Consider the following 144,179-nt stretch of genomic DNA (forward strand, 5'->3'; position numbering starts at 1 on the left):
ATACCATACAAAAATATAAGCAACACCGAAACACATTCAAAGCAGTAAAGTACAATAATCCATTTAACACACACACACCCCCGGCCTGCCAATCAATTAAGAGAAAGCCTGCCTGAAGAGAAAGGTCTTTGCCTGCTTGAAGGAGGACAGCAAAAATGGGGCCAGCCTAGCCTCTTGTGGCAGGAAGTTCCAAAGTCTTGGAGCGGCAATGGAGAAGGCCCTCTCCTGTGTCCCATGAAATAGACCTGTAACGGTAGCAGGACTGAAAGGCCTCCCCTAATGATCTTAACACTTGAGCAGGCTTATAAAGGAAGATGTGGTCCTTGGGATATCTTTTGCCCAAGCCATTTAGAGCTTTATAGGTTAGAACCAACAACTTAAATTCAGCCCGGAAACACATCAGCATCCAGTGGAGCTGTTGTAATGGGGTGGGGTGGGGAAAATGTGATCTCTATGACCAGCCTAAATCAGCAATCTGGCTACTGCATTTTTGATTTGCTGAAGTTTCTGGACACTTTCCAAAGGCAGCTCCACATAGAGTGTATTACTGTAATTCAGCCAAGATATAACAAAGGCATGTGTCACCATGGCCAAATCAGACCTCTCCAGAAATGGATACAACTGGCACACTAGTTTTAATGTTACAAAGGCACTCCTGGCCACAGCTGGGCATCCAGGCTCAAAAACAAATCCAGGAGCACCCCTCCCCCAAGCTGTGCACTTGTATTTTCAGAGGGAGTGCAACCCCACAGACTGCATCCCTATTCCCTGATCTGCCTTTTGACTGATCAGGAGCACCTGTCTTGAATGGACTGATTTTCAGTTTATTCAGCCTCATCCACTCCATTACTGATATGAAACATTGATCTAGAATGGAAACAGCCTCCTTGGATTTAGATGGCAAGGAGAGACAGAGTTGGACATCATCCGCATACTTCGGACACTGAACCCCAAAACTCCAGACAAACTCTCCCAGCAGTTTTATATAGATGTTAAACAACAGGAGACAAATCAGAACCCAAAGAGAGGGACCCTGCTGGCCAGGATTCTCCCAGTACATGGATCAAATACTGAGAAATCAATCCCATGCTTTTATTATATGTTCTCATTTCGAATAGTGTGTTTTAAACAAACATAAATGTATCCTTATTGTAGTATGTGAAAAAGTATGGTATAAATTTAATAAATAAATAAATAAAGCTCCTTATCTTCAGAAGTGTTGTATATATCAAATGTTACTTAATATAACATCTGTTTCACTCACCAATTTAGAAATGTATAGAAATGAGAAGCTCCTGATTTTGAGACAACTCTGCAGGAGAGGTGGGGACCTTGTGGCTTAGACTGTAACTCCCATCTGACCCAAACTCCCATCTGACCCAAACACCTTGGCCAATAATCAAGGATTATTATTATTATTATTATTATTATTATTATTATTATTATTATTATTATTATTATTATTATTATTATTATTATTATTATTATTATTATTATTATTATTATTATTATTATTATTATTATTATTATTATTATTATTATTATTATTTATATCCCACCTATCTAGCCAACTCAGGACCACTCTCGGCAGCTAACATCAGGTAATAAAAGTATACATACATACAACAACGTAAATAATAAAAACTTTACAAAAAGGATGGGGTCTGTAGTCAAACAATACCTGGAGAGGCACAGGTTTATTTATTTATTTATTTATTTGATTTATACCCTGCCCATCTGGTCTAGTCGACCACTCTGGGAGGCTTCCCCACCACCATGTGAACTGTTGCAGTGTGTCACCCTTTTTTTACCACTATCAAGCTGTATCTTGGGCCTACTCTCAGGATAGCCCTTCGGGCCTGTTTTCAGTATGAACGATTCTGACCTGAAAATTGTGGTGCGAAGGAACAATATGCCAATATTTACTTGGAGCAATATTTACTTGGAGAAATATGTAATGCTGTCTCTCATGAAGACTAATCACACTTTATCTGCAAACACTGTGACCTGTTTCAAACAACTTTGAAAATGCAGTTAATTTTGAGGAAGATTTGTAATAAGAGGGTGCTCAAAATAAAGAGCATAAAATATTTGTATTGATACTAATTTATATATTATAGCACCGCAAACCTATGCATGTTTATTCAGATGCACATTTCGTTGTGTTTAATAAAGCTTATTCTAACTTATTAAGGGTGGCCAGGTTTTCTGGGCTCAAGGATCAGTCCCTCTCCCACAGCACTTCAGGCCAGCCTGCTTCTGCATCGGAGGAGAATGGTGTGGGAATGCCCAGCTTCATTTCCAGTACCTCTAGGGACATGAGCAGTCATTTATAGGCTGTCCCACCTCTTCTTTAGACTAAATCATCCTTTCTCAGATTGACAGTATTTGGCTCACTCCTGAATTACAGTTTACAGTATGTACAGAAATGCTATAATGTACATTTATTCCTTTAAAAATCTATTAAGATAAAAATTCAGGCACAATAGTTCTGAAATGGTAACTAATATTTGTCAAATCTGGCTTTGGTATACTGTACTTTGCTTAATATACTATGAAGTTTTAGGACAAATAAAAAAATTATCTTCAGAAAGCAAGCAATTACAGGGGAAGAAAGACAGTGGGACATGTACTTTATATGCCATTTCCAATACCCCACATAATGGCTTACATTAATGAAACACTAACTAGTATTGTAGTTTGAATGTAGAAAAAGCAACTAAGTTTTAAAAAATGAATTCAGTTACATAGGCTAAAATCTAACAGAAGATATCTGTTCCCTTCACAAGCACCTACAACTTTGTTGTAAGACATTTTATTTTATTTAAAATAAATTAATACATTTTAAATAAAGATAATATAATTTTAAATAAAATTTTTATTTTATTTTAAATAAAATACTACAAAAACAACAACAATGTGTAAACTGTTCTGCAGGGCTGTGAACAATCAGCACTCAGTTTTTGGGTAGTATGCCTGCAAGGATGAGGAAGGAGTTCAGTTGCCAGCATAACTTTAGATTTAAGCCACAGACAGTCCCCAGGAGTTAAATGTTAGTCTGCCAGCCTGTTAAAGGAAACAAAATAAACAAATTAGTCATCCTGATGGCCTACAGTAACTGAAAATATAAATACCCACTGCTTAATCAATATTTCACTATGACACATTTCTTTTGATGCATTTCTTCATGTATTTAAGTTTATCTTCCCCTAGGTACATTGTGGCCTCCCTGCCAACAGCTAATGATAAGAAGTTCAGTGTTGCATTCCAACATAGTTGTTGTGCAAGTTTCCAGTAATCCACAACATCCTTACTTAGATATGATGATAAGGAAGTTGAAATGATTAATAGGACATTTTCTTCCACTTCTTTGAATCTGAGGACATCACATTTCATCATGAAGCTACACAAACCAATATACAGGACATGTGAATTTGTCAGTGAATCAGTGAACCAGTGCTAACTAAACACTGGCTTGTTTAAAGAACAATGTGTAGTAGTTTAAAAGCAGAACAATTCTCTAGCATGTGTTCAAATCCAAAACTAAATCTGTGAAGTTTCCTCATATACTCTATGCTTACACAGTGATATCAAAATATTTTCCATGTGAGATATGGATTAATAGTTGAGGAGCACAAAATCATGTTATCCTAACTGCTCTAAAACACAGTCGCTCGGGCAGAAATGGGTGACAACCTCAGCCTGGTCCCAGCATAATGATAATAGATTCTGCCATAAACAGCACGTCGCCAAGAACAAAAGTCACGTTGTCTGAGACTAAGCATGAAATCCAACCCCTCTCAGTCACTCCACTGCCGGTTGTCACCACCCATTACAGGAAACAGCCAGTGAGGTTAGTAGTGGGAGGGATTTTTATTTATCAGGAAGGCAACAAATGTTCAGGCTGTACTTTCACTCCAGTGCTGTTGCTTCACTCCAGATCAACATTTTAAAGTTGTAGGTACTAACAATTAATTATAGTTCTACCATTTGGAGGAAGGGAAATTACTGATTCTGCCGACTGCCATAGGATAAGCAGTAGCAAGCTTTTTTAGTGACCACTTTATTTTTGCTGTCCTCTTTCTTGATGAGATTCCATCACCTTTATGCAGCAGTACAACAAGCAGAAATACATAAGGTTTATCATAACATAACCTGTAGAACTTCTGACTAGCACCCATCTTTTAAAAGGCATTGTGACTGTTCAAACAAAAAGGACCCCCATCTCCAAAAGGATTTCGATGTGTCACCTGAGATGCCTCCCCATACATATTCACCTTCATTTCAGGATAATGTGAGTAGCGGGCAATGTTCAATCAACAACATGAACAGAAAATGATCTAACCACTTACAGTGGCATGTGATAAAGGTACCTAATTTTCTTCCTATGCTCTTAACTGCCCAATGCCAGGAAAAAAACAGCCAGCAACACTCAACCCATTGTTGCTTTTGTAGGTGGGGAAAAGCTTCACTGCAGAATTTGTTTATCACATAATCATGAAAACAAGAAGTGGCAGAGGGAGCATAGCGAGGAGTCAGAGGCAGTAACAACCATCAACTTGCCCAAACCTTGTTGCAGAAATGTATCTGTGAAGATTCTGTCATCCAAGTGAGGTTAACAGCCACAAAACAGGAGAATGGCCCAGCACAGGAGGGGCAATGGCTCCAGACCACAATCAGCAGTGTTCCTTCATTTGAAGGACAAAGGACACTCATTTGATGACCAAGATGTACTCCTTTTGGACAGAGAAGATAGGTGGTTTGAGAGAGGGATCAGGGAAGCCATACATGTGCATATAGAAAATCACTCACTCAGGAGGGGTGGAGGCCTTAGATATAATCTGTCTCCTATTTATCATGCTGCCCTTTCATCTACACACCAGACAGACCAAGACCACTGTTAAACTTTATGGTTATTATGACAATAGGTCATAATAAAAACTAAAATACACCATCATATAGTATGTATAATCAATACAAAGCACATTGAAATTCAAATCCAGTTAAGAGCAAGTTTCTAATCTGATTGCTGCAGTGGTTTAATCATCTTTATAAAGGTAACAATGGAATGTTAGTCATGGAAGGCACACCATTTTATTTATTTAAAGTATTTTATCCCCACTTGCTCCTTAAAAAGGACCCAAAGTGGCTTACCGTACATCATTAAAAGACAATATTTAAATCTAACAACAGTAAATATACAAATACTAAAAAGGAGCAAGCAAATACCACACTAAAAGACAGTAAACAAAAGGAAAAACAAAAACACATTCAATGCAGTAATAGTCATAACCATTAAAAAACCTCACTGAGGGAAAGCTTGCTTGAAGAGAAAGGTCTTTGCCTGCTTGCAGAAGAACAGTACTGTATTGATGGGCTCAGCCTGGCCTCCTTTGGGAAGGCGTTCCAAAGTCTGGAAGTAACAACAGAGAAGGCCCTGTGTGTCCCCCACCAAATGCAGCTGTGAAGGTGGTAGATCTAAGAGAAACACCTCTCCTGAAGATCTTAAGACCTGAAAAGGCTCATAAAGGGAGACATAGTCCTTGAGATACCTTGGACCCAAGCTGCTTAAGGCATTATAGGTTAGAACTAGTACTTTGAATTGTGTGCAGAAATGGATTAGAAGCCAGTGGAGTTGCTGTAATGGGGGTGAGTGGGTTATGTGATCCCTGTCATCAGCCCCAGTTAGCAATCTGGTTGCTAAGTTTTCGATTTGCTGAAGTTTCTGGACACTTTCCAGAGGCAACCCCACATAGTGTGTGTTACAGTAATCCAACCAAGACTAAGGCATGTGTCACCTTGGCCATGTCAGACCTCTCCAGGAACAGGTGCAGCTGGTGCAGTAGTTGTAATTCTGCAAAGACACTCCTGGACGCCACTGAAACCTGGGCATCCAGGCTCGGAAATGAATCCAGGAGCACTTCCAAGCTGCTCACCTGTCCAGCACAGGCTGCATCTCTATTTCTTGATTTGCTTTTCGACTGACCAGGAGCACTTCTGTCTTGTCTGGATGAAGTTTCAGCTTATGCACCCTCATCCAATCCACTACTGATACCAGACACTGATCTAAAGCCAAAACAGCTTCCTCAGACTCAGGTGGAAAGGAGAGAAAGAGTTGGGTATCATCCACATACAGGTGACACCGAACCCCCCAAACTCCAGACAACCTCCCCCAGTGGTTTCATGTAGATGTTAAACATCTTCTCTCCCTCTGGGTGCACAGTGGTAGCATTAGGCCTAAGGCCAATTCTCCCCACTATGCTGCTAATGGGGTAGTGGAGGGGGATAAGTAAACAAACTCTCCATGAAGGAACAATTTTTGCTTCCACAGCAGACCCAGCTCAATCACATTGTTGCCTAAGAAGAGCAGTACATACAGTATTTTGCTCTATGTAGTTATTTAAGATCAGCATTTCTTCTTGAAAAACCCACCCTTCCAGCTCAAAAACCAACCAGGGTCATGACTAGCATACAGCAACTTCGCCTTTTCCTGTGTGTGTTGTCTTTTGTGCTGTCAAGTCAGAACCGACTTGCGGGAACCCTAATAGGGCTTTTGTAAAAAGACAATTCCTTAGAAAAGACAGTACTGTAATTCTGGAAAAGGTGGAAAGCAGCAGGAAAACAGGAAGACCAAATATGAGATGGAATGACTTCCTAAAAGAGACCATGGCCAGCTGGAGGGAAGGGAAGAAGGACGAGGCGGAAGGGAGCAAAGCAGCTGAGGACAAGATACAGTATTTTGGAGAGCACTACTGTAATTCATAGGATCGCATGAATCAAAGGCAACTTGACTGCACAACAGCACAACAGTAGGGCTTTCAAGGTATGTGAGATATTTTAAAAGTGGTTTTATCATTTCAACTGCCACCCTGTGAGTTACCATGGCTGAGCAGGGATTTGAACCCAGGTCTCCTGAGTCCTAGACCCACACTCTTTTCTACTATGCACAAGCTTCTCCTGAGGGCATAAAAATTTAGAGTACAGTATTAAAATCTGGAGGTGAATCAACTGATATTCACTTTTCCCTCTCTCTTTTTAAAATATAAACCTTCACCAGGAGAAAGGATGCTTAGAGATGATGCTAAATAATTAACCCCTTTTTTTGGAGGGGGGAAGAGAGGGCATTCGCCTCTACCTTTTTCTTGAGGGGGCTGTACTGACTCCCAAGCGTCAGGGTGGACTGGGTGGGAGACGGTGCCCATTCCTCGCCAACTGGAAGTTATAGCTGTGAAAACATTATAGGCACATTAAATTAAGGCGCCGTTTGACGTCATTTCACGACACCCCAAATCCGCAACTGGGCTAGTTCCTCTCCCCCCCCGTCCTCTCAAAGGGGACGGACACGACGAGGGGGAAAGCCTTCATCACTCTTTTTTCTTTATACCTTCCTTTCTTTTTGCCATCTTGAATAATTTCTAATTTATTAGCTCATATTATAATTTTTGTGTATATCTGTACCTTTTTATCTATGTATTGGAAGCCGCCTAGAGTGGTCGGAAGACCAGATGGGCGGGGTATAAATAAAATAAATAATACAATAAAAGCGCGGGGAATCCAGTCGCTGCTGGGGGAGATGGGGCCCAAAGCGGGCGGCATGGAGTCGCTCAGCAGCCCTTCGTCTCCTCCTCCTCCACAGCCAGGAGGACTCCCTTCCTGTAGCGGAGTCTTCCTTCTCCCGCAGGGCATCTTGAGCAACTAGCCCCTCTCAGAGGAAGGCGACCGACGACCAGCATTGCCTCTTCTTCCTCCTCCTCCCGCTCCGCTCCGCCTCGTCCCGCTTCCCTTCCCTTCCCTCCAGCCGGCCTCTGGACGCCGAGGGCCGGAAGTGAAGGCAGGCGGTCGCCACAGCCCCGACCAGCGCGGGAGCGAAAGAGGCGGGGAAGCCGCCGCTGCCGCCGCCGGAGGAAGGAGAGAACGAAAAGGAGGAGGGCGGGGGGAGGTCGGCTGGCTTCTTGCTCTCCAGTAACTTTCTCCGTGGCGGGGACGGCAGGAAATGGCCGCAACCGCGATGCTTGTCTGCTCGGAGCACTTCGGGATGGAGGCGGCCTGAGGTGAGGAAAAAAGGGAGGGCGAGCTGCGGCTGCGGCTGCGGCTGGGGGGGGGGTGGAGCGGGGAGAGAAAGAAAGAGAGAAAGAGCCATTTCTGAGGAGTTTCCGGCGACCGAAAGAGAACTTGGCCGGTGGGGCGCTTCCTCTGGACGGGGTGCATCATCCCTGCTTTAGCTCGGCTCAGGCTCGCCTCGTTCCCCGCTGCAGAGGCCTCGCTTCCTCTCGGCTTCCTTCCCAGCGCCTCGCCTGTACAGCAACCGACATACGGTCTCCCCGAGTTTGCCCCCCACCCCAGTTAGGGGGGTGAGCCCCACATCCTCGGTAGGGAAGGGAAGGGACTGACTGAGGGGAGTGCGGTGCTTAGTTTGCCACCCGGGGACGGGGAAGCCAGCTAACGAAAGTGGCGCCCAGGAAGGGCTGCCGCCCGACACTGGCTCCAGTTCTGGAATGGAGACCGTTTGGGAGATCAGGAGGCCTCTTCCTCCTTCGAGTAGTCTGATTCGGAACAGGAGCGCAGGGAGACGCGTCCTCCTTTCTGGGCTTTGTTCAAGGAGGATTTTTCTGAGACACACAAGGCTGGGCAGTCCAGCTACTTGTATGGGGTCAGGAAGACAAAACATGGCTTTGCTGCTGAATTTTGAGCCTGGTCTGTTTAACGGATGTGTGTGTGTGTGTGTGTGTGTGTGAACATTTTGAATTGAGCATCCTTAGGCATCTTAGTCATGTTCTTGCATGTCACAGTTACCTATACACAAACATCACACATGTACTTGACAGTAGTTGTAAATGCTGCAGGTGTGTCATTGATGTTCCTGCAACCAAGCCTCATGGGCAGTGACTGGCTATGGTAATTCATAGAAGGTTTTTTGCACAGGAGACCCTCAGGAGCCACAGGTGATCAAGAAACAGCTACCATAGCTCAGAGGTCTTGGCTATCATCAATGTTATTACATCAGTGGCTGTGATACTAAGACAAATGGATGTACAGTACTGCTAAAATATCCCCATAAGTGAGAACTACTGTAGAACCCTTACGTTCTGCTTTCAACATGATTTTTTTAAAAAAAAATGTTGTACACACTAGATCCATGGGCCTCTGGTGTTTATTACATCCGGGAAGTTAAATGGCAAGTATCTCAATTTTTGCTGTATGCCTGAAAACATTGATTGATTTCTCCTGTTGGTATTTGACATTCATACCTTGGAAATGTTTTTGGTTTTAAGAATAGGATGTTTAAACTTTCCCTAGTAGTGTACTTCCCTGTTGTGTAATCGCTTTGTAATAGAAGAGAATTTGAAATTGATGTGACTGGTTATACTGACTAATTTTTTGACAGTAGCAAGAAACTTATTACTGAGATACACCAACATAAGTTAGATAGCATAAATTGAAGTGGCATGACTTGATGGGTAGTAAGCCATACAAGCACCAGCTTCTGAACTATGGTAGTGGGAGTGCAGTGTTGACGATTTGATTTCAGCACTGTTATGTAAGTGATAGGATTGTGATCATTGAGGCTGTGGTAAAAACATACCAAATTCATGCTTGGATTCTTATTATGTATTACTACATGTGTACTGTACTACTTTTTTCCCCAATGCAGAGGACCAAAGGTGGTTTAGAAAACAATTAGATTAAAACACACACAAATTAGATCACTAACTTAAAACCATTTAAAATATTTCAAAAACAGATCAGTAATTTTTTTTTAAAAACCCACAATCCCCCCATTGAACGGTCCTCTCTCCACAGTCATCCAGTTGCCAAAAGCTTGCCTAGTGTTGGAAGGACTGTCGGGGGTGGGGGAGTAATGTGGAAACGTGTTCCATCATTCAGGAGCAGCTACCAAAAGATGCATCTCATGTTCTCATATGCTTATGAAAATAGTGGAACTAAGAGGACAGCTTCCTTTGAAGATCTTAAAACCTGGGAAGACTTATATGGGAGAATGTGGTTTTTCAGTTTGGCTGCAACTCATTTGTAAAATACAGAACTGTCCATTTTCATGGTTTCAAGATTACAGACTTAATGAAGATGACACAGGAGGTTAGAGAATTGCTAAATGCAAGTTAAATTGCACTTGTGTATAGTGCTTATGTTTGATCTTAAAAATGTATACTTTGAAGGGCTATTTAGACAATCTTATCCAAGGATTTTGCAGAATAATCGAAATGTGAATTATGAAAGAGAAATAAAATATTTCTGTGCACTACTTGGTTTGGAATGATTAATAATAGAAGGGAAAATGAGAATATCATTAATGTCTGTTAAGTGGAACTCATTATTTTTATGAGTTTTTTTACTTAATATGTACAAAAACAAATTAAAGGAAAGAAAATTGAAAGTTCAAGGTAACTGCAATGAAAGAACTTGTTGCATTTACCATTGGTTCCAGACAGGCCATACTTGAATTTTTAATGCTGCTGGAATCATGGCTTAGCTAGAAATTCACTCCTCATTATGAATTCCTTAGTTATCTTTTTTTACTTTGCATATCAAGTAGAACATGGGCAAGAGGAACAGAAAGCCCCAGTTTTCATAGTTGCTGAGGGAACTTTGAATTTCCTCTTTTTTTGGTGGTGGTTTCGTGCTGTATATCCTACATACCATACTGGATCTCTTTCTGCAAGAAATTTTCTTCTCCACCCACCACATTCCATTGTCCTTTGTAGCAGGCATTTCTGGGATTCAGTTTATGCTGCTCTTTCCACTTTGTGCTGTAGAAGGGAGCGTCCGGTTCATACAGTTGTTTGTACTCTTGATAGAAACAACAGTGGTGCCAGCATCTTGAATCCCTCATTTTAATTTTGTGATATCATCTGTAAACTAATATATACTGAGTCAGACAATCTAGTTCAGTATCCTATGGAAGCAGTTTTCCACTGTTCAAGTCCCACTGTTTTTTTCGGGTCATATGTGAGTATACTGGAGGATGCCATCTTCCTTATTCAAAGCATGTGCTCTGGATCTCTCAATGCCTCATTTACAGTGGTGCCTCGCATTCTGATGTTAATTCGTTCCGTCGTAAAGCGATTTTAAAAAGCCCATAGAAACGCATTAAAACCCGGTTAATGTGTTCCTATGGGCTGGAAACTCACCATCCAGCGAAGATCCTCCATAGCACAGGCATTTTCGCTGCCTGTGCAGCGAGGAATCCGTCCCAGAAAACAGCGGGCGGCCATTTTGAAACCGCCGATCAGCTGTTAGAAATCATCACTTTGCGAGAATCAGTTCCCGAAGCAGGGAACTGATCATCGCAAAGCGAAATTCCCCCATAGGGAACATCATTTTGCAATCGCTTTTGCAATTGCAGAAACATCGACGTCAAGCGGTTTCATCATTAAACGGAGCGCCCATCTTGCGGGGCACCACTGTAATATCAGCGACTTCTGAGCTTAATCCTATGCTATTATAAAAAGATACTTGTGTTGTTCAGAACAAGGTGGCCAGACTTTCTCCTTAATTTCTTTAATCACCTTATATGCAAACAACAACCAATGGCAAACATGTTAGTTAAAAACAGATACATGTTTCCCTGTAAAATGCAGCAGTTGCAGGCAGTATTCTGTCTGTGTTAATAAATCTTCCCTAGACTGCCTGAAGATTAATAGGGTCCTGTTAACACATCCATATCAAAATTCCTAAATATCTACATATCCTGACATCCTGGCTGAAATCCTGTTGCACAATTACACAAATAGGATTACCCAACTACAGTCAAATCTTCATAGACGTCTACAATATACAGTACTGAGGTGTGTGACTCAGTATGCAACAGATAAATTCTCCAGAAATTTCGTAACTTATGACTCTTTGTAACTGTGACCCTTTTTGGCCCTAGGAACAATCATTCTCTAGTAAGTTTTAGGTTATATTACTTAAATACACTCTGTATTCAGTATTTCAAATACTGTACATCTTGGAAACGTTGGTTAATGCACATCTTCCTTTACTGTGTACCTGGAGGTTTTAATATTGAAAGCCTGATTCTCTGACAAAAATGAACATTATATACTGGAGGGAGCCTTTTGTGAAACCTGTATCTCCTTTTTCATATACCACAATAACAGTTATGATCTACCCACTTTTAAAAAAATCACACTTATTTCTTCTGCAAAGTTCGTATATGTGGGATTCTTCATTTGATTTTTACAACAGACTTGTGAAGTTTGTTACACTGAGATAGAATAACTAGACTGAGACTGCACAAGTGAGCTTTATGATAGAGCATTTAACTTTTCTAAGAATTTCCAGTCCAGTTCCAACACTTCTTTCATTGCTCTGTGGTACCTCTAATGAATGTAAATATAGCATAAATCAGAGTGGGCAACATGTGGCCCACAAACTCAGTACTTCCCAGCCAATTGTCATTTGTGCAATCCTGAAGATCACTCCAGAGCTCCCTTGTGAACAAAAACCCTATATCCACGCTTAGAAACTTGCAGAAACAGCAATTTTCAGATTAGGGGTCTGAAGGGTTGTCATGATCTATTAAAACAACAACAAAAACCAAAAATAGAAGCCGGAAGTGCCCATCTGAGCACTTTCTGGTTTCCTTTTTTCCCCCTTCCTAAAGCTATTTTTGTGTATCTTGTACTGTAGTAGGATCCAGGAGCACATGTTTGGTCCCCACATCCACTGAGATCAACCCGCAACAGTTCACCACATTGGCTTATGAGCAGAGGTGGGACTTTTTGATGTGCAGAGATGGCCAAAGCATCTGTTGCTTTGTTTTACCACACAAACTTACATGAATGTTTTTCAGAGCTCTAGTCACACAATGCATTTTCTGTGCAGAAGGTACGGTACTTCCATGTAGAAAATAGTGTAGATTTTGAATTGATATCTCTTAAAGTAAATTATCTACAAGCATATTTAGAAATTGTATTTGCGAAGGCTTTTACGGCCAGGATCTAATGGTTGTTGTGGGTTTTTTGGGCTTCTTGGCCGTGTTCTGAAGGTGGTTTTTCCTAACGTTTCGCCAGTCTCTGTGGCCGGCATCTTCAGAGGACAGCAAACAAATGACATATTTAGAAATTCTTTAGAACAGGCAGGAGTTCCCTCAGCTGGTTTTTTTGCTTGTTTGTTTGTTTTATGTGCTTGCTTGCTAATGTTAGGCTCCAAGTTGGTTTGTTCCAGGTGCAGGGTGGGAGTTTCCTTGGAATCAAAGAATCTGAATCTCCCTCACTTTCTTGACAGATCTCAGGATTAGATCTATTAACAATAGCCCAGAATTGGCATGGTTCCCCTTCAACATTGTGAAAATTGTGAATTGTCCACCAGTTTGCTTCCTCCATAACATACTGGATTAGTAACTGGATTATTGTAAGCCGCCTAGAGTGGTCTAATTTGATCAGATAGGCGGGATAGAAATAAAATAAATAAATAAAATAAATAAATAAATGGCAGTACGGTTCACACAAGTATTAATTTTGAAGCAATCCGTGAGTGTATATTGTGATCCATTCCCAAGTATTAAATATGTGATAGTATATGAAATTAATCATTGTGCACAAAAATGCACTGGTTTTTATTGTTAGAAATGTGCAGCTGTGAACAGCCAGTATTGATCACAAGTGAAATACATTTTTCTTCCTGAGATGGGAAGTTTTGTAAAGCAAAATGAGAACATTAAATTAGTTTTTCTAGCTACCTTATTGATAGGATCATAATTGCACTGAATCATTTATTCTTCCTAAGATTCCAGAAGTAAAGAACCAGCGGTTACTTTGGTTTTTCTAATTATATGAGTACACCAATTTACCAAATGACAGTTTAACAATTCACTGCAGAACAATGAAAGATGCATTTCTCTGTCAAATAACAATTTGGCACTCAAACTCAATTAGCACAGTTGCCAAAAACATCCTTATTGCTAAAAGATTGCTGTAAATTTAGTAACATTTTGCTAAAAAAAATCTTATCAGCCAAGTTTGTTTTGCAGATACATAACATAACTTCTCTTTGATAGAAAACTTTAATCACATGTTACTAAAAATCTCAATCAGCTCTGCATTTTAAAAAATGCATGCAGAAGATATTAAATGCTAAAGTCTTAGCTCTGCTTTCAATGTCTTTATTGTATGGCCTCATATGGTAGTGGTTCTGGAGTTTATTTTTGGTACTAACTACTGTTGCTCATGGGACTTGATACTATAGTATTACTATTGCTAAATGGCCTTGTACCATGTTTCCCTGAAAATAAGACAGGGTTTTATATCAATTTTTGCTCCAAATTATGCATTAGGGCTTATTTTCAGGGGATGTTTTATTTTTTTCATGTACAACAATCTACATTTATTCAAATACAGTCATGTCATTGTATTCTGGTTACTGCACAGTGGTGGAGGGCGAAGTTTCACTTAACTGGGGCTTATTTTGGGGGTTACGAGCATCCTGAAAAGTAATACTAGGGCTTATTTTCAGATTAAGTCTTATTTTTAGGAAAACAGGGTAGTAACTGAACCTTCTTACTTGACATGATCTGTTATATTTACATGATTGTTCAGTAAAATAGTAAGCTAGCATCTAGCTTACTATTTTACTGTACAACCATGTAAATATAACAGATCATGTCAAGTAAGAAGGCATCTATTGCATATAACTTCTTTGGATTATAGCTTCATGTCTTTGTCAGTTAGTTACTTATGTGGATATTGAGTGTTATTGATGATGATAATAATAATGATGATTATAATTATGATGATGATGTAACTTGAACAAATCACATATTTCTGCTTTAGATAAATGGATTTCTTTCTATTAAAAACTTCAAATGTTAGAAGAAAAAAGAGAAAGATAGATTTTTGTCTCATCTCTGTCCCCCGTTTAAATAATGTAAATTCTTTTTATCATACTAATTTTCATCTATAATTGTTGTTTGACAAAGGTTATATTGTGTTGCTTACTATAGAAATATTACCTACAATATTTTTTTAAAAAAGTAAATACACAATTGCTGTATCTATCTCTCTGTCTGTCTCTTTCATCATTATTTAGAATGTTCCTGAACTTCAGAGATCCTAGTAGCTTGGGAAGAAAGCTATATTTGCATATTCAGGTCTCCCACATCCATGTGTGTTTTATTTAGAAGTAGATTAGTCTCGATCCATCACTCTACTATGCCAGTCCAGATTCCTTTTGAAATTTGAGCCAATAGCTAACAGAAATGCCTCAAATTATTGCCAGTTTATAGAATTCAAATGAGATTATAGTATGTTATACCAAAATATCCACTGAAACTATTGGGGTAGATCATGGTAATAGTACTATGTATGAGCTGTAAAAATGAAGGATTGCATAGCTTGACAAATGGATGGCCTACGTATTGTAGACATATGTATTGTAGACAGCTGTATTTACAGCTGCTAGGACGGGTTAAATATGCAACTTAACAGAAAAATAATGTAGAATGTTTAACTGTTGCAATATATATGATGCACATCTATATTCCAATATAGACCACGGTACAGCTGGGGGAAAATGCCCCTTCCGAAGGGGAATGCAGGCGGTGGCTTCGGAAGGGTCCTTCCGAGGCCACCGCTGGCATTTTCCCCCAGCTGAGCGGCGGGGCTTCAAAGCTCCTGCCGCTCAGCTGGGGGAAAATTGGGCTATGGGGAAAAATCGCAAAGCGATCGCAAAATCCGCATCAGTATGCGGATTCGTCGTTAAATGGGGCGCTCGTTAAGCGAGGCACCACTGTAGTTTATTCCTAAAATTGCCAGAAATATATAGAGTCTGGTTGCAGTGCAAAACTTTCCTGTGTGATCATACAAATCCAGGAACTATGTATGTTCTGCAAGGGACTAACACTCAAACCATATTTTGTGTAGAATTCTGTTCATGTTCTTAAACAGAGAATGGGCCCTTGTTGGATCAGTGTAATCATTAAAAAAAACCTATTGGAGAATGCTTCTGCCACCTACTGGTTTAATGTATTTCAGTGTACTCACTTGTTGACATCTTGATAGAAAAAGTGAAAGACAAATCACGTAACAGTAACATCATTGGGTTCATTGCAAGTAAAGCTAAGGGACATAGAATTCATTGGCACATCTAGGCCTTGGGGGAAAGTGAACAGATTTTGAACTTGGGGATATCATTGTCATTTTGTCTATACTACTTTCTGTTGTTTATTTGTTTAAATAAATGCTGTTTGTTCTTATCCCAGCTGTGCATTGGGGTGGGGAAAGAAAGACAGTCAAATTGGAGTCCCATGTTCCTGTGAGTTCAGTGTTAAAATGTATAGGGTTTTGTGCTTTTTAATTGTTGTACATAGGGAGTAATAGTGAAAATTGCTTTTAAGTATCACGGTGGGTAATCAGCGAGGTTCTTTGCTTATCTTCCTGTAGCAAACTTGTTGCAATGCCAGTGTTAAAACCATGTGTAACTACATGAAAAGACATGATATTGTTTGGAATTCCTAGTACTAGGAAAGAAATGAAAGTTATCTTTGCTTGGTAAAATGCTGGTTGGTATCTTCTTGCTAGAGTAGATGGCTTAGTAGTTTCAGCTTATTTTTTTTACTCTTTTGTCCATCCTAGCACCACTGTGTATGACAAAGCATGTTGTATATTGTACATCTTTTTCATTGGATGATGGAAATCTCAGACAGATTGATATCAGAAATTGCTAGACCATAAATAAGTGGAATTTTCATCTTCTCCCTTTCATAGTTCCCTCTCTAGTGAACAAAGAGTAAAAATTGTTTAAATAAATGCTGTTTGTTCTTATCCCAGCTGTGCATTGGGGTGGGGAAAGAAAGACAGTCAAATTGGAGTCCCATGTTCCTGTGAGTTCAGTGTTCATTTTCACCAGCAGGGGGATCCTAGAAGTATTTCTTGATAATTACCCCTGAATATATGATTACAGTGGTGCCTCGCTACATGATTGCCTCGCAAAACAATGAATTCGCTAGACGACTTTTTTTGAGCGATGTTGTACTTCACAAAACGATTGTTTCTATGGGCCATTTTCACTGGACCTATTGCAAAGGCAGCAAGTCCTAGTGAAGTCTTGTATTGCATTCTTTCTCTTCTCCCCTGTGGTAAGGGATCAGGGCAAAAGGAGTCATCATTATCAGGAGCCAGGGGTCTGCTTTGACTCCTTTTACCCTCTTTCTTTGTTGCTGGAGAGAGAAAGAGGGAGAAGGCTGTCTGAGACCCATTGAATTTCCAAAGGCAGTGCAGGTGAGGGGATTGCTTTTCCCCAATATGGTATGGGGAACTGTGTTTTGCAAGACAATGTTTTCTATGGATAATTTTCGCAAGACAGTGATTTTTTCCCCAATTGGAACACATTAAATGGATTTCAATGCATTCCAATGGGGAACTGGGTCTCACAAGATGATGTTTTCACAAGACAGCGATTTCCATGGAACGAATTAAAATTGTCTTGCAAGGCACCACACCACTGTATGTCTCTTCCTTTGGCCTAGGTTTGTCTCTTAGGAGAACTTCCCCATGTGACTGTGGGACAAAAGTGCCAATTCCTGAACATTTTCTTCTGAACTAAAACAATTGAATTGTGATACAATTGCTTTACTTTCCTAAAACAAAAAGTATTGTAGCTTGTTAAATGCTAAAATATTTCCATTGCATAAACATTTGTAGACTCAGGCTCATTTCTTCAGAAACAATGCTGACATCATAATTAAAGGAGCTGAGAAGGGAGGAACTATTGTGATCATAAACAGGCTAGACTACATTCAGGAGGCTGAGACACAACTCTCTAGTTATCGCATCCTACAGACCTTTATCTGATCTTGCTGAGGAATGGCATAAAGAACTGATGAAACAATTCAGTACAGATTTCTAAGACCTAATTGCAGAAGTGGTCTTCAACTCAGGGAAGCTTATATGAATAAAACATTAAAAGTGTCACTAGGCTCTTCATTAATTTTTGTACATTGTTTTCACCAATTATAGTTTATAAAATTATGTAAATGTAAAGGTTCCTCTTGACATTTAGTCCAGTCGTGTCAGACTCTAGTGGGCAGTGCTCATCCCTATTTCCAAGCCGTAGATCCAGTGTTTGTCTGTAAACAGTTTCCGTGATCACATGGCCAGCATGACTAGACACAGAACGCCATTACCTTCCCATCATGGTGGTACCTATTTATCTACTCGCATTTTGGCAGGAGCTGGGAAAAGCGACAGGACCTCATTCCATCACGTGGATTCGATCTTACGACGGCTCGTCTTCTGACCTTGCAGCACAGAGGCTTCTGCGGTTTAACCCACAGCGTCACCACGTCCCACTAATAAAATTATGTACAAAGGTTTAAATAAAACTGAGGTAATTTATCCAAGCTTCCAAACTGTATTCAAAGCTATATGATGGCAAAAAATTAAACAGCAAAGAAAAAGAGAGTGTAAAAGGCAAGATACTGACACCTTTTAAGGACTAATGAATCATTTCAGGGTGAGCAAAATCTACTTTTTCAAACAAAAAGTGTGAATACATGTCCCCTGTAATTTATACGTATCCTCATAATGATGGAAGTCATGCAAGTAGAGGATTCTGGTAATCAGTGCCAATGGTTCATTAACGCAGGAATCAGACTATCAGGCTATTAAATATGTGAGGGTGCAGGCCCAAACCAAGATGATAGACTATGCAAATTAGATTTAGTTATCATGGAAATACTTAGAGTTAATTTTGGGCAGAAATCAGAGTCTGTCAAGGGAAACAGCTATTTTATACCTGTAAGATGTTGCAGGAAGTTGCATTTTTAAGATATGTAGTGAGTTATGAAATTTTGATCTCTACGTCTTTAGAGATGAACTGGAATTTCCATTTTTTTTTCCTCATTTTTCCTTTCTAATTCCTTTTTTCTACAATGTCCACTTTGAGATCCATAACAGAGTGTCCTGGGAAACAGGCAGAAGTGTTCTGAAACTGATTTCTCTGTATCGTCATTCCTGATGTAAGATTTGTATCCATTCTTTCTTTAACACAGAGATTGTCCTCTTTGTCCTATATAGCAGTGGTCCCCAACCTTGGGCCTCCAGATGTTCTTGGACTGCAACTCCCAGAAGCCTTCAGCACCACCTCTGCTGGCCAGGATTCATGGGAGTTGAAGTCCAAGAACATCTGGAGGCCCAAGGTTGAGGACCACTGCTATATAGAATGCACAGGGGCCTTGTTGGTAGAAGATGGCATAAATCAAATTCTCAAATGAACAAGTAAACCTCTGATGTTGTGTCTGGCATTGTTAGGGTCCTTCATGGTACTTCCAGTGTAAATATGGGGACACAATTGGCATCTAGATTTGGCAAGATTTTGCTCCAGTCTCTGTATTGCCTATTGTGTATCAGTAGTTATTCAAGATTGTGGGGAGGGTTGTCTGTAGACAAGTACACGTCAGTCTTCTGAAGTCTGGGAGAAACAAGTATTACTGTCCAGAATGGGCTGCAGGTCATTGATAATACATCTCACTTGGCACCTAGAAGTGACTACATGTGGTATTCTGTTTTCTCTCTTAGCTCTGGGTTGTAGTAGGTTCTTCCTGGGTACTAACCTGGCTCAGTCAATTTACTTTCTCACTATGTTAAATGAGTATTATAGTTTAAGAAATGTCCATTATTAACTCCATGGGTTTTGAGCCTGCTTCTTGTGGTTCTTGAGATTGGCTATACCAAATCTTTCTGGTATAATTCCTCTGTGTATTCTTGCCTCCTCTTCTTGATGTCTTCTGCTTCTGTTAGTTCCCTCCCATTTTTGTCCTTTATCATTTTGATCTTTGCACAAAATGTTCCTTTAATATCTTCGATTTTCCTGAACAGATTTCTGGTTTTTTCTTTTCTATTATCTTCCTCTGTTTCTTTGCATTGTTCATTTAAGAAGGCCCTCTTGTCTCTCCTTGCTATTCTTTGGAAGTCTGCATTCAATTTTTTGTAACTTTCCCTATCTCTCTTGGCATTTTGTTTCCCTTTTCTTCTCTGCTATTTGTAAGGCCTCATTGGACAGCCACTTTGCTTTCTTGCATTTCCTTTTCTTTGGGATGGTTCTTGTTGCTGCCTCCTGTACAATGTTACGAGCCTCTATCCAAAGTTCTTCAGGCACTCTGTCCACCAAATCTAGTTCCTTAAATCTGTTCTTCACTTCCACTGTGTATTCATAAGGAATTTGGTTTAGATTATATCTGACTAGCCCAGTGGTTTTTCATATTCTCTTCAGTTTAAGCTTTAATTTCGCTATGAGAAGCTGATGATCAGAGCCACAGTCAGCTCCAGGTCTTGTTTTTGTTGACTCTATAGAGCTTCTCCATCTTTGTCTGCAGAGAATATAATCAGTCTGATTACGGTACTGCCCGTCTGGTGATTTCCATGTGTAGAGACGCCTCTTGTGTTGTTGGAAAAGAGTGTTTGTGATGACCAGCTTGTTCTCTTGACAAAACTCTATTAGCCTTTGTTCTGCTTCGTTTTGAACTTCAAGGCCAAACTTTATAATGAAACATCTTTCTTTGGTGTCAGTTCTAGAAGGTTTTATAAGTCTTCATTGAATAGGTCAGTCTCAGTCTCCTCAGCATTGGTGGATGATGCATAAACTTGGATTATTGTGATGTTGAAAGGTCTGCCTTGGATTTGTATTTAAATCATTCCATCATTTTTGAGATTATATCCCATTACAGCTTTTCCCACTCTTTTGTTGACTATGAGGGCTACTCCATTCCTTATACGGGCTTCTTGCCCCCAATATTAGATATGATAGTCATTTGAATTGAATTTGTCAATTCCTGTCCATTTTAGCTCACTGATGCCAAGGATGTCAATGTGTATTCTTGCCATCTCCTGTTTGACCACATCCAGCTTCCCAAGGTTCATAGATCTTACATTCCAGATTCCTATGCAGCATTTTTCTTTGCAGCATCGGACTTTCCTTTCACTTCCAGGCATGTCCACAGCTTAGTGTCCTTTCGGCTTTGGCCCAACCACTTCATTAGCTCTGGAGCTACTTGCACTTGTCCTCCGCTCTTCCTCAGTAGCATGTTGGACACCTTCCAACCTGAGGGTCCCATCTTCCAGCGTCATATCTTTTAGCCTTCTGTTTCTGTTCATGGGGTATTCTTGGCAAAGATACTGGAGTGGCTTGCCAATTCCTACTCCAGGTGGATTGCATTTAGTTGGAACTCTGCACTATGACCTGTCTGTCTTAGGTGTCCCTGCACAGCATAGCTCATAGCTTCCCTGAGTTACTCAAGCCCCTTTGCCACGACAAGGCAGCAATCCATGAGGGAGATATGTATGGCTATAGCTGTACAATAAATCTGAAGATACATTATTCCCAAAGGTGATATAATTATGTGTGGGTACAGTCACAGAGCTTGGTAGTCAAATTTGCTGTGGCCTCATTTGGAATGGTATACAGATACAAATGTCCTTTATGATGGCTTGTAGACCATCTTTGTGAGAAATATCAGTGTAAAGTGGCTGTCATCCATGATAGCTAGGACACTGTCCTTTGGAAAATTGCGAATGACCTCTAGTATTCTGAGGAGGTTGGTTGTGTCTCTTATGTAGCTGGGGGCACTGGAGGTGTATAATTAGGGGACAAGTTCCACATATCCAGGTACATCAAAGGTAATGGTACCAGTGTGTTTATTTTGGCAGTATGTAGAGTCTTGTTGAGGATCTTGTAATATTTCTCTTATGATTTGGTCACAGATGTCTCTAGGGATTCCTTTCATTAGATTTATTGGTTATTTATGGTATTTAATTGTCAGGTTTATGGCTAGAGGTCTGTAAAGTAGGGTGTTGGAGAATGTTCTTGTTTGTAATCCAGTTTATTCGTAACGATAACAGCCTCTCTTTTGCCTGTCTACTTGATGATGATATCAATATTGATTCTGAAACTATGGATAACCTCATATTTATTTATTTATTGGACTTATATACCGCCCCATAGCGCTACAAGCACTCTCCGGGCGGTTTACAATTTTTAATTATACAGGCTACACATCCGCCTAAGAATGCGTAGCACATTATGGCTCTCTATGACAATTAATTGAATTGAAATAGAAATTGTTAATTATCTCAGGCTGTATGCAGTGCCAAAAACACTGAATATAGAAATCAAGTTATATGCTTTGGCTTTTATGATGATTAGTAAGCTGTATCAGAAGACATCTCCTTGTCCACATTAGATATGATTAACTAATGGTTTGTGGAGAACTAATGGTTTGTAGAGAAGAGATATTTAAAGATACTTTTGGCAAGCAGACCCTTCTGTTCAAACTGTTCATTCCAGTCTTGTGTACTTATTCTTCTTTATCAGCTTTTCTGTGAGTAATGGAAGAAAGCTAACTAGATGAATATTGACCTTAGTTAAGATCTTCACAATGTGTGTTTCCCTAGTGTGAGTGTGTATGAATGGGTAGATGTGTGAAGAAGCCACCCCATTTTGACAGTGGGCTCCAAAGGGCTGGAAGATAAAGCTCTTCCTAACTAATGACCCAAATAGCAGGTCATACAATTAAATGATATAACTAACTTCTGCAAACATATGTAGGCCAAGATTGAGCGGTGTACTGTAGTATGCAACATCAGAGGAATTTGGAACTCATTTGTCTCCCACTTCTGCTGTAGACCTCTGAAATGTGCCCTTCCGGATGCTGCTCCCCAGCCTTCTGCAGCTTTTTAGAGGGTTCAGGGAACTGGAAATAGGTCATTGCAGATTCTTGTGGAAACAATGGGATCCAGCAGAAGTACCCCTTTGGATTCTTGTATTGGAAATCTAGAACTTTGAAATGGTGGATAAATGCTTAAGTAGTAGTCTTTCAAGTACTTATTTTAACTTTAATGTCTGCCCTCTCTCTAGTGACCCTGTGATTGGACAGTCAAAGATTTTCGGAGGAGGGGACAAGAATTGTTAATGGACATCTGCTTTCACAGTATGGCCCAGATATCCAGCAGCAATGAATTCAGACAACGTTCATCAGCATCTCTGGACACAGGAAGAGCGAAAGAAGTGGACAAAGAAGAGGCACTGCAAATGGAAGCTGAGGCCCTGGCTAAGATGCAGAAGGAAAGAGTGGAATCTTTTAGACAAAGCACTGATACTTTAAGCAAGTCCTGGCCAAGTGTACAAACCTGCAGAAAACAGGAGCATGATCTCATGGTGTTTCCTGAATCTGATGCCAAGAAAAAGATGGATGATAAGTTAAGTAAAGTTGATGTAGATAAACTTACTTGTGCGGAGCTGGAGAAGTTACTGCTAGAGGAAAATTTTGAATCCAGCAAACCAGCTGCATTGTCAGCAACTCCTGTGCTGAGCTCATCATTCCCTTCACAGTTTTATGTTACTCCTGCTGTTCAAAGAGGGCCGTGGGCACCCGCATTACCTGGGCCTTCTGCTTGTACTGTACCTCCTGTTTACTCAATGCCTTCTTACAATAAACAACTTGGAATCTTCCAAAATGGCTTCCATCCAGGTATGTCCACTTACCAATCTACAAAGCCTATTTATCTTAGTCTTCCAGAGAGGTCCCAGTACATTTCATATGCACTACCAAGTACTACATCTTTCCATCCACAAGGACGTTTACCTATATATCATTCAGCGCTTACACCCGAAATGGCAAAAGTATTTGATAAAATAGCAAGCACTTCAGAATTTCAAAAAAATGGGAGATCAAGCACTGACTTGGAAGTGACTGGTACTAAAGCTACAGTTAATTTGACAGCCTCTGAAAACTTCAATGATATCAGTAAATTTGATTGGTTGGATTTGGATCCTTTAAATAAACCAAAAGGGGATGGTATGGATATATTGTATACCGCAGAAGATGGTGGAAAGGTGGCTTGTAGTAGAGTTGTAGAAGATCCTTGGGATGCTGTGCTGTTGGAGGACAAAACCCCTGGAAAATGCCATCTTGAAAGAAAAGTTAGTGGGAAATCTACTTCTGGGGCAACAGTTACAAGAAGTCAGTCTTTAAACATTCGAACTGCTCAGCTTACTAAGTTACAGGGCCAGATATCACAGGTAAAAATTATATACTGAAAATCTATTTCACTTTGAAACGAAAATTTTGTAACTGATTGTAAAAATTTGTAGTATGTAACTTAGATTTGATGCTAGAATTTTACAGGTAATTTATTGTTAGTACTTTCAGGAAATTGTGAAAAAAGACATTAATAACACTGTTTATAATAATCATTTTAGTTGAGTATATTTAAAGTACTTTCCAAAAGAATGCAAAATTCTTCACCATTTAACAAACGTAGAAGTCATGGAATAAAAGAAGGGATCCTCTTATGGATCAGTAACTGGCTGAAGAACAGAATGTAGACAGTGTGAATAAACCAGTTGTTCTCACAATGAACCACCAGTTATATGTTTAAACATTTTCATAAATGATCTGGAATTAAGAAAGAGCAGTGAGGTGGTCAAGTTTACTGATGGCAGCAAATTATTTACATAAGAAGTAAGGAAGAGCCGGAGAAACATCTCTTCAGTGGGAGTAGTCATAAAATGGTAAATGCATTTCGTTGCTAGCAAGCATAAAGTGATGCACACTGAGGGCAAATGTTCCTTATTTTATATATATGCTGATGGACTCTAAGTTCATGGTGACTAACCAGGAAGGGAATCTTGTAATTGGAAGAAATAGGTCAATGTAAACGTCAACTACCTGTACATCTACAAAGAAAAGGGCAAGTTCCATATTCAGGGTAGTTAGGGAAAGAATCCAAAATAAAACTGGCAGTGTTGGAATCAAAGTGGATTTGGTTTTAATCAATTTAAATAACAATTTAATTTTTTAAAATCCATTTTTTATTTAAATTTTTATTTATTTCTTTATTTTATTTTATTTTATTTTATTTCTATCCCGTCTATCTGGTCATATTAGACCACTCTAGGCGACTTACAATAAAAAGCAACAATATAATTTTAAAAACGTTACACCTAAACTAAGATAAAAGTCAAAGAAAGATATAGAGAAAGAAGGATCGTCAGGAGTTTTCTGTTGGGAAGGCCTGCCTATACATCAGTGTTTTTAGTTGTTTCTTAAAAATCAGTTATTTAAATCGTGATTTAGATCAATTTCATTTTAGAAAATCATTGATTTATCCATGTTGGTCAGAATGCTTTTATATAAACCTTTATAATGTAAACACACATAGAATAATGTATTGAGCTCTGGTAACCTCAAAAATATGTTGTAGAGATGGAAAAGGTGCATGAAGTAGGTAACCAAAATGATCAAAAGGATAGAGCCCTTGTGAGAATAGGTAAGTCTGAGGTTTCTTAGGTTATGGTAAAGCGGGCACAATAGGGATATACAAAATAATGTATGGTGTGGACATTGTGGATCCCAGTAATAGAATCTGATAACAGTCATGAAACTCAATAGTGGAAGATTCAGTGTAGGCAAAAGGAGGCACTTTTTCATAGAATTTGCCACCACAAGATTTAGTAATGACCACCAACTGAGATGGCTTTCAAGGGAAATAAGACAAATTCATCTGTCCTTTGCTACCAGTCATGGTGGTTATGTATATCAGAGGCAGTGTGTATTCTGAGAACCAGTTACATCAGTTTTGTTAATGGAAAGGTAATAACTGGTAATGATGATGATGCAGTTTAAGAACATGAGCTCTGTTGGATCAGACCTCCCTCAGTAGACAACCAGATGTCCTTGGGAATTCCGTGAACAGGATTCATTCCCCAGAGTAAATAATTACTGAGTGCTCATAATTCTCATAACATAGGAGATAGTTTACTCCTATATTAATTTATCAAGTAGTCCAACAGATTATTTTTGAAGAAATCTTTTCAGGATTAATTCCATTATATAATTGGTAATTATATAAAAATGCTGTAGGTGCACAATTTTGCTGATAAATAACAATTTATTTTGCCCCTTATATGCAAGCTCTTCATTTTAAAAAAATGTCACTACATGAATTAATGGAATTAAAGACAATCAGACTTTGTTTCTCACACTCATTTTGCACAAGAATAATAGATTACAAGAGGAATAATTTCAAAGGTATCCCCCCCCCCCCTAAATTTAGTAGGAAAGGATGTTATGAATAGTTTGGGCAGAAGCCTGTTCAGAATGTTGATTTCTCAAAGTTTCTAAATTTTAAATAAATTTTACAAAAGAAGAAGCTGTATGATCTATTAGAAGGAACTATATATTTAGGCATGAGCAAAACATTGCTTGATATAGGAACAATCTCTACAACTCAGCAGGACAATATTTATGCTGAAAAATAAATGTGCACCTTCTTTACAAGGCAACAGAGGGACGTGGTGGCGCTGCGGGCTAAACCGCAGAAGCCTTTGTGTGCTGCAGGGTCAGAAGACCAGCAGTCGTAAGATCGAATCCACGTGACGGAGTGAGCTCACATCGCTTTGTCCCAGCTCCTTGCCAACCTAGCAGTTCAAAAGCATGTAAATGCGAGTAGATAAATAGGGACCACCTTGGTGGGAAGGTAATCAGCGTTCCATGTATAGCCGTGCTGGCCACGTGACAACGGAAACTGTCTTCAGACAAACGCTGGCTCTACGGCTTGGAAACGGGGATGAGCACCGCCCCCTAGAGTCGAACACGACTGACTAAAATGTCAAGGGGAACCTTTACCTTTACCTTAAAAGGCAACATGTGATCTCTAATTGTGACTGGATGTGCATTATTTATAAGCCATTGTCTAGCAGTTAGTGGCTTAGTCAGTCCAAGGGTTTGGTTGTTATTTTTGCTGTGCAGTTATGGGTGTTCTATATATAGCTTATTTTGTAGATTATCATGGCAGTAATGAAACTGTTCCATAATTCTCAGATGTGCATCTTATCTATATTTCATCTTAGGTTGTATTTATCATGGGTGTTGTTTTATTTTAACACTTTATGGAAAATCTCATTCTTTGGGCTTACTCTGAAAGGTAAAACAGAAAGATCTAAATTTGTAATTGTCAGTTTTACCTGTCATTATAACTGGCCTTTTGTTGTTGGACAAATAAAAGTTAAAATACAGCAAATACCAAACATTAACTTGATCTCTTAGTCAAGATGAATATGTAAAGTCTATGACATAAAAAAACATTGTAAAATATAATTGATGTGCTGATTCAGACCACTAATTCATCTAAGGCAGTGCTCTCTCCTGCTGGTGAAACTAATGAATTGGTTGTCCATCAAATACTGTGAATGCTATAATTCAAGAGCTATTACTGTTCAAATTAAATTAAATTATGATGCTGAAGCTCCATGTGGTAACTTAAGTCCAACGTTTAAACATTGTTTGGTTCTTTAGATCAGATGCATGTTTTTGTTTTTCAACACACATTCACAGATATGGAATGGTAAGTAAAAATGGTAGCTTATTTATTGTGAAAATGAACTGTACTACAGTGAAGAGTTGTATTGTTGGGACAGCGGAAGATATTGAGCTGCAGGGTATGGAGAATCTTACCTGCTCTTCTTCTCCTCTGTGTGAGGCAGCGCTAGGAAGAGTGACTTTTCTGGACTACATCTTCCAGAACCCACCAGCTAGCATGAGCAGTAGCCATTCTGGCCAGACAGCTCTTAAGAGCTGAAATCCAAAAATACTTCCCCTCTCCCATATATCTTGTTTTAAGGAAGAAGCCCTCATAACTGTGCTCACTGGGCCTGCTTTTGCACTGTAGTACTTGCCATTGCAGGAAAGCAGCAATTAAGGCTTACTGGAGTGGCGACAATGTTTATGCTAAGGGATCCTTCGTTAGGCATTGGAAAATGAGGGCAGCAGAGGTCCCCAGAACATCAGTTCAGTGGTGAGGCATTGGGTCAGATGGATGCTCCATAGTGCATGGATGGAGATTGCAGCCAGTCAAGTAATATAGTTGTTGTTGGTGGTGGTGGTGGTGCTGGGCTGCCCTCTGTGCTATGGATGACAGAGGGATGTATTCTGTTGTCTCAGAAAGCACATTGATAAGTTATCTTCATCTGGAAACCACATTTTGAGCCCATTTAGAATTGTGTTCAACTAGAAATAAAATTCAGGTGACTAATTTCAGAGTAAGAGAAAGAATTAATACCTTATTCTGTTCTAAAGATTGGAACTTCTGTTTCCTGAAAGGGGAAAGTTATATGTGGAATCCCTGGGTTTTGATTCAGCTGTTGAAATTGCTTATTTTTGTTTGCAGAAATCATTGTTCCCATGTCATGTATATTTCATAGCAGAGTGTATCATTATGTGGTTCATGTATTCTAGTAGTTCTTAATCTTTCATCTGCTTCTGGTCAGTGAATGTGCAACTTTTTAAACTGTTGCCACAGGTAAAGCCACAGATAAAGATAGGGACATAAAAATAGCAAAGACATTTATTCTGAGAGGCAGATATACATATGACAGACAGGATGTTAAACCAGCTCAGTGGTTTTTGTTTGGTGATAAAATGTAGAGATGATGGAGGTGGATGAAAATCAGGTATGAGATGGTGAATTCTCAGAGCTCATAATAAAGAAGAAGCAAGATCTCCCTGCTTGACGTTCCACTGAGAACCACTTTCTCCTTTGACTTTGCCTGTATTACAGGTCCTCGTTTGTTGTCTTTTTGGAACCTCATTTTAGACATATGTCATTTCATTGTAAAAGCATGAATTATTTTTGTTCATTTTGTTTGTTTTTCCCCTAACCAGGCTGGGGATATCTTTGTTTGATTCATTTTTCCTCTGTGCCACTTTTTAAGGGCCTGTAGGAGAAATGTAGAGTTTGAAATATTATCCTTAGGGTGAGGTGAACAACAACTCTCTGCTGGATGTCAGAAGCCACTGGCAGTTGGAAGAAGCACCTGCTTAAGATCTCAAATAATCTATATTTTCCCAAATGTTTTTAATGTCCACCACCATGATTTTTGGTTGTCTGTAGGGCTACAACTCTTTGGTAAAAATAAATGATTTTGCATTTCAAATGCTATTTTTTTCCAGAAAATCAGTACTGTATACTAATTATGACCCTCCCTATCCCATCGCAAGTTCTCTGTTGTTCATCTTCTTGAACTCTGGTGTGGCACTAATTGATTAATTTCATGTCAAGAAAAGTACTTTGAAGATCTCTAATGTCATTTATATGGGTATTTCTTCCACTATTGCTAATCTCAGGTCTTCTGTTAGTAGCTGCTTTCACCAGTTTATCACCTAGTGATATTTCTTCCGATGGCAGGCCTCCCATACTTATCCGAGGTAGTCTTTGGATGACAGGCGTACAGTCCATTGCAGAGCCACAATCTGCTTGGGAAAATCTGCAGAATGTGTGTTAGAGTGGCATAATCTTCAAGGACCAAGGGTCATTTTCATGCCATAGTAAGGTGAAAAAGTAGCAATTTGTGGATAAGAAAATGGCACCAGTTAATAATCCTTTGTAGACATGGGCCTGGTTTTGACATAATAGAAGACATGCTAGGAGAAGAAATGTGTGTGGCCCGTCAGATTTTGCTGGATTGTAACTCTTACCATCTCCTCTGCATGGGCTCTCCTGGTTAGATCCAATGGGAATTGTAGTTCAGTAACATTTGCAAAGCCAAACATTCTCCATCCCTGGTTTAATGCTCTGTCATTGAGCTTGAGAAGGTTTTAGATTTACACATGTCTCCATCTTTCTTTTCTGAGCAGTAAGAAGGTTAAATTCACCTGCAATTTAAGCTAACTTGTTCCTGAATAGGAAACAACGGTTTAATGTAATAATGGCTTATCATATCAAACCAGAAACAAACAGAAGTTCACATAGGTTCATTTCCGAAGTGCTAAAATATGGTGTTGTTTTACAACCAAATGAAGTCATTAGCTAATCCACTTGTGGAGACTCCACAGTGGAGAAACGATAGGCATAACAGTGGGATAGGTTGTCCCTAGTGGCAGTTGCCTGTGAATAAATGGCCTAGATTGAGAGGTCCTTCTGTATCAAAAGAAGGCAACTGAGTATTCATCCAGAATACAGTACAGTATGTAATACGAGATGAATTCATATAAGTCCTGTGTGTGGATTTTGTGGAGCCAGCTGAAACTCGTTCATTGTTACCAGTTGATTTGACTGGTGATACACTACATGACAAAACACAGTCTAGGGCCAGCTTAGTTATATTGTTATTTGGTATCACATGGAAAAAATGTATGTAATTATATGCTGCTGTTCAGATTACACTTGGGCACTTTTTAACAAGATGCCTCCTGCTGTGGCATGATTGTATAACACATGCACTTTCAATCAAAAAGAAATGTATGATTAAAGTAGCTGGCACACAAGTGGCACAGGTGGCAGGAACTACAGTATGCAGGTTTTAGCAACTCATGTCTTTAAGTTGTTCATGCTGTCTTGTATGAGTTACTTGACTAAGAACAGCTGTATAAATATTTGTTCAACTCTTTTAATAACTTGAATAAAAAGTGCCACAGACTTTTAAAGTAAACCTGTTTACATCTTATTTCAGAGGAAGACTGCCAGTGAATTTTGTGTTTTGGAAAAAGGTGGTAGAGGTTAGGAAAAATAAAATTACTTTAATATTGCATATGAGTATTAAGAATATGATGTGTTCTGGTTTCCCAAGTATGAATTTCAGATTATATTCCATTCCACTTGCTTTGGTTTTGAGAGTGGAGTCAGAACAGAAAATGTCTTTTGTGTGCCAACTGAAATTTCACTGTGTTTGACCAGTGTGGTTCTAAGATTTAGTAGGAATTTTAATTATATCCTAGTAGTATGATATTGTAGTTTTATATGTTGTCCCTGTATGTGGTACTTTCAGTGCATGTGTTTATGACGAAGAAACAGTTCTCATGTTGTTGGTGTATTATTTCAGTTAATGAAATTTTGCATATCTAGACTGAACAGGAAGACTCTCCAGAGGCACAGCCCATAGATGGTGGATAATTTTTATTACTATGGTATTATGAATTGTTCTGCTTATATGATAGCAGATGTTTTGATTTTAAATTTGCACACTTATCTCTGCTAATCTATAGATCCTTTCAGACAAAGCTTCAATGCACATTCTCTCAACCCCATTCATGAAACAGTATCGGGTTGAAATGTCATCTTCTGTTTGTAATGTTCCCATGTTTTACCACCACCATTTTGTTAATGTGCTATCAAGCCATTGCTGCTAACCTTTGGAATTAATGTCCTCCAAAAGGTACTATAATTAACAGCACTGCTCAGGCCATGCAAACAAAAGGCCTGCCATTTCTTCGACTTTTTCTACAAAAAAATCCAGTAAGGAGGAAAAGAGATAACTGTAAAATATATTTGTAGTAACAGTAGGAACCATTTGTCTGACAGTCCCCTAGTATTAAAAACAGGTTGGATTTGGTTTAAATCAAATTGATTCAAATCATGATTTAAATGTTTAATAATTTGAATTTTTAACAATGTGATTTTTTTAAAAAAAATTAAATCACAATTTAAATCAATTTGATTTTTTAATTATTGATTTTTACCCACCCTGATTAAAAATAAAGTTTACTATAACCTCAATACAATAATAGTTCAAGATGATGGCTGTAAGTTGGAAGTAAACTGCAGTATTTGAAACTTTGGTCTAAGCAATGTCTGGCATCTATAAAGAAGCCACATATGTTTGTAATTCAATGCTTTATATCTGATATGTCTTTAGGGTCTTATAAACCGCTATATAAGCTGGTGCAATTTGGAAGCAGTGTTGAAAACCTGAGACTACTTTGCCTATAATAACTTTGTAACTGGGCATAGAACAGCTACTAATGTAAATAGAAAACTGATTTCTTCATTGCAGTGATTAAAACAAGGATTTACTGTCAAAAACAGAAAATACATGTTCTGGCCACACTGTGTTTGAATTCAAGTGCAATTGAGACTTAAGTTATTTTATAGCACTGAGAGCAATTTGACACTAGTCTATCTTGAAGAATAGATGAGCTTAGTCTACACATAACATTAAGCAAGCAGATGTTTGCTAATGCAGTAGGAATTTACTCTGCACCTCCCACCTATTTAGGCCTCATGCCCAATTATCTATCTAGATCGGTGGTTCCCAACCTCAGGTAACCCAAGTGTTCTAAGACTGTAACACCCAGAAGCCTTCAACACCAGCTTATGCTGGCCGGGGTTTCTGCAACTTGTAGTTCAAAAAGTCCTGATTACTCAAAATTACTCAAAACTGTGCTACCCTGTTTTCCCGAAAATAAGACCTAGCCTGAAAATAAGCCCTAGTATGATTTTTCAGGATACTTGTAATATAAGCCCTACCTCAAAAATACGCCCCAGTTAAGTGAAACCCCGCCCTCCACCATTGTACAGCAACCAGAAGATGACAAGACTGTATTTGAAGAAATGTAGATTGCTGCACATGAAAAAAAAATTAAACATCCCATGAAAATAAGCCCTAATGCATTTTTGGAGCAAAAATTCATATAAGACACCATCGTATTTTTTGGGAAACACAGTAGTTCCAACACTTTTGGACAAATTTTGTATGGGGGATGGCTCTAGAGGTGAGGGACAATGAGATTCATCAGTAGTGTCTTTGTAGGACATAATTTGATTCAACACGTTATTGAAATATAGCTATGTAATACATTGTTTTTCAGTATAAATGGGTTTGGGTATTTTAGTCAATCACTTGAAGTGATGTTATCTGAATTTGGCAAAGATCTGAAAGTTAAGTTTTCCTAGATTCACTTTGATCCTTCACAAGTTTCACTTAGAAAGCACAAACCATAAAATTAGGTCAATTAGCAGATTTTGTATCAAATGCTATTAGGTTGCCAATCACTTTCAACTGTATAGTTAGAGCAATGCAATATTATTGTCTGCCAGAGCCAATCAGATACTGAGTACGGTGGTGCCTCGCTAGACAGTTAGCCTGCATGACAGTTTTTTTGCTAGACATTGACTTATTGTGATCGCTATAGCAATTTGCAAAACAGTGATTCCTATGGGGGAATTTCGCTGGGCAATGTTTGGTCCCTGCTTCACAAACCAATTTTCGCTAGACGACGATTTTGACAGCTCCTTCCGTGCTCGCAAAACAGGTGTTTTCGGGACCTAAGCTTTGCAAGACAGTGATTTAAACAGCTGATCGGCGTTTCACAAATCGGCTTTCCTATGGCCGATCTTCGCTAGACAACGACGATTCTTCCCCATTGGAACACATTAAACAGGTTTCAATGCATTCCAATGGGGAAATGCTTGTTGCTAGACAATGATTTCGCTAAACAGCGATTTCAGTGGAACGGATTATCATCGTCTAGCGAGGCACCACTGTAATAGTTTTACATGGTCATTTTTTTATGAATCTGAGGAGACTGTGTAATAGAACTTTAGTTTGCAAACTATTGAGACCCGAATTCTAATATAACTTACAGAGTTTATCTCTCTCACTTCTTGATTTCTTTATTCTTACATTTCAGATAGACAATGGGACCACTAGCGTGCCAACAGGAAATACATTTCTGAAAAATGTTGAAGGACAAAATCAAGAACAAGCAGCATTTTGTGATGCCATTGCAAAGTAAGCAGTAAAACTGTTTATTGCAAAATGACTCTTGATACTACTAAGTGGGATGTATAAATCGTGTGTGCCTCTTTTAAGGACATAAAGGCATGCATTGGTTTTATCCATTGGGCACAAGAGGAAACTTACCGTATTTTTCGCTCTATAAGACACACTTTTCCCCACAAAACAGGGGGGGTGTAAAGTCTGTGCGTCTTATGGAGCGAAGAAAACATTATTTTTCCCTGTTTTCTTCTCCTAAAAATTGGGTGCGTCTTATGGAGAGGTGCGTCTTATGGAGCGAAAAATACGGTAGATATTTTGTTTCATGTGATGTGTTATAATGCATGCTTTGGTCAAATGCCAATTCTGTCTTCTACAGCTTGCTTTTCTTACTGATTTGATTAATTCAGTATAGGATAAGGGAAAAGTAAATTTGTTTGCTTAAATGTCTAATAAGGTGTAAAGAGACCCTTTTCTGATATTAACTGCATATTAGTCTGGGTGTGCTAGTTCTGATTGCTATATGAAATACCAAAATTTTGCCTATACTTTCTCATGTTTGTGCTCTCTGAGTCTTTGAGGATTACAGAAAACACAAAATTTAGCATGAAACACAGGAGTTCCTACTTTAACTAGGGCCTATCTTGGCATGGATTTTTAAAAGTTTTAGAACATTTAAAATGTTACCATCCTGCATGCAAATTAACGAAGAACAAAGATTCTTTGTGTAGTGGAGTGCTTGCTGAGGGGCCTCAAGAAGGTCTGACAGTTAAATTTGAATAGACTGATATCTGATGCAACTTGAGAGTTATGGGTGATTTTTTAAAAAAACTTGGAATTCAAACTGGCTTCAACCCTGCACCTCTGACCCGTGTTAACAGTAGATTGCCCTGCAGGGCTCTGTAATCTCTTTCAGTATAAATGCAGAACTCCAGCCTGGAACAAGAGACATAACAGTGTAGGAGGTTTTATATATTATTTCTTAGACCACTATACAGAGGAAGGAGAAAAGCAATGAATAATGTTTCAGGAGTCTGGTAATTGTATTTAGTTTCAACTCAGCCTGCAGTAAGGTTCTAATTCCTATTGGATTGTAAAGCATTCGGAGCCTGATCTGCAGTATTTCTTGCAGAGTGTCCTGCCAAACGGTTGTTAGATTTCTGCTCTGTGAATGGCATTTGCTTTGAAATTTGTAGTAGCAGAGTTATTTTTTGAATGTTTCACCCTGATCAAGGACAGTTTAAAAGGATCAGGAATTCTTTCCTTTGGTACTGCCAAGAGTTTTTCTGGAAAGATGGACACACCAATGTCCAGTCCCAGCTACATGAAAATATTATATTTCTCCTCTGATTTCTGTAGGCAGCTTCCTGAAGACATGCAGTAAGAGTTTTGCAGTATGAACCAGCAAATGGCATATCCAGGGTTTCTTCTTTTTGTTTTTGGTACTTCTGTAAACCACAAGCTACTCCAGATCCAGCAGTACTTCCCCATTGTGCATGGCTGGTGGCATTTGGGATGTATAAACAATGATCTTTGGACATAAAAATTAAAAATAGTGACTATTATCGCAATGATGTTTAATGGAGAGGTAGGAAAAGAGAGAAGACTCGCATGTATGCACTAGAAATTCTATAACTACATAATTTATTGCACTGTGTGCAGGAACAAACCTTGTGCCTTTTTAATACACTTTTAAAATACTGTACAGTTTAGAGATTTATGGTGTAGAATAGTGGAAGGTGGTTTCAGGTCAGTGGAATATTCAGTTTGTAGTAACAAGTAACCAAGGATTGTTCTGATAGTTAGAGAAGAAACAAGCAAAACAGTTTTTAGGAAAACTGGAATAACTATAAAGGGAGTACTACATTATATAGTGCAAAGGATGAAGTGATGTCACCAGCTTCTTTAGCTTTAAAACAGTGGTTCCCAACCTTGAGTCCCCAGATATTCTTAGACTACAGCACACAGAAAATCCTGGCCAGCAAATCTAGCGGTGAAGCCGCCCAGAGTGATAGAATATACCAGATGGGCGGGAAATAAATAAATAAATAAATAAATAAATTCTGGCAGATTTAGTCCAGGAATGTCTAGGGACCCTAGTTTTGGAACCACTGCAGGATAAGATTGCACTATTAACACAGGTCCATAGCTTGGGGATGCTCCTGGATTAGTCTCTGAGCCTGGATGCTCGGGTTTCGGCAGTGGCCAGGAGTACCTTTGCACAAGTGAAACTAGTGTGCCAGTTGCACCTGCTCCTGGCAAGGTCTCATCTGGCCTTAGTTATGCCCCAACTGGATTACTCTAACACTGTACATGTGACTGCTTCTCAAAAGTGTTCAGAAATTTCAGTGGGTTCAAAACGCAGCAACCAGATTGCTAGCTGGGGGTGGTCACAAGGATCACATAAACCCCTTGTTACAGCAGTTCCAGTGGCTGCTGCTCTGTTTCTGGGCACAATTCAAAGTGCTGGTTCTAACCTATAAGGCCCTAAATGGCTTAGGTCTAAGCTGCCTCAGGAACCACATCTCCCTTTATGAGCTTGTTCAAGTACTGAGATCATCAGGACAGGCCCTTCTGCGAGTCCTGCCACCTTCACAGTTCCATTCAGTGGGCACACAGTCCACTGTCTGTTGCTCCTCCCAGAATTTGGAACTCTCTCCCACAGGAAGCCAGGCTCGCCCCATCTTTGCTGTACATCCACAAGCAGACAAAGAACTTTCTCTTTAGGCAAGCTTTCGCTTAATGACTGGCTACCTGAGTGGGGTTTTAAATGGATGATTGTGCCTTACTGCTTTGAATGTATTTTCGGTACTGTTTTTGTTTACTGTATTTTAGTGTGTCATTTGTTCAATCCTTTTATTGAAGTGTTTGTATACTTACTGTTTTTAGCTCTAACTATTGTAAGCCACCTTGGTTCCTTTTTAAGGATATAGGGAAAATATTTAAATTAATGAATGAATGGAGATTAGACAATGGAGCATAAGGTTGTAATTTACTCCAGCTCATGGTGGCTGTGTGTTGCCTCCAATATTAGATGAAATGTGCTTGTGAAAACCAGTTGCTGGGGAACAAAAATAGGGTTTTCCATAGGCTCCTTGTTGGCCACTTTGTAAACATAATCTTGGACTAGATAGTCCTTGATCTGATCTGTCAGTCCTAATCTTATGTTCTTAGCAGTAAGCCACATTGATTTCAGTATGAATTCCCTGTTAAGTATATTTAGAATTTCAGCATTCTTATTTGATTTTTATGCATGTAATGTAATTTATGTTCATCATAAGTAAGGGACTTTAATGCATACTGTTTACAGGTTGAGGACCAAGTTTCCCCATAGCAATCATGAAACAAATTTAGGCTTTGTGTTGAGTCCAGTCATGCTGCAAAGAAATATCAGTGGAGAGAACTCAAGCATCAAGATCTCAATAGAAATAGAAGGTTTTCAACAGCCAGTAACATTTACATGTGATGGTATGTGCCTCTTGATTTTTTTTAAATAGTCATAGTTTAATAGGATTGTATTGAAATGATGGTTGAGTTGTTAGCACATTCAGCATGTTTTTTAGCTGTTTGTAGATACAATTGAGTATCTACAGTATAACAAAATGCATCTTGTTAGTGCTGAAATGCTTAAGAGAATTTTAAGGCACCAGTTTGTTTTTGAATAGAAGTGATATATAAGTTTGTGTTTGAATAGAAATTATGTATAAGTCATATTTCTGCGTAAATTATTCACTTGCCTTTTGCAATTAAAAAAGTTGGGAGTGTAAGTTAAGCAGTTTATTTGTTAAACTACTGTTGTGACTTTTTTGGAATCAAAATCAATGCCTCATAAAAAACCAGCACTGGAATATATTGAAAACTATCTTTCCTAAAGAGATGTGTCCAAGTGCTGGCTCCAAGCATTTCACATTGTATTCTGGATCACTGTATTTCTTTGCCTTGGTGCTTGCAAGAGAATGGAGGTTACATTCAGAAGGTCATTCACTGGAGCTGGCATTTGAATATTTTGATCTTTTCCCACCAATTCCTATCCCCACCCAATCCTCACCATCTAGCAGTGTTGCTATAGTTGCTTGTCTTTTTGTGGGCATGCCAGGCCTGTTGTATCTTAGCTTGTAGCTATGTGGGTTTTTTCCCCTTAATCAGATTGGTTCCTGGAGGGCAGATCAGCCTTGCTGCTAAACTCTTTGTTGCTATGTCAAGTTTCCAAATACAATATTCAAAAAGTGTATCAAATTGCTTCTGAGCCAAACCTCTCAAGTCTCTGGAAACAACAGACTTTGTGGTGGCATTTTCTGATCAATAAATCCACTTCATGTATTCCTTCTTGCAAACCTGGCAAAGGAGGCATTAAGTTTGCATATTTCATATAAATAAATATCTACTACTGCAAACTCTGTTGAACAGGAAAAATGAACACTGTTAATACAGAATAAAGCAGTGGTGTTTTTATAGTTTCTCTTTTCTTCTGTGTTTCTTTTCTTTGAACAGCAAGTTCTCCAGTTGAGCTTATAATAATGCAAGCACTCTGCTGGGTGCATGATGACTTGAATGATGTAGACATTGGCAGTTATATCTTGAAAGTTTGTGGTCAGGAAGAAGTTTTGCAAAAGTAAGCAACTTTTTTCTATCCATGCTTAACTGTATCCTAGATACTGTAATGTGTAAAAACCAGCTTTTGTTTCATTCTTAATTTGTTTGGGAAAAGTAACACATTTTTTTGTTTACCTATTAATTTTCAGTTCTGTTCATTTGCAGAAGGCTTTTTTCATTTTATGGTACATACATTTGCAACTTCTTTTAAACTGAAAGGATTCCAGTTTTGTTAAAACCATGACCATGTTTACCTGCCACCACTGATTTGTTGTAGTAGCAGAATCTCATTTGTTTTAGAGGCGTATGTATGAGAGTAGTGGCTCCTTACAAAACTAAAGACAGACTATTTATTTTTTAAATCTCTGACCCTGTCATCTTTTTATTTTATGTCACTTCGGTATCATCTGTAACTCTGTTAGCAGTTAATGCCATGTGGCCACCTCTTTGGCATACATACTATAGGAGCAATGTAATACTATATAGAATAGAGTGGGCAAGAGTGATGATGCAAGTTCTTTGTTCCAAATGAAAATATTGAAATAAATGGTCAAGTGGGTATGGGTAGAGTTAAGTTATTTGAGAAGTACAACTAAGACTCCCCCCCCTTTCAGTTAGATTGGTATATTTGCTATGGGGCTGACATTCTAATTCAGGGTAGACACAATGTGAGACAGTGGGGATATTTTCCTTTACTGTAAGTAGTTACAGTGCCTAACATCTTTGAGTCTCCAGCCACAGATGGTGGTTGGAAATTTCCCACTTGATGCTTCAACAGGGGAACATCAGCCAGACTACTCTAACTTCTTTTTACACATGCTGGCATGGAAGGCAGGGAAATAATTCACTCCCAGCCAGAACTCCCAAGGAGCTATCTAGGATGAGGATTCAGCTGAAACTGCCAGCTGAGAATATGACCTTAAGAGTCCATGGTATCTCTGACTCAGGGGAAAAGGGAGAATCATTTGCTGGTATCTCTGATAAGAAATATGGATCACTTCAGTAACTGGGAACATGGCCCTAGGCAAGGGGAAAAAGGTTGTCTGTCACAGGCCAGATTCTTGGATTAAAGCGAACAAGACTTACAATTGACCTCTCTGTAGCTAAAATGGGAAGCCACACAATTAACACTGAAAAGGAGAGGTGGGAAAACTAATGAGAAAGAAAGGGAGCATTTGTCCCCAAAGCATGTCATATCTCATAATTACAGTGAAGAGACTGGGAATTGTGATGTCTCCCCTAGAACGGGATATAGACTTTTAAATTCTAGTGATTGTTACTTTGCAGTATTTCGAAAAGTAATCTGAAGCCATATTGTAACCATAACATGCATTGATTTCACAGTAAACATAGTGTAGGAAGCCATGAATATATTCAGAACTGCCGGAAGTGGGACACAGAGATTAAATTACAGCTCCTGACCTGTAATGTTATATGCAAAGATCTGGCACGAACAGTAAGTACAATGAAAACAACCATGGTGCATTTAAAGGGGGGGGGATATAAATAAAAACCTCATTGTTAAGCGATTTCGTCATGGAGCAAGGTAATCGTTAAGCGGGGCACTACTGTACTGTATATAATTTAGTAACTGTATATGTAACACCAGCTGAAATATCGTAACAAAATCATATTAATGCAGACTTGAAATACTGAAAAATAGGTTACTGATACATTGGTGCCTCGACTTATGAACTTAATCTGTTCCAGAAGATGGTCATAACTCAAATCGGTTGTAAGTTGAAGCACCATTTCCCATAGGAATGCATGGAAACCCCATTAATCCATTCTGGCCGGGAAAAAATCACCAAAAAAACAAACCACCCAACCACTGCAAGCCCAATCAGAATGTGTTGGGGCCGGGGGGAAAATCAACAAAAAACAAAACATCACAGCAAGCCCCATTGGAATGTGCTGGGGCTGGGGGGAAAATCACACCAAAAACAAAAAAATAAATAAATCTCCGCACAGAAACAGAACACCCCCAGCCCAAATCCACCCTGCAAAACCCTGGTACTCACTCAGAACAGGCATTATAAAAAGCAAAGAGCAGCACCAGGCAATCCAAAGGCGGCTCCAGTGCACTCTCTCTAACCGTTTGGGCGAAAGAGCTACAAAGAAGCAGCCTCTTCGCCGACCAACGGTTAGTAATTTAAATTTCCTGCCTTTCCCCCCACCTTTTTTCTGATCGTGACTCAAAGCTCCGGTCTCAAATCAAAGCAAAATTTTGCGGCCGGAGCTGGTCGTAACTCAAATTGTTCATAAGTCGGGACGTTCGTAAGTCGAGGTACCACTATATTCATTTTACTAAAGATCTATTACTCTCCACGTTACTGCTTTAAAATCCCAGAGATAATGCTGTAAGTTTTATTCCTGTGTATAGATTTTGCAGATACACTTGAGTAGACTATTTGAATCAGAAATATATGCACTTTTCTGTGCTTAAGAAAGAGGGGGAGTGTGAAACTTTCTCTTTTTAAGAATCCCAGTAATCAAAAAAGCAATTTGCTATCCATATTTAGATTACTTTTAGAGTTGCATTTCTTTAGAAAAACAAGCCAGAACATTAGTTATGTCCTGAAATAACTTTGATATTTCTAATTTTAGGAAGAAGATGATAAGATGCCAATAGAGTTGACTAAACATCTCTATAATGTGGAAAAGCTTTTCAGGGAGAGCATTCAAAGGTAACCACTTCGTTCCAGTTCCCTTTGTACTCAAAACAAATTGTCCCTGTACATCATTTTCATAAATGCTTCCATGTTTAATTTAACTATTATTTGTTTCAGTCATTCTCTTGAAGAGTTGTTAGAAACTTATCATAATGAAGTTGATATACTACTAAAAACAGAGGTGAGCTTTACCTTTACGTACTCCCAAGGATATTTAATGCAACATTTTATCTATAGATCAAAAGCAAAACACAATCCTTCCAAAACTGTTGGATTGCAATTCCTGTTGTTCCTCATTATTAACTGTGCAACACCATATAGAAGTTATCAACCTGTGTCTTTGAAATAACAGATATAGCACGCGATATGTTAACTGGATGATTGAATAGATTTTTCAGTAGATAAAATCTGGCAGCCCAGAAGATGGTCACATTGCATGTTGGTTTTCAGTTTTCAGAAGATGGTAACTGAGATTGCCAGTGTGGTATAGTGGATAGAGTGAAAGATTAGGACTCTGGAGAAGAGAGTTTGAATCCCCATTCAGCCAAGGAAACTTACTGGGGGAACGGAACTTGTAAAACCACTCTTTAAATATCTCACTTACCTTGAAAGCCTACAGTATTAGGGTTGCTATTAGTTAGTTCCAACTTGACAGCACAAAACCCACACACACAAATGAGATTATTTCTTGCGGAGGGGTGGGGTGAGGAACAAGATGCACAAAAAATCTAATTGCAAAATTCTCATAATTACTTCCTTTAAGTAATATTTCTAGATAATTCAATTACATGGCTCTCAATAGTGTTTTATAGTGAAGAATTAAAATAATAAATTCTCTTTTGTGCCTTTCCTTTTATTTTAAGTTTATTATGAACAAAAGAGCCTTTAAAGAAAAAAAAAGATACAAAGATAAATAGCAAAAATGCCCCCTGAGATATTGTGAGCAATTTCTCTCTCTCTCTCTCTCTCTCTCTCTCACACACACACACACACACACGCGCACACACACACACACACACACAATGTGTCTGTATATCACTTGATGAGGGGTTATGGAGTAAGGTAGAGTCAAGACCTGCTAAGGTGAAGTGTAGAATTTGGGGGAAAATTCTTTTGGATGAAAGGAGTCTCTGGCTCTCCATCAAGTAATGAAGTATTGCTCCTCATCGCTTGCCAGGCTGATCTGGAGTCCCAACAATGCATGGAGGGCCACTTTGCCAGCCCTGCCCTAATGTCTACAATATGTTAAAACTATTTTTTAGGCCAGTACGTAAAACTTCAGCATTCCAAAGAGGGGGGTGATATAGCTGTTTCTTAATGACAGCCAACTGCCTCCCTGCTGCTTTTCCACAGTGGTCCCCAACCTTGGGCCTCCAGAGGTTCTTGGACTTCAACTCCCATAAATCCTGGCCAGCAGAGGCGGTGATTAAGGCTTCTGGAAGTTTTAGTCCAAGAAAATCTGGAGGCCCAAGGTTGGGGACCAGTGCGTTAGGGCATTGGGTAAATACTCCCTTTTGAAGTAAATGTGCCTTTCTGATCATTTGTTTAAATTTGGCCCCCACTCTTCTGAGCTTCCTTAAGCAAGTGAAAACCTGGCTTTTTGCCCAGGCCTTTGTAATATTAATTTTGTACTGAGTTTACACTCGCCCATGGTTTGCCAAATGGGTTTTTGTTTTTATATGTTCATTTCTTTAAAAAAAAGTTGTACAGTATATTTTTGTTATTTCCTGGAAGTGGCTTGTCTACTAAGTGGGAGAGGTACAAGTTTAAATAAATAATAAATGAATAAATAATGTTGGAAATTCTCCTGTTTTTTCAGAGTACCGATTTGACTTTACTGTTATTATTAAGAATCCTAATTTTTGGCAATATGTATGACTTGTCCTGTTTTGTGTTTTTCTTGCAACCAGCATAAAGCAGTGGATCCAGTCATTAAAGCTGTCAAAAAAATTTGTTACACATTGGATGAGGTAGAGACTCCTGCAATTACAATGTGTGTTAAAAAGCTAAGAAGAGCAGTTAATCTTCCAAGGAATAAGAGTCCCGAGGTAATTAATTCAATCATGTTTCCTGCTGTATACATATGAAGCATAATATATATTGGCAACATTCCCTCCCTCCCAAAAATTCCTAGCAGGTAAGTTAAAAACAATAGAAACCAATGCTGGATAAGACCAAAGGCCCCTCTAGCCCATGCTGTTGCTGCAGTAACCAGTTGCCGGTCTTTGATAGAGGTGGGAAAGTATTGTCTGTGTGCTGTGTATATCCCCCGCTGGGGCCCAAATGTGTGCCCTCTTACAGTGCAATGGGAAGCATGATCCTTTGTAACCACAATTTTTAAAAAGTACTCTTCTGACCTCTAAGAGATAGATGTGGGAGGCAGTTGTGCCATATATAAGGGCTTCAGACACTCCTGTCCCCCGCAGCACCCAACATCATTGTAAATTAAGCTTTTTGGTCATTACGAGTACTCAGTGTGCAGCTGATAATGTCTACTCTGATTTCTTAACTTGGGGCAATTTGCCTTCCAAAGCTACACTGTTTATGTTCCACCAGCATTACAAGGAAAGAGGATTTGGGCCAGAGTATTCTTAAGTTAGTTTCAAAAATGCTTGTATACCTGAGAAACATGGAACTGTATTTCATGCATTTGTTTAAATAAACACTAAAGTCTTACTTTTCTTATTCCACTCCTTGTTGCACAGGTATCTTCTGATGATATTAACAAGAACGTAGTGAGTAAGTACCTAGCCCAGTCTTCTTTTGTCTTTAATGTTTTTTAATTATTGCTTTCCCAGAAAAAAAGTAACAATAATCTTATATAGGTTCATTGCAACTGGAAAATCCTTTGCAAGTGAGCATAGATCAGCTGACCTCAGCTATCTATGCTCTTCTTCAGCTCCACCTGAACATATGCAACAAGTCTTCCTTAAACACTCCAGAGAGTAAGAGAAGCACAAAAGAAGCAGGGACTGCAACAGAGCACCTCCAATTCACAATATTTGCTGTCCATGGAATTCTTAGTAGCTGGGTCTCAGTGTGAGTAATTAAAGTTAAATTTGCTCTCCCCCCACCCCCATCAATATATGTATGTCATAACGTTTTGATTCATTATACTGTTTCTCTTTCCAGTTATGAAAAATACTATTTAGTTTGCTCTCTGACTCACAATGGCAGAGATCTGTTTAAACCTGTCCAGTCCAAGAAAGTTGGCACATACAAGAATTTCTTCTACTTGATTAAATGGGATGAACTGTAAGTGGTTTTTTTTTAAAAAGTTCTGTCTGATTCCTGAAAGTAATCTGATTCTTTTGGTAGTCTGAGTCAAATCCAAAGGATTGTTGTTATTATTTCCATCAAAGCATATCATTAAGCATATCTGTTGCTTGTATTTTCTTTGAATGCCTCATTTCTTTTTCTGTAAACAGTGCCATGATGTCATTTACCAAAAAGCTCTACTTTTGTCTCATCTGTCCACAGTATGTTCTCCTAGAAGGATTGTGGTTTTGTCACATAAGTTTTGGCATACTCTAGTCTTGCTTTCTTTATGCCTTTGTGTGAGCAGTGGTGTCCTCCTGGGTCTCCTCCTATAGCATCTCTTTTCATTCAGATGGCAACAGATAGTGTGAGCTGATACTGTTGTACCCTGTGACTGCAGATCAGCTTGAATTTGTTGGGAAGTTAATCTGGGTTCTGTATCCACCATTTGAACAACCCTTCTTTGTAACTGTTCAGTAATTTTGCTCTTCTGTCTACATCCAGGGAGGTTAGCTACAGTGCCATGGGCTGTAAAACTCTTGATAATATTGTGCACAGTGGACACAGGAACATTCAGCTCTCTGGAGATGGACTTGTAGCCTTGAGATTGTTGATGTTTTTCCATTTTTTTCCCTCTCAAATCCACAAACAACTCTTTACACTCCATTCTTTTCTCCGTGCTCAGTGTCACACACAGCACAAAGATTGAGTCAACTTTTCTCCATCTTAACTGGTTGCAAGTGTGATTACTATATTGCCCACACCTCTTACTTGTGACAGTTGGGTCTAAATACAAATTAAAGGAGCATCACATGCTTGAAAAGCAATTATTTCTTACAATTTGAACAGGGTGCCAATAATTTTGGCCAGTGCATTTTTGGGTTTCTTTGTGGGATTGTATCAGATTTGACTTTTCTTCTGTTTTTTTGTGTTGTTCCAACGCAAACCAAAGAAATGAGCATGTGAGTACCAAAACATTTGCAACTGCAACAATTTTCTGAGAGAAGGGTTGCATTTTCTGACAGAATTGCAAGGGTGCCAATATTTTTGGCCATGACTGTAGTTAAGTGTGCTGCTGGTTTAAATAAAAATGTGTTCTATCATAAAAAAAATCTGGAGGCACGATTTTGGAGAAATGTATAGTAGACTGGAATATGATTTTCTTGGTTTCTGTTATTTTAAAAACATATTAGTGTACTTTGGGTCAGTCAATAAAATAAATGCTATTGCTCATATGAATAAGTGCAGAGTATCTTGTACAGAAGTTCTGACTCCTGTTTGCTTTCTACTTGGCTGTCAGATCAGGAGTGGGCCTTGTAACAGCATACTTGCTTCCACATTGGTTTCTTCATTGGCTTACACAATCCTTTTCCCATTTCTCTCACTGTGGTTAGAAATTATTGACTAAAAATAAAGCATGCATGTTATTTGAACACAGCATTTCCTGGCTACCTACTTTGTCCTGCCCTCTGCCAAAACAGAATCTTGACTGCCAGAATGGAAATAACCATTATGGCCTGCTAGCCTACTCTATCTATGGTCTCAGGCCATAGGCAGAGAAATCAGGCTAGCCAGCCAGAATAGCTCTCACTGCATTAAACCTTGGATCCCAGTAAATGGTTGATACATATTATTTCTTCTCTTGTCTTGGTGTATTTCCTTTGTCACTGATGGTGATAGATGATGTATGGAATATTATTTGGTCAGTACAGTGGACCCTCTACTTAAGGAATTAATCCGTATTGGAATGGTGGCTGCAAGTCGAAAAGTCTGTAAATCGAATCTCCATTGACCTACAATGCACTGAAAACCGATTAATCCCATAACCAGTGGTTTTTATTCTATTTTTATTCCATTTTGGTTTTTTTCTGGTCTGTAAGTCGATTCTGTGGCTGCAAGTCAAATCTAAATTTTGCAGCCAGAGAAGTATGTAACTCGAAAAGTCTGTAAGTCGAGCCGTATGTAAGTCGAGGGTCCACTGTATTAGAGGATGTTTGAAGTAGAGTAAGGATTAATAAAAATTGCAATAAAAATGCATTCAATTGGCATTGGAGCATTGTACTAATACATGGTGTTTGAACAAGTGAAAATGTTCATATTAATTTCTTTGCACACTCAAATTGAGTTTATAATGAATACCTAACTATCCTGTTTCCTTATTTTACAGAATAATTTTCCCTATCCAGATCTCTCAGTTGCCATTAGAATCTATTTTATGCCTTACTCTCTTTGGAATATTAAATCAAAATAGTGGAAGTTCACCTGATTCAAATAAGCAGCGAAAAGGCCCAGAGATGTTGGGTCAAGTTTCCTTACCTCTTTTTGATTTTAGACGGTAAGTGTTCAGAAAGAGTTTTTATGGGTGAATAATATTGGGGGCATATCCAGCATTACTACGCAAACTCTAGTATGACAGTCAAATTAAGTTTGTCAGTTTGAAAGAGAAATTCTTATGGAATGTGTAAGTGAAATTCTAGACTCCTGCCTATTCTGAGTAATTATTGAAAAAGTCTAAATGGTATTTGTCAAGGTTCCCTGAGTCAGGGAGGCCCACATTGACCACTTAGCTATACTACCTCAGTTGTCTTGATATGAGTTAAGTCCAGGAAGGCCAAGTGTGCTGATGGCTGGGGGAATCTTCCTGCCTGGCACCCTCCTAACACCTTGGTGCCAACCTGACTAAGCAGTGGCTCCAGGGAGTCACCAACCCTACAAGGTAGGAATGCTACACACAGGCTCCTCCTAGTAGATGGGCAAGGCAAAGCCTGATATTAAGAACCACCAATCCTCTTAACTCAAAAGAATCAACAACTGCAAAAATCTTATATTTTACTAAAGATGATGAAAAAAGTCAAAGGGAGCAACACTTCAAAAATGGTTTCTACAGACAGAAAAAATCAGAGGCTGCGGAAGAAATAAGCATTCAAAAGGTTGAGGCAAGAGCAATTACAGAACAAACCTATAAGAAAGCTGGCTGATCTGTTCTAATATGTATATCCTAGCACAGCTTTAAAGCAGAGTGTGCTGCTTATATACCACTACATAGCACTTAAAGCATTCTCTAGATGGTTTACAATTTACTTGTGTGGGCTACATGATGCCTCCCAGTGAGCTGGGTACTTAAATTTACCAATGTTGGAAGGATGGAAGTCAAAGTCAACCCTGAACTGGCTAGCAGAGTCCATCAGGATTGAACTCTAGTCGTGAGCAGAGTCTTGACTGAAGTACTACAATTTAACCACTGTGCCATAAGGCTGTTCTTTTCTTTAGCATAGTTTCAGAGAATAAGCGAGGTTTGTGTCTAATGAGCACAGTGTTTTCCTAAGAGATAAGCTAAGTATGCCTCCATTTTTATACCCAAAGTTCCAACTTCCAGACTCTTCCAGAATATCTGCCTTTCAGGTGTCAAATTCCCCCAAATTTTCATGAAGAAGAGTGTAATTTCTTCCTGCTCTCCTCACTCAGTTGAATTAGCTCTATACCAGTGAATGAGCTTGGTTTGGCCTAGAAGTTCTTTCTCACAGCGATAAGCACAGATGTTGCTGCCTTCCAATTCCCAGTGTGCACTTCTCACCCCTTCTTTCAAATTGAGGCAAAGCCTCAATTTCCAGAAGAGCAACAGAGTCCATGATCCCTCATTTCCCCAGTCTCTTGACAATATTGTATAGGGCTTGAGTAGGATATTGGTATCTTTGGGAGTATCAGATTGGCTGACTTTCTTTTCATGGGTTTCAGTTCATATTTGTGACATATTAGGGGATAGAAATGTGTCATCTTTTAAAAGGATTATATATATACCTCAGTGGAAATATAAAATAATAACTTCTTCAGCATGGCCTCTGTGAATGCACACAAAAGGGTTAAATCAGCGCCTGTGCTGGACCTCTTGGGATCTTCTCAAGCTTTGAATAGAAAAGTAACAAGTTAGATTGCCCCTTATGCGCATGCTGTGCCCGCCAAAGCCTCAGTTGCATTTTTCCACCGAGCGAATTGGAACCTCTCGCATCGAGCTTGCTATATTTTCTGCTTCTCTGCTTCTTAGTGATTTTTACGGTTTTTTCAGACACGGACTAATCTCTGACTACTCTAAATTCTATTGCCCCGATTCTATTGACTTAATCCTGCAGACATTGCAAAAAATTTACTAAAGCGGCTTTGAAGGCAAGGAAGTTAAGGCTCAGATACCATCTCTGGGATTCCACTCTAACCTCTTCCAAGCCCTCAGAAATGGAGATTCCCTCACCTTCTGCTACTCCCCTAGAGGAAACCAATGTCTCACCCCAGCCATCTGTTAGTAAGGCTTTGGGAAAACAGTGTAAAAAGTCTGCACCTTCAAAGAAATCCTCTTCAGGGTCGAAATCCACTGCAGCTTCCTCTTCAAAACCTGTGAAGCAAGCAAAGGACAAGGCTGCAGACAAGTCTAAGGAACACCTTAAACAATTACCACCGGTCTCTGTCTCACTACCTTCCTCTATTCTTGAGGATTCCTCCAGAGACAGAGAATCTTTGTCGGAGGCAGCCCCATTGCTCCCTCCTCGATAAGCTGAGCGAATTCCATCAGTGGGCGTCCCTTCACCGACGCTGAGACAGCTTGCAAAAGCTACCACAGGCTTGGTTTCTGCCCCTCATAGCCCTCTTTCAACCGGGCGAGCATCTTTGGTTCCATCGGTGTCGTCGGTTGTTTCAAAACTGAGATCTCTTCCTCGAAAGCGAACAGCTAAGACTAAGCATGTTTCCCCAATTCGACACTGACAATCTCGACGTCGACACCGATATCGATCCGATAGCTCTGAAGACAGTGAACGCAGGTGCAAGAAGCACCGCCATCGACGTCGAAAACGCTATTCCTCCTCAGACTCTTCTTCAACATCAACTGATTGACATCAAAGACAGAAGAGAGCAAAATACATCTACGTCTCTTCTTCTTCTTCGACATCGACATCACCTCGAAGGCATCGACACCGGAAACGGGTCAACACCAAGGCATCTTCAAAGAAGCGCTCGACATTGAGGATGGCTCCCTATTCGCAGCAAACTGAGTCCTCATTGCACGACATCGACAAAGGTTCCAGTAAAACGGCTCAGCAGGTGTCACCGTCAGATCCAGATGACATGTTCTCAGTTGACTCTTCAGAGTCTGAACAAGACATCTCTCATCAGCCAAGTCAAGAGGAACAACAGAGGGAGAACTAGCTGAATCTGATACGGCTGACAATCATGCTTCTTCCCCGTCGAAAGACTTTTCTTCGTATACCCAGATGCTATCTAGACTAGCCAAAACGCTCAAGTTAGAAGTGGACCAGCCTGCTCCACCAGCAGAGGACCTTATTTTCTGAGATATAAACCAGGAAAGGTCCTCTCCACTCAGCCTTACCTTTATTCCAGCCATCTTGGACCTCATTAAGGAGTTTTGGGAACAACCTTCCACATCTACTCCTATTTCACGACGCACAGAAAATTTCTATAAAGTTCATGGAAATGATACCAATTTCCTACTTAAACATCCAGTTCCTAATTCCCTCATAGTGGAAAACCAATGGGAAAATCTCACGTCACCCCTACCAATAGGGAAGGCAGGAAATTAGAAGTCCTGGGACGAAAGATCTACTCTTTGATCTCCTTCCTGTTAAGAGTGACTAACTACCAGACTGCTCTAGGAGCCTATCAAAAACAGCTGTGGCTCAGAATACTGCCTGGTCTGAAGATGCTCCCTGAAGATGTTCTCCAGGGTTCCTTAAATACATATGAAGAAGCTCAGTTTCCAATCACCAGAGACTTTCAACCAGGCATGCAGCGGAGGCTGCTGCGATGGTACTCATGTCAGCAGTTACCCTACGCAGACATGCTTGGCTACGAGCTGCCAACATTCTGGAGGACGTTAAGACAAGAGTGGAGAACCTTCCCTTTGACTCTAAGGGCCTTTTCAACAAAAAAACAGATGGTCATCTCGAAGAGCTCCATAAGGCAAAGAAACCAGCAAAGTCGTACTCCATCCAACCACAAACTAGGTATAACAGATACCAATGGCGCAAGCCATATACCCAATATTCGCAGCCTTCTCAACAATACAAACCTTTCAAGAACCTACCTCAACATAGGTCTTCACAGGCATCTTCCTCAGCTTCCAACTGTCGTCCTCAGTCATCTTAGCATAGGCAGTCCTACAAGCCTCCTACCAAAAAATCCAGACAGTACCTTTGATTCAGTCACCAGACCGTTCGGAAAACATTTCACAACAAGACTACAACCTTTTCTTCCAAATTGGATAACCATCACAAAAGACTCATGGGTCTTAAAAATTATACAATTCAGCTACCAGCTGGAATTTATAGAATATCCTCCTCTAGGGCAGGTAAAACATACATCATTTGATCCTGCTCTAGAAGAAGAGGTTCTTTCTCTTCTAAAGAAAAAAGCTATTCAAAAGGTTCCTTCAAAAGATATCAGAAACGGGTTCTACTCCCGATACTTTGCCGTCCCAAAGAAACGAGGGGGAATCAGATCCATTCTGGACCTAAGGACTTTAAACACTTACCTCCATCCAAAACGTTTCTGAATGGTCACTCTGGACTCTATAATCCACCTACTGAAGAAAAACAATTGGTTTGTGGTCATAGCTGTGAAAGCTGCATACTTTCACGTGACTGTACATCCCAAACACCGAAAATACCTCCGGTTCATTTTTCAAGAACAGATTTACCAGTTTTTGGCCCTCCCCTTCGGACTTTCAACAGCGTCAAGGACATTCACCAAGTGCATGGCACCTGTGGCCACTTACCTACGTCAACAAAGAATTCAAGTCTACCCTTATATAGACGACTGGCTAGTCGTGTTCCCATCAAGGCACCAGGCTCTGAAAGACACAAAGTTCATTCTTCATGTCCTCAAAAACCTCAGACTGTCGGTCAACTTTAAAAAGTCACATCTCATCCCAGCACAGGTGGCGGATTACATAGGGGCTCGAATAGACGCCACCAAGGGTCGGATCTTCCTACCTCCAGAAAGAATAAGAAAAATACAGAAGGCCATAAGAAAGTTCCAACCAAGGTTGTCCTTTTCTGCCAAACATGCTCAGCACCTGTTGGGTCTCATGGCATCTACAACCCCGGCACTGGCACATGCCCGCCTAAAGATGAGATCTCTTCAGTGCTGGTTCCTAGCCCTATTCGACCCCATGAAAGACCATCAAAGAAAGCGCCTTCGTGGCGCAGTGGTTATACTGCTGTACTGCAGCCAAAACTGCTCACGACCTGGGGTTCGATCCCAGGTAGCCGGCTCAAGGTTGACTCAGCCTTCTATCCTTCCGAGGTTGGTAAAATGAGTACCCAGCTCGCTGGGGGGCCAATGTGTAGCCTGCATAATTAACTTGTAAACCGCATAGAGAGTGCTTGAAGCACTATGGGGCGGTATATAAGCAGCACACTTTGATTTGCTTCGTGTAACACCAGAGTTGGCTCAGCAACTTCAATGGTGGATTTTCCCCTCGTCTACTGGTGGGACTCCCCTTCCAGCCTCTTCAACTCACCAAGTAACAACAGATGTGAGCCCAACAGGCTGGGGGGCACATTGTGCACAATACCAAGTACATGCCCTCTCCACATCTCTCTCCACATCAACCATCTAGATATCTTGGCAGTCTTGAAGGCATTCAAGGCTTTTCTTCCATTAATATAGAGTCGTGGTGTGCAAGTAGTTACCGACAACACCACAGCCATGCATTGTATAAACAAACAAGGAGGAACACGCTCACGATCTCTTCTCTATCTGACCATCTCTGGGAATGGTGCTACCAGCACCACATCTTTCTGGTGGCGCTTCACATCTCCACATCGGAGAATGTGCTGGCAGACAAATTGAGCAGAATGACGAACCAGACCCACGAATGGGAGCTGAACGACAGAGTCTTTGCATCCCTATGTCACCGGTGGGGAATGCCTCAGATCGACATGTTTGCCACTCAGCACAACAAGAAATGCCACCTGTATGCCTCAAGAGCAGGTTACGGACTGAACTCCCTCAGGGATGCCTTCATGATATCGTGGACCTTCAGCTTGGTATACATGTTCCCACCGATTCCTCTGGTGCAAAGAACTTTGATAAGAGCACGCCAGATGCGGACCAAAGCGATATTCATCGCTCCTTACTGGCCCCGTCAGGCTTGGTTCACAACCCCTTTGATGATGTCTCACGACTTCATCAGGCTTCCTCTTCTTCCAGACTTTCTCACCAGAAACTCGGGCAAGATTTATCACCCGGATGTGGAGACCATGTACCTGATGACGTGGAGGATCTCCCCGAGATCAAGGAGATTCTAGATAAAGCCAGGAAGCCTTCCACCTCCCTATTGTACAGCTACAAGTGGAAGAGCTTTTTGAAATTCCCCAAGGATAGAGACCTAGACCAGTTTCTCTGTCTACTTTGCTTCAATACCTTAACTATCTGTTTGACCTCAGTCTCACCATTTCTACCATAAAGGTTTACATTGCTGCAATGTTGTCCTTCCAAGCATGAGGTTCGACTTCATCGAGACTCTTTTCTCACCCTACTTTGAAGGCCTTTTTAAAAGGGCTCACTAATATCCGGCCTCCAATCAAACCACCGCTTCCTCAGTGGTCTCTTCAACTTGTTTTACACGCCCTCATGCGTCCACCGTTCAAACCTATGGCCACATGTGATGTACGCCTACTGTCTTTTAAAACTCTGTTTTTAGTGGCGATCACATCAGCCAGAAGGGCGAGTGAGCTTGCTGTCCTGAGATTGGACTAACCGTTTTTGCAGTTTTTTAAAGACAAGGTGATTCTACATCCTGATATGTCATTCCTACCCAAGGTAGTTACAGACTTCCATCTCAACCAGCCTTTAACACTACCTACTCTCTTCTCTGATCCTGTCACCGATACTGAGCGCATGCTCCACACTCTGGATGTGAGAAGGGCCTTAGCCTTTTATGTTTCCTGAAATAAAGACTTTAGGTTATCTAATAGACTTTTTCTCCGTTTTTATGGTCCAAAGAAGGGACTTCCTGCATCTTCAACTTCACTTTCCATATGGCTTGTCTCAACTATCACATTAGCTTATGAACTCCAACTTAAAGCGGCACCTGAAGGCCTTCGAGCTCACTCCACCAGAGCCATGGCTTCTTCTATAGCCCTCCTGACAACTGCAGGACTGCTACCTGGTCTAACGTCTCCACCTTCATCACCCACTACAGACTAGACCTGAGGGCTAAGAGAGAGACGAGTTTCGGGACAGCGGTGTTGCCATCTGTACCTCAGTGATGGCCCTCCAACCGGTGAGTGCTAGTCAACCCTTTTGTGTGCATTCACAGAGGCCACACTGAAGAAAGACAGGTTACTTACCTGTAACCATGGTTCTTCAAGTGGACCTCTGAATTCACACAATCCCGCCCAGCCTCCCCACTATCTGTCACTAAGTCTAGCTCATGCTCAGGCTCTTGTGGCGGATAAATGGAACTGAGGCTTTGGCGGGCGGAGCATGCGCATTAGGGGCAATCTAACTTGTTACTTTTCTATTCAAAGCTCGAGAAGATTCCGAGAGGTCCAGCACAGGTGCTGATTTAACCCTTTTGTGTGAATTCACAGAGGTCCACTTGAAGAACCATGGTTACAGGTAAGTAACCTGTCTTTTCAACTTTTTAAAATATATGTACTGGAGTTTAATAGAAATATTTCACAAAGACAGCTTATTTTCTATCAAGGAAAGAATATAAACTTTAGAGATGTTGTGGTTAAGTTATTTTTAAAACAATGATCCATGTTTGAGAAAGCAAAGCTGTTGAATGAGCATTTGAAAGACAGTAGTAGTGTTTATGTAGTGCTTTTAGTGAGACTTAATCCCAGTTGGTTGCATGGCCATTGGCTAGGAATATTTACTTACTTATTTAAAACATGTATAGCCTGCCTGTATCTCAGGATCTCAGGGTGGATTACAGAACCATATAGAACAATTCAAAAACATATAATCTTTAAACAATTTAAAACATACAAAATTGGAACATTAAAATATGCATAGGCCATGATCCTTAACTCCCCAAAGCATCTAATAAATATGTTTATTACTTATTTGGTGCCAAAATGATTGTAATGTAACACATCTGGAGAGGATCAGGTCAAGGAAAGTTACATTAGATATTCTGCTGTGTATTCCATAGCATACTGTTTTCCCCCTTTAAATTGTACTCAGTAGAAGTTGCTAAAATTGCTTCCTCATATGGAAGTAACAAGTATCATCCTTGTATGCAGATTGTCATCACCTTTTATTTGAGAAGTCTTGCCTTTCAGACTCTGTTGTTCATTCTTTCCTGTTGAAGCATGCAAATAAAATTGTATTCTTCTTGGTTTATGTTCTTAGAATGTTGACTTGTGGAACTAAACTTTTGCATCTTTGGACACCTTCCACAAACATTGTTTCTGGAGTGGGCCATAAAAAGGGAAATCTGATGGAAAGAATAGTGTTGCAGGTAAAGCTGTTTGCTTCTTAAATTATTTAAAAAGCATGTACGTGAATTCTGAGAGTAATAATGAATGGTCTCTGTTCCAGTGATACATGCCTTGTTCATTTATGGCATTATGAGCATACACGTACAGGCATACCTCGGTTTACGAGTTTAATGCGTTCTACAGGACATTACATAATGTGGAAAATTCATAAACCAAAACTCGGATTGCCATAGGAATGGGGGCAGCGCTACAAACCTCCAGGCACAATGCATCCTGGGGAAACTTTCTTTGTACTTCAAAACAACAACAACAACAACTGTAAATCAAGGCATTATTTTCAATAGATTTTGCTTCGTAAACTGAAAATTACGTTAACCGAGGCATTCGTAAACCGAGGTACCACTGTAGTTAGTTTTCGGAGTCTTTCCCAAGGCAGTGTGGGAAATATTCCTGCCCCTTTTCTGTGCCTATTTTGTTCTACCTACATAGTCTCAGTCTAGAGTGTCAAAGCCAGTTGCATGATAATGCAGAGACATAGGAATTTATTTGTTGCTCGACTGTTGTTCAGGCATAAAGCTATTTTGGAATACTTTTGTTCAAAGGATTGACATGTTACTTACTAAAAAACATTGTGCACAGGCATGTACTGTGCATAAAGGTATGTATACAGATAATTTTATCTTCCTCAATAAACACACTGGAAAAGAATTGCTGGGATCAGCTTTTCAGCATGCTCTGATGAAGAAATCTTCCACTGGCTCAATGAAGACAGAAGCAACAGTAGGGGAAAGGGGCCTTGGAATGTTCACTTCTGGAATTGAACCAAAATTGTCCCCTTCAGTGTGCCCGTGCGAGTGCTGTGCTGCCAGTTGCGCATGCGCACAAGCGTGCGCCCGCACAAGCACCGTGCCACCATTTGTACATGAGCACAGATGTGCTTGTGTGCAAGAGAGAGTGCTCGTTACACATGTGCATGAGTGCGGGGGGTGCCCCGCCTTCCCTAGCCAGTCCATGGGGTGAAAAAGGTTGGGGACCCCTGCTAAAGCTTCCTGTTGACTCACTGCCCTGTGCCCCTGATTGTGGCAATGTTTTCTTACATCTTACTGCATGAGTAGTGGTTATATGTGTGAAAAGGGGACTGAAATTGGATGGGGAGAGAATCTGCACACCATTCATGTAATAATTTGGTTCTGTATTAAGTCATTTTTCAACTTTTTCAATCAGGTGGACTTCCCTACTTTGCCATTTGATATTATATACAAAGCTCCTCAAGCTGCAGACAGTTCTACATACAATTCCATGGAAACATTGGAAAAGGATTCAAGAGAGCGTCTTCTTTCCATTCTTTCCAAAGAAGGTACACTTGGGTAAGTTCTACTGAATTAACAGTAGTGCCTTCTCTTTGTAAATAATTAATATATGATCACTTTTAAAAATTAAATATATATTTGAGCATACGAAGTTTTCTGCAGAAGTATATTGTTAGATAAGAGGAATTATTTCTTCTGAATCTCACTATCTAAACCTTTTCTTCTTTGGTTATGATACTACAGTGGGGTCTTGACTTAAGAACGGCTTGAGTTAAGAACATTTTGACTTAAGAACCACTCTCATAGGAAAATATTGACTTGACTTAAGTACTTAGATTTGAGTTAAGAACTGAAAAAAAACCACGTGGGAGGCAGGGAAAGTGCAAAATGTGAACTTTCAGTTAACTGTTGGCCAGTGAAAAGGGTGCCTGTCTGCTTTCTCACTCCTCCCAGCGTTTAGAGAGTGAATTGGGAGACAGTCTTCGGACTGCCTGGTACTGTACTTGCCTGGACTGTATTTTCCCTGCCTTCCCTGAACCTTTCTTGACCTAAGAAAAAAAGAAACACAATATTGCCCCTCTAGTGGTCGAAGGCAGAATAGCAGCTTCCCATTAGTTTCTATGGACGGAAAAGAGCAGATACGGATCAGATGGTTTTCAATGCATTCCTATGGGAAATGCAGATTTGACCTGAGAACTTTTTGACTTGAGAACCGCCTTCCAATACGGATTAAGTTCTCAAGTCAAGACCCCACTGTATTAAAAAACTGAATTTCTGCAGCAAACACATTAGTATATAAAGTATGCAGTCCACATGAAGATTATAGCGAACTGCATGGGAACTTGCTCGTTACCATCCTCACTGAGTGAAATAGCAAAAAGCTAGAAGGATTATTAACTCATAATTGAAAGAGAGTTGCTTTCTGCCACTTTGAACAAAGGGATGGTTGACCTTTCCTTAATGTTTTTATAGATCATGATGACCCTAATTAGACAGATTGCAGTCATTCCTTCTGTAAGGAAGTTGATGGAAATGTGATTATATTGTATAGCTTGAAGCATTGCAGGATAGAATATTTTCCTCTGTTCAGTGCGGCCTGGTTTTGTAATGGAGAATCATTTCTAGGAGCTGCGGTTGGATAACAGGAGAAACAGGTGGGAATAGTATACATACCGTATTTTTTGCTCCATAAGATGCACTTCTCCATAAGATGCACCTCATTTTTAGGGGAGGAAAACAGGAAAAAATATTCTGGCAATTTCAGCCCTCTGGGCCCGTGGGGGTGGAGGTGGGGGGAGCCTCCAAAGGGTCAGAGAGTGCCTTCCATGACCCTTCAGAGGCTTCTTGCCCCCCCCCGCAGGGCCGGCGGGGGTGAAATCGCCAGCTTCCAGGATCCTTCGGAGGCTTTCCAAGCCTCAGAAGGGTCCTGGAAGGTCTCAATTTCACCCCCGCTGGCCACACAAGGGGGTGGGGGTGGGAGGAGTCTCCGAAGGGTCCTGGAAGGTACTCTCGGACCCTTCTGAGGCTCCCCCCACCATCCTCCCACTGGGTCCTGGGGAGCGCTGTTTTACAGCATTTGCTCCATAACATGCAGACACTTTCTTCCAACTTTTTTTTGGGGGGGGAGTGCGTCTTATAGAGCGAAAAATACGGTATAATGCTGCAAGCTGACATTTAATAATTTTTTTTGCTTAATTTTTTAAAACTACCCTTGAGTTACAGATTTTTAGGTTTCCTTACATCATAAAAATAGCATAAACAGTTTGTAAAGCCAGCTCCTCCTCTAATAAAACCAAAGTTTAGCAGGGATAGGGAACAAGATATATCAGTCACTCAAAACCTGGAAAAATAGATCTTCACTTCATGGTAAAAAGATAGCCTCATTTAGATACCAGTCAGGCATCCTGGAGAAGCACGATCTATAGGCAGAGCTTCTCAGCTGAGAAGGACCTCTTTCTGCATGTTATTTGCTTTACTTCAGGTAGTAGAGACATCTGGAGGAAAGTGATCAAAAGCAGATCTTAAAGTCTAGGAATGTTGCCTTCCTTTCAGTATCCATTTTCCCATTATTTTATCCTTCTAAATGGGAGGCGCCAGGTTCTGAACCTGAGACTATCTGTTCGCAATTCATGTGTTCTATATACCTAGCTGTGGTCTCTGTCCCAGATAATACTGGAACTCTCTGAACACTTGCCTCCAATTTTAGTTTCCCAGTTTCTCCACAAAGGTACCATATTATACAATAGTAAAAGTTGGTGAGAGACCCAGGAGAACTAGCAGGTTCTCATTTCTTCTGCCTTTCTATGGGAAAACAACAACAACAAAACACCGTGCCAAAGGAACAGTGGTACAGACTTGAAAACAGACTGAAATGGATCCAGGCATTCATTCTCTTCTAGAGTGGCATGACCACCATGTGGTCACTCACCTTGCCTAAGAATGGAATACAGTGGTGCCTCGGTTAACGATTTTAATTGGTGCAAAAAAAATCGCTATGGGAAAACATCGCTAAGCGAAACACATTTTCCCATAGAGATGCATTGAAAACCAGATAATCCGTTCCAATAGGAACAGATTGCCGTCCTTAAGCGAAAATCGCCATAGGAAACATTGCTAAGCGATACAATGTTTCCCCCATTGGAATGCATTGAAGCCTATTCAATGCATTTCAATGGTTTTGCGATGTCCGTTTTTGCAATTTTAAAAGTGTCTTAAAATGTTCAAAAACTGTTTTAAATGCTTGGAATCATTAGTGCACCTTCTAAAACGTGTGCAAACTTAATTTGGCTTTGTTCTGACTCTTCGTTAATTTTTGGTGAATTTTTTCCCCACATTGAAATGCATTGAACCCAAGTTTGACAGCTGTCAAACGGGCACTTCAGTGCATTCCAATGGGGAGAAAAAAATTCACCAAAAATTAACGAAGACTCAGAAACTGTTTTAAATGCTTGGATTTGTTAGAGCACCTTGTAAACATGTGCAGACTTAATTTGGCTTTGTTCTGACTCTTCGTTAATTTTTGAATTCCCCCCCCCATTGAAATGCATTGAACCTAAGTTTGACAGCTGTCAAACTTAGGTTCAATGCATTTCAGTGGGGGGAAAATTCACCAAAAATTAACGAAGAGTCAGAACAAAGCCAAATTAAGTTTGCACACGTTTTAGAAGGTGCACTAACTATCCCAAACATTTAAAAAAGGTTTCAAACATTTTCAGAAAATGAAAGGGCAACTAAAGCTTGTCCTTTCTAAACTTACAAATTCTGTTGTGATTTTTCAGGATTTTCACTGTTTCATTAAAATGTTGCACCTTTTTTTAAAATAGGTCCTGCCCCTTTACTTAATAGCTTCTAGTTTCCTTTATGGCTGGCCCCTACTCACCCTAATTAATGAATTTCTGTTCTTATATGTTGAGGTAGAAGCCTCCTTACAAGAAAGGGGTAAGGAAAAATTTTCTAGTTATAAGAACAATGGCAAGGAGAAGTGGAACTTTTGCTGTAACAGTTATAGTTTTCAAAGAAGTATTTGTTAAACTGTTCAAGCATATCATTTATTTATTTATTTATTTATTTATTTATTTATTTATTTATTTATTTATTTATTTATTGAGCTTATATGCCACCCATTTAGACATAGTCTACTCTGGGTGGCTCACAAACACGTAATAAAAACAATTGCCGTATTTTTCGCTCCATAAGACGCACCTTTCCATAAGACGCACCAATTTTTTAGAAGAAAACAGGAAAATATAATCTGTTTTCTTCGCTCCATAAGACGCACAGACTTTCCACCCCCCTGTTTTGTGAGAAAAAAGTGCGTCTTATGGTGCAAAAAATACGGTAATTGTTAATATCAGATAAGAATTAATATCAGATAAGAAATCAAAAAACAAAAAACTAAGAGACAAATTCTGTAACATCTAATTGCTATACAAATCAGAAGTAGACCTGATTCATGAAAGCTCATGTTTTAAGAAGCTACCATATTTTGTCTCTTGGTTTTTTCTGGTTTTCTTTCCTTGTCTGATTTGCTGTAACGGAGTCTGTGTCTGAGGTCTGCTGTAGCATACTAAAGTCTTGCCCATTGAGGTAAGTATGGCTGGATTTTTTGTGGAATGCAGTATTACTTTAAGTAGTGTGTGGAATGGCCATTTAAATTCTCATCCTAGCAAGAGAAAAACTTCAAAGTGGTGTAGATCTGAAATTGCCTAAAAGTGTTTGTTTTACCATTGTGATTTTCTGCAGAACATTTTAAAAGTTAAACAGAACTTAGAGTAGCAGCTGAGCTGCATTTTTCCTGTTTACGTAGATCTCTTTATGAGTGAAATATGTAAATTCTGCCTCTTGTAACTCTTTGGGTGTTGTTTTTTCTTTTGAGAAGTCATGCAATACTGAAAGTGTTTGTGGCTGTAGCTTCTGATTGGCTTAGTGACCATGATTACATTGTTGTGAACTAACAAGGACTTTTTAAATCCCTTTATGTAGCCTATCGAGGAAGGATAAAGCATTTTTGTGGGAGAAACGACATTACTGCCATATAGTTGTAAATAGCTTTCCAAAGGTATTAGCCAGTGCCCCAAACTGGGATTTGACCAATCTCCCTGAAATATATTCACTGCTTCAACAGTGGCCTCCCTTGCCTCCTCTGACTGCATTAGAATTATTGAACTCCAAGTAAGTCAAACATTAATTTTAGAATGTGTAAATGCACTGAAAAATGATGATATATTATGAGCTATAAAGCAGTTTCATAATTTTAGAAGTACAAACTAAAGTATAAATGTATTCTCGAAGGCTTTCATGCTGGGATCCGATGGTTGTTGTAGGTTTTTCGGGCTGCTTGGCCGTGTTCTGGAGGTTTTTCTTCCTAACGTTTCGCCAATCTCTGTGGCCGGCATCTTCAGAGGACAAAGATGCCGGCCACAGAGACTGTTTAAACATTAGGAAGAAAAATCTCCAGAACACATCCAAACAGCCCAAAAAACCTACAACCAAAGTACAAATGTTTCATTCACTTACTGACAGTTCCCTAGTTTAACAAAACATTGTGTTGCCACAGGAATGTTTGTTTAGAGGTCACAGATGATTGATGCTTTTTTGTAGGGCTTATCATTCAAAATAGCAACTCATGTACTGGGCTTTCAGCCTGATCCTGAGGGTGCTGTGCCAGCAGATAAGTGAGGTGGAACATACCAGTCACTGCTCCAGAACATTGCAGTTGTTAATGCTCTCATTGAAATAAGGTTATGCCAGTTTGTGACATTTAAGGTTGGAAAGAGCACTTACTAGATCAAGAAGAATGTTTCATGTTGAATCTTACGTAAAATTTCTGAAGAAAAATGATTATTTGCTAGTTGCAATGCAGTGGCTTTTCTCTGATTATTAATCTGCTGATCTGCAGAATGGCTTTGGAAGCTATGAATTATTTTAGCCATACCAGTAAGATTCTCAGTGAAATTTTGATATCTTGTAACTAACTGTGCAGCATCATCTTATATCAACTAGGAATTAATTTTAATTTATTTTCCTTAGTAAATAACGATCACATCAATTGAGAAATGTATAGGAGTTACATTTTTGTGAAACTTGAATGTAGTACAGTGCATTTACCTATCTTATGCTTTTTAGTTTTGCAGATCAGGAAGTAAGAACAAAAGCAATGGAGTGGATTGAGGCAATAAGTGATGATGAACTGGCTGATATTCTCCCCCAGTTTGTGCAGGTAAGAAGAATGCTACAATAAACATCTTGGAAAGGGCACTTATAATTGCACAAAAAAATCTGAGGAGCCTGAAAGTGTAACATCATAGTTATAATGATATTTAGACCAATATATAAAAACCCACACTTAAGCCTGTCATAAGTAGGAATTACTCTGTAAAGGTAAACTGCATTACTCAACTTCCATCTCTCCCTCCTTTCTTCTCAACCATCTACGTGCAACCCCAGTTGCTTATTCTGTCACTTTACAGTTGAGTGATCAGAATAATGTTGTTACGAACATTATTTAGCCTGGTAAATGAATGAAATGCTATATGAGTCACATGCATGGATGTGTGCATGCACACCGTCTCTCCCTCTCCCTTCTCATTTTTTGGCAAGGGCTAGGAAAAAGAAAACTCTACATAAACAGTGCAGGAGAGACATTTAAGAGGCTGTACTGAAATGTGTTTCTTTGGTTCATTTCAACACTAGATCACATTGTACTATCAACAATCATCAGGCACCCTTCTTAGTGTCTGCCTTGCACTGAAGTTAGCCAGGTAAATGACAACAAGAGAGAAGATCTTTCCAATAGTACCCCAAGATGGTTCTGACTTTTTGATTGTTTTCTGCCAACCCATTTGTCATATAACAGTATCATTCCCAGAATGTTAATTTGGCCCTTGTACTCAATTGCTGGCACAAATGCCAAATCCCAGACTAAAAGCCAAACACAAAATCCAATTATATTTTGCAACTACAGTGACCAGCAGCACAATCCTGGTTGATGACTCTGTACATATTAAATACTTAGGGAGGCTTGCCTGGCACTGAAGTTCATATTCCCTTGATACCAGGTTAAGGTATTTGTATTGGGCCAGGACTTCCAGCATGTCATCTAAACTGGTTTTACATTATTAACATACTTTATTGATGTTGTTGTTTTGTTGTTGATTATCTTACTGCTTAACAGCCACTTTAAATTTAATTTTTTAAAAGAATACATTAACCTTAAGTAGTTTTATTTTTGTCAAACAAAAACAAAAGCTGCACGGCCCTTGTACACGATCTGAAAACAAGGGTTGGTGATGTCCTTATTAGGCCAGCCACTAAAATCTCACAAACAAAAGCTATATTTTGAGCTGTGCAAGACCCTCAAGCTAGGCATCTCACAGCTGTGGCTTGTGGGGAGGATGCCAAAGCAAGTTTCAAAACTTGCCAGATGTAGGGTTTGGGCTTGGCTTTAAAGAAGAAGAGCCTCTACATCTGGCCATCATTTTTGGAATGCTTCTTTTGCTTCTGCAGTCACCCACTGCACACTCAGTAATGCCCAGGCTGATAAAGGGTCCTGTATAATTCAACAGCTTGCTTCTGTTTATTACATTCTAGTTGTCTAATAAAGGTATCCTCCACTCTTGTTTTTGCTTTATTATGATATTCTTTCTGTTGTTCTGGAAATGGACTAATAAAAGGGCAGCATGAATGTAATAGATAACTATAATGTAATAAACAGCAGCATTCATAGATGCTTGGGAATTCGGAGGTTTTGTGAGCCAAAGGGGAAGACCATTTTTAGTATTTACCACTTTTCTCCATGACCCCCTGGTGCCCCCTTAATCTGCTCCAGCAAGCTGAAAGATCCCTGGAAATAGTGTGAAAGATGGCATGCAGTGTTGTAGGAGAAAAGAGGAAGCTGTAAAAAAATCTCTCTCCCCGTGCCTCTGTTTCCACAGAAACTTCTGAGGAAAGGAGCACCCTTTGAAACATCCTTAAATAAATACACACCTGCTGAGCTTTTCTGTATGAATTGTAATTTTGATTTGTACCAAATTGTTCTGTAGTCCCAGCAATATTGTTCTAGGAATAGTTTTTCCCCTTAAAATAATTTCAAAACCGGCTGTATTAAGTAAAACTGAAGTTATATTCAGTCTGTATGTTTTATTGCTGCCCTGTAGCCCCACCCCAATAAAGAGCTGCTTTTAAAATTTAGCCTATAATGATGAATAAAACTTCTTTTTTTATATACATATTTAGGCACTAAAATATGAAACCTATCTGGACAACTCTCTAGTCAGATTCCTTTTGGCCCGAGCATTAGGAAATATTCGAATAGCACACTATTTATATTGGTAAGAAGATTTACATTCTTTTTTCCCCATCTGTTCTTAAACTTTCTGTTCCCCCTAAGAGGACAGAAGACAGCGAAGTAAAAATGAATTGATATTAAGGATCATATGGTTCTTTACTTTGCAGAAAAGTTAAATATTTTTACTTAAGTGTTCTGGAATCCTTGTAGTACACTTACTCTTCCTGATGTCCTGGGCTACTACATTCTCTTTCAGTGGACTGGCTTAGGTCATAGCTTATATCCATTTCTATGAAGCTAAGCAAAGTTAATCATTGTGTCTCAATAACAAAAACCTATGTGCACAGGTAACAAAATTATAAATTTGTCTTAATATTGTATTTAGGAAATCAACTACATATGCAATGAAAGGGCTTAATAAATGTATAGTATGAATATTGATTTTATGTAGTATGGACCTGGAAACAAAAGATAATTCTCTTCCCACAGTTTCTCTAAAGGTCTGTGGAATGACCCATCTGAAAGCTGTGAATCCCACACTCTAGTAAAGGAGAGGATATCCTAATACCTCATGTAATTTTTTTATTCTGTAACTCTGTTTTCCCCATCTTAAATCACAATCCTGTTTATGTTTGCTCTGAAGTAAGCTGTGTCGGCTATACTCACATCTTACAGCAAGCCATGAATCCTAGTTTATTAAATGATGGCTTATATGAGTAAGGTGCTGATGCATCTTACCTGTGTGTTCTCACCATTTTACAAGTACATAAACAAATCAAGAAGTAAACTTGGTTAAGTCCAGACTCAGGATTCTGATTAATTGCTCCTAACACACTTAAGATTCATAAGTTAGTGGTTTAAAGCTTCTGATTCTAACTTGTTTGAGAACAATCCCAGGTTTGCACACAATAGGAAGCCATGCTTAGTCAAAAATTCCTGCTTTGTTTGCTTACTAGTAGAAAGGAAAGAGTGATGTCAGGGCAAAAGAAAACTAGCCTGCATCAGTAAGTGGTTTAGTAAATTAGGGACTTAAGGCTTGTCTGTGATGTGTAACCATAGCCATTTTATTTCATGGTGTTTAGTTGTAGCTACTCCCTCAATCTCCACCTTGTATTGTTTGTTTTGCATTAGCTCTCCATATATGCTGACCTGTCTGATGTTCTGTAGTATTTTAAAGCCTAATTATTACAGCAGAAATTATTATAACGGAAGGTAGTGTGCTTTGTTAAGGAAACCAATATAATATTGTCTAATATTTCAGGTTATTAAAGGATACCTTGCATGATGTCAAACATGGTGTAAGGTATGAGCAGGTCCTTGGTGCCTTCCTTTCAGTCTGTGGCAAACGACTGAGAGAAGAGTTGGAAAAGCAGACAAGATTGGTTCAGATCTTGGGAATGGTTGCAGAAAAAGTGAAGCAAACAAATGGATCTGCCAGACAGGTTTGTTAAATTAGAAGATCATGTTTCTATGTTAGTTGGAGCTGATTCACCCAACAAAATTAATGGTTACTTGTTTTTCATATGACAGCTGCATTTAAAATCACTCTATCATATTTATGGAATTAGTATTGCATTCCTTTGACAAAGTATTCAACTTTGTGGTCATAGACTGAAATTTATAAACAGAAATGCACATCTCTGTGGCTCGTCCACAACCATATTATTCTACACAGGACCACTGTAATGTCTTAACATTTCTCAGTATTTGAAATAAAATTTAATCCTGCATTGTTCATTGGCAGATTGTCTTGCAAAGTGGAATGGAACGTGTTCAATCCTTTTTCTTAAAAAATAAATGTCGTTTGCCTCTCAATCCAAGCCTTGTAGCTAAAGAACTAAATGTCAAGGTACGTTTCATATATTTCTAATCTAGTATAATACGTCTCTTCCTTTTATACAGTAATGCATGCAAGAATTACCAGCGGATGATAAAATTCAAATATTATAAATAAGCTAGTATCCTTTGTAAACCACTTTGAGCAAGTTCTTTCTGGAGAGGAAAAGCAAGTTATATTTGTATAAACAAAAGTAATTTGATTAAGTAATAAAAACAAGTGCCATTTTCACTGCCTTCAAACACCATCTTTAGAACAAGACTGATGTTGACAGGTTGGATGTAACTTCAGTGTTAGGAGTAGGGGTCTTGTAAAATACTGTCTAGCATTTTGTTTCCATCATCAGAAAGTTCACAGTTGGGTAGAAGAGAAGGGGGCAGAAAGATAAGATTCCCTCTGTGAGTCTTTAGCGTATGGTACTCAGAGTTCTTCTTCGTGGCCTCCGTGAATGCACACAGATGGGTTTTACTGCGCCTGCGCAGGGCTCCTTGGAATCTTCTAGAGCTTAAAAGCATGTGATTAGTAAGATGTTCCCCCATGGTGTGCATGCTCCACCCTCCTGTAATACCTCAGTTCCTTTTAGCTGCCACAGAAATCGGACTTCTTTGGCAGTCTCTAGAGCGAACTTCTTGTTACGGCTTTTCGGACTTTTGTCTCACAGTTTACAATTTGGATTTCGGACTTGATCTGTTCTTCTGTTTCGGACATTTCCCTGTGAGTTTTTTCTTTCTTCTGATTCTCCCCTCTCTCCCTTCCCCCCTCCCACTCTTTTTTATGGCCCCGACGGGCCCATTCAAGCATTGCAGCTCATGTGCCAATAAAATTCTCCTCTCATACAGCTACAATTGCTGTTTGTTTTGCCTGGGGGGAACAACACCAGACGCGCTCCTGCCTGGAGAGCAAGAGATTGACCAGACCTGCCCTTAAGCTTCGTTTGCAGTGTCTTCGGTCTTTTCTCTGGAAGAAATCCCTGAGACCTTCGACCTTGAGATCACCATCTACTGTGGAGCCTACCTTAACACCAGTCCCTTGGTCGGAGCCAGTAGAGCAACTCTTGGCTCCCATCATGCTGTTGCCTGGGCAGAAGTCTTCTTCTGAGGCTCCCAAATTGAAACACCCGTTGGGCTTGAAGTCGACATCAGCCTCGAAGTCACCTTCAGTCTCAGCTAGTGATCCTTCTCCTAAGAAAAGGAAGGACATTGATAAACAGAAGAAAACAAAGCGGTCCTCTAAATCAGGTCATCCTAGAGAACCTCCTCTAGCCCAACTATCACGTCCTTCGCCAGTCCTTGAGGAGTCATTGAGGGAGGTACCCAACCCAGACTCCCAATTGGAAGCAAATGACCTGATGCCGCTGCCTCCGGCACCGGAGTCATTGCTGAACCTATCTCCAAGTCATGGCCGCTCAGAGGCTGATCTTATCTCCACCTCAGCCTTGGCCCATTCTAGCCCTATGTGTTTCGGGCGGGCAATTGTAATTCAGATCTCAAACTTGTAAGTTTCAGGGTCGGCTTCTCCTCTGTGTAAATGTTTGGCTAAGTGGCACCATGTTTCTCCACCGGTTCAGTCGCCTAGGCATTGGAATGTTATTCACATCCCTCGGCACTCTCTACGTCGATGCTTGGCGGACTATCAAGAGCTCCATTATGGGGAGCATAATCGGCATAGATACTCTTATGGAAAGATCGATCCTTATTATGACTCTTTCTACCAACCAAAGAGGGTGTGTTACACTTATGCTTCCCCCTCTGACTCGTCTCCATCACCTTCTCTGCCTCGACGTCGACACCGGGACTATTACCGTGTTGATCCCAGTTTGCCTGTCCCACACAGGCCAGCTGTTAAGCATCGTTCACAGCAACTTGACATCGCTGGACAGGATTCTCGGGCATCAAAACGCTCCCATATGGCATCAATCCTGTCGGTTTTGGTACCACAGCCGAGTGAGTCTGTTGCTCGAGTTTCCTCTTCATCTCTTCGGGTCTCTTCTTTTCGCAAGGTCTCGGCTCCACTAGAAAGTGTTCCTTTGGTACCGGTTCCCCGGATTGGTACTTCCACGTTGAGGTCTTGTCACTGCTCACCTTCTTTACCTCCGTATACTAGAAGTTCTTCCGTTTCTTCAGTCTCAGATGTTCAAGATCAGCCCTCTGAGGCTTTTAAGGAGTCTCCTTCAAATCTTCCAACCCCAGACTCAGAAGTGGCAGATAACCATCCCCCCTTTCTATCCAAGGAATTCACTATTTATTCACAGTTGATACTCCGCATAGCAAAGTCCTTGGAGCTCGATATCGAGCAGCCTCCTCCTCCTATGCAAAGAGAAATTGCCTCAGTTGAATCTTGCTTTCATTCCAGCTATGCTGGATCTTATTAAGGAGTACTGGGATAAGCCTGCTACCTCTTTACAGATTTCCAAGCATGTCAAAAATCATTACAGAACCCACAGGAATGACACTGGTTTTCTGGTGAAGCATCCTCTCCCAAATTCCATTATCGTGCAGTCTAACCAGTCTCAGGCAGGGAACCGTTCAACTGTCACACCTACGAAAAGGGAAGGTAGAAAACTGGACGTCTTGGGCCGTCGTCTCTACTCTCTTGCATCCTTCGTAATGAACGTATCGAACTATCAGGCTGCCATGGGGGCATATCAGAGGCAACTGTGGAACAAGATTCTCCCAGTCCTCCAGGCCTCCCCTGACAATGCCGAGGTTCTCAATACACATCTAGAGGCGTCTGTTTTGGCTAAACAGCAACGCTTGGCCTCTTGGCATATGGCGAATTCTGCTTCTAAGGCCATGGCTTCTGCTATTGACCTCAGGAGACACACGTGGCTCCATTCAGCACGGAATGATGCTCCACTGCTCCAAGGACTTTTACAAAGCATCTGGCTCCTGTGGCTGCCTACCTTCATCTACTCAACATCATGTTTTTTCCATACATAGATGATTGGTTCATCGTGACGAGTTCCTATCACGAAGCTCAAAGGGATGCCATCTTTGCCCTTCAAACCCTGGCAGACTTAGATCTAAGGGTCAACCTCAAGAAAACTCATCTTGAGACTTCTCAAACCATGGACTTCATTGGAGCGCACCTTGATTCTGTCAGGGCCAGAGTCTTCCTTCCTCCTTCAGCAAGGCTGAAGATGTGCTTTTTGCAGGCCTGTTATCTGGCCCAGTTGAGTCCTCTAGTACACCACCATTCCAAAAGACTACGTGTGACTCCAGAGTTGCCCTATCAACTAAGATGATGGATCTTTGTCCCTCACCTATTAGTGGTCCGTCCTTTCAGGCCTCTCCAGCTGACCGTACAGGTCACAACAGACGGCAGCCCAATAGACTGGGATGCGCATTGCAGTGCTCATGAGATTCATGCCCTCTGGTCAGATGCAGAAAGGCTTTTGCACATCAACGATCTGGAGATGTTCGTGGTCATCAAGGCCTTTTGCGCTTTCCGTTCTCTCGTAGTTGGCAGAGGAGTACAGATTGCCACTGATAACATAGCCACCCTATATTATATCAACAAACAGGGCAGTACTTAGTCACTTTCCCTACTGTGCCTGGCGATTCATCTTTGGGAGTGGTGTTTCGAACACCACATTTTCCCGGTTGCCATTCATGTATCGACAGAGGACAACAATGTCGCCAATCGCCTGAGCCGTCTTACCACCCAAACTCATGAGTGGGTTCTCAACGACGCCGTTTTTGCCAGTCTCTGCAGTCAGTGGGGTACCCCGACCTTTGACATTTTTGCCACTTGGGACAATTCAAAGTGCAGCATGTTCTGTTCTTGAGCAAGGAAAGGCCTAGGTTCTCGAGGCAACTCATTCATGGTGGACTGGGGCAAGGCTTTATCTCTTCCCTCCTATTCCTCTAATCCAATGGAGAATAGTCAAGATCCAGCAGTCCCAGGCTGATGCCATCTTGATAGCTTGCCTGGCCTGGCTAATCAAAGCAGCCAGGCCCGTAACAACTGAATGGGCCACTGCAATAATTAATGGGTCTCTTCAGGAGGGCAAGGTACCCCTTGCCCTCAAGGAGACACTCATTAGGCCCATTAGGAAGAAACCAAATTTGGCGACGGACGACATTGGCAATTATAGGCCCGTCGCCAATGTTTCTTTCCTTAGCAAAGTGGTTGAGAGGGTGGTGGCAGATCAGCTCCAGGCGCTCTTGGATGAAACAAATGCCCTGGACCCATTCCAGTCGGGCTTCAGGCCGCGCTACGGTACAGAGACGGCACTGGTCGCACTGATGGATGACCTGTTGAGGGAGGCCGATGGGGGCAATATGTCCTTGTCGGTCCTCCTCAACATCTCAGCAGCCTTTGATACCGTCAACCACTGTATCCTCCTGGGGAGGTTCTCTGAGTTGGGAATTGATGGCCAGGCCCTTGCCTGGCTCCGTTCCTTCTTGGAGGACCATCCCCAGAGTTCAGATTGGGGAGAGTGTCTCGGCCCCCTGGAGTCTCAACTGTGGGGCTCCACAGGGGTCGATCATCTCTCCAATGCTGTTTAACATCTATATGAGGCCGCTAGGTGGGGTCATCAGGGGGTGTGGGGCATTGTGTCACCAGTATGCTGATGACACACAGCTCTACTTTTCCTTTTCATCTACCTCAGTGGATGCCGCCCTGTCCCTTCAGCGCTGCCTGGAGACTGTATTGGAATGGATGCAGTCGAATGGGTTAAGGCTGAACCCGGACAAGACGGAGATCTTGAGGGTGGGCGGTCCTTCCATCAGTGGTATAGGTAACTCCCTTTATTTTGGGGGGACTACCCTTGCCGCAAAGAGTGAGGTCCGCAGCTTGGGGGTACATCTGGACCCGGCACTTACCATGGAAACCCAGGTGGCGTCCGTGGTCCGCTCCGCCTATTTTCATCTATGGCGGATTGCCCAGCTGCGACCCTATCTTGATGGGGGGCCCTCACTACTCTAGTCCACATGCTCGTAATCTCGAGATTAGATCATTGTAATGCACTTATTTTGGCTGCAGTACTCATGAGAATGCTATGAATTTTGAACTTCAGTACTAAAATACAAAACAAAGATTACAAGTATGCAATTTTGGAGAAAGAAACTGGAAATTAGACCAGCTACTCTCTTTGCAGGTTTCTTCTATCCTTATACCATCATTATATAGCAGTAAAATAAAGAAGATTGCTTTTTATATAGATTTTTAATTCCTGTATCTTACATGCAATAATTCATTTTATACATGTTCATCAGAGCCAGTTTACAGCCCTTTTTTATTTTAATAGTGCCAGTAATCTTAATCTTGGAATAACTAATTGAAATGTTTTGGCAGGCATGTTCTTACTTCAGTTCTAATGCAGTACCTCTTAAAGTGACTCTGGTGAATGCAGATCCCTTGGGAGAAGAAATTAATGTAATGTTTAAGGTAAATTTTCTGTTTGAGCTGGACAGAAGTATACTTTGGTTGTAACAGAAATTATATTACTCTTGATGTTAGCAAATGTTTCAGCAAGAATTTGAGCTGGAGGAAGCTGTATCTGTGAGGTGTAGCTTTATGTAAGCGTAATAGTTTTGGCTTTAAAAACTGCTTTGCATACGGGAATGAGACATCTAAGTCTGTGTTTTCAATTAGGCTTTGAATGTGTTTCTTAAGCACCAAAACCTCATTCTTGCTTTACCGTTTCCATCCCATTACTCCAGCAGTAAATAGCAAACCACTTTGAAATTCTGGCAGTTCAAACATATTTTCTGATTCCTAGGGTTTTTTTCCATTAAAAAAAATCTGTTGGACAGACAGTGCCCTTTCAATACATGTAGCAGTATTCTGCTGGTTAAATATTTTATTTGATCTATTACTATTCTTCTTGCTAAAGTATAGACACTTTTGATTTGTTGGTTTGTTTTCATTGTGGGCATATGTAGGAGCAGGGCTATGCATAATTTTCTTACACTGATTATGAGAAGCAATACCTAGCAAAAGAGCGAAGACCTCTGAAATACTAAAAAGCAAAGCAAAATGTGCTGCTCCATAATGCTTAAAGCACTTTCTGGGTGATTTACAATTTAATTATGTAGGCTAGTCATGGTCCTTCCAGTGAACTGAGCATTTGATTTACCAACCTTAGAAAGATGGAAAGTTAAGTCAATCTTGAGCTGGCTCGCTAAGCCCATTGGGATTGAAATCAGTTCTTGAGCAGAGTCTTGATTGCAGTACTGCAATTTAACCAATTCTCCACAAGGCTCCTCAATACCACACTCTTCATTACTACATTCTTCTCGTATGTTTGGAGGCATTGCTCATTTATCTACATGAATCAAAAACCTGTTATTAGAGGCACTGAATTCTGTGCCCCATGCCAGTTTTTGCTTTTGTGCAGAGATATAAAAGAATATGCATAATGTAACATAATGACTGTTTAAACCCCTTCCAGTTTCTGCTTTTGTGCAGAGATATAAAAGAATATGCATAATGTAACATAATGACTGTTTAAACCCCTTTCATTCATTTGTAGCCTTGCCTTTGTTTCAGGTTGGAGAAGATCTGCGTCAGGATATGTTGGCATTGCAAATGATAAAAATTATGGATAAGGTCTGGTTACAGGAAGGACTTGACCTGCGGATGGTTATCTTCAAGTGCCTTTCAACTGGCAAAGACAGAGGTATAAAGAAATGGTAGTATCTATTAGAGATGCGCTCAAGGAAAATGTCTGTATTTGCTTCATAACGGATTCTTTTTCTGGCGCCTCTTTTGTTTTCTTGTTTTTTGTGTACTGGTCCTTCAGTTAACCTTCAGAGGGGTTGGCTCTTTGGAATTTTTTTCTTCCCACCTCCCAATTTTTTTTTCTGGCACTAGTAATCTCTGAAGATTTCCTGTGAACTATTATAAAAAAGCAGGAGTCAAGGCTAAAGAGAATCTACCTCAAAAGCAGAAAACCACCAAAACCACAACCAAACCAAGACACCGTCCCAAAACTGACATATTCAATATGTTAAGATGAAGCATAATATCTGTTTTTGTTTAATATCTGACACATTCCCTATTTGAGGTCTATATATTAGTTACATTAGTATTAATTTTAGTCAGTTACTGAGCTGATTTAAAGATCAAATGGTATTTGCCTTTTTGTTTCTTAAACTGCATTTTAACTGTTTCATGGTGTTTAAGTGGTGCCTCGCTTAACGAGTGCCTCGCTGAGCGATGAAATCGCTTAACAAGGCACTCTGGGCCATCGCTGGAGCATTCGCTCAGCGATGGCCCCTATGGCGTTTTTTCGCTGTGCGATTTTCGCACAACGAAGCCGGGGAGAACAGCTGATCGGCGGTTCCAAAATGGCCGCCGGAAGGTCCGCGCCGCATTTTCGCGCCCTGCCCTCGCTTACCGAGGGCGCGAAAATGGCAGCGCTATGGCAGAACCTCGCTTAACGGTGAGTTTTCAAGCCATAGGAACGCATTGAACAAAGTTCAATGCGTTTCTATGGCTTTTTTAATTCCGTTTAGCGATGTTTCGCTATAGCGAAGGTTAATCCGGAACGGATTAACCTCGCTATGCGAGGCACCACTGTATTTCTTAGCAAGTAGTTTGGTTGCATAGAAATACTTAATTAAAATGTCTGAATATAGCCTTAATGAAACACATGATAAAAATAGAATTGGCATCAAATACAGATAAGATATAGGGGTTTTTTTTAACAAGAAGGTGTTAAGTATTTTTGTGTGTGGAATTATAGGAATGGTAGAGCTTGTTCCAGCTTCAGATACACTTCGGAAAATTCAAGTGGAATATGGAGTGACAGGGTCCTTTAAAGACAAGCCACTTGCAGAATGGCTAAGAAAATACAATCCTACGGAAGAAGAATATGAAAAGGTAAATCTTGTGTGGCTTCAGAACATGAACTGGTTACTACATGGCACTGACAGTATTTGCACTATTATTGAAAAGAGTGTATAGTTCAATATTAAAATACTTGTTTTGCATGCAGAAGATTCCAGGAAGCAGAACTGAGAAATTTCTGCACACTAGATTGTAGAGGACTTTTCCCAATGAAAGTAAACAGTACTGACTAAGATAGAGCAATGATTTGACTTGATATACAGCAGCTTCAAATGTGTTTGAGTATCTTTCAAAAAGATGCTGTCAGTAGGCTTAATTTGTCATACTAAATATTTTATCATTGCATTTAGTGAGAAATTAATACCTCACATATTTAAAAAATATACTGCAGCAAGCAAGATTAACCTACATTTTTTTCTAAAGATAAAAAAATTTGTTATTTCTAAAATAAATTCTTCTTTAGTTTAATTTTGATAAGAATATTTTGTTATTTCCTAATGCTTAAATGTAACATTTTGCACATCGTGCTTATTTATTAGCCTGTAGAAGGCTTCCATTTAAAGCATGAGCACAATGAACGTTATTTTCCTTTCTCCATTCTTTCTTCAGAATAGTATATTCCTTTCTCCATGCTTTCTTCAAATTTCTTTTTAAAAACTACCTGATTATAATACCATATTAGCTTCCTTTTCAAAATGATTGAAAACAAAAACATTTCTTCATATTCTTATTATTTTTCATGAATGACTAAGTTCTGTTACAAGATCTTATTTCTGTATGTTAAACCAAGGTGATATTCTCCAAGCTATAGACCAACTCTATATGTATTTCTGCTTATTTTAGGCTTCTGAAAACTTCATCTATTCATGTGCAGGATGTTGTGTAGCCACCTATGTCCTTGGTATCTGTGACCGCCACAATGACAACATAATGCTTCGAAGTACAGGGCACATGTTCCATATTGATTTTGGAAAGTTTTTGGGCCATGCACAGATGTTTGGGAGCTTTAAGAGGTATGCTGTCAAAGCATAAGAAAATAACGTGCAAGGACAATTTCTCCCTTTAGTATTTCAGAAGTGACCCAGCTAACTGGGTCAATTCCAGCTATCATTATGAAAAGTGATTTTGAAAAGTTTTCTGTAGCAACATTGTACTGCTACAATAGACTTTAAGTCTATTTTTAAATAGTGTTGCATATGAAAATTTGAGACTGCAAAGCAAATGCTATTTTTGGGGGGAAATGTAGTTCAGCATTGAACAACTAATGTTCCTCCAGATGTAGGACTGTCATTCCTAGGAGCCAGAGCCCACATAGCTGGCGGAGATTAGTGTCTCACAATAACTGGATAGACATATGTTGTCCATTCCTGATGCAGCTGAAGTATGTGGGCAGCCTCATCTACCCTTGTGTCCCACAGATATGTTGTACTACAGCATCCCCAATGAAGGCTGAGGAAGTATGCCATCTGGTGGGCAGTATTATTGACCTAGTGCTATATGAAAGAAGGAAAAGTTGATTTTGAGATGGTGTTTGTGCGTTGTTGACTCCCCATTTGCTACAGCTGACATTTTGATGCCTTTTCTGAAAAATGGGGAAGCTTCCTAGGTTGGTCCCAAGCAATCAGGAATTACTTGGATGGCGTGGGTAACATGCCACTGCATGGCTAGATTTGATTATGTGATAATAACACAAAGTGAGGGTGATGTTCCAACAAATCAAAAGTGTCTATACTTTAGCAATGGACAATACTTTTGCATTGTCAGTAAAATGTTGTGTCAAAAATTGCTTCTGACTTATGGTGGCCCTGTTAATAGCCAATGTCCTGTTCAATATTTACATAGGTGTGATACTTCTAGAGCAGAAACTTAAACTGTAGTCCCATTGGCTTGACTATTGTTATACATTGTCTAGTGCTTTTCCTTTCCTTCTTTGAACAAAAAAAAATCTAATGAAGTTCTGTGATGAGATTGTTTCTTTTTGGATGACTTCCTATTTTATGTGTGCACAAATGAGAGATAAATCATAAAGTGTGAATACAATAGATTACAGAGACTCTAAAGTAGATAAAATGTCCTCATATTTGAATACTAATTCTCAGTACTTGTAAATTCATATTTCTTTTTAAAAAGGGACCGGGCTCCTTTTGTGCTGACGTCGGATATGGCCTATGTTATCAATGGTGGTGAAAAGCCTACTATTCGCTTCCAGTTGTTTGTTGATCTCTGCTGCCAGGCCTATAACTTGATAAGAAAACGAGCCAACCTTTTCCTCAATCTGCTGTCACTGGTAAAAGTTCTGTGTTGTCATATGTGTTAAATGAGACTACATTTAAAAAATGGCCAGCTGTCATGTATAATGAATAAAGAAAACTGTTATCTTCAAGCATGGGAATGACATATTAAACTTAAAATGATGGTGGTTTTTAAGTGTGTAATTTCTGGTTAAGATATAACACTGTTTTTATTATGGGTGCAAAATCTGTTTAATCTATAGATGCTTTCCTCTGGATTACCAGAACTTAATGGAATTCAAGACTTGAAATATGTCCAAGATGCTCTTCAGCCTCAAACCACAGATGCTGAAGCTACAATTTTCTTTACAAGGTATCACAGAAATATTTCCAGAGAAACATCATATGTGTATTGTGCCTAATAGTTCTAAAAAAGTAACTTGTGAAAACCACTGACTTTTCTGCAGGGAGGTGGGGGGAACAAAATCAAAATACAGATTTCAGATATTTTTCTGTTGTACGTACAGTATATGTAAGGCCAGGGATTTGAACCTTATCATGCAAAGTTTTTCAGACAGTTCTGCATGACTTCTGATTACCCAGTAATTCCCAACATTTTATTGTCAGAAGGTTCTTTTCTAGAGTGGGGACTTTCTTTGTGGCGAGGGAAATATTTCAAGGGATTTGTGGAATTGCTCATTCTCCCCTACTCTGTAACCAACTCTTGAGTCACTCAGTTATATTGTACTTAAGGTCTATTCCTCAGTTAGGAGGCCACAGGTGTGTAGCCTCAACCAGTTTATTAAATATCAATTTTTATGACAGATATTATGCTGCACATCCACAGTTCTTTGAGTTGCGTCATTAGGTGGATTGTGGACTTTGCCTCTGCTCAATTTGATTGATGAAAAGAGTCCATCATGGTTAACCTCCTAAAATAGTTCTTTGAAATTCGAACTGGGTAAGAGGGAGTTGGGGCTTCGTTGCAGCAAGATTGTTTGCGTTTAAGGAGGGCTCCTGAAACTGACTGAGACCACTTGGTTTTGAAACCCACCCCGAAACTTGGGGGGGGGGGAGGACTTTTACTAGGAGAAGTGAAAGTCTGAAGTAACAGAATCCAACTGAGAAGGGAGGAGGGCCGGAGGATCCCTGGATTGGCCTCTCTTTGAAGTCGCATCTGGAAGCAGAAATCAGCTGGGCACCATCTTGGCACAAAGCTGTGAATGCCCCAACAAAAGAGAGCAGAAAAGTACAGAAGGATCTTGGAAACAATCTTGACTAGAACTTGAAATGAGTGGCTTGCTTTACATATGGAACGCTTAAGGACCTAAACAATGAAGAGAGTGGGTGCAATCCATCAGAGAAAGTGACTAGACCTATATGTGGCCAGACTGGTGAGCACTCTCTCCCTCCCACCCCCTTCATCTGAGGCTTGACTGGGAGAAACAAAAACAAGGAGAAAAGGGGAGGGAGAAAAACAACTTTGCTTCTATTACATCAATAAAACTCGCTTCTGCAGGACAATTTAACCATAAACTACTGATGGATTTAAATCTGTGAAACAACCAGAAATAGTATTGGGAAAAGCCCTTCTTCCTGTCAACCATTGCTAACAACGAAGCCTAGGAAGAGAGAGATTGAATTGTGGCCCAAGAGCTACCATTGTGAATAACCACTGTGGTTACTATCTGCTGGAAAAAAAAATCCAGATAACACTTCCAATCATGGAACAAGACATTGTCAAGAATATTGAAAACATTATGCTTAATGGACTACACCAGATAAAAGCAGAGCTGGAGCAGCTACATATTTGAACAAACTAAAGACGTAGGGACACAAATGGAATTTACAGTGAAGATAGAGAAAAATTCAGAAGTGTGACTGGAAATTAATTTCTTAAAAACACAAACAGGGGAAGGCAATGTTATTCTTAAACCCCAGAAGGTTTCAGAAGGAAAAGGTGAAGATACAGTGTAGCCGAGAGTAATTTGTTAATCCCTCTTACGGAGATGTCAGCAGCAGAAGTGTAGCAAATGGTGAACTTTGCTATAAACTTTGCTATGAAAGGGAGAAGACTCGAGATGATGGGACACATGCTGTGGCAGATGGGACAAAGGAGACAATACATGGAGTGGATAAAGCTCTTGAGAATGGATACATGGTCCCTAAAATGGAAAATGAAAGAGGACATGATAAGTGGGGTACAAAATATTAGTTAGAATACAGAGATAGAGTAGTGGAGATAAACGTTAAGTTTAAGAAGATATTTTGTGATGAAAGAATATATGATAAAATAAACACAACTAATAATTATAACATTGATATAACCATTATGCAATTGATATATACTTGGCAGAATAATATTTATAAAATGAGTAAGCTTAAAGATAAAAAGAAAGAGAAGGTCCAAGAAAATGGAAGATTAGTAATGATAAAAATATCTTGGAAAATTGTTACAATGTTTTTTTCTTTTTGTATGATTTCTATTTTTAATATAATTGTATAAGTGGATGCAAGAATACTTTTTGCTTTCTGGAATTTTACCCTTTCCTATCCTTCCCCCCCTTTACCTGGTCCTGCCTATCCCTGTGAAAACTAATAAAAAAACAATTTAAAAAATTCTAACTGGGTGAGAACTCACCATTTTTCCTCTTACATTGGAGCTGTTCTGCACATTAATAGCACAGAAACAGAATCTGATTGGTGCTTCCCTCAATTTTTAGGTTGATTGAATCCAGTTTGGGAAGTGTTGCTACAAAGTTCAATTTTTTCATCCACAATCTTGCACAGCTGCGTTTTTCCGGCTTGCCTTCCAATGATGAGCCCATCCTTTCTTTTTCTCCTAAAACATACTCACTTAAACAAGATGGTCGTATCAGAGAAGCATCTGTCTTTACATACCATAAGAGATACAACCCAGATAAATATTACGTAAGTGAATTATAATTGGATTAATTATGTTTTCTGCAGCTCTAACCATCTTCTCTGTTATGATTCACTTTAATCAGCACCTTTTCAATTCCTCCTTTCCCCATTTGGTGTCTCAGGAATCCCAAATTTAGTTTTTGTCTTTTCATTTTAGAGCAGCTTGTTGATTTCTGAGTCAGCGTATTGTGGTTCATGTTATGAATGCAGTAGCCATATGTATGGTGCATATCTGGCTTAGAAAACCGTCTCATGAGTTAGAAATGTGTGAATTCTTGGAAATGGAGCAAACTCGGTTTTGGCCTTTATTTTTGTTTCTGACTGATGTAACACAGAATAAATAATGTTGCAGTTAAAATTTTTGAAACCATGGTGCTTATATTCTGAGATACAGTGACCAGTAATCTCTTCATTAGATGATAGGAACTGGATATAGTACAGATCTGACTTTGTTGTTGTTGTTGTTGTTGTAAGTTGCTGAAGAACATGTTTTCTGATCCAACAGATCTATGTTGTCAGAGTTCTAAGAGAAGGGCAAAATGAGCCCTCTTTCATTTTTCGGACATTTGATGAATTCCAAGAACTCCACAACAAGCTTGGTATTCTGTTTCCTCTTTGGAAATTACCAGGGTAAGTTCTCCGAAACTGTTCTGCTAAAAGCATGTAGATATGAAGTTTTCAAATTGAATCTCCTGAATTTTCTTTGGGTTCTACAACTGAAAAAGTGGTTTTGCTTATAGAACCACCCTGTCCCTGTTGCAGGTCTCTCCTAACCTTCCCAACACTCCCAAAATCTGGTTTGGAGAGTTGGGAAACGCTCTGGATTGAGGCCAGTACATTTTCTCTCAGCATGGACAGGATGCTTTGCTGTGCTAAGTATTCTGTACTGTGCAGTTTGGCAATAGCTGTTTTCTATGATTGGACCTGGCTTCCTGAACTGTAAATATAGTCTTTCATGAAACATGTTTATCTAGGTATGCTGCATTGTAAGTTCAGTGCAAGGAACTGTCCTGAGAGTGTGCCCTTGATAGGAACTAGCTCTGAAGGAAGTCAATGTCCAGTTGTCCTTTTAAGTAGGAAGCAATTTACAATAATGAACTGTGGAATTTAACATGCACACATGTAAATCAATCAACAGGATTCTGGTTAAACACTTAAGAAGAGATCACAGAAAATGTTCCTCACCAATTGAAGCATATGTATTGCCAAGTTATCTTACACTTGCATATTCTTTATACAGTAGGAGATACCGGTCAGTTCTCAGCATGTTTGGCAGTATCCCTTCAACTCTGTTGTAAAACCTTCTCTTGGATTATATGATCCTCGTATTACTATGTTTTATGTTGAAAGTACTGATCTTTTGCCTCAATGATTAGTAAATATTATGTGTTGCTACTAATATTCCTGCATGTGCCCATTATATTTTTATTGCAGCTTTCCCAATAAGATGGTTTTGGGAAGAACTCACATAAAGGATGTAGCAGCTAAGAGGAAAGTCGAGCTGAACAGTTACATACAAAGTTTAATGAATGCATCAACAGATGTATCAGAGGTGATTCTACAAAGTACATCAATGTATTTACTTCATGTCTATGTTGGGTACTCTAAACTTATGATAACAGTTGTGTGTTTTTTGTTCCAATTTCAGTGTGATCTTGTCTATACTTTCTTCCATCCTTTACTTCGTGATGAAAAAGCTGAAGGAATTGATGGAATAGCTAAGAATACAGGTGAGACTACTTTTTAAAAGAATTAGATCAGGATGTATAATCAAATTCTATTAAGAACCAAAAAAGGGAGAAAAATATTTAAATATTGATTTTATTTGTTCTATTTTTTTCTGAATAAATGTTTGCCTTAAAACATATGCATATTAGATTTTTTTTGACAAGTTAAAGAAATTTCCTTCCTTCCCTCCTCCTTTGTTTTTAACACTTGCCTTTCTGTTTACCGTTATTCAGTATCTTTTGTTTTGGTAAAAATTACAAATGTCACATTCCTCCCCTTTCAGAATATTTTAATTAATAAAACCAATGTAACAATTTTTTATTCCTAAGTCAGTATAAATAAATGCCCTCTTTCTCAGTCTGCAGGAAGGAGTTATGCAGAGTGAATTATTCTTTTTTGCTGTCTATGTGAGTCAATGATTGACTGAGAAGGAAGATTTTGCATATCTACTCCACATGCCTGGTTCCTCTGTCGGTGGTTTGTTCTGCCTTAGCCCAGGACAGGTTTCTCTCACTTCTTTTCTGCTGAGCAGAACTTACCTTCACTCTTCATGTTATCCATTGTTGGAGTATATATTTATTAAATGTGCAGTAGAACTGCTGGCACAAAGAAAGAAACACCCATTCCTCTTTTGAAATTCTAAATGGGAGTGGGGGGGACCAGTTATTTTCTTTACTTTGTCCTTGTTTTCTTCCCTATTACATCTCATTCCCTTTCCCTCATCCAGGAAATCAACTGCAAAAATTGCTAAATCCACCAAAGAGTCATACAAACCACGGAGATCACCTCTCAGGCTCCTCTCTCTTTACATTCCTATGTGCTCCACCAGTTGCCCCCACAAAAATCTGCTCTTCCACTACTGGCTCAAATCCTTCAAGAAGCTAGACATCCAGCTTTTGTAAAATTCCCACATGTTCTTTACTGTCTGTGCCATTCAGAACTGTGGACAACTTCCATAAGGACAGCCACATACATATCTACTGCCACAAACACTGTGAAGGTTAAAATCAAGTCAAGGCACTGCCCTCCAGTTTGATTTCATCCCAAAGATTTCCTCAAAATTGATAATGACTAATGGCACATTTGCAGTTTCAGACATTCATATGTACCCATATTTTGATATTATTGCTGCTGCTGCTGTCGCAGCTACTACTACTTCTTCTTTCTGCTTACCATGGCTCCTAGGGTAAATCACAATAAAACTAAAATAATCAAGAACAAAGCAAAAACACCCCTATTTGTTTCTTTCCTGCCAAATTTTCTAGGAAAGAAAGCCACAACTTCCATACTGATCAGGTGGATCAAGGCTTGTATTTTGCTGGATTGAAACATCTTACCTACCTAAACCATGAAACATGGGACTCACCACCAGGTCCTTTCAGCAACCTGTGCTGTGTCCTATACTGAGGTTTCTATTTTTCTCTTATACAGATCTGTTTTTATTTTTCCTGGTTTTGTGCTTGCAAAGGGACTGAGCATGTGTATTTTTATGTAAAGCTTTCCTTCTTAGTTTACCATTGTTTCACCTGAACCATAAAAGGGAATAATCCTAGATGTCTCCTTCCTCATGGACCATAATGGACCATCAGGGTAAATCTGCTACACACTATTCTTGTCTCTTGTGTAATTTTAGGCTCTGAGGAACATTTTACAATTACAAAACACATGGTATGTAGTAGGGGAAGTTTAATGAAGGAGGGGAGAATTTGGTATTCTTTTGGCTTCAGTTTTATTTGTCCAGTTGGCTCATTCACTAGTTTGTTCTCTGATGGTAATGTCACACTAAATGAGAAACACTCTCTTGGCTTGTGTAGGGAAAATGTAATTTTACTTGTTTTTTCAGATGTAAGCCCTTCAAGTCCAACCTCAGGCAAAGTTGGAGGAGAAGTGAAATTGTCCATCTCCTATCGAAACAGCACTCTGTTTATCATGGTGATGCACATTAAAGATCTGGTAAGAATAAAACTGAATTTGCAAATTGGAAATTGTTTATAACACTTTCTCATTTTTTATATCAATAACAAAAATGAACTGGTACATCCATCAAAACTGTAAGGCAAGAAGAGACTTTGGTTCCAGGATGTAAAAATTGTAGTGTGCATTTATTCCAAATTAAAAGCCTGACATGTTTTGGCTTAGCCTTTTCTGCCTTCTTCAAAGGCATGAATATTGCATTTTGTTAGCTATATTTAGAGACACCTTTTGAATATTAGGTCTAAATTCAGTTCCTTATTCATTCAAAAGCCTGATGGGTTTTGTCGGAAAAGGCTAAGCGGAAATGTGTTGGGGTCTTAATCTGGAATAAAGTACACAGTATAATTTTTATATCCTGGGACCAGTGTTGTTCTTCGTCAGACACTTGCAGGGATTAAAGGACTTAATTTAAATAAGAGCTCCAATAGTTTCTCTCTCTCTCTCTCTCTCTTTGTTTCTTCGGACGGTTCCATTTGGGTTTTTTTAAACAAAAGATGTGTTGCTGTTCTTAGGTTACAGATGATGGTGCAGACCCAAATCCATATGTGAAAACATACCTGCTTCCAGATGTACATAAAACATCTAAACGGAAGACCAAAATATCCCGAAAGACTAGAAATCCAACTTTCAATGAAATGGTAAGGAAGGGGGAGCATGGAAGACCATATTGCTACCCCACAAAAAATGATTTTTTACAATAATTGGTCTCTCTTTCTTCAACTGAAAAGGGCCCCTTCTTCCCTCTACTAGTGAAAAATATTTTTTAAAACTAATTAAAATAGAGGTTGAAGGGAATAGGGATACTAGGACCAGTTTGGCAAAGCTGTCTCCAAGCTTATACAGAGCTTAAGAAAACTTCTTAAGCCCTTAAAAAATGTGAGAAGTTTTCTTATACTATATTCTGTATGAGACTGAGAGCAACTTTGCCAGTTCAAAAAGAAAAAAAGAAAAAAAAGGGAAGGGTGCTGCAGGGTGGGGCCTAGACCTCTGTGGACTGCAGGCAGACTGCATGTTGCCTACCCTTGTTGTAAATTGAGTGCTTAATGACTTTGCCACATTGTATGAAAGGTTCATTCCTCAGTCGGGACCACATCTCACAATGCTCAGTTTGCAACTGTTCCCTCGCCCAAAGTGCTCTGAGCTGTTAAGGTTGTCTGTTGTACTTGGAGATGGTTAATTTGGATCACAGGAAATGATCCTCTTTCAATTCCCATCTGTCCCAGATCCCTTTCTTTGTAGTTACAGGGAGATATTTTTTTAAAATGGGGAGGCTGACTTCCATGCATAAATATACTGTACTCGTAATCTATTCATTATATGACAATGCATGAGTGAATTTTTTTCTGAAAAATATCTTCCAAGGAATGTATGTCAGTATGTAAAATAGCATACTGTATAAAAATCACAACTTACAGTGTCACGCCTCAACGGACTCACAATCTGCTTTGAGCACTCTTGCAGACTACACTTACATAACTGCATACTAACTGCGCACAGACTAAAAAGGAGTGGAAAGGAAACCTAAATAGAGAGGCGTGGCTCTCTTTGAAATCAGGCAAGGAAGGAACAATTGGTTGCTCCTGGATTGATTGACACTCAACCCTGAGCCAAAAATGGACCTCCCAGCCAGACCTCCTAAAGGCAGCATGCAATGTTGAAATAACTCCAACAATATTCATATTCAGTGTACCAAAGACCCTTAGTACCCCTTGGAAACCAGCTGTAGGTTCTCCTATCTCTCTAGAGCAGTTTTGAGAGTCCATGGGAAGTGGAGAATGAAGCACTTTTTGTCAGCAGAGGAACCTCGTTGATCCTGACCATAATACTTATTTTACCATATAAATTTTGCCCCTTACGTCAAGCATGTAAAATTATTGTCTTATTGCCCCCTCCTGCCCCTCCCTTATTTATGTGTAGGAAGATAGACAAATATACAGATATAGATTTTTGAGGTCTAGGGTTAGGGTCTAGGTCCATATATTCATAGTACAGATGGTCACAATGTATGTTGTGCTGTGTTGTCTGAAACTGTCAGCACAGGTGCCGCGTGGAGCCTCCCCCCATACCCAGGCTGACAGGCCCACTCACCATCCATCACATGCTGCCAGGGACCTTCTCTGGTGGTGTTCTAGTCCAGGCAGACACTCAGACTGCCCTTCCCTACCTCGTCCGGCAGCCAACCACTCACTGGCTGCACAGGGCAGATCCCCATTCCAACTCTTCATCAGAATGGTCGGCTGATGGAGGAGGTAGGGAAGGGCAGTCATGACAGCTTCATATAGTGTGGCACAACTTATGCCTTGCCCATCTCTAATTTATTGCTTACTGTAATGTCCCATAGCTTGATCAGATTTTTCTATTAATTTATTCAAGTGCATACAAATATTTCACACAATAATAATTTAGCCCTTGGAGGTTAAAAATCCATGCAGAAGGCTGCTGTTGTAACCCTGGGGTGCAGAATGAAGATGCACTCAAGCAGTCATAAATACTTGCCAGGTTCTTACAAATTACCCTGTGTATGTGTGGAACATAGTGATGTGTCAGTGTGTTGACACTGTCTTTGACCATCTTTCATCATTAAACTCTTGGCCTTTTAAATAACAGAGGGCAGTTCAAGAAGTGAGTGGAATTGCTTCTGAATGTTGTGTTGTTGTTTTAATAGCTTGTGTACAGTGGCTATAGCAAAGAGACTTTGAAGCAAAGGGAACTGCAGCTGAGTGTCCTCAGTGCTGAATCGCTACGTGAGAACTTCTTCCTGGGTGGTATCACTCTTCCCTTAAAGGATTTTAACTTGAACAAGGAGACTGTCAACTGGTACCGGCTTGCTGCTGTACCATATTTGTGAACCCGACAGCTTGCAAAAGCAAAAATGACAGAATTCAGTGATCTTGTGTTTGGTCACCTTTTCCTACTTGAAGATAAGACATACACTCTCGCATAAAGCACTGAAGCTCGCAGATTATGGTTGGACCAGCCTTCGCAAGATTTTAAATAGGACTTCTGGCATCCCATCTCTGCTAATGCTTCTATCCAAGCAGTGATGTAAATGAATTGTATAAATTGAAAACTTGTGGATAATCATATTCTAAACTATGCCTAGATGTTCCAAATGAAATCTGAAGGTTTTTTTTCATAAATTCAGTTCAGCCACATTTGAAGTGCTTGATTTGTTTTTCAACTCTGCTGTCATGAGAAACAGCACCATGTTGGGGAAAATCAAGGTTTAAAAAGACTGTTAGAAGGGAGGACTGAGTAGACAGCTGGAGAAAAGTGCTCATTGCATTTAGCTCTAAGACCTCTTTGAAGCTGTTTCAGAATGAGTGCCAATACTGGACATTATAAATAATGGTGCCTTATTTTTTCATTCACCTGCTACTTATACCTCGTATCTGATATTTAAAAGCATTTATCACTGCTAACAAGCTTTTTTAGCCAATCATTTAAAAAAGAATGTTTATTCAGCTTCCTCTATGTACTTCAAAATGTTTCACCTTGGATGCTTATCTGGCTTACTTTGACTCTTCCTGTATGTTCTTAAATAATAACTTCATGGATTGTATATATTATACAACATTCAAGTGATTTTTATGTCATGTTTGGCTACAGAGCACATACTTTTCTAGAAAGTAGATATTGTGGATTATGAATTATTTGCTAGGGATTTTGTGTTCAATTTCCAGGTCACATGCAACAGTCCCACACAAATCACTATGCCCATTAAGCTGAACAGGGATAACACATTTACTTTGAAGAGTAGATAGCTATAGTGTCGGTTGATGATTGAGAATATGTTGCACTATGGACATTGGGGGGAGGGGAAGAGATTGAGACACAGACAGCCTGAGCTAGATTAAAGTTATATAATTCCATGAGCACTAAGATTAATCCACCAAGCATCCAAATTTGCTTCAGTGGAAGCAAATTGACTTGAACTTGCTAAAATGGGTAGAAGTTGTCCTACACCAGCAATTACTAGATTATACCTTAAATCCACTGATTTAACGTTCTGACATTTTATATGTCTGGGACACTTGGGAATAGCTGTCTATAAATGTAATTTGCTAACTTCAATAAAAAATAAGATGATGTAGGAAGGGCATTTAAAAATTGCACAAAATGTTTAATGCTGAATTCCAAATATTTTGAATAAAGATGTCAGGAATACAGAGTTTTAGCTGCCCTTAAAATAATGCAATAATAGACAAGGATGTGGTAGATGATGACAATCGTTATTGCATAGCTAAATTAAAATGTCCTTCAAAGTATAAGGAATACCTTGCTGTCAAACACAGCACAACAAAGTGCAAGGGGAACATTGACATCACCTTCCTAAAATGTTCATGGTCCAACTGTATAGTAAAACCTTGGAATATTTCTCAGTGTTAAAACTGTCTTGTGGCCAATCGAAGCAATTTCCTTAGCTATAATATGTTCAGAATCTAAGTGATAGCCTATATAGCTAAATAGAATAAACTAATAAGATTGCATTTTCTGCTGACTTGGTGCTTTTTAAAATGCATTCCATTCCATTAAGAGAACCACAAGTCAATTTACACACAGAAGAGGCGGCTTCTGTTTTTGTCAAATGTTCCATTACCAGAAAGCAATATGTAGTGTTTTTGTTTTTTTGGTTGGTTACTAAAGCACAGTATTGTTACAGCACAACACCTTCAGTGATTTGCAGTTGCAGCTCTTGGCTAGATGTTGGTTAGAGTACGCCCTGGACTTTATGGCCGCATTTGCCAGTCTCCTAGATAAGCTCATGCCTGTGCCTTTACCTGCCTTCGCTACTTTTCAGATTAACTGCACAATGACTGAAGTTCCACAGGTAGATTCTTTTAAAACTTCCTTTAGTAATAACCATTTAAAACTTAAGAATGTTAATTTTGCATCTCCTTTGAGTTATTTATAGTGCAGTGATACACAAATTGATTGCTGACCAAGTTTAGAAAACATGTTCGGTGCAATTAAAACTGACACACGTCACAGAGGAGGGAATAAATGAGATAAAAAGTTAACACTCTACTAATTAGAATTTTTAAAGTATGGTCTCAAAGCATTTTTATATGTTAATAATCAAATAGAATCTTATGCAACATATGTGGACTGCAGCTAGAAATAAATTTGTGTCTATGTTTATTTTGACACTTCGAGGAATACATTTTGCTGTAAAAAAATCACTTCCACATTTTCTGTACTAAAATAACATGGCTATGACTTTGCACTGAATTTTTAAAATATTACTGCCTTTTTATGACTTACATATGTATATGAAAGCATGAGTGATCTTTGATATTTCTCTTTTTAAAATGGTATTAAAATCTTAGTATCTTGCCTTAAGCCTGACTGATCTTTCTAAGATACTATACAATGCAGCTTTCAGACGGAAGAAATCCCATTTCTGGTATTTACATAATATGGTCATAGTCTAATGCAGAGTTAAGTATGCTTAGGTCTGCTGGTATCAGTGGGCTTAGGTTTTCTATTTGACTGTAGTCTATGCATGTTATATGGAGGAAAATTATTTAGGCAATAATATACCATTCTCATAATCCATAGGAATTTGTCCTTCTATGCTTTGTATTCTTATACTGTGACTAAAATTAAAAGTTTATACATTATGAAATGCATTGGGAGCAAATGTAGACATTTGCCTTTAATTGTCTATTTATCTGTAAGAACCAAATATTTCAGTTACATTACACTGATAGCTAATAAAAGATGTACAGTGTTTCTATCAGTATCATAGCCCATAATATATGGGTTAAATGTGACTCCATAACTGTCCAAACAATTATATTAAACACTATTCTAAAATACAGTAATTTGTTGCCTCTTTTCATTCAAATGTACTGTGATGTCTGTGCAGAAGTTAAAAACCAGAATGCTGATTATAGAAATGATGTTAGGTCTTTTAAATTTCATCAAAATTATTCCATTGTCCATTGGTGTAGCAAAGTTTAAGTTCTCTGTCTTTTGATATTTGTCCTCATACTTGCTCTAAAAGTGTTCCAAAACATGTCTCCTAGATGTGCTGCAGCTGACTGGAAATAATAGGATGCAGTCCAACACATCTGGAAGACTGCTATACATCCCAGACTCCTGATGATTAATTATGCTTTTTCCATCGAAAGCATTATTTTTACCTACTACCATGCTCTTCTGCCATGTACTTGATGCATTGTAGTGGAGAACTATTAGAAGTGCCCATAATTTGTGATACCGAGACTGAAGTCCTGTTCCTTTTCATGTAATATAAAGCTACACCAACATAAGTGTGACAAACATTGCACTCAGGCAATCCAGACTGCACAATCATGAAATTACCCATCCACCTCTGGCAGTGTACTTCTAGAAGAGAAGCTTGCTGTTTTAACTTGCTGTTTTGTGGTTAATCACTCCTGCTTTTACTTCTCCACTGACCTCAACCTAAAAGGCCAGGAACATCTCTTCATGCATTCTTGCTGTAACCTCCCCTTCCACAAACAACCCCAGAGGGTATCACCTTCCTGTCTCCTTGCATGCTGTGCTTACCTGCTTTCCAGTCTCAGAGATCCACCAGCACTGCCATCCTTCAAGCCCAAGTTCCATAGCTATCTCTTGTGGCAAAAAGAGGTGCAGGAAGAAAGATTTATAACCCGACACACAGCCCTCTCCCTATCACCACAGACTGCTGCTTGTAGGGCATAAGTTTGGGTGAGAATGTGCGCAGCGGCTAGGGCACCCATCCTTACCCAGCCTCCCTCTCTTCTAGCCATTGCCTAGGACAGGTCATAGCCATTGCCGTGAGGGTAAATGGGTTATGGCCCCAAGTCAGAAACCAACGCTCCAAAGGGAGCACCCTTGCCTCTACTCCCACTGAAAGCACCCCTGCTTTTCTGTTTGCATGCCTGCAGAAGTGACCTGAAAACTATACAGTACTTTTATCCTGCTTCACTTTCCCTTCACCTTGCTACAGCTTCACATTGTGCACAGTCCAGCGCAACAGGAGTTCCTGAAATTCCAGTATTCAAATGTGCATTTTCACTTACATTTTAACGGTGCATATCTACCTATTTTGTCTATGAAACATGTAATGGGACAGTAATCCTTATACAAGCACATTTTCCCTCCTTGCTCTGGATCTGGGTACCGTTATTCAACACATACCCTTCTTGAGTAGCTTGGATAACATTAACTTAACAAAGCGTACGCTTGGATAACATTAACTTAACAAAGCGTACAGCTTTGCTCGCAGACGTTGGATGAGCTTATGGAAAGGAACCACAAGAATGTCTTGCTACTTTGCCTTTTCTTTAAAGGTTAAAAAAAAAAAAGGAAAATTGAAGCAAGTCCATTAAACATCTGAGTGTTTCTTAGCAACACAACAGGCTTAGGAAGGTCTGACTCTGATGGCAAGGTAGGATGACAGTTGAGACATACACTCGGTTTCCAGGAACTGCACTTCATGGGCTGGGGCTTCCAGTGCCAGAGGCCAACTATTAGTTTGTCTGCTGGTGACCTTTTCAATGCCTTTTGCACATTTTTAAATATATATATAAATGTTTATATATTATAAATTATATCTATGTAATGGTTATAATAGTTGACATGAGTTGCTGTTATTTTGTGAACAGCGTGTTCCTTCCACCACCAACCTCCTTTCAATTGCAAATTGCGTAGTCTGAAAAGACGAGTGTTTTGGATGTTTCTTTAAAAATTCCAAGAGCAAACAAGGGTCACTATTAGTCTATTCAACCGATGCAGCGGGGGCGGAAAATCGAGGCGGAGGAAGTCACGACAACTCTAATGAACGGAAGGCAAGGCAAGCCGCGACTTCCGTGCTCAGAGAAACAATCGGTTTTATAGTCTCGCTATTTCGGGGCTAAAGCAGGTTCGGGTTTACACGACTGTCGTCAAGCCGAAGCTTTAAAAATAAGCCACCTCTGCCTTTTTTTTATTGAGTAAATACAACAACTAATAGGCTCCAAGGTATAACTGTAGCCGCCCACGCGTTATCGTGACAGTGAGCGGCAACCCACAACCTACACACAGTACGAGGATATGCAGACGAAACAAAGGCGACTAACAAAAAACAAAAGGTTTCGTCAGGATACCCTGGCACGGGCTAATAGGGCTGCTTCTCCGAAAACTCCAGCATAAAAGGTGGACACGCCTAAGAAAAACGCTCTTGTCAATCAGAGAAACGGCAAAACCCATCGAAGTCTCTCAGCCTCGGGGGCAAAAATGAGTCCCCCTGGTCAGCATCGAGCCCCAGTCGCTTAATGGGCGACCACCCTGGCAGGAACGCGACTCCTCGAGCCCTGCTTGCAAGCCTTCCAAGAAGATGGAGGCCCACGGCTATTATATGGGCTCCTGATCGGCAGCAGGGGTCTTAGATCCAGGGACGAGGAAAGGGGAAATTGCACTCCAGGCCGCAATCAGGAAAAAGCCGACTCCATGGAGCCGCCGCCGCCCTCCCCCGCCCCCCCCCCCGCTGCTCCAGTCCCACGTGCAGAAGTGAGCAGGCACCATTTCCGCCCCCTCTCTATGGTTTCAAGCAGGGGGAAGATTTCCCTCCCAACAGGAAACTCGAGGAGGGCGTGGAAGGAACGCGTCGACGTCACTTCCGACGAGAGAAAGCGTTGATCTGGCCTGCTGCCTGGCCTCGCTCTTCCTTTCGCCGCCATCATGGGCCGCATGCACGCTCCCGGGTGAGGGCTCCGTGGAAGAGGCGGCGGCGGGACGGGAATCCCAGGGACGAGCAGGGGGTGGAGGACGGGGACGGGCAGGGAGCCTCTCGGGGGTGGCAGTTCCGCGCGGTGACCCCCCGGGACCCTTTGCTGGGCCCTGGTTACGTCCCGCGGCTCTTCTCGCCCAGGAGGCCGCGTTGGCGAGGCGGGCAGAAGCCTCACTCTCCTGGCCTTTTCCTCACTCCTTTGGCGTCGTCCTTGTGTGTGTGTGTGTGTGGGGGGGGTGTCGGTGGTGAGGGGGGATATTGGCCTTCCTTCCCGACTTGTTTCTTGGCCTTCGGAGCCGTTGCCCGTCTTCTGCCCCCCCCCTCCCGGCCACCCGCCCAGGCGCCTCGGAAGCGCCGCTTTAGATCCTGGCCGCCTGTTTTAGAGGCGCTTCTCCTGCGGAAAGTGGCCGGGGTGGGTGGGTGAAATGGCTGGGCAGGAACGGCCCTCTCTTTTACCTTGTTAAGACCTTTTTCATGAGGTTTTGTGGTTTTAATCAAACCAGAAACTGAGATTTTTAGCCCTAGTGGTGTGTGTGTGTTTTAAGTAGACTGAGCTTATTTTTTTAAAATCAGTCTTATTGAGATAGGCTGATGGTTTATCTGATTATTAGATTTTTAACCCCCATTTGTATCCACCCAACCCCCCCCCCCAGAATTCATGAATAACAGTAAAATCAACAGAGTACAGTTCAACCATAGATAAAACAGATTACACGCACATCTATAGAGTAGAAAATAGCACACTAACCCAGTTAAAAGATTTCCTTGCATCCCCAAAGCTTAATTAACAAGTGTCTGCATACAAAAGGTCTTCACATTGGTCTGGTTTTATGAACAACAGGATTGTAGTAGGCCTTTAGAGTCTGGTACTAAATAATAAGATACAGGTTTCCTGCATTTTATGGCTATATGTCACAAAATTTTGTATTAATAGTTTTTTTTCTTTAACAGGAAGGGTCTGTCCCAATCAGCCTTGCCCTATAGGCGGAGTGTGCCTACAGTAAGTACTGACTTCACTTGTTTATAATCCTGTTAGGACTTTATGTGGGAAGTATTTAGTGATGTAGAGTTGAACAGTGCTCAGATGGAATTCCTTCTAGACAAAAATGTTTGTCACACACAGACAAAGGGATATAATCTGTATTTGATGAAATGGTATATGTAAGCAGATATTGCAGTAAAACTCTTTAACCATGTGGAGGGCCACAAACTTTGCTCAATTCATAATATATTGTATCTAACTTGTATTACTTGGGTTTGGAATCAAGCAGCTTAATTTGTCAGGCCATAATAAGCAGTTGATGAAATGACTATTGCAGACTTTCACTAATGTTGTCGTATGGGAACCAACTGGTATGTGCTGTTTTGTTTTACTAAGGACCCCCTTTTCAGAGGCCCTAATACTGTATAATTTAATTGCACCATTCAAAAAGGGGCTAAAAGGTTATAAAGCCATACACACTTCTGTTTGTTTGGATTTTGGATGAACAGATACACAGCTTTTTATGAAACTGACAACTCAACTAAATTTTTACAGTGGTTGAAACTTACTTCTGATGATGTCAAAGAGCAAATCTACAAGCTAGCAAAGAAGGGTTTAACTCCCTCCCAAATTGGTATGTATTTGGTAATTATAATCATGCTGATCAGTTTATCTGTTGATAAATTTAGTTATATCTAAGCTGGATAAAATGTTTATACTGTATTTCTAATTGTGTGGTCTGAAAGGTGATATTGGAGTGGTAGCTCTACTTTGTTTCTGAATTAAGTTCAAGATTCTCATTTAAATCTGTAAAGCATAGAACTGAACTCTTAGATACAAATTATGCTTAGTTAACAGCTAATTGAGTTCCTAGCAACTTAAATCTAAAACTGCATAATTTCTTTTATAGCTCCCTGGTTCCATCAGCACTGCTAAGCCTGCAGGGTTGTATATAACCTCAACCTGATTTGTTGCATGCAAATACTTAGTTAACATCCAGATTACTAGATGTATTGCTAAGTATGCGGAACACTATCCTAGTTAGATTGTTAACAGTTCTTCCAGCAAATAAGCATGTTCCATTGTTTTGGATAATCCTTCCTTGGATGAGCGTCCCTGAATATACTGCTGAGTTTTTAGATATATGCAATCCTCTTGTCTCTTTCAGGTGTAATACTAAGGGACTCCCATGGTGTGGCCCAAGTTCGTTTTGTGACTGGCAACAAAATTCTAAGGATCCTTAAATCCAAGGGACTTGCTCCTGATCTTCCAGAGGATCTTTACCACTTAATCAAGAAAGCTGTGGCTGTCCGTAAACATCTTGAAAGAAACCGCAAAGTAAGGAATTGGCTATATTTGTTCTCACTTTTGTGATAAAATAGGGCATGCCATTACTGTAAGGTGGGTTAAGCTACTTTACTTGTGCTTTATCAAAGGCCAGGAAGAATTATGTCTAAAAGTTAAATCATGCTCCCAAGTATTGGTATGGAGGGGCTGCACGGCACAATCCACCCCAGTTTTAAAGCAAGGCCTTAGAGTTGTTTTGCATTTCAGATATGGTACTCATAAACAGAAAGAAAGTATCGAATCGAAATTTTTTATTACGGTCATTGACCAGCAAAATTAAGATACATTATTTAAATTTGGGGACATAAAAACAATCTAAAACCACTAAAGCACCTAAGCACTAAAAACATCCATATACATATATATAAAACCACATTCATACATCTTACTAAATATCTCCTACTCCCTATCATAGGCCTTATCTATGGGCTGTTACAGCTCACATAGAATGCCAAAATTGTTACTTTGGAGCTCGTACAGCCCGTGTGAACATTACCAATTTATACACTAATTTACAGATTCTATAGCTGCGCTCTGGGTGGAACCTTTCCTTCATGGATTTTGATTGCAGCAGCACAGAATTTAGCTATTTTTGTCAGCATATCTGAATTTAGCCCAGTATATCTGTCAGGGCATCGCCCTGTCAACAAAAGTACAGGATATTATTTAACAAATGATGTTATGCTTTTGCAGCTATTTTCCAAAAACATCTCTGTAAAGATCTTTTTTGGGTTTTTTGTTTGTTTGTTTGTTATTGTAAGGATAAAGATGCCAAGTTCCGTCTCATTTTGATTGAGAGCAGAATTCACAGGCTGGCACGTTACTACAAGACCAAGAGAGTACTCCCACCTAATTGGAAGTAGTAAGTGCAATTTTTCTCTGTATTCTGGTGGGGACAGGTTGTATAAATTAGGCAACAATTGTCTGTTTCTATAGTACAATGTATGAGTTGGAAATCTCTGCCAGGTTGAGGAGTTGAATGCCAGTTTGGCTGACAGACGTTCCTACCCAAAAGAAATGCTGCCAACAAAACTAGCAGTATAATCCACCACTGAAAGAATGGTGGCGCTGCTCTGAACAGCTTTCCTAGCGTTTCTGTGACTTTTTAAAAGTTCGTTTTGGTTTTTCTTTTTTCCAACTTGCCTAGTCATCAAGTATTGATTGCCACCTTTATTTTAGTTTAGAAATTAGGGTGTGGGTTTTTTTTGCTTTAACTGGCTAAAGGAAGCCTGGAAGTCATTGAATTCTATCGGTATTCTTACAGTGTTTTGTAACTTGCCACAGCTAATTGGAATTAATTGCTGAGGTACTGGGCTAGATCTCAGATGTGCTATTGGGCATGTGACCAAACACACAACTAAGATGTCCCCTCGCACCTAAAGTGTGCATTAGTTGCAATTAACTGTGCAAGTTCTGTATACTGTGTGGGAACTCCAGTAGGATTCTGGCAATTACTTTCCAGTTTCTCACTGTAAATTAGGAAATACTTAATCCAAGGGAATAACCTGTTTCCCCCAAAATAAGACCTAACCTGAAAATAAGCCCTAGTATGATTTTTCAGGATGCTTGTAACATAATCCCTACCCCCAAAATAAGCCCCAGTTAAGTGAAACCCTGCCCTCCACCATTCTGCAGCAACCAGAAGAAGAGGACAGGACTGCATTTGAATAAATGTAGATGGTTGTATACATGAAAAAAAACCTTACCTTGAAAATAAGACTTAATGCAATTTTGAGGCAAAAATTAATATAAGACCCTGTCTTATTTTCAGGGAAACACGGTAGTTTCTTAATTGTCTACATCAAGCAATTATTTATTTATTTATTTATTTATTTATTTATTTATTTATTTATTTATTTATTTAATTTATATGCCGCCCACTCTACCCAGAGGTCTCTGGAAACACAAATGCTTTTAAGCTGAAAAAAGGTTGTGACCAGTTATTGATGACAAAATAAATTAAAATAAGTTGGATTAAAAATACAAAAGCTGTTGATGAACTGAGAAAGCTGTTGAGTATGTATTAACAAAGGAGGTATTTTAGGGAGGCTGTTGATGGGCATTGAAATTGTTAGATCTAAAATTTCCTGATTTTAAAATACATCTTCACAATTACGATATAAGAAAAATCCTGTTTAACACTCAAGTATTTCCAATATTCTAGTCTATTTACCTCTGAGAAGCCAATAAGATTTTAAATTAATTAATATATTGCCCATCTAGCAAATGTCTACCCTAGGTGGTGTACAATAGAAATGAAAACAAAATTTATATAAAACATAAATTATATAAACATTAACTACAGTAGTACCTTGGTTTATGAATTTAATGCATTCTCCAAAACATGTAATGCAGAAAATTTGTAAACAGAGACGCAGATTGCCATAGGAACAGGGGCGGCGCTATAAATGTCCAGGCACAGTGTATCCTGGGGAAACTTCCTTAGTACTGCAGAAAAAAACCCGTAAATCGAAGCATTGTTTTCTATGGATTTCCATTCATAAACTGAAAATTGCATTAACCGAGGCATTTGTAAACTGTTATGCTGTTATTTCATTAGAAATAAGGTATAGCTACAAAAACATTTTCTCAAGCCTCTTATTAGTATTTGTCTCTTCATAGTGCTGTGCTTTTGTACTGAAATAAAGTTACAGTTAGTATTAAACCAGCTAGTATGCCTACTGGCTTAGATTTTCTCCTTACTTCTTTGAGTCTTTAGTCCAGCGGTGGGTTGCTCACTGTGATGATGGCATTCCAAACATTCGCAGTTTCCACCAGAAAGGTTTTTACCTTAGTGTTGGCCAGTCCTTCCTTGGATGTCTGAGTGAGCTGCTGCAATTCACTTTAATTCCCAAGCCTTACTTTGATGGAGCTTCCTGACACAATGTCTTTTTTCCCCTTTTTTCTCTTTCAGTGAGTCATCTACAGCTTCAGCTCTGGTTGCATAAGAGCCCTTTTCACCAAGGGAATTGAATCATTTCCATTCTGTGCCCTGCCATACATGCTTCAGAAAAAACAGTATCATAGGTTTATTATTTAAGTTGGTAGAGTAAAATGTCACCTTGACTGTACCAATAAAAGCCTTTGGTTTTTTTCCTACCGGAGTTGTGAAATTGAGTTTTTTGGGGGGAAACTGTGTTGTACAAATGAAATACAGTACAAACTCAGCAGTGGTGCTTTATGTACAATGCAAGGTTGTGAATGTTCATTAAGTTGATATATATTTTGAATGTTACTTGGCGTTCTTCGGGTTTTTCCTCTAGCAGCTGCAACCTGATGTGCCTTTCTGAATACAAAGGGAAAATTGATTACCTGAGACAGTTCCTGCTCTTTTTTCATGTAGCAGGTAGCTTGTGTGCAAAAATGCAGAGCTAATTTGAGATGATACAGTGGGGTCTTGACTTGAGAACTTAATCCGTATTGGAAGGTGGTTCTCAAGTCAAAAAGTTCTCAAGTCAAATCTGCATTTCCCATAGGAATGCATTGAGAACCATTTGATCTGTATCTGCTCTTTTCCGTCCATAGAAACTAATGGGAAGCTGCTATTCTGCCTTCAACCACTAGAGGGGGATATTTTGTTTCTTTTTTTCTTAGGTCAAGAAAGGTTCAGGGAAGGCAGGGAAAATACAGTCCAGGCAGTACAGGACCAGGCAGTCTGAAGACTGTCTCCCAATCCACTCTCTAAACGCTGGGAGGAGTGAGGAAGCACACAGGCACCCTTTTCACTGGCCAACAGTTAACTGAAAGTTCACATTTTGCACTTTCCCTGCCTCCCACGTGGTTTTTTTTAGTTCTTAATTCAAATCTAAGTACTTAAGTCAAGTCAATATTTTCCTATGAGAGCGGTTCTTAAGTCAAAATGTTCTTAACTCAAGCCGTTCTTAAGTCAAGACCCCACTGTAATTGGTTGAAAGAACCATCTTTTGAGCTTAGAAAAGTAAGAACCCCTAACAGTTACGTAGGATGTAAGCATGCATACTTTCATGCCACTATGGTTGGGCATAATAAAAGAGCAGTGGGCAGTGCATCACTCCTGAGCTTCATGGGACCCCTGGGGCTCCCTAAATGCTTTTGGGCTGCCATTGACCATTTTCACATTCCAAAATGGAACAGAAAAGTGGCTGGTGTGGGTTGGTTGTACTCCCCAGGAGCTGTGGTAGAGTTAGAAAAGTTTCTTGCTTTTAATAAAGATAAAGTATTAGATGGACTGAGGGTTTTCAAGATCTATTTCAGAGCAAGCACAGACATACTGAGAATACGGACTTTGGAAAAACGGAATGTTCTGTTCTCTGTTCTTCAGCATTTACATAACAAAGCATTTATTAAATTCTGAATGAATGTCAGTCTTCATTTGAAAATCCAATTATACTTTGTTCTGCTTTAATCTGACAGGGAAAGTACCCCATGCCCGTTATTGTTGGTTGCTAAATCAATACAGTGGTGCCTCACAAGACGAGCACTTAGTTTTATGACGAAATCGCAAAACGATGTTTCCTATGGGGTTTTTTCGCTTTGTGATGATCGGTTCCCTGCTTCGCTAACCGATCATCACAAAATGACGATTTTCGCACCGCTGATCAGCGGTTTCAAAATGGCCGCCAGGTAAAAAAACGGCCGGCCGCTGTTTTCTGGGACGGATTCCTCGCTGCATGGGCAGCGAAAATGGCCGAGCTATGGAGGATCTTCGCTGGATAGTGAGTTTCAAGCCCATAGGAACGCATTAATCGGGTTTTAATGCGTTTCTATGGGCTTTTTAAAATTGCTTTACGATGTTTTCGTTCTACAGCGATTTCGCTGGAACAAATTAACATCGTAATGCGAGGCACCACTGTAATCCCATGTTACAGATTGATAGGTAAATCTGAGAGGAAGTAAGTTGCTTTTTAGAACTCAGTAGGCAGCTCTTCTCCCAATATGGAAAAGTAGGCATTGATGCCCCCCACCCGCTGGGACTGATGCTTTTTTGTAACTGGAATCTGGTGCAAGGAGCGAGTGGGCTACATTTGTAGAGAAGACCATACTATTGATATGGTGAAACCTTAGCTGGGGAAATGATGAATAAACAACAATATGCCAAGTTAAATACAGGTGCAAGTGGAAAGTGGTACATTTTGGATCTTTTTGTACGCTAACTACAGAAGAGAATTGTCCAAGATTCTGATGGTGCCTTTATTATTTCCTTACACAGTGGTGCCTCGCAGAACGGTCGCTCCGTAGAGCGACGAATTCGCGCAACGGTGCCGTTTTTGCGATCGCAAAACAGCACCTAGATAGGGCAGGAATCACAGAGCGAGGGGCGGTAAGCGGTTCGCTTACCGACCGCTTTGCGACCTGCCGATCAGCTGTTCTGTGGCTTCAAAATGGCCGCTGGAACAGCTGAAAGGGCCGGGCGCAGCGTTTTTGCACCCTTGGTAAGCGAGGGGAGGGCGCGAAAACGCTGCCGGAACAGCCGAAATGGCTGCGCGCAGCGTTTTCACGCCCTCCCCTCGCTTACCAAGGGCGCGAAAACGCTGTGCCCGGCCCTTTCGGCTGTTCCGGCGGCCATTTTGGACCCGCTGGACAGCTGATCGCAGCGTTTTCGCGCCCTCGTTCAGCGAGGGGAGGTCGCGAAAATGGCTGCCAGCATTGTTGAACGGTGAGTATTCAGCCCAATTGGAACGCATTAAACACTGTTTAATGCGTTCCAATTGGTTTTCTTGCCCCGTTCAACGATGCTTTCACACAGCGAGGGTTAATCCGGAACGGATTAACCTCGCTGTGCGAGGCACCACTGTAATACTAAATCATCAAGATGGGAGGACGCCTTTGCTGTGAAGAAAGGCTGAGGTAATTTGAGCTTTATGGAATATCTGTATTATGTTCAGGTATGGTCCACGTGCACAAAGTTGTCAACATTTAACATGTATAGATTTCTCAGACTGGTAAAGGCTGCCAGTCAAGCATACTTCGCTAACTGGATATGTGAAGCGTCCAACCAGCAGGCGGAGCTATTCCGTATAGTACGTGACCTGTCCGGAATTGGTCTGAGTGATGGGCCTCCCCCTAGTTTTTTGCCGGACCAATTTGCAGCATTTTTTAAATCTAAAGTGGAGGCCACCCGCCGGGACCTCTCTCTTTTTGAACACAGTGAGTCGAGCAGAGATGTCCAGTGTTCCGTCTTGTCCGGTGATTCTTGACTCCTTCCAGCCTGTCATGCCTGACTCTGTGGCCAGGGTGCTTAACCGCTGTCATGCCACCACCTCCTCCTTGGACCCTTGTCCGGCCTGGCTAATCAAAGCAGCCAGGCCTTCAACAATGGAATGGGCCACGGCAATAATCAATGGGTCTTTCCTTGAGGGCAGGTTTCCATCTGCCCTCAAGGAAACACTCATTAGGCCCATTAGGAAGAAACCTAGTTTGGCGGCGGACGAAATTGGCAACTATAGGCCCGTCGCCAACATTTCTTTCTTAAGCAAGGTGGTTGAGAGGGTGGTGGCCGATCAGCGTCAGGCGCTCTTGGATGAAACAGATGCCCTGGATTCATTTCAGTCGGGCTTCAGGCCGCGCCATGGTACAGACACTGCATTGGTCGCCCTGTGTGATGACCTATTGAGGGAGGCTGACGGGCAAAGTGTCCCTGCTGGTCCTCGATATCTCAGCGGCCTTTGATACCATTGACCACGGTATTCTCCTGGGGAGGCTCTCCGAGTTGGGAATAGGTGGCCTGGCATTGGCCTGGCTCCGTTCCTTCTTGGAGGACCGCCCCCAGAGAGTGCAGCTTGGGGAGAGTGTCTTGGCCCCGTGGAGCCTCAACTGTGGGGTTCCACAGGGGTCGATTATCTGCTGTTCAACATCTATATGAGGCCGCTGGGTGGGGTCATCAGGGGGTGTGGGGCCATGTGTCATCAGTATGCTGATGACACACAGCTCTACATCTCCTTTTTACCAACCACAGGAGATGCCGTTTTGTCCCTTCAGCACTGCCTAGGGGCTGTACTGCCATGGATGCAGGAGAATGGGCTCAGGCTGAACCCGGACAAGACGGAGGTATTGAGGGTGGGTGCCCCCACAGCTGGGGATTTGGAAAACTCCCTCTCTTTTGGGGGGTGGCTGCCCACCAAGGATGGGGTCTGCAGCTTCATGATCCATCTCACTATGGAATCTCAGGTGGCGTCGGTGGTCCGCACCACCTTTTTTCATCTCAGGCGGATAGCCCAGCTGTGGTCCTACCTTGATGTGGAGGCGCTCACTACCTTGGTGCATGCGCTCGTAATCTCGAGATTAGACCACTGTAACATGCTCTACGTGGGGCTACCTTTGAGGCTGCTGCTGAAACTACAGGTGGTGCAGAATGCGGCGGCCAGATTACTTAGTGGAGTGAAAAAATACCAACATATCTCACCCACTCTGGCTGCATTGCATTGGCTGCCCATCCGATTCCGCATCGACTTCAAAGTGTTGATGCTTATGTATAAAGCCCTAAACGGTTTAGGGCCTCGCTACTTGGCTGAATGCCTGCTCCCACCAAGATCTACCTGTGTCACTCGCATGAGCCATGAGGTGAGGCTGAGGAGCCTAACGCCGAGGGAGGCCCGGAAGGAAAAGACAAGAAATCGGGCCTTCTCGGCAGTGGCTCCTTGCCTCTGGAACAATCTACCTCCTGAGATTCGCGGGGCTCCCTCGCTGGGTATCTTTAAGAATCAATTAAAGACATGGATGTTTCAGCAGGCCTTCCCATCAGATAACTTCTGACACCCTCTCTTTCCTCTCTTACTCTTTTTTGCTTTGTGTAATGTAACGTAATGTTTTTGCCACTTAGAATTCTTTATATATATTTTATTGTATTATTTTATGATTGTTAACTGCCTAGAGTCGTCCTCACCCGACCAGATAGGCAGGATATTAACAAACAAACAAACAAACAAACAAACAAACAAATAAATAAATAAATAAATAAATATCAGTTTCCTTGTATAAGGGTTCATTATGTTACACCACATATACACTGTCCTTGCTCATTATTTTAATAATTTCAAGTTGGTTTGGTGAATAGTTCAGATTTCTGCAATATTAATCTTCACATAGTTTAACATGCATGATTTGTTACCAAAAAGTATGAGAATAGGTGCTAACATAGATCCTTTTCAAAGGACATGAGGCCAATACAGTGGTGCCTCGCTTAGCGACGGGTTTTTGGCCATCGCTAGAGCGATCATTTAGCGATGGGCCCCTATGGGCAAGAATCGCTTTGCGATGATCGCGGGGAAGCGATCATGGCAAAGCGACCCTTTTTGCACCCCCACTGTTTTGCCTTGCTTTATAGGCACCAAAAATGGCCGCCCCTATGGAGGATCTTTGCATGAGGTCAGTTTTTAAGCCCATAGGAACGCATTAAACACATTTTAATGCGTTTCTATGGGCTTTTTAAAATTACTTCGCGATTAAATTGCTTAGCAATGTTTTTCCTGGAACGGATTAACATCGCTAAGCGAGGCACCACTGTACATGGTCTATCATTGGCCAAAATAATGAAAGCTAATTGGAATTTTGAGGTTCAAAGGCAGAGTAGCACATCTGAATGCTAATTGCTGGTGGACAAGTAGCCGGACACAACTTTTGACTTTAGGCCTTGCGGATTTACTGTAACTGGATAACTACTGCTATAACAAGACCTTGGTCTCAAGCAGTGATCATAAAATCTAAGTCTAGGTAAAATTTGAATCAGTCCTTTTCACTTGCAATATGTCAGTTGTCCAGCAAACGTCCTACTTTAAGGTCTATAGACCGGCTCGGTCATTTCAGATTTAAAATTAAATTTAATTCCTCTTAAATAAATTTCTTTTCTTTCTTAATTTATCCCTTTGTTTTCATTGTACCCTTTAATTTAAATGCCAGCCCAATTAAGCTGAGTTAGAACCAATTCACTTCTACATTTTAAAGTGTTACTCATGCTGGTTAGGCAAGGGTCATCCTGCATGTGTGAGAGATGCCATGACTTTGGTGAGATCAGTGGTTTCCCAACCTTGGGTCCTGGAACTCCTGGTCAGTTCAGCAGGTACTGAAGGCTTCTGGGAGCTTTAGTCCAAGAACGTCTTGGGATCCAAGGTTGGGAGACTGACTTACATGAATGCATTGTCCAGTGGTACCCTAAGGTGTTGCAGGAAACTTGTCCACCTTTCATCCCTAAGCAAACCTACTTTATTTTGCTGCAGAGATTTGCTGAAAAATTAAGTATTTTGTTTTCAACCCAGTTATAATTATAGTATGCAGCTGTTATCCGTCTTAAAGAGTTAGGGCGCTGAACTCCCCTTTTCAGAAAACTATGCATGGTAGGATACAGTTTTAGTTTTATTGATGTTAATATCTGTCTTCAGATATTCTCCATTCATTCAGATCTCTTCGGTTCTGAACAAATAATTCTGAATGAATTAAGTAACCACTGGTGTGTGTATTGCAGTCAAATGCCAGAGAGTATTGTAAAGCCACAGGGGGACGGTCCTCAAATTTTATTCAGGTTAAGCACTACACACTATTGGGAGTGTGTTCTTCAGGAAAGAAGGAACTAAATCCGACATGGATCATAAAAGAATGTCAATGGGTCAACAGAGCATAAAAGTAATACAGTATTTTAATCTAGCCCTTAGGCAGGGATTTGATTTGATATTTTTTCGCTTCTGAAGCATTCTGTTCTCTGCTGTAGTAGGAACCAGTTGATAGTGGAGTCTTAGTAAAGGTATGGCATGGTATTAGGGAAGGAGTTACAGTAATTTGTAGAATTGGCTGCTGCCTTGCCTTTGATTCTACAGCTATTGTGTTACTTTAAAAAAAAACTAACTTCAGGTTGCCCAGCAGCAGTTTTGGTTTAGCTAATATAACTGGTCTCAAAATAGATGTTGATTCTATATTTCTCTATATTCAGAGGCATTGTACATGCTTCTTACACTAGTGAAGAGTTCATTTAACTGGAATTGTGGGTCTTTCAGCCTCATGACTGGAGAGACAGTTCACATCCCCACTCAATTATGATTCTTGCATAGTGACCTTAGGGCTGAGATCCAGCCTAACCCACCTTTATTTGGTGGTTATAAGGATAGTGCAGGGAAGAGACTATACACCTGGAGCAGTGCAAAGAAGAAACTAGATAAAGCTACTTATATAATAAAAGACATTCTGATCAGCTATCCCTGAAGAGATCTGCTGAGTTCTCAGCTGCCCTGTTACTCACCTGTAGAGAAGTGTGGCTTCCCACAGGTCCATATGGTTTAGTTCTGTTGCAAGATGCCATAAAGATCTCCAGCCCCTTTCCCCCAAAAAGACTGCTGTACAGGCCAAATGAATTCACTTTGACAAGAATTGTGCCTATAGTCTGGCAAATCTAAATAGACAAATGAGAAGTAAGGAGTAACAATAGTAGGCAGAAGCAACAAACTTGACAGGTCAACAAATGAGAAGGCTAGGTAAAACAGAGAAGACAGGAAGCCACTCTATAGGATTAGGACAGTCTCAAATCATCTGGAAACAACAGGATGGGCTGTACTACTTTTCCACCAGTAGGAGAGACTGTGGATGTGGTTATGTTCAAAACAGTTCCTGCTAGCAGAAATAATGGTGGAGGCAATCTTTGATGGTCACCTTTCTTCTGAAGTCCTTAGTACTGCCCTCCTTATTGCACTTGGGCAGTGGTGGTGGGGGGTCACAATTTCTGAAATCCTGGAGTAGACTTTACAGGAGGTTAATAAAATTCTGCCATTGGTTGAAAAACTCAATCCAAAGCATGGGTGTTGGGGGGGGAGCATGGGCAAGGCTCCCCAATATGCTAAATTAACTTATTTTAATACACAGAGATAAACATTCAATTAGACCTCTTCTCTTAAATGGCCAGTCATTAAAAATCCCATTCCAGAAGAACATTTGTAAGTTCAGAACTCATGCATTACTGTTGGTTTAAAAAGAAAGCTGATGACACTATGAAAAAATATATATAATTGGCTGTTATTCTGATAGATGACAGGAATTTTCCCTCCCCTGCTTGCTAAAGATGTTACATATAGACTCCACTGCCACTCTACAGCTCATTTACCAGTGCCCAAATTCCTGATGTGCATACAAGAATGACAGACGTTGCTGCAACTGTTTGATGAGATGCCCAGTGCATGCCATCAGCCCTGAGGAATTCGCGTAAGCCTTCACAAAGAACAAAAGGGGGCAAAATGTGTCTCCTAAAACAAGGAAAATAAAGAAAATGCACTGTTTATCTGTACTGAAAAAATTGGTAAGGACGACTACTCAAATAAGAGGACACTGATCTGGGGCGATACCAAAGTGCAACAATAGCTGCCAGTTACACATAGGAAAGGAAAAGGGGGAAATACAACATATAGTAAAAAATACCATGTGAGCTTTTGTGGATGAAAATCCAGTTCTTCAGACATGGAAGGGCAAATGCATGCCCCCTATATTTATTCCATGGCAGTAGGAGTCATATTCAGTTGAGGATGTAGACAAAAGACAAAGTGAGCATGTTCTGTTAACACAGGAATGGGACTATCCAGCTGTTATTTGAGGTGCAGGCCCTAGCCAAGGAAATAAGCTGTATGCCAGGTAGACTTGGCTTCCAAATAAATGCTAAGAACTGTTTTGGTGCAGAAACCCAACTGTCATGGGAGACAACTACTTTATACAAATGGACTGAAATCCTATTGCATAAGTTGTGCCATGTAAGGCTGATGATGTCCCTATTACTACTCATCAGCTATGCTGATTTTTTTGGAAATAAAATATTTCCAGTTTCTTCCCAGAAGTTCCCAAGGTTCCTATGGAATCACTTTCATCATGAGCACGCGTTTTGCAGCCAGGGGATGGGGGTAGGGAGCCTTTAATTACTGAAAATTGGTAAAGTCGTTTACCCAACAGTGATATCTTGCAATTGCAAGCTTCCTCCTCCTGTCCCATGACCCCCAGTGTTTTCCCGCCAGTGTTTTCCCGCCAGTGATTACAGGGGGGTATTGGGACCTTTTGGGGGGGGGGAAATCAGATAATGTAGTCACGGCTAACAATGTCATCAGCCTTAAATGGTTGTTACATGGCAGCAGCTTTTCAGCCATAATGTATTAAAATAAATGGTGTTATTACTATATATAGTGTGATAAGAAGCTTTGGTCTCTGTTTAGATCCTCAGAAATGAACTGGAGATTGTTTACATAGCCAATTTCCACTGCTTCCCTCTCAGGTCTCCATAAGTCAGAACCAACTTAATGTCATACAATTAATTAATTAAACATTATATTACCGTGGGCATGATCATTCTAGACAAAGTGAAGCATTTTCAAGTTATATTGACCTCTGCAGGAGAATTAAGAGTTTAAATGCTCCCCACTAAATTGAGATTCAGCGGCATTACGATTTTTGCATTTTATAAACTCTGGACAAGTTAAATAGGATATCTTAGAGCAGAAAGAAAAGTTTTAGTGCTGTCTCAGTACTTTTCTGAAGGAGGAACGTTTAAAGGAGTCCTTAGCTACAGTTCACAAACTGCTAGTAGTTTGCTGATAACCCTGTTAAGTTTTTAAACGTAAGTGTGCGCTACACACAGTAACCAAAACACTCTGGATCACTGCAACAATTCTAAGGAGGGAAATCAAAGCTACTGGGTGAGTGGTTAAACAGGACCCAGATGTAGCCGTTGCTGCGAAGTATCAGCAGAGGTCCCTCTGCTCCCTGAAGCATTACATTTGGCTAGTGGCCAAGCCTGCATTTCGGAATGCCAGCCTTGTGACTTGTATTTCTTTTCCACAGCCCATGCGGTCTCCGTGCTGCCAAGAATGGCATTTAGAAAGCAGATCAAATGTTTGTATTTGGCCAGATCAAAGTCTTTGCACTTGCTCGAAATGGCCAAACACTGGATTTCCTTGGCAAACCTGCTTTAGTTTTTCAATTCAGCTGAACTGCCACTGGTTTTATTGTTAAAATACCATCCACTCCCCCTTTAAAATGAGGAAAACCTGCACAGTTGCCAGGAACGCCCTTGGAACGCCCGTCACTTGCTTGATTGCAACAGTGCCATTGCAGAATTGCTCCCATCACAGCCAGCACAGTATCAATTCTGCCACGTCCAACTGCTCTTCAGGTGGCTTTTCGCCTGGTTTTGCAATTGCCTTGTTATTATATGTCCAAACTATTATATTCTGAAAGACGTCAGTCTGCCTAAGGCCTCTTCGTTCTTTATATTGTAATGTTCTCTTTCTCCTGGACACAAGCTTGGAGGAAAACAGTGATGTAATCAACGATAGCCTGACTTGGTCAACTTCTTGTTGACCATTAGGTTTTAATAACTCTCAGATGTCACAAACTGTAGTTCCATAACTATCAGGTTCTTATGTATTGGCTGAATAGGAGGAACACAATGTTTCACTTGATTCAGCAGTAAAAGGGGCAGCCTTCAGGACAATCCAAGGTTTTCACGGTCATTCCATCTTGTCTCTAGTGGAAATACCAGTTGCACTCAAACTGGGAGACATCCCAGCTATCTCCAGAGGTCAGCAAGAGCCCTCTGAGAAAGCTGCAGAATGTCCTGCTGTTTCTCATCTTTACTGATCAAGAGGTTGAAAACAGAGGTTAAAATCCAATGGCTAGGCCAATTAGATTGGGTCTATTGAATCAATTGCTGAATGCCAACCCTTGACGATCTTTTTTCTTATTCTGTTCTTTATTATTATTATTTTTTATTTAAGTTTCTGCTGTAAAGTTTTAAAATTACATTGTTGTTTTTACTGTAAGCCGCCTAGAGTGGTCTAATATGATCAGATAGGCGGGATAGAAATAAAATAAATAAATAAATAAATAAATAAATATTTACAGTATGTCCCATTGTTTCAACAGATCTCCCCTAATTGGTGCTGTCAATTGGATTTAGGCCACAGAGGCTATATAAGTTTTCATCATGGCTGTGCTTTGTAAATAAAGGCTTAAGGAAGCAGGTGGCCTTCTTAAGACACATCCTTCCAGAAAGCCTCACCACATACAGAAGCACCTGTTTAATTTCTGCTTATTCGTTGCATGCTCGGACCTCTGTTTATGCAATGCAAACTCCATTCCCTTTTTGATTTGGAGAGTTCCCCAACCCATTGGAGCAGATTTGGGAGTCAACTAATGGCTACTGGTGTGTGGGGCAGAGGGAGGTCTGTCCTGCTGGTAAAATTGTGACACCAAAGGATATAGCCACAGGAGCCAGTGGCCGAGCTGACCGGGCCACATAGTGCTTAGGTCCCATGTTGACTTTAGTGTAAGAAAACCAGATCCAGAGCCTGCTAACTACAAAATGCACAGGTGACCCCTGGTGAATGGTGAGCAGGATGAAGCAGGGAATTAATTTTAGGAGTATATATTTTTGAAGTTCCCAGAGTCTAACATTTCCTGAAAAACAACTGAGTTTTGAAGATGGATTTATTGCAGAAGACTAGGCTCACTAATAATACACGCAAGGTATAGAAGGCTTTATTGCTGTCACACCCCATGCTGGTTGATATGATGGATTAAATAACTTGCATTCATGCACTGCTAAACAAAACAAACTCGCTTTTAATCCCATCTTTGGGTCCTGGACACAGCCCCATCTCAGGAATTCTGTCGAGCCTTGTTTAATAACATTTTATCTTGTTTTTTCTCCACCACCACTCCCCCACTTCTAATTTAACCTCATAAGAGCCCTGTGAGGTAATCTAGGCTGAAAGAGCTAAAATGACTGGGCCAGAGTCACCTCATGATATTTACAGCCAAGTACAGGGTTGAACCAGTTTCTCTCTACTCCTAGTTAAAAAATTAACAATCATGTGCTTATTGATATTCACCTCAGGATGCCTGAAGCTATTGAAGATACTTTTATAGCTAAAAAAAATTGGTGTGTTCCACTTCTGCTCTGTTCAAACACTCACACAATCAAATCGATCCTACATGATAGATGTTTCTGTTCTCACAGTAAGTCCAGAATGTCTTGATGAAAAATGATTCTTCCCAAATGGAACGGTTGCATCTAACTCCATCCATTGTATGTTTTAGGCAAAAACAAAATTGCTGCCAACAATAGTCTTTGGCCAGGCAGCTCAGCCATCTGGCTCTTCTACCTGTGAATGTTCACAACAGCCTTTCCCAAGGTAATAGTGCCCTCAGCATGTTTTGCCCTAGAACGCCTTTCAGCCCTGGCAAACCTGGCCCATTGCCAGCAATGTGGGGAGTTGCCATCCTGAGCATCTTGGTGGTACCTGGTTGCATTATTCATGCCTTCCTCATTTATGCAATAGCACCTCACTGGCTAGGTGGCAGTCAGCAATGATTTCAGATGGACATTCAGGGCTGAGAATATAGGCATATGAGATCATGGAACCCTTTCTGGCCATATCGTTCTGCAGGATTATGGAGGCTCCAGATCACGTAGGTCTCCTACAGCTGTGGAATGGCTCCATCACCAGTATTAAGAAGAAAATTCCATTGCAATTCTAAATCTGAATATAATAGCTTGACCCATAAACCCCCCTTAATACAGAATTCAGAATGGGCATCTTTTACCTCTCAAGGGAGCCTGGCTTCTAATGACATGCTTAATGGTATCATCTAGCTTTATCCTTTCTTTCTGATAAACTTAACACTAGGCTAAACGTTATACAGTAGTGCAAATGAAGCCTGTGTCCCTTATCTACATAAGGCAATAGGATCTCTCTTGTCACATATCATTTTTTTCTTATTCTATGCTAACTTATTTGTCTTTTGTGAGAAATTCCTTAATAAGCAAGGCTTTTTTCCCAACATGTTACTCAGTGCTGAGGCCAAAAATCCATGTGGAGGCTGAGACAGGAGCCTTGGGGTGTAGTGGTTAAACTGCAGTATTTCAGTGAAGCCTCTGCTCACGATCTGAGTTCAATACTGGACTCATGTAGCTGGCTCAAGGTTAACTCAGCCTTCCATCCTTCTGAGTGGGTAAACAGAGTACCCAGATTGCTGGGTGAGGTGGAGTGGGGTGGCAGCAATGTATAGCCTGTATAATTAAACTGTAAAGCACCCAGAGAGTGCTTTAAGCATTATGGGGTAGTATATAAGCAGCACACTTTGCTTTGCTTTTAGACATAGAAATACTTGGCAAAAGGAGAGACTTTGAAAAAAAAAGAGGCCAATCATCAAATGCGGGGGATAGCAAGAGACCTCTGGTGTGTTGGCTTCTAAATACTGTTCTTGACAGGCAGCTACTGGGTGATGAATGTGCCAGAGGTAGCCAGGTCTGCACATGAGTAATCAAGGATGACACACTCCCCAGTGGGCCAAGTGCCTACACACAGTTTTAAGGCTGCAGCCTCTTTGTAAGGAAAACAGGAGGCATCTGTAACTCCTATTGGTTTCAGTGAGATTTGTGGTTGCTCTAAAAGTCAGGCAAACTGGGTATGCCGCAGTGTATAGTGGTTTAAAAGCTTTCTAGGCGGCTAGATTAATGAGTCCTGGAAAGAGCTTTTCAAAGAGTGCAAATTAAAGTTGAAGGAAAAGAAACCATGGGAGCAACACAAAGGCTAGCCATTTACAAACACAGCAACATCCTCCCACATACTTCCTGAGGCAGCCTGTTCTTACAGCACTGAGTGCTCCAGAGTTCCTGGGGGCCATTTTTCCTCCAGTCTTGTGGCAAATCACAGCCTTGTTGTTCACCGAACGATGCTCAGAACTTCCATTTTATGGTTGAGGCACAAAGTGTTTTTCACTTGGGTTTTTCTTTTCTGATTGTTCTGCTTCTCGAGGGCTGAATTATTATTAACAGGTGAAATTTTTAAAGAAGTGAGCTAAGAAAAGTTTTAATATGCTTCTAGAAGCAAGGCCAATATAATGCCTAATAACTGTCCTCTGGTCTGATTCTCTAGTTTTTCCTAGCTTTTTGCAGAGCAGTCTATGAAGGGCAGTTTGTTTTGCTGTGGGAATATATACATTTACACATGTAAATAGGAAACAAAGGGTTTTAAAAATCATGATAATGATATTCTTTAAACACTATATACTCCTATTTCTTCATACTTATCAAAAGATAAAACTACTTTGCTTTATCAGGGTATCTAATTTTTAAAAAATATCTTGTCAAAATAAAACCCAAAGGAAGCCATGTGGTCATTACAAAATACAAATATAAGAATAATGCAAAACCTTTATTAGGCCATTAAAAAAATCAAACAATTAATGCATAGTACATTTTAGCTAATTACACTATTTCTAGCCACCTAGAGTGGTCTTATAGGCCAGATGGGTGGGGTATAAATCAAATAAATTGAAAAATACATAAAATAGTCTCTCAGCTTGCTTCTTTGATCTCCCAGAGATAAGAGTTGTGGTTTTTTTTAACCAGAGGAACTAAAGATCCAACCTTGCAAACAACTACCTTTCCTGGTGGTTTTAATAACATCTGGAACAGTGCAGTAAGCCCCCCCCCCGCAAGTTTAAAATAACTTGCTTTTATAGGTTCATCTTGACTTACAGTCTACTTCATAACATACTGATGTCTCAAACTGATAATTATTTCAGAGTATTTTATGTGACACCTATATAAAAAGTAACAGTGTTTCGTGTTACCACTGCTAAGGTGGCGCCTACCGATGAGTTTGACATCAAAATAACCTTCATTTTAGTGTTAAACAGTGTCCTAGACCCGCGTAAGCAGTCTCAGTGTTCCATAGCCTCTTTAATGGCAGAATGAATGCTTGAATGATTCTTACTGTTGACCTTTGTAATACATCTCTGAAGCAGATTCTTGGATAGCTTGCTGACTGTGTGGAGTAATTCGCTTCATTATTTTCCCCACAGCCAAGTATTTGAATTTCATAGCCAAGTTCAGTGGCATGTTTCATGGGTATGCTAAATTTCTAATATAGTATGCTGTTACACTGGGTAGTGGAAGCCGATGCCCACAGAGATTGGTAGAACAGAAGGCAGGAGAACAGTAGAGTACCACAGTGGAAACAAGTAGTTATCATAAATGGAGACAACTAAATCTAATGTTCTTCCCCCTTTCCTCCCTTGCAAAGATCCTAGGAACACCTAAGCAATGCTTCAAGCTGACTATATGGCCAGGGGAAAGGTGCGTGGCTTGTGTCACCCTGACCTTCCAGTGATTGTTCTACTTTTTGAGGTCCTTGACTCTACCGACAACATAAAGGGGGAGTAAAAGTAATCTAATCAATAGTGGCAAAAGGAAGAAAAGGTACAAGACTTCCACCACTCCCTCAGAGGATCAACCCATTGTCTTTCTTTACCATGAGTCTTGATGAGATTCTCAACCACACGTACCATTTTTCAAAGGGGGGCATACAGCTTGTCTTAATTGCTGAGAGACATGTACAGAACAGAAATCAGAAGGAACTATGGAAAAATTATCCATCTTTTCTGACCACCAGGGATACATTTGAACAAATTGTTGTTATGTCTGCTATTCAACCCAGCATTTCCAGGGCAGAGTATGATAGCTAACAAAAAGACAAACTGAAAAGGTAGGAGATTTAAGAATTGCTTTATAAATGACTTATCAAAGGTCTCAACTCATCTACATAGCAGGACAAATCTACATAAAACAATCTCAAAATATTTTTATTGCACAGTGCAGTGGTGGGATAAGAACTAAAATGTCTTTCAGCCAAATTCCTCATCAGCTTATTTGGGAAAGTCCAAATATTTGTGTGGGTTTTTCACTAACATCACCAGTACCTCTCAAGTAAAAATATATATATACAACCTAATTTCAGTGTTAGAAAATTGCCAAGCTTCTTGAAAGACTGGGAGAAGTCACCCCATTTCTGGAATATCTTCATAGAGATTGAGAGGTGAGGCATATTAGGGGAAAGCAAGAAACCAGCCAGATGGCAATTCAATGAGGTGGAGCCAGCATGCCCATTCGGTGGCAATCCCCCACATCTACAGGTGTTCCAACTCCTGAATTCTGGAAGTATGATTCCTTGCATATAGGCTGTAAACATGTTGTTTTTTGCCCTTCCACTAGCCCAGTCTTTGCTTCTTCTGTACTACTCCTGCCATTGTTCTTGGGTAACAGGATAATCTACGTGGACTCATTTAGGTTTCACAGGCCATTGGGTACAGTGCTCTTAATAAGGCATTTGTGAGCTTTTCATGTCAACTCAGCTGTTTGCAGCCCTCCTTCAGCTGGCTACTAGAAAGAAGAAAAGAGACCTAATGATGTGTTTTAAAACACACTTGTTGTTAAGCATTTGATCCTTGTCGATAAGCACTGCTTAAAAGAGGCCATTTTTCTTCCACTGGGTTAATTAAAGGAAGAAATGATTATGCATCTTATCTGATTAAAAAGCCGTAATTTGAAAATGATGCCCAACAGTGGGGCTGAGAGAGGTGGGAACTATCATTGCTTGTCCAGAAAGGTCATTTTGCCTGCAAACAGACACAGGACAAGTAGGCAAGGTATAAATCAAAATACTACAGGGAGACAAGAATTGACTAGCAGTACAAATAGGTAGAGGTGTCAGGCTAACCATTGAGCATGTTCTTTGTTACAACCCTTTTTGAGTTAAAAAAAATATGGATTCATTGATATGAATCCATATCAATGCAACACATGGTTCTGGGTCTGAAACGAACAAGTATACGTAACTTGCAGAACATTTCTGGATCAATGCCTTAACCTCTCATTTGCTATAATGTATGGTTTGTGCCCCCTGCTAGGATTTTCCCTGTATCAAATTTATCACTCCTTGTTGCTGTCAAATCATATTAGGTCCAAGGGGGCGTCTTTTAAAATTCAGGCTTTGTTCAGAATACTGGAAAAGCCTTTCAGACATTTATTTTTAATTATGGAATGTATATCCTGCCTTTCTTCTAGAACTGAGACACAAAGTCACAACACAATTAAGCAAATGCAAACAAAAGCAGTAAAAACAACCACAGGAAAACAGCATGAAAGGTTATACTGTATAATGTTAACAGATAATTAAACAAACTAGGAGACTAAAGGTGCACTCAGATAGTAGCTTTTTTTTTTTTTTGCATGCCTACAGCGTAGTCTGGTTCAATCTGTTTGTTGGTGACTTGATGACATATAGAAGATCAAGAGCTAGCCTGATCCTGCTCTTTGCGCAATCCAGAATGTTTTGGTCCAGCAGCAGGGCTCATTTTTGTTTTGCTTTGACAGCTGAACAGGAGAGATCAAGACCAGGTTGCATTGGGAGGGAATGGTCTATTTACAGGGTTGCTTTAAGGATCACATCCAGTGGAGCAACCTTTTCTGGTGTGATCCATTATGATCTTTATATTGCCATCTGACTGCACCCTTAAACACTACTGAATCCAAAAGCCATCTCTTCTATATATATTTTAAGACACAGCACATGTTTGTTAAAAGCCCTTCCTTCAACAGACAATTGCTGGCAGAATACAAAAGTCTTTTCCTGCTGGTGGGAGATCAGTAGGAACAGGACCACCTTAGCTTCCCTTGACAAGGAGTTCCACAGCCTAGAAGCAACCACTGAGAAAGCTCTCTCTTACAATACCAGTAAACTTTTCTGTGAGGGCCAGGACTTAAAAAATCATCTAGGGATTAATAGAGCATAATTGCTCAGTCCAGTCTGGCCTATGTACTAGAGGGTGGGTGGTTTATTTATTTATTTATTTGGCTTTTATACCACCCATCTAGACAAATCTACTCTGGGTGGTTTACAGTCCAAAAAAAGGCAGTAAAATTTAAATCATCAATAGAAAGACTAAAACAAGCCAAAACCAGAGGAAAATTAAGTAGATTAATACGACTAAGTTTTGTTTTTGTTTTTTCATAGGATTTTCAAGGTAAGAAACGTTCAGAATTTGTTTACTCTTCTGTGCAGAAATGAGTGTTAGCTCAAGTATAACTGCTGTTGTCCGTGAAAGATCCTCCACCAGTGTCCCCTTCCACTACTGTTGCTGCCCATCAGCTCCACTCCACGAGTTTCTCCCCCCCCCCAGCCACCATCACTATTGGAACAATACTCTTCTACTATTGTGACTATTAATCCTGAAGAGGGTGGATGCATCTTAGTCTGGTGCCTCAGCTTTGGCCATTCTGCCTTGGATGACATTGCTAGAAGTCCAGAATAGTAATGGAGTGTAGCCTCTGCATAACATTTCTCTTAGCTTCCCTAACACACTCAAACCCTTTCTCCACGTTAAGGTGTGCATCTAAGAGAGAGAACAGAGATGGACTGACTTAATAAATGAAGCCACCGCCCTTATTTTGCAAGAACTGAGTGCAGTGGTGAATGGTAGTACCTTTCTGAGATCGTTAATTTGTACGTGTGTGTTCTGTGCTGTCAAGTCAGAACTGACTTATAATGATCCTAATAGGGCTTTCAAGGTCAGTTAATTATTTAAGGAGTGGTTTTTCCATTTCCACACTCCCAATGAGTTTCTATGGCCAAATGGGGATTCAAACCCTGTTCTACAGAGTCCTAGTGCATGACTCTACCCACTATACCTCACTGGGAATCCTCATTAATTTATAGGGTGACCATAAGTCAGAAATGACTTGACAGTACAACACAACACAACAAAGTGGGTGGCCATACTCAACAAGCATTTTTTTTCTTCTGAAATAAATTTGTGATAAATCTAGTTTCTGATATTTATCCTGAGCAGTTTTCTTGAGGTAATTTCCTCCCATCTTTGTTGAAGCATAAAGTCTGAAATGCTGTGTGTTCCTCTTTGTTTCCTCATTCTTCATAACTCATGTGCCCATGAGAGTTCGTGTATGTTGCATGGCCAAGGATATATGGGAAGACTTTTATATTTAGCCCAAAACAGAGACGGTGTGGGTGAGATATGAGTGTTATTCAAACACCTGAAGGGTCAATTATCACAGAAATAAGTGAAAATTTACAGGAGGGCAGATTTTGGTTGACCAGAAGGAAAGAGTTCTTTGCAATAACAGCTGTTCAGGAAATGGATTCGGTTCCCGTGTTGGGGTAGCAGTGGTCTCCCTTTGCTATAGTACTGAAATAGAGACCGGGCAGCCAGCCACATGTTGGGGCTGCTGTAGACACAGGTGGCTCATAAGCACAGCGAGGGCATCCCCCCTCTCAGTTCGTGGGGAAAGGGATCCTTCCAGCTTGGCACACAATTTGTTCCCAGGTCAAACTCTAGACCAAGATCGGGCTCTGGATTTCTTCCATCAAGTGGCAGAAGAGACATGGTGGCTTCCCAGGGTCTCCTCCAAATGTGTGATTCCCTTATTATTTCTTCGGATGCCATTTTCTTTTATGAGATGTTGCTACAGTTTTAATATTTTTTTTCTTCCCCTCTATGCCCATCATTATTGGCACATTTATCTCTCTTTAAACCCAGCTTTTCTTAATCCATGCAAAATGTAATAGAATAAGATGGGTCAGCATTTCCTCCTTTGAGAACCGTGACCTTTTATAGAAATCTTGTCTTAATGATAAGTTTGGTATTTTGGGAACAGATTAGATTTATTGGTCCTATGGCTATTTTTAGAGTTTCATATCCATCAGGGAGACCTATCACTATTCATGGGGCTGAATCAGCGAATTGCACCTGCATTGTTATGCTGCCAGAGCCATTGCATTACTGAAGCCATTAAAGGCCCTTTCATTCTGTTTTTGTTGATGTTTGCAAATTTGCCCGCTAGAACAAAAAGGCTGCAATACAATATATGCTTAGATCACTAGTAAGTCCAATTGAATTCAATGGGGCTCACCCCTGAGCTAATGTGTATAGGATGCCCATTGGAAAATGCAGAATTTTCAAGCATGTCACTTCATACAAAGTAACACTATGGCTAGCCTTCCTGTATACAAAAAGGAATTAAACATGTGAATAATAATATTAATAGTCCTAGAACTTCAGAGATGAAAGGAACCCTTGTCAAAGAGGCACAGTGGGCGATTGAACTCCTAACTGTGCCTAAACTGATGAGCTATCCAGCAGTCCAATTTTTAAACTTCTTTTTGGAACAGGCTAACAGCAATGGCCTTTTAATTCTTTGTTATTTGTATCATATGTGATTGTATTTTTCAAAGAGAGAGAATAATATATTGTGCGCAGAGAACTATTGCACTTCTGCATATTCAAAGCAAAGTGTCAAGGATGACATAGGAAACACAAGACTGGCCTGTGCAGAAAGCACAATGGCGGCGTAATCCACAGCACAGCTAGGCAAACAACCTGACTGGTCTCTGGTGAACGTATGGAGGCTGGTGCTGTGGCCACCCTGATGTAAGGGGCACCTCCACAATGTGTGAGTGAACCAGTGCTGCTGTGATGAGGAGGGGTGGGAAGAGGAGCTGCTGGTGAAAGCTGGGCTTGATGTTGTTTTGCATCCTGCCTGAAGTGACAATCAAGCTTGGGTTGCCTTGGTTATATCAAGTTCCGCCCCCCCCCTCAAACTCTGCTCAAGCCTACATGCCTTATTTACTACTGTATCTGAAAACTTTCTCCACATTTACAAAAAAATAAATAAATTAAAAACCGATAGATGCCCATATATTCCCATTTGAGAAAACCCTTAACATCTGCACAGCCCCTGCAGCTGTTGATCTGTAATCTGGCACGCTCCAGTCTCCAGAAGGGGCTGCGACGCCTGCATGTTCCTTCCCATCCTGCCAAAGAAATCTTATACGTAAATATTTCCAAACGTTTGTTTGTTGCTCTTTTGTTCTGTCCCAAAGAGTGGCAAAATGGTAAGAGTTGGAAGCGCATCATTTCACACGGATATTAAAGATTTCCTGACATAAATAACTGAGTTGATTATGTACATCTTGAAATCAGTTACTCTAGAGTTCTTTTGTTTTCTTTGTCCTAAAATCTCTCAAAAATGATAAGAGCTAGGCATGCAGAAGATGAAGGCAGAATAACTGACTTCGATAACTGGATTTGTTATATTTTGAATTCAGTTTTCCCAAAGCACCCACTGGGTCCACTGGAGCTTTCAAGCTGGACATCATAGGCATTTGCTGGACTCTTGATAAGCTGAATAAATACCAGGGTGGGGGAGAAAGAAAGAGAGAAACCATTAAAAATATTTAGGAGGATAGGATATAAGAGAAAGGCCACAAAACCCCATTGGTTTTTAACATAAGGTGAGTGCTGGGATGGCTGAGCAGCAATGTGTTGGGAGGGGGAAAAGGAAAACATGGGGGAAAATTTAGGGTGGGAAAAGGAAGGAAAACAGAGCACAGGGATGAAGGGTGGAAGTAATGGCTGAAAGCTGAAGAAATCTGTGTCAGGGCTAGCTTAAGGATAAATGGAGGGATGTCAGAATGGAAGTGAGCATTACATAAATTAATTTCATCTATGGGTTGGATATGCAAGGAGAACAAACCTATCAATTCTAAAGGAAATCAAACCAGAGTGCTCACTGGAAGGACAGATCCTAAAGCTGAGGCTCCAGTACTTTGGCCATCTCATGAGAAGAAAAGACTCCCTGGAAAAGACCCTGATGTTAGGAAAGTGTGATGACAAAAGGAGAAGGGGATGACAGAGGATGAGATGGCTGGACAGTGTCTGGAGGAGGCAGTGGAAGATAGGAGGGCCTGGCGTCCTCTGGTCCGTGGGGTCACGAAGAGTCGGACACGACTAAACGACGACAACGATAGGTTGGCTTTCCTTTTGACCAAGAGTGACCTGCTTCATGTCGACTTGTATGTTTCAGTTGTTTAGCAGAGAGAAGAGAGAGGGCATGGAGAAGTGGACTGGTGAAACTTGAGTGAAACTGTTTTTTCCAATATCAGGAAATAACTTGCTAGGAAATAAATGAAAAGGCACAAGTGTTTGCTGCTGATTTTGGCAAAGATATTTTCTGTGCTTCCAACCAAGTGCCCATCTCAGTATGTGGTCACAGCCCTTTGAGAAGCAAGAAATGAATCATTGTTATTGAATAATGGGCCAGAATATTCCGTTTGGCTCATACACCCAACCCCCTAGAGCCTAGGACAGCGACAATTTTTGGCTCGCTTTGGCTCCTGCTGCCTGAGCCAGATGTACATGAAAGCCACTCACTGAAACTAATTTGGCTTTCCACCTGCCACTACCGCTTCAGCATTTTAAGCAGCTGTGAGAGAATACTGAAAGGCTAGCCGTGTTGGACTGTGCAAACGTTATAGGCATAAACAAAACAAAAACAACAAAGCAAAAAAGAAAGGACAAAACCATGGTGGCACCTTAAAAGACTAACTTTTATGTTTTTTCATAAGTGATCTCCTCGACAAGAACACTCTCCCAAATCCTTGGTGGCAAGCCCAGACTGGCTTGTAGACAACCCTCCAACCTCAAGCAACTACTGACACACAATAGACTATACAACACAGACACAGAGATGGGAATGAAACCCGGCTACAAACCCAGATGCTAGTTCTGCCCCCATATTTATTTGGGCAACACAATTACTGGACCTAACAATGTCATACACAATATCAAAGGCCCTTTTACATGTTCATCTGTCAATGTTATTTATGCCAGTTTTTTTTTTTTACCAATAATGCCCATCTGCACTCTCCATAGGACAAACGGGACAATCTCTACAGAAATGAATCCATGAGCTTAAATCAGACATCCGGAATGGCAACGCAGAGAACCCCATTTTGTTTCACCTGCAATACTGAAAGGCTGAGTGGGTTTTGTGTGTCTCAGGCATATGTGACTGGTTACACCAGTGGTTCTTAACCTTTGTTACTCAGATGCTTTTGAACTGCAACTCCCAGAAACCCCAGTCAGCATAGCTGGTAATGAAGGCTTCTGGGAGTTGCAGTCCAAAACTCCTGAGTAACCCAAGGTTAAGAACCAGTGGGTTACACAACAGCCTGTGGCATGAGAAGCAATAGCATGGACTTTATCTAGTGTCCTCTGCCTCCTCAAGCAGTGGAGGATTTGCATGCCTCAGTCTTTTACATTGTTCTAGGCAGTTTTCCCATTTCAAACCTCTCCAGCAGAACCAATGGGGCATGCTCCCTTTGTCCAGTTCCCAGCATAGGTCATCCAACAAGGTGACCAAAGTGGTCTCCATCCCAAAACCAGTTCTGAAGCCAGATTGGAATGGATCTTGATAATCTGTCTCATCTAGAAACCCCTGGAGATGAGAAACCATGACCCGTTCTAACACCTTGGCCAAGAATGCAATATTAGAAACTGGTTGATAAAACTGTGGGAATTAAGGAAGGCTTTTTCAACAATGGTCTTACTATTGCCTCCTTTAAGGATGCAGGTATCCTATCCTATTGCAAGGAGGCATTCACTCCTCTACCCGCTCAACCAGTGCCTTTCTTGTAGCTTTTATGAGCTGGAAAGGGTATGGGTCTAACAGACATGTGGTAGCCTTCATTTCTCTGAGGGTTCTCTCCACATCATCTAGGTGCTGGGATTTTCTGTAACATGACTGACGTTTGTAATTATATAAAGTCCTTTTGTTTCAACTGTACTTTCTGTCTCAAGTAAATATATTTTAAGCATTTTTGTTTGGTTAGCTTACAGTATTTGCAGGCTGTTTACATGAAGGTTAAAGTGGCAAAAACAATGGACTCACTGGACAAGATCCGATGGTATACTTTAGTACTCTGCATCATTAGAATTGGGATTTACACCCCCCTCCCTTCCTTCTGCACCATTGTTTGGTACCAGGAAGGGGGGAAAAACACTCCAGAGGACTCCTCAGAGTTTCAGATCAGGATTTAAGTGGCGGGGGGGGGGAGGGGGAGAGCTGTAGGAGGAAAGGTGTGTTACTGTTTCTGGCAGAAACAGCAGGGTGCAGCTGAACTACACAATTGTATTCTGACCATTTATTCACAGTTAAAAGTAGCAATATGTTAGTTATAGTGGGTGAGGGAGGCCATAGGATTTGACACTAGCCCTATTTCACTAACAGAAGAGAGACTGCCCCTGAGAAAAGCACCCTGGTGTGTAGTGGTGTTGTGCATGGAACTAAGGAAGGAAATATGAACCAACCAAAGATTATTCCCAACATTCTTGTCTTTGACGGGCTATATTTGGATGCTGCAACTCTTATTTTAGAAATGTGTGACATTATTGGATTCACAATACAGTACAGTGTTTCAAAGTAATTTTTTAAAAAGTAAAAGCAAAGTATAAGTACAGACAAATTAATATCTTTTCCCTGGGTCGACAATTATAGGTGTATAGAAACTTGGTTAAAACAGAGCATAGGCCAAATTATTGAGTGACCAAATGCATTGTAAAGATATGAAGGTTAAAGTGCTACAAATGCTGGATCAGCACTGATATAAGCTCCTATTGATCTCCAGTAATGTAATTCTAAAGTACTTCCATTTCTTACAGTGTTTGGAATGAAAGAAATAAGAACTAGCAAGTCACAACAGACTCTTCTTGAAGAAGAGTTTGTTGTGGATATGGTCCATGGTTTTAACTGTCCAAATATTTTTTTTAGTTTTTATTGAGTTTATTTATTCATTTTATGAATTACCCTATTAATGAAGCTGTCAGAATGACATACGTAATAAAACAAGCAAAGCAAAATAAATGAAACCAATAACATAACCAGTGTCATGTAAAGCAAAATGATTAAAAACAATGGCAACACTTACAAATTATATTAAATTATATATATTTAAAACAGAGATAAATATAAAATTGCCAAAGTATGGATTTGCATAAAAATGTGCCTGAAGGTCTATTCTAGAATGAATGAGCAAATGCCATGCTGCACACTTTGATAGACTCTGTTCAGGTGCTGTTTGAATGTATACAAAGATAATACAGCTCCAAAGGAACTAGTTACAAGTAACACAATTACCTGCAACTGGTTATCTTTCGTTGTATAATGAAGAAAATAAAGATACAATAAAGGTAATGTTGGTGACAGTGACAAAATTCCTTTTTCAGTGTGTACTGAAAAAATCATATTTTCTGGTTTCTGTATTTTGACAGGCTTTCCAGATGTTATGCAATTCTTTTACAAGATCTATGTGACACGGGAATTATTTGGTCCTGTCCTTCAGCTTTTTAAAGAAATATATGCAAGTAGCAATCTCATAACTGGCCATTAGAGGGAAATAGGGAGCCTTCTCTGCATTTTCCTGGCCTACCAGTAATAGCAATCTAGCAGTCCTAAGGCAAGGGTGAGTGGCCACTAAGAAGTCAAAAACATAAGCTCACTTTTGACCCCATACAGGTCTTTATCAGGTTGGACACCCTGGGACGGTGGATGGTGTGGGAAAAACATCAAACAATGGCCAGATCCAGGGGCCACACTTCTTTGTTTAAAGCAAGTTTCCAACAGGGAATTGCAAACCCAGGTGTTTAGGTTTCAGATCTCACCTCGTAAGGACAGTGGATTAAAAAGGTCCCTCCCAAAATTGTTACACAAAAGGTTGCCAGTCACGTGTGGCTTAAACCCTTCACCCTGCCTCAGGGCTTTGTACAGAAACATCTGGTTCCTTTTTAGATAGGAACAGAGGTACGCAGAAACAGAGCAAATTCCATATCGGAGCAGTTGGGATACAATTTAGTTTACCCATTAGGTAAGTCAACTGCAGCCGAACTAAAAGAGTCACAACATGTTATAATGCTCAGTGTAACCAATATTTGCATGGTCAAAGCAATGATTTTAACCGTAACAAAACTGACAATGAGGAGTAATGTGTAACACATACATTTTAAAAACAATGTTCTGCACTCTAAAAGATTACCTTTATTTGTGAATAATGAATATTCTTCCACTCTACAGTATCTCTTTCACTAGATATGTTTCTATAGTGAATTCTGTTCTATGGTAATGTGTGTATATTGGAAGAAAAGGTTGATCTGTTGTTTGGGGAGTGTATACATTCATCTATTATTCGGGGGGTGGGGAGAGTCTGTCCAGACCGCTTCTCTTTTTGTCTTTGTACCTCCAAGACTGAGGAGATGAATATGTAACTAGCACAGGTTCTGCAATTTTTTGGAACTGGGAGGCTCGTCCTTATAGTAAGATATTTAAACCAGCCCAAAGCCTGAATAGCACAATGACAGTGCACTCCTATGGGAGTCTTCTCATAAGTAAGTCATCTTTGAAGGGGCATTATCCTAGGAGAGGGGAGAAACTAGCCAAATTGAACTCCTTTTGTGAGTCTCCTGTTTGGCCTAAGCATCCCGAACTCAGTCAGCTGCAGGACTAGAGCCCTCTCCAGTGGAACAGGAGCTTGTTTGGATGGCAGAGGTGCCAGGAGAAGGTCTGCAAAGCCAGCTACCAAGGGGCACCATGGTGAGGCGAGACATTGGTCAAGTTTCTTGCCTCAGGATTCCTCAGTGTGTGAGCCACATGGCAATGCACTCAAAGAGCCACATTTTCCTAGAAATTTCCGAAGAAGTAAGTAGCTGCATTAGTCTATCTCAATATGTTGCCAAAATTAAAGGGGGACAAGAAGAAGGGAAAGGAAAAGAGAGCGAAAGGCAAAACACGGTGACACTTTAAAGACTAGCATTTATTTCAGTGTGACTTTTCATGGATCAAAACCCACTTCTTCAGACTGGAAACAAAAGCTCACACGAAAATAAATCTTAGTTTTTAAAGAGCTACAGTATATAACATTTTGCCCTGCTCTTTTTCTTTCTCTCTCCTTTTTTTCTTTTCCCCTTTCTTTTCCCCGTTTAATTTTATAAGCCTTCTCCCAGATGTGTGTGCCCCCAGGCTTGGAAACCTACAACTTTTTTTCACTTGGAAGTCTCCAGCTAAGTTTAAGGAAGTATGGGACACTGCAAGCTTAGATACAGAGAAAAGAATCAGGCATTCTGTTTTTGCTGTTGTTACGTGCCCTCAAGTTGCCTTGACTTATGGCGATTCCATGAATGAGTGATCTCCAAAATGCCCTGTCTTCCACAGCTCTGCTCAGTTCTTGCAAACTCAAGCTTGTGGCTTCCTTTAGGGAATCAATCTATCTTCTATTTGGTCTTCCTCTTTTCCTGCTGCCTTCAACCTTTCCCAGCATTATTGTTCCCCCCCCCCGCACCCCGAGAATCCTATCTTCTCATGATGTGCCCAAAGTAGGACAATCTCAGTTTCAACATTTTGGCCTCCAGATATCTTGATGTGATCAGGCTTGAATTGACTGAGGACCCACTGGTTCATCTTTCTGGCAGACCAGGATATCTGCAAAGCTTTCCTCCAGCACCACATTTCAAACAGATCCATTTTTTTCCTGTCAGCTTTCATCACTGTCCAGCTTTCATGTCCATTCATGGTGACTGGAAATATGATAGTATCCGTGATCTTTGCCTTCATCTCCAGTGACTCATCTTTACATTTGACTGTGTTTTCTAATTCCTTCATTGCTGCCTTTCCAACTCATAGTTGGAAAAATTATGCATCTTGCTTTAAGCGTGTAGGGGGGGAGGAGTTTTTACATGATGGTCATAAAAATTTCTTTGAATATTTATGACCCTATAGCATGATCTTAATTAAACTGGGAAAAGTAGAGGCCAGAAGCCTAAGGAAAACTACTGAAGGCAGAGCTTGACAAAAATGCAAAACAAAAACTACCCTAAAAGGAAAATATACAGTTTGAACTTCTCCACTCTTTTTTGCAGGTTCCTAACTAGGCTCACTGGAACATGCCATTGTCAGGTCCAGGCAGCAGTGGATACAGGACAGTGATTTGTAGCCTCTAAGAGTCCCACAGATATCTGAATTCAGTGCCCTCATTGTCGTTTAGTCGTGTCTGACTCTTCGTGACCCCATGGACCAGAGCACGCCAGGCCCTCCTATCTTCCACTGCCTCCCGGAGTTGTGTCAAATTCATGTTGGTTGCTTCGCAGACACTGTCCAACCATCTCATCCCCTGTCGTCCCCTTCTCCTCTTGCCTTCATACTTTCCTAACATCAAGGTCTTTTCCAGGGAGTCTTCTCTTCTCATGAGATGGCCAAAGTATTGGAGCCTCAGCTTCAGGATTTGTCCTTCCAGTGAGCACTCAGGTTTGATTCCCTTTAGAATTGATAGGTTTGTTCTCCTTGCGGTCCAGGGGACTCTCAAGATCCTCCTCCAGCACCACAGTTCAAAAGCATCAATTGTTCGGCAATCAGCTTTCTTTATGGTCCAGCTGTCACTTCCATATATCACTACAAGAAAAACCATAGCTTTGACTATGCAGACTTTTGTTGGCAAGGTGATGTCTCTGCTTTTTAAGATGCTGTCAAGGTTTGTCATCGCTTTCCTCCCAAGAAGCAGGCGTCTTTTAATTTTGGGGCTGCTGTCCCAAAGTTCAGTGCCCTCAAAGGCTACTAAATCTTACGACTACTATCCTGTTTGGAGCATAAAGGGAATCATGTGAGTTCTCCTCTGTTTCAGGAGACCTGTGTTGCATGACCAGTAAGGCCACCAGCTGTGCAACCAGTCTTGCAGCCAGTGTGAAAGAGGGCATGCAACATGGAAGCTACCAGTGCAGAGGAATATAAATGGCTTTATGCAGCTTTATGATCTATCCTGAGTTTCCTATGATACAGGGTGGGCTGGAAGTGTTTCAATACATAAATAAATGCTTAGTGATCACCCTGACATGATTGTACAACATAACAGGATACTGGCTTATGTTTCTTGCTGACGACTTTCATTTATTTTTCAGCCACCTTGGATGTCTGCTGTAAAGAAAAAGATAAGATAATCATAACAAAGGATTTATGTATTTGATTTATCATCAACATGTTAATTAGAAACATTACTTGTTACAACAGATAGTTAACTATATACCTTCAGGTTGCATTGCATTTGAAATGGAACTTATTTGTGCTATTAGCCCTAAAAGGCAACTATTTACAGGTAGTTATGTTATTTGTTACCTGTTACTTCCAAGCTATGGTCACAGGTAATAGCAAATTGGTTGGGTGAGGGTTAGGGCAAGCCATCCAGGCCTGTCATCCTGTTTGCTCCTCCAGTGTGGGACTGTTGCTCACTGAAGTAGGGGCAAAACCAACATGGATGTCATCTTAACAAAAAGTTTGTCTTTCTTTGAAGCCACTAGTCTATTGGCTCCCAATCCTGGGTCCCCAATAATTCTTGAACTACAATTCCCAGAAATCTTGGCTAGGACAGCTAAAGTGAAGGCTTCTGGGAGTTTTAGTCCAAGAGCATCTGGGGACCCAAGGCTGGGAACCACTGCACTAGCCCTATCTCCATCAAAATATGACACATAGACAAAATGTTGAATATTAAAACAAGACATTTGCAATTAGCTGTCACTTAAGGCAACAATTATACACAGCATTGCTAAGTGTTCTCAGGAACCTATTAGCTACATTCATATGTTTGATATTGTCACTAAAATAGATGTGGGTGGATGACCAAAAATATTTCTCCTTATCTACAGCATGGAAAATATGTGTAAACAAGTCTTCAGTTCACTCCTGGTGCTGTGCAATGTAATGCCACACATCCTAAATACAAAACCATTCATAACGGTGGAATGTAGCACTGGCTTATTTTTCTATGTCTGTGTTAATAATAAGCTGATCTATGGCCTTTAAAAAGGTCTAATGTGTACAACTGTTTAATGTTCTGTTTCTGTGTTTAGTAACACTGGTGTATGAATTATCCAGTTAGATAAGAAACAATTCTGTGTTTCTTGGCATCAGTTAGATTTCAGCTGGAGTACTGTATTCAAGCTGGAATAACACACTTTGGAAAAGATTCACTTCCCAGAGTGGAAGGTGGGATCACCTTGGGCCCTTTCTTAAGCCATCTTTCTGTGCATATGTATAGTACACTGAACACTGTATACCCTGATTTGTACTTCCTTGTAGTTTTTCCATGCTCTCCAGCCCATTCTGTTTATATATTTATTGGAATTTCTTTTCCATGTGTCTGTTGCATATTTCTGAATTTCTGGTAAAATTCCTTTTGCTACGTAGTAGAAAGACAGAGACTCACAGAGAATAGGTACATGTTCCCCAGAGTCCACTCCTTTCTCATTAACCAGCACTTAAAGTCTCAATAACTCATGGTTGTTGTGGGTTTTTCGGGCTCTTTGGCCGTGTTCTGAAGGTTGTTCTTCCTAACAATTCACCAGTCTCTGTGGCCAGCATCTTCAGAGGACAGCACTCTGTCTCTGGTGTAGTTTGCTTGGGAGTTGAATATTTATGGCTCTGAGATCAGCTTTTGTCCTTTTCAGGAGATGGGTGATTAGTGTGTCTTGTTGTGGGTGTATTCTTGTGATAAGGAGGAGAGATTATCTGTCACTGTGATTGATGGGTGTCATTAGTTGGTCTTTTGTGTGTAGTGATCACCGATCCTTGTGGCTGGGTAGAGTTCGTTGACCTTTACAATGGTCAGCAACCATTAGATCGCGGCCGTGAAAGCCTTCGCGAACACAGTACATTTCAATAACTCATCCTAAGACATTTGTAGGAGAAAGAATAAAAATGCACAGTTGCTTGAAGTTACAAACTTGTGTATGCTGCTTTCTTTACTGCACACATACTCAGTGACCAACTGAACAGATCAAAAGGAAATAAACAACTGCCACCAACCCAGGAAATAGAGGGAAAGAAGCACTCAGCAGAGAGGCTGGGCTCTCTTTGAATTCAAAGGCTAGAAGGCTCAAATGGTTAGTGCTGGATAATTAGACAATCATACCAGCCCAGAAATGTCACTCCCAGTCACAAAAACTACAGATAGCATGCAAAGGTACAAATAAAACTCCAACCATGTCTGCTTTGGCAGCTCTCCTTAGTCTTTCTGCATCTGCTTTTTTTTTTAAAGGCATAGTCAAGACATGACAAGTACTGAAAAAGTCTTGTTCTCAGTGATTTTTCTGAGTTAGGCTGAGACTTCTCCCTGCACCAACCAGATTTCCAAGCTTTGTACAAAACTGAGATCCCAATCTCATCCCGCCCCCTCCCCTTAATTTCTACCCTGTTTTTATCTGTTGTTCTGAGCAGGAAACAACCAAATCATATACAACTTAATATCAATTGTGGGGAACTCCACACAAGAAACATGCCATTTTTCTCAGGTATTGTATTAAATTCTGTGCAGTTTGTATTTTCTTTCATTAAAAAAAAAAACCCAAAACACTTTATATAAATCCTGTGAGATTTCTTGCCAGATTTCTTAGGGGCAAAAATCTCACAGAAAGACATCTTGCTGCACGGGGAAAAAGATGGATTCCCCCCTCCCCCTCAGTCTTTTGTGATAGACTGTGAGATTCACATTCCTAAGCAGAGTGTTTAAACCTCATCATCCTGGAAGGTACATTTTTGTCCTCTCAGAGCCCCATTTGTCTTTACAGAATCTACATGGGGAGTAAAGCCCTCCCTCTGCTTCAAACAATAATTTAAATATAGGTACTGTATTTGACATTACTGTAACTTGCAGAAATATAAACTCTGGTCTCTTCTAGACTGAGCATTTGTCCAGATTAATGTACTGTGTTCTACACTGATTTAATTGCCGTTTTTCCCACCATTCACACAACATTCCTCCAGTCCTACTTTTCTCTTGACTTCCCAAGCTTTTTTTCACCCTATAAAAAGAAGGTTTTATTTTTTGTCTTGATTTGTTTCAGGATGTATGGTTTAACAGTGTACGTGGTGAGAACTAAGTAGTAGGAAGCTTTCAATTAGTACTCAAAAGTGATTAAAAAAACAAGAACCCCAGTGGAGGAGCTCTGCAGGCAAGCTGAGTTCTTTAATTTTTCTTCAAAGATTTATTTAAAAGAACATTCTTTTTTCTCTTCTTTCTTACAGGAAGGAAAAGTAGGTTTGTTTTGATGCAAATCCTGATAAAATACCGTATTTTCCGCACCATAAGACACACTTTTTTCCCACAAAACAGGAGGGTGGAAAGTCTGTGCATCTTATGGAGCGAAGAAAACAGATTATATTTTCCTGTTTTCGTCTCCTAAAAATTGGTGCATCTTATGGAAAGGTGCGTCTTATGGAGCGAAAAATACAGTATGCTCTCCTCAGGCATCAGGTGGCACAATGGCATTCAAACAAATACTCCCTCTGGAAGAGCTCAATGTCTTTGAGTTTTAGCCACTTGCCATGGCAGAGGTTGTTTTTATTTTATATATGTTTTACAGAACAAAAAAGTAGCTGGCACCAAACTCACGCACCCCGTCTCAACATATCTATTGTTTTTTTTACCACTGGTGCTTTTTTTCCTGTTTAGTCAATGTACAATTAAGTGACCAAAAAAGTGTTCCATGCCATTTTTCAGCAGTCCTTAAATCTGAGAAACTGAAGTACTGTACTCTGTCAGTACTTTGGCCCATTTTGGGCTAGGAAGCTAGAAATCTCAGAGCATTCATCAAAAACAGTATAAATGTAATCCAGACCCAAGTCTTTGCTTGATTCTCACCCCTACTACTTAACACTGATACATTGGAATTCCCTTGGGATAAGAAACGTGACTGAACTCATTCAGTGTTTTTTATTTTTTATCCAGATGGATTAAAGGAAAAATGTTTACAATATTTGAATATTTTTGCAGCGTATTAACATCTCATGGATGAGGGCTAATATGTTTATAATGTTTATGGTGCTTTTAGTGCTTGATAACATCTCAGAATAAAGCCATGTTTACTGACTTCTATCTAGAATTATCTAACATGAATGATGTCAAATGGGAAATCAAAAATGAAAGGTAATGTAAAGCTAGCTGACTGAAGATCATGTTGTTACTCAGTTTTAGTTCATTGACCCCTACAACGTAGCACCTGGGTGAGTGCCCAGTCTGTCCTTTTCTAAAAGCAGTCCTGATTACAAATTTAATGAAATGCCTGAAGGGTGTTGAAGGACAAGGATATGTATCAACAATATAATGCTATTCATGCTTAGAAGAAAGTATTGATACTTGGAATCATAGAATTGAAGAGCTGGAAGAGGAGTATTGGGCCATTAGGTCCAAACTCCTGCCAAAGCAGGAAAACCGTAGCTGAATTATCCCTGGCAAGTAGATCTCAAATAACTAAGAGTCCACATTCCTTCAAGGTAGTCCATTCCGCTATCAATCTCTTACTGTCAGTGAGTTCTTCCTAATGTTGAAGTAAAATCTCTTTCAATTAATTTACTCTCAAGGACATAGGTGTGCTCAGACTGGCATCCTGAATGAATGGGAACATTTGCACAGCCAATGAGAAGCACACACAGGCAGTGGATGTCCAATTTCTATGCCTCCTTCTCAGGTTCCTCCCCAGTGGAAGTCCTGTGCAAGGTCTCCTGCTTCTTTCTGACATGTTGACAAAAAGTATATGCTTTTGAAAATCATTTGTTGCACCATTCTTTGCAATCAAAGCTAAAGCCCTGTATAATCAACAACACACTGTTCCTGTACCTTCTGTCCAACTTCTTAGTTGAATCCCAGGCACAATTTTATTTTGGTAAATAACTAGAACCCAGCACTATTTAAAAAAAAAACACACCTTCAGATAATAATGAAAATTTCAAATATTTCCTATAATGTCAGATTTAATTTTCTCGCTTGTATTTTGCATGTGGCAATTAAGGCTGGTGACACAAGCAGCAGAGAGTGATTACAATTAGATTATTTGTTTGGCATTCACGAATAATTCAAGTGCTTCATTTCTTCTAAGGTGCTGTCAGAAAAGAAAAGAACATTATGGCAATTTCACATGCCAGCCTATGAATAAAGTAGGGGGTTTAATTTAACATTCTGTGGTGTCTCTTTTATTTGAGGCTTTGCCTGGTAGTCTCCGTGTAACACACAGAACACATGCTGCTTCGAACATGACCTTGGACAGAAACACATTTCCACAGCTCTTTGATCTTGACAGAATTTTTCAAGAAATTGCAGCTTCTCTTTTCCTATCTCCCCAGTACAGATTGTGTGTGCGTATTAACTCTTATAGCAAAAAGCCAGTGTTTTTTTAAAGCCACTGAATGGAGTTATCATTGCAAAATGTTAAAAGTATTTGTTTGGTGGGTTTCTGCTTATGTATTACAAGTATGTGAATTATTTATTTAACAGCACTGTCCCTAAATTGCCTCATTGTTTAAGGAAGTAGGTGGTACTCAACAGTATATAAAGGTCAAATATTAAAAATAATGTATAGCTATATTATACATAGGGACATGATGGAGCTGCGGGCTAAACCACAGAAGACTTTGTGTGCTGCAGGGTCAGAAGACCAAGCAGTCGTAAGATTGAATCCACACGACGGAGTGAGCGCCCGTTGCTTGTCCCAGCTTCCGCCAACCTAGCAGTTCGAAAGCATGCAAATGCAAGTAGATAAATAGGGACCACCTCAGTGGGAAGGTAACAGCATTCCGTGTCTAAGTTGCACTGGCCATGTGACCACGGAAGATTGTCTTCGGACAAAACGCTGGCTCTATGGCTTGGAAACGGGGATGAGCACCGCCCCCTAGAGTCAAACACGACTGGACAAAAATTGTCAAGGAGAACCTTTACCTTTACCTATATTATACATAATGTTCTATTTATGTATTTATCTATTTATGTATTATTGATTACAATTAACAACATTTGTGCCACATAAAACTTGGGGTTAAAGCCAAAGGTTCAAAATTGGACCAGATGTACTGTCCCTGGCTCAGGAAACCAGACTGCCGACAGAGCGAAAAAGAACTGTACCACTTTTGCCATCACTATCTCATTCAGAATCTATGCTCCATTTTGCTTTGTTAGGAACCTGGCTTCATGGACCAAAGGCTCAAAATTTGAGGTACTGACACATTGAAGGATATCCCCACTTGGGGTAGTGCCAAAGAAGGTTCCAGGTGAATTTAGACTGATCCACCACCTGTCCTTCCTGGCAGGGGATTCAGTTAATGATAAGATCCCTCAAGGGTTATGCAGTGTCCATTATACATTGTTTGACACTGCAGTTTGTATGGTACGTCCCTGCGGGATGGGAGCAGAGTTAGGGAAATCTGACATCAAGTCAGCTTTTAGGCTCTTACCCATACATCCAGAAGACTTTCTATTGTTGGGTTTTGCTTTTGAAGGAAAATTTTATATGGATAGGATGCTCTGAATGGGATGCTCTGTATCATATTCAGTGTTTGAGACATTTAGCTCCTTTTCGGAGTAGGCCCTCAAGTGTAGGGCAGGGTCAGCACAGATAGTCCATTATTTGGATGATATTTCATTTTGTGGGAGATAGGGCACCATCCAGTGCTGGCACCTTATGAATGCCTTTCGGGAGCTCACTCAGGAGCTTGGCGTTCCTTTGGCAGAATTAAAAACAGAAGGTCCATGCCCAGTTTAGACTTTTTGGGGGGATAGAATTAGATACTGTCAGGCAGTCCAGCCGAGTGTCTGAGAGTAAGATAACGGATTTGACCAGGGGTTTCAAACATGCGGCCTGGGGGCCATTTGCAGCCCCCCAGATGATAGTTTGTGGCCCTCGCCTTGCCTGCCCCCCCAAAGCGCCCACACATCCTTTGCTGTCAAGAGTAAAAAAAAAGCCTTGCCTCACTCGCTTGCTCTCTCCCAAGACAGCACCTCTTGCACCCTCCATCCAGAACTGCAGCCTGCCAGCCAGCCCACCTGTCTGTCGGCTAAGGAAACTCCTGGGTGGCTTCCTCGGGCTCTTGCTCCGCTTGGCGGAAAATCTGATGCGGCCCAGCCTCACCCAGACTCTGTCTCTAGCGGCCCCCAGGTAAATTGAGTTTAAAACCCCTGGATTTGACTCAGCACCTTAAGGCCATGCTGGCACAACACAAGGTGACTTTAAGGGTGCTGCAGGTTCTGGTTGGAAACTTGAACTTTGCATGTAAAGCTGTGGCTCTGGTCAGAGCCTTTCTGCATAGGCTTTATGACGCTATGAGAGGCCTCAATAAGCCTCATCACAGACGTTGGATTTTGGCTGGCATGTGGCAGGCTTTAGTAGTTTGGTTGAGGTTTTTGGAGGGGTTCAACGGTATCTCATTTTGGAGAATGGAGCTGGGGTTGGGAGCCAGCTTTCAGGTACAAACAGATGCATCAGGATCCCTGAGGTTTGGCATATTTTTCCAAGGCTGATGATGTGCAGGAAGTTGGCCATTGAGTTGGCAAGCAGCAGGCATTACAAAGGACCTCACATTTTTAGAACTTTTCCCAATAGTGGGTGCGGTATGGTTATGGGCTGAGTCTTGGGCTAACTCTGTTGCGATCTTCTAGTGTGACAACCAAGCAGTAATGCACATAGTTAATTCACTCACATCTAGATCACAGAGAATAATGGCCCTTGTTAGAGCGCTCACATTATGCTGCTTACAATTCAATATAGTTTTTCATGCCAAACATGTCCCTGGGCTTGACAGTGCTCTGGCTGACACCCCGTCCCATCAACAGATCGACCACTTCAGGGGGTTGACTCCAGGGGCACTACCATACCTGGAGATCCTACCAGACGAGGTATGGAGTCTTGGAGGGGAGAAGCGAGCAGAGCTATGAGCTTGGCTATGGCCCCTGGCACTCACTGTCATTATGAGGCAGCATGCAAGGAATCTTTCTCGTTCCATCAAGCGGAATTGCTGGGGCAAGTTTGGCCTGCCCCAGTTGATCATTTGGTGCAATTTTGTGTTCATTTGTACCGGAAAAGCTTGGCTCCCAGATCTATATAAGGGCAAATGTCTGCATTAGCTTTCTATATCAAAGCTCAAGGTTACCAGGACACCACTGGGGCATTTCACATTAGAAAAATGTTGGCAGGTTGGAGCCGATAACGAGTGGGCGTCAGAGACACACACATGTCCATATCGCTAGAAATCTTAGCCTGGCTAGGGACAGTTTGGGATGCAGTGTGCTCTGACCAATTTGAGGCGAGTCCTTTTAAGGCAGCAACACTTATCACCTTTTGGGGGGCTCTTAGGACAAGTGAGCTGGTGGCAGCAGGAAAGAGTGATACGTCTCTATCCTCTTTGCAGAGGAAGGATGTGGTAATTTCGGAGAGTCAAGTTGTGATTACTCTTAGGAGAGCCAAGACTGATCAGATGGGAAAAGGCCAAGTCATAGTGTTGGGACAATGTTCCATGGAGGCAATTTGCCCTGTTAGGGCAGCAATAGGATACGTAGAGTTCAGAGATGATGAGGCAGGAGGTTTTTAAGGCATAAGGACTCCTCTTTGCTCACAAAATATCAATTTTGGAACGTCACATCTTAGGCCTCAACAACGGCCAGGATACAAGCTTGGCGATTTGGCACCCATACATTTCGTATAGGTGCAGCATCTACAGCAGCTGTTATGCTGTACAGCATAGAGGACATTAAGAAGGTTGGACGATGGTCCTCCATCAGATACCCAGGTTATGTTTAACCTTTGCCACAGTTGTAGGTGCCGGCGTTTTGTTTTTTGTGTTCTTATTGTTTCATGTTCAAGGAATTTGTTGATATGAGTTCGAGTGCGTTTATATGGCCACAGCTACGTGTTCTGGGCAGCGAAGTATGCGGAACGATCCAGTTGTGGTCACAATCTGGTCCTTGGCACGTGGGCCATGTTGGAGTGGAGGGGCTGGAGAGGCATGTTTTGGGATGAGTTAGTAGAATCAGCGTCCCAGGATATTCCCAATGTGCCCCCTGACATTGTGTTAATGCACCTTGGTGGCAATGATTTGCCCCAGCATGGGGGCAAGACACCGATATAGCAGGTCATTGTGGACCTGTATGCATTGGTGTTGCGCTTTCCTGGAACTTGCACATTGTGGTCAGCGATCATACCTAGAATGGTATGGAGGGCCAGATATGACCCTAAGTGGATCAACAAGGTCTGGAAAGGAGTTGACAAGGAAGTTAGTAGGCCCATTAGGGCTCAACGGGGTTCAGTTATTTGGCATCCCGATATTAGAGTTAGTTGCCCTGAGTCATATAAGGAAGACAGGGTGCATTTATCTGATCTAGGGCTAGATTTGTTTCTTTGTGATGTGCAAGGGAGCCTTAGGGCTGAAATTTTCTGTTTGGTGGTGGGTTCATGGCATACTGAGCAGCCCCATGCCATGGCAGGTAGTGCAAAGCAGGGTAGGGGCAGGAGATTTACAGGGGATACACCCAGCAGGGGCCTAGACCCCCCCTCCTCTCAGAATTGCAGTAAGAGAGGTTCTGCTGAGGGGAGGGGAAAACAGGGGAGCCCAGGGGACACGGTTCAATTGGGGTCCCCTGGGCTAGGCTTTAGGCTGGCCACCAGTGCGTATGGCCGAGAGGGTGCTGGGATGGAGAACAGCGCCCCCTTTTGGCACAGGATTCCTCTGGGGTTTGATCTGGACTGATCAAGTAAGATTGACAACAGTCTCAGACCTGTTTTGCACAATGACACCCCCCTTAAAATAGAAAAAAATTAAAGCGTTAATAAGTTAATAAAGTTGTGACCCTAGTTTTACCCACTTTATTATGTCTTGTCTTGTTATTCTGGGCTGGGCGGGCAAAGTGCTACAGGACTTGAAATTTGGCCTGTTTTTGGAAATAACCTAATAATAGCTCCACCCACCCTTATTTTCTGTAAGCAGACTTATTTCTTTAAAATGATCAACTATTGTTTCTACTTTTAGCTAACTGCTTTTCCTGATCTGCATGTTGAGCCTTCTGGTGAAACACAAAGAAGACTCCTCCATTTAACAGGGAAAGCAACTTCACTGGAAAGGATGTCCTTTGCAGTTTGACATGCTCCAGTGGAAGGCTGGCAAGAACTGTGACTGCAAGACGCAAGCCCGATCTTAGCATCAAATTTTATGACACGTAGGACAGGCCAGTTATTTCTCATGCAAATAGCAATCTCACAGGGTGTTGATTTCCCACTGACTACCCTTGAAGTTTATGTAGGCGCACATGTTTGAGTGATGGAACCACGGGGAACACTGCTGGAAGCACACTCACTATGGTTCTCATAAAATGTGCTACGTGCCTCTACAGCATCAACCTCAACAACAACAACAAAAAAATGGTTCTGCTGGTGTCCCGCAGAATCTGAATGTGTGCAGCATTGATTGGCTGATGGCTGTGCATAACAATCTGTCCTCCCTACCCCTTCGAAAGGTTTGTGGCCTCCTTAGCACTGATTTTTTTTGTTCTTTAAAAATAGCAAGTGGGTGAAAGCAAGTTCGCCTGATAAAATAAAATGCAGCATTTACTAGCCTTCTGTCACAGCTCCAATCAGTCTTTCAACACTTATAATATTTCCTCAAATGAAAGGTACTACTAAGTTTAGAATGCACCAGAAAAGCCATGTTCTTATGCCACTGCCATGCAGATTAACGGCACCCACATTTGCAGGAGAATTTCCCGGTGGACTACATCAACAAAGGCCAGTCAATCATTATATACATTTCACATTTCTGCATAATGTTCTGTTCTTCCTCACTGACATTACACAACTCCCCCTATCAAATCTTTAATCAGGTTGCTGGAATTTTTGCATCAGACATCTTACAATTATGAATTAGGTCACAAGGGGATGAGAAAAAGAATTGGGATCAAAGATTAATTGTTTTTCTTGCTATTTTACTCCACTGGGGCAGAGGAAAAACTATGAGATGGAGAGGAAAGGGATTAAACTTGTAGATGTAAAGCCTTTGTCTCTTCATTGCTCTAATATTTCCTCACGTAATGAATTCTTCCAATATACACATGTGTTTCTCAGCATTTCACAAGCTTCAGGCTTTTCCACATGTGCTCTTTCACACATACTCTATATGTTGAGTAAAATGATGTCTACATGTGTACATTCATGAATGATGGTTTGACCCATTTTGTGTAAATTTTGATTGATTTGTTGTCACCATCTCTGGCAGATTTGTTATGTATTATTAGTTTATAATACTCTGGGAGACAGTGGAAGACAGTAGGGTCTGGCGTGCTCTGGTCCATGGGGTCATGAAGAGTTGGACACGACTTTACAACTAAACAACAACAACAATTAGTTTATGATGCTTGGCTTGTTATTTTGTTATTCTTCTTTCATCTCAATCATTATTGTGTGTTCACCGCTGTATTATATGATTTTCTGTAAGCCTCCTAGAGTAGTGGTTCACCACTACATGGGTGGGATATAAGTTCCATCCATCCATCCATCCATCCATCCATCCATCCATCCATCCATCCATCCATCCATCCATCCATCCATCCATCCATCCATCCATCCATCCATCCATCCATCCATCCATCCATTTTTATTACAGGATTTCTCCCCTTTTCCCAGTGGATGAGCCAAATGGTCTGGACTTACTTGTGTATGGATGTACACATGCAGGCACTAAGTCATGTCACTGGCTGTATAGGTGCACGTGAGCCCATTACATGTTTCTGTGCTCTGGCTTATGGAACCTCAAGAGTAACTATTTATTTATTTATTTATTTATTTATTTATTTATTTATTTATTTATTTATTTATTTATTTATTTATTTATTTATTTATTTATTTATTTCCCACCCATCTGGTCTATGCGACCACTCTGAGTTCTACACTTATGTAGAACTACTACTGAGTTCTACATAAGTGTTTGCAGGATTGAAGTATTTTGGCTACCATCCTAAGTGCAATTTAACCTCATACAGGACTTAAAAGGACTTATTTCTGAGTAAATATACTTGCAATTAACGTAGTAAGCACATACTGTAGCTTCTCCACCTACATGTGCCACTGCCCAAATGATACCAAACCCCAAACCCCTGTACCAAGTCTGGGGGTGCTGTTTAAGCTTAGGAACAAAGCAGTTTAAACCAAAAAGAGTCTTATTTTAAAGAAACATAAAGGCTGAAATCCTGTTGCTTCGTTATGCATGTGGAAAGCAAATGGTGTAATATTCACTCTCTTCTAGCTGGCAATTAATAGTTTTCACTGGGATCCTGAAGTGCATTCTGAGGCAGCAGAACATGCATGTTTGAGAATTGCAGAGGTGATTCCTTAATTGATGGCTAGAAGCAAGCAAAAGTTACACCATTTGCCTTATGCATGTGTAACAAAGTAACTAGATTTCATGGTTGTTGTGGGTTTTTCGGGCTTCTTGGACGTGTTCTGAAGGTGGTTCTTCCTAACGTTTCGCCAGTCTCTGTGGCTGGCATCTTCAGAGGACAGCAAACTGTGCTCTGGGTAGGCTTGAGAGTGGAGTATTTATGGCTATGAGAAAGCTAGTTTGTGAGATAGGCTATTGTTCTAATCAGCAGATGGTTGATTAGTGTGTTTTGTTGTGAGTGTATTGTTTTGATAAGGAGGGGAGATTATCTGTCCCTGTGGTTGATGGGTGTCATTAGCTGGTCTTTTGTGTGTAGTAATCCCCTGACCTTGTGGCTGGGTGGAGTTTGTTGACCTTTTGCACTCTGTGTTTTTGAGAGCTGGGAGCCAGGTTTTGTTGAACTTCATACTTTCCTCCTTCCGGTTGAAGTTTTGTTGATGCTTATGGATTTCAATGGCTTCCCTGTGCAGTCTGACGTAATGATTGCTGGTGTTGTCCAGTATTTCAGTATTTTGAAATAAAATTTCATGTCCGGTTTGTTTTAGGGCATGTTCAGCTACTGCAGATTTTTCTGGTTGTTTTAGTCTGCGGTGTCTCTCATGTTCTTTGATTCTGGTGTGGATGCTTCGTTTTGTGGTTCCAATGTATACCTGGCCACAACTAGATTTCAGCCAAAGGATCTATACACACACACACACACACACACACACACACACACACACACACACACACACACACACACACACACACACACACACACACACACACACACACACACACACACACACACACAGAGAGAGAGAGAGACTTTAACACAAGTATGAACAAGACTGCATTTTTATTCAATTTCTCATTCTAAAGACTTGTTACAAAAACAGTCCACACTGGAGTACAAATGTGCTCATTCTCATGTGTTCTTTTTCCTTTTGGGGGGCTCTTACTATGCTAAGCAACAGAATTTCTTGCCAATATGTGGTATATTATCTGAGCTGAATAAGTCCAAGAAAGAAACAATCTTATTAAAATGTGCACATTGCTTAAAAAGCTCAATTTGTTTAGATAAATCTCAATTTCTTCATCAGAGGCAGACTGGTGAAACTACCTGGTTCAATTTGGATTCTCAAACACTTTCAGAGGACACAAAAAGTCTTTGTCTGCTTGAAGAAGGAGTGCAAAGATAGGGCCAGCTTGGCCTCCTGTGGGAGGGAGTTCCGGAGTCTGGGAGCAGCAACAGGGAACGCCCTCTGCTGTGTTTCCACCAAATGCACCTCTGAAGCTGATGGGAATGAGATAAAGACCTCCCCTGACGATGTTAACTTGGTCTCTGTGATTGATCAGTTTATACCTACCCACCCAAAAATACTCCATTATACCACATGAATGGCTTTCTAGTGCACTTCATTAAAATAGGGCAGAAAATCTGTTACACCTTTCTCTGTGAAGGTCACATTCAAGAACAGACATGGGCCAAGGACTTGATTACTTCATCTCTACATGGGCACAGCCAATCTTCGTAGAGAATGCTGTGATAGCACCCTCTTCCAATACTGCAGAAGGCAAAATCTAGCACTGGAGAAAACATGTTGATATTTAGGAAAAATAGGTTTTTCCAGATACCTAGGATGCTTAGAAAACTCAAACTTTAAGCCAAAATGCATTGGAAAATACGATCTGTGGACATTTGATTAAAAAAACATTGAAAATCCATTTCTTTGATTTGTTGTTTGGGATGGACTTTATGATATAATAGTGTCTGAAGACAACCCATAAAAAAGGCCTACCAATTGAGCAACTGAGTGACAAAACCCTTGAGCTAGAAAAAGCATATTTTTGCAAAAAAATAAAGGTGACCTTTAATCAGTACTGAAAAACAAGAGACCAAGCTCTATACTCTGTAGCCCCACAGTTGAAACACACCCAGGCATTCCAAAAAGCAAGTGCAGCAAGTTGAATTCAACAGTTGAATCCATATTGCAATACCATATGACCATGTCCTCTTCCAGGGCAACAGGGATGTACTGTGTCCTCTTGGTGCCAGAAACAAGCAAGCAAAAGCCTGAAGAACTGCTTATATTCTGTGCAAATATCGCTATTAAGAGATCTTCCTGCTAGGCTTAAAACAGCTCTGTCATTTCCTTGGTTGTTATAAAAGCTTTCTTTTAAAAGATCTTATCACACAAATTGTTTGAATGGCTTGGATCCAACCAGGGCCAGTGCAAGGTCTTTTTTGCTCATGCGAGGCTGCTGTTTCTGCCTGTTCTAATCTCCATCCATGCCGTTTCCCAGCGTTATCTCATACTGTTCCTGAAGAGCCACTGGTTGCCCAGGAGGCTTCTGTGGAATGGGTGTTGCAGGATGTGATAATGAACCCTCACACAGGGACAGAAACTCACTTGAAGTTCAATGCGTAGAATGGATCTCTGTATGGCTCCTTTAGCATCATGAGCATGGGGTTCAGTACTCAATGGTGGTAAATTAAGTGTGGGGGCAGACAGGAGAGACTGAGAGAGAGAGAGAGAGAGAGAGAGAGAGAGAACAGAAACCACCATTAAGAACATAAGCAGGCCTGTACTGGCTCAGACCTAAGCCTGCCTCATCCAGCATTTTGCTGGCACAGTAGCCAATCAGGTATCTGTGGGAAACCCAACTGCTTGACACAAGCCTAACACAATCCTTTCCTGTTCATGTTCCCCAGGAATGGATGTGCAATGGCATATGGCCGCAATCCAGAGAAAACCAAATTCTGCAACTTGGATAAAACATAAATTATGGAATGTGATGATGTTACTTTGCATAATACAGATTAGTTAGGAGGCAAGAGGACCTGGAGGATGATCTGGCAGGCAGGCAGACTGGCAGGAACCCTGAACAGGAACATTCATGCTGCAGCTGAGCATTTATTATAACATTTTGTTGTAACCTCTTATGGTAAAATAAATAAATAAATAAATAAGTAAGTAAGTAAATAAATAAATAAATAAATGTTTCAACTAAGTCTAACAATTAAAATGCTATACAACATATTCACATTGCCAAGAACAAGAACGAGAGCAGCAATCATCATCATCATCATCATAATTGTGTGAGCCATATCCTGAGGAAAGATACCGTAGGTAGTAACTGGGGCAGGAGGGCATGTCCTGTCCTGGTCCAGAAACTGACCTTGACCCTGTAGAAAATAAAGTATTCCATCCTGGGTCTGTGTCATGGCCCTAGTTCTACTCTCATCCAAGGGAGAATGGTTAGCTCCCCATCCCAAAACAATTGATCTACAGCAGCCTTCCCTAGCCCAGCACCTTTCAGATATGGCAGGTTACAAGTCCCATCATCCTCAAATTAGAATATTTAATGAACATCCTGGCTGGGGATAGTGGAAGTTGTAATCTGCCACACCTGGATCGCAATGGGTTTCAGAAGACTGGTCAACAGTACACATGCAACATGCTAAAGAAGATCCCATCTCCCTTGTATGGCGCCACTTCTGTATAGGATCACTTCTGTCTGGACCAAGGTAAAATTAGAAGGCCAGCCCTGGATTAAATGTACACCCTAAAATACTGAATATTTGCATTAGCAGAACATTCAGTGGAAAAGCTATATGTATGATATATGCAGACAAGGCCAGAATAGTATTAATTATACCAAGAAGAGAACTGAATAACTAACCAAGATATTAGTTGGCAATCATATCATTGAACATATTCCTAGAGGCTGGTTTAACAAATCACTGTGCATTTATGATGTGTGAATTTGCAGGTAAACAGATTAATTTCAATAAATTGGTTTGACTAAATAGAAATGGTAGGTGGTATCCTTTGCTAACTTTGAGGCTGATTTGCATGGCAGCTATGTTGCTACCTCTAAAAGCAGGTTGAGACCCAAAGCTACTGTATTTGCATAAATATTGTTTCAGCAGGAATCTTAAGATTCTCCCACTGAAATACTCGATGCTAAGGTTACCCTTTATAGACAGTCCTCTATAAAGACAGTCATACAGTTAGAATCATCTTTATTCTGTCCTTCCGGGTTCCAGCAATGAAAGTAGCATACACAGGTTGTTCATGATTTCGTGTACCTTGGCTCAACAATCTCTGACACCCTCTCTCTAGATGTCAAGCTGGATAAACACAGTGACAAAGCAGCTACCATGTTTTCTAGACTCACAAAGAGAGTATGGCTTAATAAGAAGTTGATGGCATATACCAATATCCAGGTCTATAGAGACTGTGTCCTGAGTGCACTCCTGTACTGCAGTGAATCCTGGACCCTTTGTGCATGGCAGGAGAGGATGATGAACACATTCCATATGTTTTGTCATTTTTGGCATCACCTGGCAGGACAAAGTTCCACACAGAGTGGCCCTAGAATGAGCTGGAAATTTTTAGCATGTATACATTACTGAAACAGTGATGTCTATGTTGGCTCAGGCATGTTGTGAGAATGGCTGATGGTCGGATTCCAAAAGATCTCCTGTATGGAGATTTAGTGCAGGGAAATCGCCCCAGAGGGAGACCACAGCTGCGATACAAGGATATCTGCAAGTGGGATCTGAAGGACCTAGGAATGGACCTCAATAGAAGTGGAAACTTTGACATCCAGCTCAGCCTGAAAAAGCTGAAAATCCCAGTCTAAAACTAAGCAAATGGAGCAAGAGATGGAAGAAACCTGTCATCGTTTGGAGTGCAATGTCTTGGAAATTTTCAAATGCAGGCATACTAAATCATCTGATAGGTGATTATGAACAAAGAACTGAGCTCTTGGCATTACGTAATTTTGCACTAAGTCCCCCTAGCTCATTTATGGATCAGACTGATCAGTGCTGACAGCCCAAGTTTGGCATGGTAGGAGATCTGGTAATTACTGCAAAAATGAAGACTTGCCTGATCTCTTGACTTTGAACCTCTGCCCCTTTGTATCAAGACATATTCCAGCAGGCACCAAGGACACTGAACCATAAAACTGGCCTTGCATGCCAGGCACTTGGCACACTCATTGTTTCTTCTGCTGTTCCCCAAGCAGCAGCAAATCCCACAGTAGGTACAGCCAATTTTCTTAAAAGAAATAGACCTGAGGATTTGTAATATGAGCCATGCATACAATTGTTGGCCCGTTTTTGTTATGTGAGTACCAATTGGGGAGCAATCCTGAACAGCATCCAGACTGCAGAATTGAGGAGCAGAGCTTTAAGTCTTTCTTTCCCTGCCACTGCCCCAACACAGCAGGCATCCACAATTAGGAGGGTATTTGGTAAGAAACTCAAATGATACAGAATTCTTTGTATCACACTGTTATTAGGTAGGATCATAAACTCGAAGCCTGCCTCCAAAGAACTGACTTCTTAAGATTTTCCTGTGATTAGTCTTTCTTCCCTCCATTTCTTGTTTTCTTAGCCCATTTCCTTCAGCCACCAAATCATCCTTTAGGTGTTCCTTTCTTAGTTCTCTTCCCAGCAAAGACTCGTGTGTCGGGGAGAGACTAGATGGGAGGTTGCCCTAAGCTGACACGAAATTTCCCATATTGTATCCTGGCAGTTTGTACTGGCTAGTTATTATTGTTCACCTGGAAATATTTGATTATCCCAGAAAATTGTGTTGTAAATGTTCACCCAGCAGAGGGTCAAATTGTGTGTCACACCTTGCAGTGTTACACTCTCCATTGCCATTATTCCCAGTTCTTTCCTTGCCAGCCCCCATGTTTTATGGTTCAGTTTACAAAGTGACATAGTGCTGAACTAAGAAGACATGGGCACTTATGAAATATTGTTGCATCACTTACCTGACATAGCACTATACTAGTTTTAAAAATAAAATATAATTTTAAAAATCTTTAAAAAAATTGGTTCTAGCTCTGGAAGTATGAACATAACGGAAGTAATGCTGAACTATCACATCACAATGAAAAGACAGAATATTCCCAAGGATAACCCTCTAAGCAAAATGTACCTAACACTTCTGGGGGCAAAAACCAGGACTATTTGTAGTTAGGTTTATGCCATATCGTCAGTGGAAAAAGCATAGAAATGAAGAGTGAATATTCTAGTGGAAACATTGGGTCAAGTGTCCATCTAGTTGTACCCAAGCTGACAGTTTTGTCCTCCCTCGTGGAAGCTGGGCTGCAATGATTGGCCAGTGAAGGAGCTCACAAAATCTGTGGGACAGGATTCATAGCCTACTCTGGCCAAACAGTTCTAGCCTGCTCTCCGCAAATATATCTGGCCATAGTCTATTTCTCTTGGCAATATCATACATTTTAGATGACATGTGACAGACAAGTGCAATGCTGATAATGACTGTTTATATAATATATTCATGCCTTCATCTGGAATGGTGATGATTCTGTATTTCTCTCTCCTGCCTGCCTCCTCCAATTAAACATGCCAGTTTGGAATCTGCTCATGAAAAAAGTACTATACCATTTCAATTAGTTTTGCTGCTGCTTCTGAAATCTCCCTCCTTGGAATTTCCCTCATTGCCTTTCAACATTTCAGACTGCTGGCTATCTGTTCCGCTGAGGAAACCTGACTGTACAATGATTTCAGTGTTTTCTAAAAGTACAAATATGAATACTGTCATATAGTATCTAAATCCCAACATTTTGCAAATTGAGTGATAATCCTTTTGTTTTGCTTGGTTCAACACTACCAGTTTAATTCTAACCTAAGTCTTATGTTTTGTTTAGTTCTGTGGACAATATGCCCAAGGATTTTAATGAATACATCTGCCAACCTGGCCAATGTACCCCATTACACTGCTGTTTAAAAATATTCCTTCTCAGTCATTGAATTGGATTATGTTTAATCTTCTCCTCTACAGGATTATATTTTTGTGATGTGCTGGCATCTTTGCTTTGTTCTGTGTTCTGTCTGTTATTACACACAGATGTATAGTAAGACATTTCCAGTTGTTGAGCTAGCAAATGTTTACCGTGAGTGGCTTTGGGGTCCTCATGGAATTCCAAAGAGATTAATTTGAATTGGTTCTTTGCTGTCTGGCTTGCATGTTAATTTTATGCAGCAGCCATTTGGCAGCAAAGCATGAGATATTTATGTCAGTAAGATGGGTTTATTAGATTAAAAATGCTGCCAGATGCAAGTCAAAATGTTTTGCAAGGCTATTTTAATAAAGTACTCACTAACTTGATAAACAACCCACAGATTGTCTATTCTTTTACTGCTCTCTTCTTTTTATACATACAA

General features: G+C 40.5%; 2 protein-coding genes, 1 long non-coding RNA gene and 1 other non-coding gene across 5 annotated transcripts; 3 read left to right on the top strand and 1 right to left on the bottom strand.

Annotated features, from left to right (window-relative positions):
• Nucleotides 1-2,860: 2,860 nt before the first annotated feature.
• LOC140703096 (uncharacterized) lies at nt 2,861-4,700 on the bottom strand. Its single transcript, XR_012082419.2, has 2 exons — nt 4,570-4,700; nt 2,861-3,066 (listed from the first exon to the last, which is right to left on the bottom strand). It is a non-coding gene; the product is annotated as an uncharacterized LOC140703096 (long non-coding RNA).
• A 3,159-nt stretch (nt 4,701-7,859) lies between these two features.
• On the top strand, nt 7,860-87,902 carry PIK3C2A (phosphatidylinositol-4-phosphate 3-kinase catalytic subunit type 2 alpha). 2 transcript variants are annotated; one of them, XM_020802958.3, is made up of 33 exons: nt 7,860-8,051; nt 22,870-24,033; nt 33,419-33,519; nt 36,815-36,972; nt 37,996-38,116; nt 39,442-39,553; nt 40,705-40,784; nt 40,887-40,950; nt 42,680-42,817; nt 43,475-43,508; nt 43,595-43,808; nt 43,902-44,024; nt 46,195-46,362; nt 54,399-54,507; nt 55,712-55,854; nt 60,280-60,468; nt 61,423-61,516; nt 63,532-63,626; nt 64,845-65,025; nt 65,328-65,432; nt 70,722-70,814; nt 71,919-72,048; nt 73,117-73,253; nt 74,064-74,233; nt 75,351-75,507; nt 75,715-75,824; nt 78,175-78,382; nt 78,882-79,006; nt 79,811-79,928; nt 80,025-80,106; nt 81,948-82,057; nt 82,591-82,716; nt 84,744-87,902. In XM_020802958.3, exons 2-33 carry the CDS (start codon nt 22,924-22,926, stop codon nt 84,924-84,926), a joined length of 5,088 nt encoding a protein of 1,695 aa, XP_020658617.3. In that variant the 5' UTR covers nt 7,860-8,051; nt 22,870-22,923; the 3' UTR covers nt 84,927-87,902. The 2 variants fall into 2 exon arrangements, with proteins under 2 accessions (XP_020658617.3, XP_078240000.1); XM_078383874.1 differs by having other exon boundaries at nt 22,870-23,482.
• A 2,752-nt stretch (nt 87,903-90,654) lies between these two features.
• Nucleotides 90,655-96,228, top strand: RPS13 (ribosomal protein S13). The gene is made up of 6 exons (XM_020802956.3): nt 90,655-90,774; nt 91,752-91,800; nt 92,338-92,416; nt 92,951-93,120; nt 93,891-93,991; nt 96,044-96,228. Exons 1-6 carry the CDS (start codon nt 90,752-90,754, stop codon nt 96,075-96,077), a joined length of 456 nt encoding a protein of 151 aa, XP_020658615.2. The 5' UTR covers nt 90,655-90,751; the 3' UTR covers nt 96,078-96,228.
• Nucleotides 95,865-95,957, top strand: LOC140703601 (small nucleolar RNA SNORD14). The gene has a single exon (XR_012082908.1). It is a non-coding gene; the product is annotated as a small nucleolar RNA SNORD14 (small nucleolar RNA).
• Nucleotides 96,229-144,179: the final 47,951 nt, after the last annotated feature.

Source organism: Pogona vitticeps, chromosome 1 (genome assembly GCF_051106095.1).
Source record: "Pogona vitticeps strain Pit_001003342236 chromosome 1, PviZW2.1, whole genome shotgun sequence".
NCBI classification, from domain to species: Eukaryota; Metazoa; Chordata; class Lepidosauria; order Squamata; family Agamidae; genus Pogona; species Pogona vitticeps.

Bases quoted from the DNA above. Each gene is read 5' to 3' on its own strand.
- RPS13 (XM_020802956.3), top strand. From the start codon at position 90,752: ATGGGCCGCATGCACGCTCCCGG. The intron at 90,775-91,751 runs GTGAGGGCTCCG...TTTCTTTAACAG, and splicing joins GGCCGCATGCACGCTCCCGG to GAAGGGTCTGTCCCAATCAG. The intron at 93,121-93,890 runs GTAAGGAATTGG...TGTTATTGTAAG, and splicing joins ATCTTGAAAGAAACCGCAAA to GATAAAGATGCCAAGTTCCG.
- PIK3C2A (XM_020802958.3), top strand. From the start codon at position 22,924: ATGGACATCTGCTTTCACAGTATGGCCCAGATATCCAGCAGCAATGAA. The intron at 46,363-54,398 runs GTAAGTGTTCAG...TTATGTTCTTAG, and splicing joins CCTCTTTTTGATTTTAGACG to AATGTTGACTTGTGGAACTA. The intron at 55,855-60,279 runs GTAAGTTCTACT...CCCTTTATGTAG, and splicing joins TCCAAAGAAGGTACACTTGG to CCTATCGAGGAAGGATAAAG.